General features: G+C 42.0%; 7 protein-coding genes across 10 annotated transcripts in view; 2 read left to right on the top strand and 5 right to left on the bottom strand.

The window, feature by feature from the left end:
• Positions 1-2,915, bottom strand: part of LOC112554211 (FMRFamide receptor-like) — a 10,346-nt gene extending 7,431 nt beyond the window's left edge. The window contains exons 1-3 of the mRNA XM_025221873.1: positions 2,468-2,915; positions 1,727-1,977; positions 840-987 (exon numbers count right to left, since the gene is read on the bottom strand). Coding sequence (XP_025077658.1) covers positions 840-987; positions 1,727-1,977; positions 2,468-2,812 — 744 coding nt within the window. The 5' untranslated portion in view covers positions 2,813-2,915. The remainder of the gene's footprint in view (positions 1-839; positions 988-1,726; positions 1,978-2,467) is intronic.
• LOC112554212 (probable G-protein coupled receptor 139) overlaps positions 1-7,467 on the bottom strand; it is a 38,929-nt gene extending 31,462 nt beyond the window's left edge. Inside the window, exon 1 of the mRNA XM_025221878.1 lies at positions 7,256-7,467. The gene's annotated coding sequence lies outside the window, so the exon portion shown is untranslated. The remainder of the gene's footprint in view (positions 1-7,255) is intronic.
• A 2,116-nt stretch (positions 7,468-9,583) lies between these two features.
• LOC112554209 (probable G-protein coupled receptor 139) lies at positions 9,584-19,767 on the bottom strand. 2 transcript variants are annotated; one of them, XM_025221869.1, is made up of 8 exons: positions 19,295-19,767; positions 17,595-18,333; positions 16,298-17,136; positions 15,478-15,728; positions 14,925-15,150; positions 13,986-14,219; positions 11,645-11,838; positions 9,584-10,129 (listed from the first exon to the last, which is right to left on the bottom strand). In XM_025221869.1, exons 3-8 carry the CDS (start codon positions 16,655-16,657, stop codon positions 9,880-9,882), a joined length of 1,515 nt encoding a protein of 504 aa, XP_025077654.1. In that variant the 5' UTR covers positions 16,658-17,136; positions 17,595-18,333; positions 19,295-19,767; the 3' UTR covers positions 9,584-9,879. The 2 variants fall into 2 exon arrangements, with proteins under 2 accessions (XP_025077654.1, XP_025077655.1); XM_025221870.1 differs by having other exon boundaries at positions 9,587-10,129; positions 14,925-15,072.
• Positions 19,768-27,824: 8,057 nt separating this feature from the next.
• Positions 27,825-65,065, bottom strand: LOC112553852 (allatostatin-A receptor-like). Its single transcript, XM_025221320.1, is given in 3 exon segments — positions 27,825-34,785; positions 34,788-35,610; positions 64,920-65,065. Coding segments are annotated over 2 exon segments (1,047 nt in total). The 5' UTR covers positions 35,344-35,610; positions 64,920-65,065; the 3' UTR covers positions 27,825-34,294.
• Positions 65,066-78,829: 13,764 nt separating this feature from the next.
• On the top strand, positions 78,830-106,058 carry LOC112554430 (dual oxidase 1-like). Its single transcript, XM_025222206.1, has 31 exons — positions 78,830-79,394; positions 80,122-80,228; positions 83,528-83,623; positions 84,094-84,255; positions 84,471-84,643; positions 85,026-85,245; positions 85,630-85,802; positions 86,331-86,409; positions 87,269-87,368; positions 89,580-89,685; positions 90,064-90,157; positions 90,940-91,094; positions 91,304-91,494; positions 92,281-92,393; positions 92,745-92,888; positions 93,564-93,674; positions 94,073-94,320; positions 94,675-94,860; positions 95,159-95,375; positions 95,977-96,070; positions 96,531-96,720; positions 97,423-97,535; positions 98,475-98,552; positions 99,047-99,279; positions 99,644-99,737; positions 100,759-101,090; positions 101,781-102,010; positions 102,340-102,498; positions 103,298-103,453; positions 103,906-104,034; positions 104,619-106,058. The coding sequence occupies exons 2-31, from the start codon at positions 80,180-80,182 to the stop codon at positions 104,739-104,741; spliced, it is 4,548 nt and encodes a 1,515-aa protein (XP_025077991.1). The 5' UTR covers positions 78,830-79,394; positions 80,122-80,179; the 3' UTR covers positions 104,742-106,058.
• Positions 106,059-107,289: 1,231 nt separating this feature from the next.
• On the top strand, positions 107,290-127,738 carry LOC112554429 (dual oxidase 2-like). Its single transcript, XM_025222205.1, is given in 35 exon segments — positions 107,290-107,639; positions 108,578-108,672; positions 111,053-111,151; positions 111,441-111,601; positions 111,822-111,894; positions 111,897-112,018; positions 112,384-112,603; positions 113,282-113,454; positions 114,247-114,325; positions 114,726-114,921; positions 115,067-115,172; positions 115,517-115,610; positions 115,931-116,085; positions 116,637-116,827; positions 117,251-117,363; positions 117,811-117,957; positions 118,284-118,394; positions 118,819-119,066; positions 119,421-119,606; positions 119,906-120,122; positions 120,526-120,619; positions 120,965-121,015; positions 121,684-121,761; positions 122,139-122,338; positions 122,862-123,092; positions 123,508-123,601; positions 123,991-124,226; positions 124,229-124,321; positions 124,574-124,629; positions 124,631-124,747; positions 124,749-124,805; positions 125,020-125,178; positions 125,577-125,732; positions 126,106-126,234; positions 126,583-127,738. Coding segments are annotated over 34 exon segments (4,614 nt in total). The 5' UTR covers positions 107,290-107,639; positions 108,578-108,623; the 3' UTR covers positions 126,706-127,738.
• Positions 127,739-128,913: 1,175 nt separating this feature from the next.
• LOC112553535 (receptor expression-enhancing protein 5-like) lies at positions 128,914-138,595 on the bottom strand. 3 transcript variants are annotated; one of them, XM_025220805.1, is made up of 7 exons: positions 138,383-138,595; positions 136,446-136,539; positions 136,085-136,223; positions 134,547-134,691; positions 133,868-133,900; positions 131,400-131,466; positions 128,914-131,189 (listed from the first exon to the last, which is right to left on the bottom strand). In XM_025220805.1, the coding sequence occupies exons 1-6, from the start codon at positions 138,516-138,518 to the stop codon at positions 131,402-131,404; spliced, it is 612 nt and encodes a 203-aa protein (XP_025076590.1). In that variant the 5' UTR covers positions 138,519-138,595; the 3' UTR covers positions 128,914-131,189; positions 131,400-131,401. The 3 variants fall into 3 exon arrangements, with proteins under 3 accessions (XP_025076590.1, XP_025076592.1, XP_025076591.1); XM_025220807.1 differs by lacking the exon at positions 133,868-133,900 and having other exon boundaries at positions 138,383-138,588; XM_025220806.1 differs by lacking the exon at positions 133,868-133,900 and having other exon boundaries at positions 128,914-131,466; positions 138,383-138,584.
• Between the last annotated feature and the right edge of the window lie 5,584 nt (positions 138,596-144,179).

Here is a 144,179-nt window from a genome sequence, read left to right as displayed (position 1 = left end):
TCCGGCCCTCCTCCGCCAAATCCCTACCCACCCTTCCACCCCTGATACCCCTACCACCTTCACCCCTGGATCAAATACCTCCTTACTGTTCCGAGGATTCGTCAAGAACTGGCCTTAAATAAGGCACTCTCCGATGTTAAATGCGCTGATTGCATGGTTGTTAGTAGCAGCACAGTTCAATGTCATTAGTATTGCAGTCATTGAGGATACTTGGCGCGATCTGTGTCATCTGCTGGACATCAGGATATTACTGAGCGCTACGGACGGAACGATACGGGCTTTCGACGGCTTTCAAATATCTGTAAGTAAAGACATGCATAGCTCAGGTGGAAATTTGAATGCATCAGTAAACTCTTCCATGTGCCCATGTGCCCGGAGAACGATCATAAAACAGCAGGGGAAGACATACGAGTGAAGCATGCACGATGATGTATTAAATAATTAATAAACCAAAAAAACTAGAATATATGATAATTACTACTTAAGTTTAAATCGGTTTACCCGCTCCATTTTCTTCATAGCGGCGACTTAATACTAAGGTAAGATCTATAACAAGCCAAAATTGAAACCAAATGAAAAAGAAAACAATAAGATACAATAAAAGGTTAAGATAAAATCCAGCTAGTTTGTAAGCTTAAACAAAAATAAGTATTTTATAGTATAATCCTGATTTTATTAACTTTCCTTCGTTAAGGTTTTAAATAGTTTTCGCTCTAAGAATTTGCTAAATCTAATGAGCCAAATGCGCGCCGCCCTAAAAGAAAGCGCATGGTATGAACTTGCTGGCAAAGACAGGTCAGAGTAGAGGAGGACTACGTGAGCGTGACGAACAAGCTTACTTTGATTATGATGACCGAGTTGCAGACGACGATGAGCGATAGAGGAAGGAGGGAGAAGATGCACAGGTCTATCCAGTGCCAAATCATGTCGTGGAATTCTTTGTATTCCTTCCCTAAAGGGGTGCAGTGCGGGACTGTTATCACCTGACTGACAGCACAAGTCGCACATCAGAGCGTGAGGCCACTCCTTAGTGTGATGGGAGCGACTGCTGCACGTGACCATAGCAGATTTTGTGCAATGCATCTTTACACTTCGTGCTTCACAGGCAATAGGCACACTACTGTGACCGCAACACTGCGTGCGAGAACCTTACTGTTCACTAAGTAGTACGTCACCCAATGTTTACAACTTGAGCTGAGATGCCCTTCACTCTTGTCATGTTATTACTGTCATTTGGTCCAACAACACAAGTCACAAAACTCGTCACATGTAATGAAGTCATCGCAGAGCACACGTCCCGAACATAAAGTCACTGAAGGAGACAACTCCTGACTAGTCACATGTCAATAATAGGAAGGGAGTCCCCAACCCTCTAATTAATCAGACACCCATTCCGTTCCTCATCTGGGTTAACGAGGGCAAGTACACTGTGCACGCCTCCTTCCTTAAGCTTACTTCTATACAACTTTATTAATACATAAATGCAGTTCCAGATAGTACCCGCACAATCAATATATAGCAATATATATATATATACATGCCTCTACATGTTGAAATAATTTCTCTCTCACACACACTATATTTATATTTAAACACACACATTTTCAGTGACAATGGAGACAGTGACCTCTGCCATTCCCTTTTCATTAGAGAGGTGGACGTTTAGTGTCACACTGACATTTCATGGCTTAAGAGGCAGGAGTTGCCCAGCAGATTGTGTGAATACCTGTTGTGATCGAGTGCATTGTGGACAATGACGTTGGTGTTAGTATACTCAATACCAAGACCATAGATGAAATGAGAGTTGATGGCCATCAAGACGACTGCGATGACAGACAGGACGACACATGAGGTCTGCTCGTTGCAATGCCGCTTGACGTCATGAGGAAGACAAACGGAAATGAGACGCTCAAAGGTGAAGGCCACTAGGATCCAGACACTAGCGTCAAGCGTGACGTACACTATCCACGTGTGAAACTGAAAAAGTGGATATGACATGCATGTAAAGCTACATTTCAGTCGTCTCACTCGGATCTTAAATGCGTAAATTTCCTAGTAAGCAAAGGAATTTTCTTATGCTGTCCCTTACAAATCTCCCATATATGGTCCTATTTAAAAAAACAGATGCCCTTTAAAATATCGAGGCATGATTTATTTAATTTACTGTTCCTACCAGAAAAGTTAAGGATTATATAATATATTTTCAGATGGGACTATGCTCACGCTAAAGACTTAGTCTGATAGAATCTACACCGATGTCAGTGAGTTGGAGTGCACAGTATGACCAATGTACAACACTCTGTCATCTGGAAATTGAGAATGTTACTGACCACAACATAGCAAGGTAGTGACCGACAGAAAGTAGAGCCTATAAAGGTAGTGAAACACTGGTTGATAAGCATACGAGTGTACAGCGTTTTAAGGTATTGGCTTGTGAACACGTCCTATTGGCAGCAAGTAGCCTCACCTTGCACATGAAAGTACTAAACTCCCGTATGTCCACATCGGTTAGGTGAAGCAGCCATAGGCGAAGGAGGCCTGTGTACAGCACCATCGTGTCGACGACGGCCAGCACGATGAGGTAGAGAGCGGCGTTGGAGCGCCGCATGCTACTGCCTGAGAGGACGGCAATGGACAACGCGTTACCACACGTGCCGACTGCCAGCAGCACGGGAGGAAACACACTCAATAGCCGGTTGGTCGTCGTCGTAAGCAGCTGCACTGACTCGTCTACAGGCGCGGAAGTGACGTCATCTGCGTTTGGCCGTAACGTGGGAACTTCTGTGGACGCGTTGAGAGTGGCGTTCTCCATGACTGATTGTTTATGGAATGTAGAAGCGACCTTTCAGCTAGTGATTAGCTTCGGATAATTACTGATCGGCAACAGTGCCATCTTTCTGTAAAGTTGTGAGCTTCTCAGTTTATGACGATCATCATGGTGGTCCAGTCTTTGGTCTCTAGCAAATAAGAGTTATGTTTTTATTTTCGTCATTCACCAGTAATAATCTCTACACCAGTACCTTATTAGCTTTGGCAACACGGTGTATCTTGGACTGTCACCTGAAAGCCATCATTAATATCAACGAATGCTTTTTAGGACTATCAAACGAGATGTTATGTTCCTAAAAGTCTAACAAGGTTACTTTTAAAGATGAAAGTACCCCCCCACCACCACACACACACACTGTGTGACAGACAAGGAAGACGACTGAGCTTAACGGCCAAAGTCTACGAGTCGCGCGCGTTCTTATCTGTACACACCTACAGAGCCGTTGCAAAGCATATCAAACAATGACTTCTTTTAGTGTCACGTTTGTTGTCATAAAATTCATCAAACATACGGATATGATGATTAATAATTTGGTCCATTCGTTGAATTCCCGCACGTCTCTGCGGTTTATCAAAGGAAATTTCCGAGAAAAAATGTAACAGAACGATGCATTTATTACTATGCAACAAACTATGAAACAGAACGATCCATTAGGCAAACTTTTACTGCAGGTGATCATTGAAAAACTCAATTTTCGCTCATTTAAAACTAAATAAAAATTGTATTAAACATAAGAAGAAATAAAACTATTCCCTAATATTCAAAATTTCGTTCTTACCTGAAGTAGTCAACTAATTATTCTACATTCTTTGTAACCTACTGGAATTGATGAAGGCAAATTTCACGTTATCTCACGTTAGCCAGAGAGCAAAATTAGAGCGTGTGAAAAAGGATGTAAATTTTACTCCAAGAATTTCAGACTTCATATTGAAGAAAGGCGTACCAACATATGATCCCAGGAAACCTCCATCTGAAAAACCCAACAAAGAAATAAAGCACGCGGGAATAACATCAGAGACTTCTCTGATCTTACATTTCTCACAACGAAACAAGGATGGGGAGACAACCATGGGACTATGCGCAACAGAGGGGAGACAACTTCCCTAGACGGATAACCTTTTCTGAATATTACCTTCGCGGACCCAAAATCAGCTAGAAATAACTCACTGGAAACATATCAATGTACCCCAATCTCCATAAGAAATCTAAAACATGTAAGTGACAGCAAACAACACCATGGAGAATGTAGGTACCCGTGCCCCCAAATGTCCCGCCATTCCCCAAACGAGAGGAGAGCTTTAAGAACGAGACCAACTAGTAGAAAGCAGTGAATATTAGAATATGTATCAACAATAATAATTTTATTTGTATATGTACTACCTGTAGGACTTCCATACTACCAGAGGCGTGAATCAGAAAGCCACATCAAGGAAATAGAGCAATATCTAACTGACCTTATGTCATCTTTTGATAATCCATATATTTTGTTATGCAGTCACATGAATGTAAGAACAGCAAATATAAGGTATGTAACCAGAGAAATGGATTATGTGAGTGAAACATCTACTAAAAAGAACTTGAGAGGTGAGATGCTGTGCCATGATGTACAATCTAAGGATGTAAAGCTAAATGCTTATAGTAGACTGTTTTTAGACCTGTGTATATGCTTTGATTTAAGTATTTTGAATAGATGGTGTAATAAAGAACAGTCAGGGTCTTTTACCTTCATAGCAGCAAGGAAACAGTGTAGTAGATTATTGTATTGCTTCACTAGAATTTACCCATGCGATTATAGATTTGACCATCAGTGATAGAATAGAATCTTCACACATACATGTAGAATTTAAGATTCAGTATGACAAGAAACAATCTGAATTAAAGAAACTAGATGTGGTACAGAAGATGGTATGGAATACACAGAAAGTTGACACCTTTGTCAGCAATGTTTTATCGCAGGGATGCACAACCTTTTTCGGCCTGCGGGCCATATCCATTTCGGACAGCCGTGTCGCGGGCTATATCCATTTCGGACAGCCGTGTCGCGGGCCATATCCATTTCGGACAGCCGTGTCGCGGGCTATATCCATTTCGGACAGCCGTGTCGCGGGCCACTTCACCGCAAAAATACAAAAAAATAGAGCAGATACCATTTTTTTTATTAGAAACAAGTTCTACTTACCATTAATTATGTAGTAATTAGTGAGATATTTGAAGTTGTTTACCCGAAACCAACTTCTGAATGTCCGGCTGCATCGTAGAGACACCGTCGGAGCACTTAATCGAAATGTTCGTCCATCGAAAAAAAGATTGAGAGACGCCCCTACGTGGGGATAAATACTTCTTTTTTTTTTCGTTTTTTTAAGGACTTCTTTTATTACTAACATGCCGATTTTTCTGTGGGCAGAAGTTTCGCGGGCCGGATGGCACCGCGTCGCGGGCCGGATATGGCCCGCGGGCCGTAAGTTGTGCATCCCTGTTTTATCGGAATCCTTTACACTTACTCTAAGTGAGGCTACTAATATTGTGGCTTGGGATACTGAAACAGTCTCATATGTGTGGCCAATGAAGGAATGAAAAAGGCTGGTGAATGTATGACAAAGAATGTAACTAGTCAAATCACAAGACGGTATCTGTCTCTCTTTGATACATGGTTTGATAACGAATGTAAGACAAGAAAAGACTAGTAAGAAAAGGATAAGAAAGTTTAGAATGAAGAAAATGCAGGAAGAGCAGAGAAAGAAAATTTTGTAGAAATCTGCTAGCAGTAAAGAAAGAAAGAAAACAATCAATCAAATGAAGTCGCTAAAAAGTGCAGTCAACAAACCAAAGGACTTCTGGGAGATAATGAGGAGACTGTATTGGGGCAAGTAAGTGAAGAGGATTGGGTAAAGCACTTCCAAACAATAATAAATGAAGGGGTGACATAGAGAGTCAAGATAACCCTTGTAAAAGTACCAGTAGTGAAATACAAACAGACGTCCAACAGATCACAGAAGAGAAGGTCAAAGAGGCAATAAGTTACTTAAAAAGTGGTAAAGCAGGCCTAGATGTCAATAAAATCTTAAAAGTGGTATAACTCCATTCCTTGCCAAACTGTTCAATTCTATGACCAGGGAGATTAGCCCAAGGAATAAAAAAATCGTGATTCCAAGCAGCCAAGAAACTAGAGAGGTATCTCTCTTAATAATACATTTAGTAAAGTCCTTACATACATTCTAAATAAAAGATTAACCCAGTGGGCAGAGAGCAGCCAACTAGTCGATGAAACACAAGCATATTTTCACCTTCTACGCAGCAATACAGAAACAATTATCTCAGAACATGAAGCTATACGTAGCATTCATGGATTTTCAGAAAGCGTACAATAGTGTGCAACGAGCAATATTACTACAGGAATTAACAAAACTAGGTATACAGGGTAGTTTGTGGAGTTCTCCGTCAAGCATCCAAGAAAATTTGCTTAAAGTTCAACCAACTAAAACAAAAATTGTTGTCTGCCGAAAAGGTGGCCACTCAAAGAGCGATACAGAGAGAAGACATCACATGCTCACATCTTTTGCTTCTCTTCATGTCGGCGGTTTGTTGGTATCCCAGACAACTCTTTTCACCAAAGATGACAGTTGTTTCAGTTTTCATCAGACATTTGAGTGATAGAGTGCACTACGGCTCAAACAAAGCGAATGAAATAAAGTGAACCCGTGAAGAACACATGTTTCTTTTGTTAAGCACTGCTTTTAGGCTCAGGGTTAGTCACCCAGGGTTTTTTGTTAGGATAAAGGATTATCAGGTAGAGAAGAAGTGATACTGTTGATCTACTGTCGACGACAGGGATTATCAGGTAGAGAAGGTGAGGTTGCGGCCACTGAGCCGTCGCAGTCCAATGCAAGCAGGAAACGAGTTCGGCAAGCGGAGCTGTAACTTCCTGTACTGCCTTATAAATGATTAAAATCCATTTCCCATGTTAGGAACATGTAGGACCCAGCTCTCACCTTCATTAGATAATTATAGCTCTATACGTGGTAATCGTTGAGCATGCTGGCAGATATTTGTGACAGTCGAGTTAGTGAACCCTTTAAAACCGAATAAGACCACGAGGACAATGTTTGCTCGGTTAATGTGTGTAGCGCATGACGGTAGAGAAAACAGCATTGCATGGCGAGATGGATGACACACCGACAAAGAACGAGAAAAAATGTTGATGGTAAACGGTGAAATAACTTCTAGCTACAGCTCTACAAGTGTCCAGCTTGGGGTCCGGTGTAGGGACAGAAGTCAGTGATCAACGAGACCTTACCGCCGGCCAGACACCTTGTTTATTCAAAGCGCGACCAATCACGGATGAAAACATAGACGAAGTTGTAAACATATGACATGGTCGCCGCTAGTCACACATCACGTGTAAAACAAGTCCGTGCTCATACTTACCCGTGGACGCCTCTACACACGCATCCATGGGGCTCCAAGATGGAAATCATGTCAGACAGGGCAAACAACTTGTAACCAGTGGCTATTCTTCATCCATAATTCAGAGCGTTTACGTCATCAGGAGAATGTTACATCAATGTCTGAACACATAATCATAAATGACGTAGCAGCTTACAACTCCTTTATAAAGAACGCTAACTACTTTCTCCATTGTGTCTATTCTCAACTGAGTATTTTGCCCTTGCTGCAATATTTTACTTCAAATGTGCTGCAACATACATACGCCAGAATACAATATTCATTTATCGTATTTAAGCGCGCGTCTCTCTATGCATTGGTTTTTAGGTGTGCATCTGTGTGGACAAAAAATGTGTGAGATTTTGCCATTATACTTATTAGAAAAATGAAAGTTTATGTTAAAATGTCACTGTATTTCATAGCTACACCTCATTTAAGTGACTATTTGATGTATTACCCTGAAGAGTCAAGACTGTACTGCAATAATTCGTCATAGCAGACTAGGGGAACACAGTAACTCAAGTCAAAGTAACATAGAGCACCCCAGGTAAAATAAAGTGCTCATTACACTAAGGGTAACCTGAGTAAGCACTAGACTAGGGCTATGTTGAGGAATGACTAGACTAAGGGTAGGTTGAGGCAGCGAGTAAACTAAAGGATGGTGTAAGAGCTCAGTAAACTGTCAGTAGTTTGGAACCGACGATGATTATGATAGTGATAGTAATGATGATGATGATGATGATGATGATGATGATGATGATGATGATGATGATGATGATGATGATGATGATGATGATGATGATGATGATGATGGTTGTGTTGCGTGCGTGCGTCTATGTGTCCGTGTGTGTGTGTGTGCACGATATATGAGAAGTAAGAAGGTGGGGTGGAGACACTCCTCCTAATAAAAGAAAAAAAGTTGGTAACCATAACGACTTCCTCAAAATAGCTCATATCCGCTCTAGTTGTTGCACCTAAGCAGGTGTTGAGTCACAGCTGCTGCAGATGGAGAAGAAGCAGTCCCACTGCAGCGCGTTATCAGAAGCTGTAAGCAGCATCTTCCCACCCAGCTTCTGTTGCCATTCGTTCTGAAAGAGCAGATTTATGCCAGTAAAATGTCCTCCGTACTTTTGTAGAACTGAAATACAGAAGTACTGTATACAACTGTTTAGATAATAGTTTATGTGTGAGTGAAAATAGACATTCGGATTCTGTAGTATGTCCATCGTATCTTCTCGTCTTTTTTGTTGGATGCAGGCAAGTAAAGCGTGCCTTTTATAGAATAGCTTTGAGGTAAAAATACTTCCTTTTGCAATGAAAGGCACTGTGCAATCTTCAAATTCACTATCGCTACTTCACTGTCTAAGCACAGTGAGAGATAGTGAGAGAGAGACAATGATATTGCAGCTGTCAACTGGCTGTTAGGTGCAAAGACGGAGGATAGGGCTGGATCTTTGAAGGCTGCAAATGCTCCTATCCACACCACTGTTTTAGTCAAGAAGGTGTAAACATGTTTTTGCTGCTCATTGGATAGTCTCCACAATGCCTCTTTGAAAAAATAATCTATTTATGCACTTTTATGTGTGCAGATACTGCCCCTTCTTAAAAAGAGAAAAAAAACCTAATAATCTTCTGATAAAGCGAGGAAAATACACTTGTGATGTTGTCTCTCCGTCTGTTAGCAGCCTGACTGCTGATCTGGGGACTGAACTTTGGGACAGAAATCAAACGATTAAAATTCCTGCGACATCTTTAGTGACATCTTTGGCGAGTGTCTTCGAATACAAAAGAAGTTGACATTTTATTACAAACGCTTTCCTCCACTGTGTGCGTCATCAGCGGCAGACATGAGGGTGGAGCTAGAGTGATACACAGCGATTTAGAGGGCAGCCAAACGGCATTGAGAAAAGGCCATCTTTTACTGGCTTTAGATACTTACCATTACCGCCTTGAATTAAGACCATTAGAAACTTGAATCCACACATTTTTAGCAGGAGTATGCTGAGCATTATGGTACTTCGGAAGAAGTTCTTGAAAACGTAGCTTTAACAAATTGACCAACCAACGGCAGTGAATAATCATACCAGCCTACTGAAGTTGACCGGAAATATCAAACTACTGTAACAGAATATCAAATTTTTTATAATTATAAAACTAGTGTAATTGAATATCACACTAGCTAGCGCGCTCTCTACTTAGTAAGGACGTGTCCTCTTAACAATGTCATTTTGCGGATTGACAGTTGAATATATTCGCCAGCATTCGTATTTTTTTCTCGAATAAAAGTGCACACAATCTTTACAGGGAAACGTAAACAGTCTTTGATGAACAACAATAAATGTGCTTATGCTAGCAAGGTTTGTGGTTAGCTAAGTCTCTAATAAACCTTAAACAAAGAGCAACACATGTGACAAAGCAGAAATTTTGTTTATAGTTTACTTCCTTTTTTAATTATATACCCTGAAGGTCCTACAGTGTCCAAAGTTCTAGAGCACTATGTGTGTTCTTGCCTTCAGCGCTATCCTGTTTCTCTGGATCAAGAACACTGTTCTTTCTTGAGCACTTCGTGTTTCCGGCTGTGACATCAAGAGCTGTTGAGGACACTGTCAGTGCTTCCCTTGATTTAACCCCTTCGCCCGTTTGCTCTGCTTGCAACTGGAGCTGTGGCTGTGTGGCTGTTGTAGCTGTTGTAGCCGTGGTTGTTGTGGCTGTCGTCTTACACTGTTCTCACTCACCATGTAGACGCCCTGTAGTGCGACCGTTTCTATGGACGGTCGCCGCTCTCCCAGCAAGCGCCACCGTGTCTTTTCTTGTCTCGAGGTTTGCAGAGGTCTTAAAGTCCCTGGTACTCTTAAGCTTGACAAATGGAAAAACAGAACTTGCGATAAAGAGGCTTCACAAAAGTATGAGGCTCTTGTACACTGCACCATAATAGGTTTGTCATCACACGTGAGTTTAAAAAGTTTTTTTTCAACTAGTTGTTATTACTCTATGGATTATATGTTGTGGACCACATCAGGACCAGCTTGAGACCAACGCTAGCAGACCTTTAACGAGGCTCAACTTACCAGAAGATCTATGCTAGTTTGGATATGCCTGTTGTCATGGTGACCCATTCACTCATGCTAGATACCAGGTAAGCTGTTATCTTGCTTGAGGATACTGATGACAGTTAGAAGTAATAACCAAGTAATTGGATACTATGTCACAGACATCTTCGTATCTGTAATGTTTATAAATCTTTACTATGCACTAACGAAGAGTCGTCCTGCCAAGTTATTCACAACGGCAAACTCACTAAGCCTTTCATAATGAAAACCGGAGTAAGGCAAGGTTGCATATTATCACCAACAATTTTCCTGATGCACATAGACAGGATTATTCGCAAGACAACAACACCGGTATCTAGGGGACTTTCACAAAACAGCTAGAGGGCTAGAGGACCTGGACTTTTCAGATGACATCAGTCTTCTATCTCATCGGCAACAACATGCACAAACCAAACTTAGTAAGCTAGCAGAGGAAGCAGAGAAGACAGACTTAATAAAGGTCAACAGAAAGAAGACCGAAGTGATGAGAATCAACAACAAGCGGAACTCCCAATCATAGTCAAGAAGAGAACATCTTGGAAACAGACCACTTCGTGTATCTGGGGAGCATTGTTGACAAGGACGGTGGAGTGGATAAAGACATCAAAAGCCGCATCAACAAGGCCAGGCATGCTTTCAACAGCGTACGCCCCATCTGGAACTCCCGATTATTATCCTTCCGCAGTAAGACCCACATCTTCAACACCAATGTGAAGGTAGTTCTACTGTATGGTTCTGAAACCTGGAGAGTGACAAACACCATCAACAACAAGCTCCAGACCGCTACTAACCGATGCCTACGCCATATTCTGGGAATAATATGGCCTGCAAAGATCTCCAACAGCAGCCCGTAAAAAAGAACCAACCAGAAAGCCACTAGCCAAGACATCAATAAGCGCAAATGGGACACCCTGCGCAAACCAGCTAACACCAATGCCAGGCAGACATTTGACTGGAACCCTCAGAGGAGGAGGAGAGTTGGGAGACCAAAGCAGATTTGGAAAAGAACAGTAGAGAGCGAGACATCGGAACCACATGAGCCCAACTGAAGGGTGCTGCCCTATATCGGCTCCTCTGGCGAGGTGTTGTTGCGGCCCTCTGCCCTCGAGGTACAACAAGGACTAAACTAACCACATGTACTGACGATGTTCTATGGTAAAGTCATATTTGTATTTTTGTACTATTAGTAATATATCTATGTGTATTAACCTGATATTTCCGCACAGTAAGTTATATAGCAATGGCACTAATTATATTTCAGGATTGTTAGTCGTATACTAACCTTGTATTCCGGAACTCTGATACGTGTGTGTTGGTGATGACCATAGGCCGTATTCTTCGTCTACGTCCAAACAAGCTTAACAATTCTCCGCGAAAGCGAGTTCCAGACACACAGTAGAGAAGGAAGTTGATTGAGTTGTTGGTGTACATGAAAATGTTGACAATGGCCCACGCCATACTGAATTGTGCTGAGACCTGCATCAGAACTTAGAACGTTGAGGACAGCATAGCGCAACAAAACGTGTGTCACAGGTCAAGCACTTTTCGTGTAAGAAAAGAAGATTCTTACTGAACAGTAAAGTCAAGTCATTCATGATCTAATAAGCATATTATTTAATATTTTGTTGTGAGTTTTGTATAATCAAAAGCTAACATGTCACTAAGAAGGCACGTAAGAGGTTCCTCGGAGACAAGAGACGAGAGAGAGAATTCTGTATAGGTTTCTAAGCAGTGTTTTTCGCATACAGATATGGTTCTAGACTAACTATGAGGATCACATGAAGAAGGTGATAAAAAGTAATTGATGACGACGATGGCGAAGATAACATCTGCAACAACGATGACATGTACCACAGCGCTGAATGGTGGATGGAGGACAAGATGATGATGATGATGGTGATGTCTATTTGTAAATCGCAGGTATCCATTCAGAAGAATGCTCATTGCGCAGCAAAAAACAAACATAAAAAAACAACAACAAAAACCCCAAAAACCACCCCCCCAAAAAAAAAAAATAAATAAAAAAGAAGAAAAAGATAAAGTGAACAAATGTATAAAACACCAGAAAAATAAGAATAAAAGATAGCGGCAGTGTACAATGCGTAACAGAACAGACACCCTCTTGACCAGACGTGGGCAAAGGGCGGCCCGCGGGCCGGATCCGGCCCGCCTCCTGTCTCTGACCGGCCCGCCCGATGGCCCGCCCGCCAGTATATATACTATATATACAGTATTGTGTAAAACTGAGTTAACTATATTAGTCCGGCCCTCTGACACCATCCCAATTTTTCATGCGGCCCCTTGGGAAAATTAATTGCCCTCCCCTGCTCTTGACCAACTACAACACATTGATTCTTGTGAGGTTTACCCACACAGGAATAATGTAGATAAAACACTTATCGTAAACAAAGTGAGAAAGTGAGAAAGGACAAATACAAAGTGTTACCCTTAACCTGTGCAAAGGTATGGAGCACGAAGAAAACTGCTCTCATTTTTACATCTTTATTATCAACATCTTTACCAAATGTTTTTCTCCATGTTTAGACATATTATTTTAAAGTACTTAACCTTTGGATACCATGCATTCCCGACTATTTTCTGTAAGGCTAAGATCTTGATTTTCTGCTGGCTAGTCTATAAAATCGATGGTTTTCTGTATTTTAAATGAGTCTTGATAAGCGTAGAGATGAATTATATCGCTGAAAATTACATGTCTGGGCGATGATGCTTAACACATAGCACTAAAAAAAGAGCACGCTAATAGATTTCCAATCTCTGTTAATCTGTTTCAGTCATAACAGTTTAGGAAACCCAGCCCATGCCATCACAGAACCACCTACTGATAGCTGTTTTGAAAACATTTTATCCCCTTTCTCAGTATGGTGCGGTACACTGACAATTACAAGGGCCATTCAAATTGAACTGTTTTCCTTTGGAATACCACTTTAGCTCATTGGTTGGAGTTGAGCTGAATCCACATTGCTATCTGTCGTACATCACTGAACATCGCTGCACGGAGAAGACCTTTGTTTGACACATACTGTACAACGAAGAACTAGGTCCATGACATCTAATTTTAAAGTTTGTTTGTAGTCCAGAACTTAATAAATTATCAGTTAAAGCCATACTTATACATATCTTTTGCTCTTTCATTCAGTTTTGGTTCTCAAGCATAGTTTTTTTTCAATTAGTAACATTCTTGGTCTTCTAGAAACGTTATTACATTTTTTACTTCATTTTTTTGTAATCACTGTTGCTAATGTTCTTATCTTTGAAGGTCCTAATCAACCTTTTTCGGCAAGGATTCATTATTATTTGCATAGTTCGTTTAGACAGAATTATTGACCAGATTAGTGATGACAATTCTAACCAGTGCAAATAATATATTTCTTCACAAAATCAGCAAAAACTTAAACATTTTACTTGTTACAAATATCCCCTGAATGAATCTATACTTTTGCACCATTCAGCACATTGAAGAATTACGCTAAACGTGGTTTTTTAAGTAATTTCAGCTCGCCTGCACAATCAGGGTGTTTATTAATGTGTGCTGAAAAAATACACGAATATAGTTTTGATCATTAGTGAGACATTTGTAGGTGAAAGACGGGGCGCATCTGTACCTTTGGATCATACTGCTCCGAGGAACTGTCACGAATGGTTTCAAAATAAGGCTCCACGATGAGATAGGCGCTGATTGGCATGGTTGTTACCAGCAGCACCAGGTTCAATGTCATTAGTGTTGCGGTCATGGAGGACACTTGGCGTGATCTGGTGTCATCTGCCTGGACATCAGTATGTGTACTGGGCGCTACGGACGGAATGACACGCCGGGCCTTTCGACGGCTAACACATACCTGTAAGTAAAGACATGCATACCTCAGGTACACATCAAGTAAACTCTTCGAACACGCACCATTTCGCTCATAGCGGCGCCTTAATACTAAGGTAAGATAAATAACAAGCCAACATCTAACCAAAGGTAGAAAAGAAAAGAAAAAGAAACAATAAAAGGCTAAGATAAAATTAACCTTGTTTGTAAGCTTCCCGCATTATGTCCATACCTGAGCATGTGCTAGCGGGGGAATTTGTTTTATTAAGCTCCGGTAAACTCTATGCCATGCCAGTATGCAAAAACAATAGGCACCTGAAATCTTTTGTGCCATCCGCAGTCCAGCTACTCAATCACAGATGAACTATCAGCGGTGTGTGTGTGTGATGGGTAGGTGTGCATGTGTGTGTGTGTGTGTGTGTTTGTCCATATACATATATTTTGGAAACAGGGCACAGCTCCCATCTAAATTGCCCGTTGGGATTAATAAAGTCGGTTGTTATTATTGTTATTGTTATTGTTAAGCTTGAATAAAAGTCAGTATTTTATAGTAGAGTCATGATTTTATTAAATTTCCTTCTTTAGGGTTGTAAATAGTTTTCGCTCTAAGAGTTTGCTAAATGCAATGAGCAAAATGCGCGCCGCCCTAAAAGAAGGGCATGGTATGAACTTGTTGGCAAACACAGGTCAGAGTAGAGGAGGACTACATGAGCGTGACGAACAAGCTTACTTTGATTATGATGACTGAGTTACACACGACGATGAGCGATAGAGGAAGGAGGGAGTAGATGCACAGGTCTATCCAGGGCCACACCATGTTGTAGAAGTGTTCGTACTCCCTCCCTAAAGGGATGCAGCGCCGGACTGTTGTCACCTGTCTGACAGCACACGTCGCAATCAGAGAGTGAGCACGTGACCGTAGCAGCATTTTGTGCAGTGCATCTTTACACTTCGTGCTTCACAGACAATAAGCACATGAGTGTGACCGTAACAATGCGTGCGAGAACGTACGTGACTGTTCACTAAGTAGTACGTCCAGAGAGGGAGATGTCTGCACTCTGCTAGCATCACGTTTCGAAGGGAAGCAACTGCGTCACTACTTTTCTTAACAAGTAAGGACAAAGAAGGAGTGCAGCCTCTCTATATCTACGCTCTCTGAAACTACCAGAGTGCAGCCTGTCTATCGCTTAGGAGGAGGAAAAGGAGAAGGAGGAGAAGGAGGAGGAGGTGGTGGTGGTGGTTATTCAGTCTACATGTAAAGACTCAGTGGATTGTGTGAATACCTGTGGTGATCGAGTTCGTCGTAGACAGTGACGTTGGTCTGAATGTACTCATCATCAAGCCCATAGAGGAAATGAGAGTTGATGGTCATCAGGACGACTGCGATGACAGACAGGAAGACACATGAGGTCTGCGCGTTGCAATGTCGCTTGACGTCATGAGGAAGACAAACGGAAATGAGGCGTTCAAAGGTGAAGGCCACTAGGATCCAGACACTAATGTCAAGCGTGAAGTACACCATCCACGAGTGAAGCTGAAAAAGTGGATATGACATGTATGAGGCATTTTTAAAAAAAACAAGCAAAAACTGCATTCAAGAACAAGGCGAAGCTATATTTCAGTACTCTCACCCGGAACGTAAATGCAGGGTAACATCTAAAGCTATTCCTTACAGATCTCACATATTTTGTCTTTTTTTTTTTTTTTTACAAAAAAGCATGCCTTTTACAAAGTGAGACATTACTTAATTTACTGTTCCTACCAGTAAAGTTAAGGATTATATAAAATATTTTCAGATGGGATTATGCTCGCTCTGAAGACTTAGAATCTACACCGAGGTCAGTGAGTTGGAGTGCACAGTATGGCCGAACTACAACACTCTGTCATCTGGAAATTGAGAAGTTTACTGACCACAGCATAGCAAAGTAGTGACCAACTGGCTTAAGGGAATGCCCAAAGTATTGCCTATAAAGATAGTGAAACACTGGTTGATAAGCATACGAGTGTACAGCGTTTTAAGGTATTGACATGCTAGCTTATGGATAATTCGCTTGCAGACATTTTGACAGCAGAATACGTGCTATTGGCAGCAAGTAGCCTCACCTTGCACGCGACAGGACTAAACTGCCGTATGTCCACCTCAATTAGGTGAAGCAGCCACTGGCGAAGGAGGCCTGTGTACAGCACCATCGTGTCGACGACGGCCAGCACGATGAGGTAGAGAGCGGCGTTGGAGCGCCGCATGTTACTGCGTGAGAGGACGGCGATGGACAGCGCGTTACCGCAGGTGCCGACTGCCAGCAGCACGGGGGGAAACACACTCCATAGCCGCTTGGTCGTCGTCATCAGCAGCTGAACTGACTCGTCTACAGGCACGGAAGTGACGTCATCCGCGCTTGGCCGTAACGTGGGAATGTTTCCTTGAATCACTTCTGTGGATGCGGTGAGAGTGGCGTTCTCCATGACTGATTGTTTATGGAATGAATTACGGGCCTGCAGAGAGCTGAGTGTAGAGACCTTTCAGCTAGTGATTAGCTTCGGATAATTACTGATCGGCAACAACGCCATCTTTCTGTAAGCTTCTCAGTATGAAGATCGTAATGGTTGTCCCAGTCTTAGTGGAAGTCTCTAGCAACTAAGTGTCGCGTTCATTTTTTTCGTCATCTTGTAGACAATGATTTCTCCGCTTGGCAATTATCTCATTAGCTTGGCAACACAGTCTATCGAACTGTCACCTGCATCCATCAATAATATCATTGAGGGCTTTATATGACGATTAAACGAGATGTTCCTCAATGTCTAAGGTTACCCTGGGAGATGAAAGTTCCGCATGTAAAAAGGACACACCAACACACACACACACACGCGTGTGACAGACAAGGAAGATGTCCGAGGTTTGAAGCCAAAGTCTAGGAGTCGTATCTATACACACTCGTGGACACCTACAGAAGATTGGCAGAGCTTATCAAAGTCATTATTAAGCATCATGCTTATTGTCTATTAATTCATCTGACATACGGAGGTGTTGATTAACAGTTTGGCGCATACTTAGTAAATCCGTTTGTGTTTGCTGTTGAACAGCACACCCCTTTCAGAGAAAGAAGTCTAGCAGAGAGATACATTTATTATTAAGCAGCAAACAGAGCGATCCATTGTGTAAGTGTTTACTGCAGATGATCTTGGAAGTATACAAATTTGGCTCATTATCAACTATAAATAAACAATAAACAAAAAATTAACTCTAATTTTCGTACTTTCGGCAAGTGGTCAACTGAAAATTTCACATTCTTTGTAAGATAATGTAGCTGGTTAAAGGCCAATTTCACCTTATCTCACGTTATGAGAAGTAAATCCCACTGGAAAACAAGACTAAATTTGTTAATATGACATTAAAATTTACCTTTACCCCGGTGTCACCCATATATTTCGTCGTTCCCGCACATAGCAAGGTTTTCTTGCGCCAGCTTAATGATAGTAAAGGAATCCCGACTCTGAAGTCTTGTACTTGATGTAGCGGAGAGACTGTATTGTCCTTCCATGCTCACACCCCTTTATTTGTCACAAAGACGACACGATCTTGCCTCAGACTAAACACATCGACATCATAGCACTATGAGTACTTGTCAGACACTGTAGGGTGTTAGTCTTTCGAGGTCTTTAGTAACCAGCCTTGTGTCATAGAGAAGATCACAGTTGTCGCAGGCTGGCACACACATCTGAATGTTTGTATGAAGACAGTTCAGACAGAACCAAAGTAGTTCCTACCACCTTCTTGTCCTAATGTTCGCATGTTGCTGTTCACACCGAGGCGGCGACGTAAGGACCGTGGCAACCAGTCACCTTCTCTTCATGCCTGCTCGCGCAACCACGTACTCAGGTAACCGATTCTAGAAATCTCATTGGCAGAAAGGTCTGCTACAGCAGCTGGCTTTTCTGTAATCGTTCTTATTGTCATTGGGCTGCGTGCGTCGCTAAGTGATCATTGAGCATTCACAGGACGGGGGAGAGCGCTCGGGCCAAACACTCCAGTGACGTCCACACCTATGCCAGGCAGTCGCACTATGACTAAAAGTCGGATGGAATCGATAGTTTCTTGAACTGTCAGCGAGCTGCTCATCATTGCCTCCAGAGACTGATACCTGAACAACAGGAAATGACCCGAAACGAGTCATATATTTAGAACGGTCAATGGAACAGAAAAAAAATATTTAAAAGCAGTAGGAAAAGAAATATACAAAATAAACTGTTCAGTTAAATAAAACTTCAATTTGACACTGCCTCTGATTTTATAGGAGAAATATTTAATTAAAAATGTTAAATAACACCTTTTATATGTTACGCTACGGTTTCCATACTTTCTTCCTGGAGTGAGGAGAGCGGCTCACTGACCCAACACTGGTGACATGAAGCGGAAAATAGTCTATCAAACAGTCTATAATGAAGACCTAGCGTTGAAATGTAAGGTGAGCACTGGTAGTAGCGACATGACATTGTTAGTGTTAGCGCACCGCCAAGTCAAGCCACTTTTTTATTTGATGTTTGCTGAGGGTGATAATGTAGGACATATATAGTGTAGTGTGCGATTAGGCAAAATATAATTAGCATTCTTCTTTGTTTCCTATTATGCATTTAACCATACATTCATATCTGCATAGACAAATTTCAGAGTACACTAACAGTGCAGCAATGCAGCTTACGAGTATGCTAACAAGTCACGGTCATCACGTGTTTGTACATCTGTGATGTCGGAAACAAACATTTATAACTAGTGCACTTTGTCCCATTAATAGAGAGATTTATTTTGTAATATTATCTCGTTCTTGCTTTCTATAAAGCTGATGTTGCTACTTTTTAAACCGGAAAAATAAAAAGATGCTACAAAAGGAAGCCGGCAATACCGCTCTAAACAAACACCAAACAAACAGGACGACAGAAACCAGTAGAAAGAACCGTGGTGTACACTCGAGACTACAATGTTATGGAACCTACAGCAGCCCTGGGCTGATTGGATCATAATACCGCCTACCACAAATAAAATTATCGGAACACTGTTGCAAAAATTACTAACCCACGTAAGTTGTTATTATTATATGTACTTACATAGCCGCATGTTCCAGCCAAGTAGGCAAGCTCATAGTGCTTGAAAATAATGATAATTAGTAAAAGCTATCACTAAGACTGCAATTGCTTCACACTGTTCATGTCATAGGACAAGAAGCCCACTGTACACACGGTACACACTGTACACGGTACACTACACACTGCAATGCTGGGCGCTTCACCGAAGGCGACAAGATTAGATCTAGACGAATCCTCGATCAAAAGGGCGATACCTACCACAATCAACAGCACACAGAGGAAAAAAGAAACCTTGTTTAGGCAAGGAATTACTTCTAAGATCTACGCTCACATTAAAACTCACACAACATCCTTCCACTCTCATGTCCGCCAGTGCCGTCTGCTTCTCTATAGTTTTTCGCTAGAGTGATCTCCCTTTGCTCGCTGACACTCGCTAATCAACACACGTTATTTACTGTTGTAATTTACAAACGGCGAAGGGATTAAACTAACTTTAAAACGTAGAGGCACGACTGATCCGTGACACAACATTTATTAGCGCCTATCTCCAGCACCAGCAGGGCTGTAAGCAGTGTACAGTAAGTACACGTGTAGCGCTTGTCGGTGAAGAAGACGAGCTCAGCGAGCTACACAGGAAGATCAAGTCACAGACCAAAGAAGAAACAAAACCATAGTTGGGTGGGTGATATGACACAACAGCACACAATGGGGCCAGTTTGTCTCAAGATGAATTCAGTAAGGACATCCAGCCAGGTGGAGATCAGAGAGAAGAACAAGATGAAGAAGAAAGTCATCGTCAAGCAGGTAGCAGCAGGGAGATCACCCAATCAATGATGAGACAGTAGATGTGAACATAACGTTTGGTCTTCAATCGCTAAATTAATGACGGCATCCAACCAAAGCTTTATTAAGGCATCCAAGCAAAGAAGTTCAAGCATGGCTGGAGCATTATATCGCTGAAACACTTGTTCACAAAGCACTACCTGGATGCACAACAACTGTAGAAGTGACTGCTACACATTACTGACCGGGAAGAAAGTGGCATGCTATGGAGACCGTTTTTTTTTTTAGTAGATTAAGATGTTTAGGAGTTACAGTTTACAGTTCGTAGTTCCGATCTACAAAGTTGTTATTAATCTGTGATAAAATCAGACTAATTAATACTCAAGATAGTCTCGTCTGTACATCACATTCTCCATAGATTGCTAAAGGATGCACACCATAAGGAAACAGAGAGGACAAACATCGCCTCATCGATTGTGCGACATTCTCACCGATGAATTGCACAAAAAAACCCGTTATGGCAGTAGATAGAGGAGGCTGGCAGTCGATGGGACAATAGAAAGATGGAGAAGAAAAGCAAAAGGCCACAAACAAGCAGTTTGTTCAGTGTAGTGACGAAGAGGCGTGTGTCAAATAACAGGCACAAAAGTCAAAACAAGTCAAGAATATCTGAAAACTACCCGAGGACAGGAAGACGGTATTCACGCCCATAGCGAGATTCTCGAACTATGAGAGCGCCGTGTTACATGAATGGTGGTTACAGTAGTTACAGCACTCACCCTTGCTGTTAGCATGGACATGCTTAAGTAGCTATGTTGTAGTACTGAACTGACATATGGTGCACCTAATGCTGCTATCACATAGTATAATCAAATAGCCAATAGCGTTCTGTTAAGGAAGATTGAGGGATATGAAATGAGAAAAAGAATTCAGCGTGAGCTTCTCGAGTAGTCAGTAATATAATGTGAGAAATATGGACTAACTTGTATGAATATTGAGTAATAAAATGAACGGAGCAATCAGTAACAGAAGGAATAAAGTAATTGGCCATGAAATAGTTCATTGATCAGTGAGAAAAGGCTTGCTCACGCCACTTTACTGAATAACAAATGTTAAATAGGAATGAACTTGTTGGGCTGTATGTATGAAGAGAGGCAAAATGGGGAACCCATGGAAAAGTGTCTTGTTCCCGAGGTTTCTGCCCCGCGGGAACTACTTTATGTTACTTTACCCCAGAACATCTTTTCCATCGCCTTAACTAGATTTCCATGTGTAAAACAACATCATCGGGGTGCGCACCGCTTTATGACTTTGGAAGCAAGACCATTTTCTTGAGTCCTCTATGTTGCCCCAGGGCAAGAACTTACTCGCTTCATAACTATCACCCCTGGTTAGTGTATAACACCTCAATGGTTTTGTGGTACACACGGCAATCGGTATGTTATTTTTGTGTACAGTACTCAGTGTGTCTTGTAATGTCTGACATATTGTTTGGTGGACAACATACCTAGTATGCCACATATTTCGGTATGTTAGTGTGCAATATATACAATCTGTCGTGTGCTTAGTAGTTTCCAGTATGTTGAGTATTCAGTATCATTTTATTTGCACTTGTAATCTTCGGTAATTGTTATGCTGGTAAGAGTCGGAACCCAACCATCATCATCATCTAATCATCGAACATTTCTCATGTAACTGATGAATAAAAGACACCATCTATTGTAATTTATGTGCTTATTTCAATATAAGAAATTCAGGTAGATATCTTTCAGAGAATAATGAAGGGCTTTCCTTCCCACGGAAATAAGTAGAGTAATTATCATTATTGAAGAACGATTACAGAATCATTATCAACTATCGGCGTTTACACAGAGGGCTTTTGTATGCTCCTCCCTCTCTTTTCTTTTTTTATTCTTATGCACAGAACCACGCGTGTCCGTATGTAAGAAGGGTGCATGTTACTGTTTTATATCCTTCATGTATATATATATACCTAAACACACTCTGACGCCTGTGTGCGTGTGGGGTGTGGGCGTGCATGCGTGTGTGTGTGTGTGCGCATGTGTTGACGCATGAGTGAGTAGGACCAGTTGATGTAGACAAGATAATGTGGTTGTTGCTAAGCATTCTTCTTCCCGACATCACTCAAAGATAGACACAGAGAGAAGACATCACATATGGGGCGCCAAAAGGGGCATGTTCTCTAATTTCTTTGTGAAGCTATACAATGTATTTTATACTTATAGAATTTATTCTATACCTATTCAAAGCATTCTATACGTATATAATGCGTTTTATATTTATACAATTCAATTCTATAAGTATAGAATGCATTCTATATTTATAAATTTCATTCTATGCTTTTAAAATTCATTCAGTAGTGATCTCTATAGCTAGAGAGGGAAAAACTCGGTAAAAATCAATTTCATTTATGTTATTTTCAGAAGGTGCTCTCCAATTAATTATATATGTATTATTCTACTAACACTGTTCTACTGTCGACGACAGGGATTATCAGGTAGAGACGAAGTGGTACTGTTGTCCTACTGTCGACGACAGGGATTATCAGGTAGAGAAGAAGAGGTTGTGGCCACTGAGCCGTCGCAGTCCAATGCAAGCAGGAAACGAGTGCAGCAAGCGGAGCTGTAACTTCCTGTACTGCCTCATAAATGATTAAAACCCATTTCCCGTGTTAGGAACACGTAGGACCCAGCTCTCACCTTCATTAGATGATTAAACCTCCACGTGGAAATCGTTGAGCATGCTGGCAGATATTTGTGACAGTCGAGTTAGTGAACTCTTTAAAACCGAATAAGACCAGAGGACAATGTTTGCTCGGTTAATGTGCGTAGCGCATGACAGTAGAGAAAACAGCATTGCATGGCGAGATTGATGACACACCGACAAAAAACGAGGGTGAAAATGTTGAAGGTCAAGGGTCAAATAACTTCTAGCTACAGTGCTAGTGTCCAGCTTGGGGTTAGGTGTAGGGACAGAAGTCAGTGAGACAGCAATCAGGGAGAACTATAACCGAGATAGACTACAGGTCAGTGGTTTGTGCTGGTATTACATCTCTCACAAAGCAGTCATAATTTGTAGTGTTACTTGCCTTGGACACGTTGGTCGTGTGTTGCTGTTAATAACACACGAACGTAGCTGTTCATGTTAGCATGTGATTTTATTTGAAGGTTGCCATTTTGAGCCTGTTGTACTCCCGTTTTCCCCAAATAGTGATATTTCCTGCTTTGACTAGAGCAGTTCGGTGTAAATTCCGTTTTTAGCCGAATGCAGGTGAGAAGATGCTCTGTTTGACTTTCCCTTTACACTTGATTTCCCTTGTACACTTAGGGTACCCTGAGAAGCACTAGAATGAGGGTAGGTTCAGGAAACACTAGACTGATGGTGGGTTGAGGCAGGCAGCAAACTAAGGGATGGAATGAAGCGGTCAGTAGACTATCGGTAGTCTGCAGCATCCCGAGCGGTCAGTGATGTCATCGCCCCACTGACCATCTTCAGCGCACGTTATTATGGCCACCATCCCAAATATATGTCAATATTTCATAAAATCCTTGGAAGAAAAAACGAACCGACAGAAATCAGAGCTGTGTTATTTTCTGTTCGATTAAGGGAGGGAGCAGGATGGCGTCCGCCCAGGCGCTGCACCAGACAATGTCGTAATGGCATTTCAAGCGGCGAAATATCACTGCAGAGGACGAACATATTTTTGACAGAGCAGCTAATTGCTCAAGCGAAGGCTTTTGCTGAAACGCAGTGACACTTGCAATTTCAAATAGGCGGCCAATTACAGGGAGAAAGAACTCTCATCGATGAATCAAGCACATGTTGTCAGTGATTACGGTGATAGCGAAGGCTGCGGAGGGGAAGACAATGACGATGACTACGATAAGGACCCCTCCTGATGATGATGATGATGATGATTGTGTGTGTGAATGATATATCAGAAGTAAAAAGGTGGGCTGGAGACACTCCTCCTAATAAAAGCTAAAAAGAGTAGGTAACCATGACGACTAATTCAAAATAGCTCATATCCGCTCTTGCTGTTGCACCTAAGCAGGTGTTGAGTCACAGCTGCTGCAGATGGAGAAAAAGCAGTCCTACTGCTGCACGTTATCAGAAGCTGTAAGCAGCATCTTGCCACCCAGCTTCTGTTGTCATTCGCTCTGAAAGAGCAGATTTATGCCAGCAAAATTTCCTCTAAAAAGTACTGTATACAGCTGTTTAGACAGTAGTTGATATGTGAGGGAAAATAGACATATAGGGTTGGGGACAATATGGCAGCGAGGGAGACGAGATGGCCGCCGCCTCCACTTAAAGCTGGCCCCTAAAAAAAGTGATCTGTAACAGCTCACCCCCAACGCCCTTAGGTCAGGTCAGGTCAGTACACTAACGATGGTGAGGTCGCAGTGACATTGTAAATTGTGGTGGTCCTGTCGGGAACTGTTATGGTGTGGCGTGGTGATCCTAGAGTCGACGTGTAATCTTCATAATCACCGCTGTCCTCTGACAGCTTTCAATAAAATCTATATGGGGGTGTGGGTGTGGGTGGGGTGGGTACCTTTAGTGTCAAACTTTTCGCATGAATTGTACGCTTCGCATGCTATCTTTAGTGAAAATTTACAATAATGAGGGAGACGGGGAGATGATATGATACCATTAAAATCAGTCCTTTGGCCTTTCAAGGACAACACTGTTCATCGGCTTCGTGGTGGGTCACTGGGTCTCTCAGACTGTGCAAACTCTGTGACCTAAGCCTGACAAACCGAAGTTCATTCACTAGTCTGAGGAGTAAGCAGTAAAGGGCTCTCATCTCTACATTTGGTGATATTACTATGATTTAGGAGTGGTTTACTCGCTGATGTTACTAGTAATTTAGGTGTAATAATACTTGTAATGTTTATTTATGCTTGGTGTATGATCTTGTAGGTGAAATATCTTCGCGACAAAATGTTCAGGGGCAGATAATTGGTGAAGAAACTCAAGAACGTACAGACATAAAACAATTCGAACTTGTTCTTTAGGATAGTAGTCTCCAGTGGCAACCTTTGTTTATATAACAACAATAATGCCTTCCTTCATCCCGCAGGCAATTAACTGTCATCACGAAGAGAGGAAGTGACTCGCCCGAGCCGCTGCAGCGAGTGACAATGACAGTGTCATCGGCTGAGAGGGTCAGGCAATTGTGACATGAAGGCGAGGTCAAATATTTATCACACAGAGGCAGGATCGGAGTCAGTTGTGACACCAGAGTGGGAGGAGGTCGCTCGACAACACTTTTCGAAAGTGGAGTCTGTATCCCTGCTGCTCATCCACCAGTTGTCACAGCAGCCTGACAGCGGCGCCTCCTGGCGAGTCCTTGACAGCAAGTCATGGTGTAGCTTCATGTTTATACAGCAAGTAAACATGTCTGTAGAGCCATGGCATAGCTTCTTGTTTATATAACAAGTCTGTAGAGCCATGGTGTAGCTTCATGTTTATACAGCAAGTAAACATGTCTGTAGAGCCATGGTATAGCTTCTTGTTTATACAGCAAGTAAACAAGTCTGTAGAGCCATGGTGTAGCTTCATGTTTATACAGCAAGTAAACATGTCTGTAGAGCCATGGCATAGCTTCTTGTTTATATAACAAGTCTGTAGAGCCATGGTGTAGCTTCATGTTTATACAGCAAGTAAACATGTCTGTAGAGCCATGGTATAGCTTCATGTTTATACAACAAGTAAACATGTCTGTATAGCCACACTGTACCTTCTTGCTTATATATCAGGTCAACATGTTGCATGTCCAGCGCGTAGATGCAGTGTGTGTCGTTTGTCCTGCTCTCTATAAAGAAACTTTTCGAGATTTCGAGTTGCCTACGACCTGGTGACAACGATATGAACATAGCCTCTACTAAATTCGCAGGATGCATGAGCGTGAGAATAAAATTTAAAAAAAAATACAAAGTACGTCCTCAACAACCTCCGGAAATATCGACCTCCACAGACGGCTCGTTCCGTGCGACAGGGAGAGCAAACGGCTCTACACAGGTATCGGGTTTACATAACCATATACCTTAATTTTATTGTCATTTCCTTTATAACCAACGACGGGTTTATTTCAAGCAACGTCTGCTCATTCGCTTGTTGCAGCATCTGTCAACATCTGTCACCGCCATTTGTTTTGTACCATAGTGAGAATACAGACATTTTGACAATGTCTTGTGCTGTCTGTCATTGTCCTCAATCATCCAATTCCAAACGCTAATGTCAAAACACAATGTGACCAAGCATAGAGAGAGGAGGTATGTGTGCGAGACAGAGACAAGGAAGATGTGATTTAGTTTCACGAGACCAGACAACGGAGCGACGTGTCACGTGACGCAACATGAAAAGTCGCCCCTTCCCCTACCAGGTGTATAGGAGGATAGGGCTGGATCTTTGAAGGAGGCTTCAATTTCTCAACATCTTCTTCTGAGCAGATTCCTTATCGTATAATAAAGATTATAACCAATGTGTACATGCATGCATGCACGCGTGCGTGTATATGTGCGTCTGCTTCTCTGCCCTTCTGTAAGGACGGCTCGCTGCTCCCATGACACCTCTGCACCAGCAGTTGTTGTTGGGGCGAAGTACAGCCGCCACCACCCGTCAATATGGCCACGTACCCGCTACTGGTGCAGACTCACGAGCCTGACATTTGACTGCTGTAATGTGAGACACACAAGGCGGGTGCACTATCTTTCTGTGGGTGCCGTGAAGACGCTGGGTCAAAGTGCACTTTGGGGCGTGCATCAAGCACCTCAGGTATGTGTTGGCAGGCGTTGGCTGTAGACGGTCTGACGGAAATTTCCCTTTCTTCTGCGCCGTGTTCATGCGCGCGTGGAATGTGTGCACGCGTAAGAATTGTGATTAATGTGAGGAGAAGCGGCACTTTCATTAGTTTGAAATCATTAACCAGGTTCGACTACAAGTTTACACAATATTGAAACCCCATCTCACAGATCTGCAGTCATCTGCCCAAGCAGCGGCCGTCGTGAGGAGTGTGCTGATGCCGTGCACTTTCGTGCTGGACTTGAACCATCGGAAACATGGCGGTGCTACTGATTCACATCACTCACTTGATTACATTAGCTCTTACTCACGATATCAACATAGTGAGCATTAAGTTATCTTCGTGGTGAATGCGCATATCATAATGCATCCCAAGCGGCTACAAATAATAACGAAGTAGGTAATGTCCAGGGACTATTTTGTTAATCGTTAAGAAGCTTAATCTCGTTTCTATCTTGTTTGTATTTTACGCCCTGCCAGCAACGAATGCCATATCACAGCAAGTAAGAGTCACACTCTTTGAAATGGCGAAAAACAAGACTTCGGATGATACAAGAATAAAACCACAAATAAACATGAATAAACAAATACAAATAAACAACATGGACTACCAAAAGGTTAATAGAAAGGATATCAATGAGAAATAGTTTCCTAAAAAAAGGTCTCAGAAAAGCTTTCATTAAAACTGTGAATTAAAATCTTAAATCTGATGCCAGTTTCTGGTGAAAGTTCTTGAAATCCTTCGTTTAGAGAACAATGCCCCAGCTTTTTTTTAATTATTATTACAGTTAAAGCCTACTCGCACGCACTGTGATGCAAGAAGATTGTGTACACGATGTTACTTCGCACACACACACACGCAGACCAGGAGCCCGTGTACATCATTCGCTCTCTTTTACCTGCGCAGTACTCTCGCAAACAGCACAAAACTCACCTCCAGTGATGCGTGCTAGTTGCCTTTAATAAAACTGCATGCAAGTGAAGATACAAGAAGCACGTTGTCATTGAGCAAAGCTTAGGCCGCCCCCTTCATACAGGGAGTGAGCGGTCTAACAAGTTTTCTGTGGCCATTCTTTTCTCCCCGTCAGCTGCAAGTCTTCCACACTGAACACAGTACGCAGCCATGGCGGTCAGTACACTAAGTAATGTCATATTCGGACACGGATACCGTATATTCATCAATACTGCAAAACAGTTGACAACATGTATCATTAATTGCAAAAAAATAATTTCATTGACAGTATGTACATGGAACTGTTCGTTTATGCCGAACATTAGTTTACTTGTGCAAGATCAGTCAGCACGACACTAACGAAACTATTCCGGTTAACAGACACATACCAAGATATTGCCAGGATGAAAGCAGCCTGGTAAGTGTTCAATACTCAGCTGCCCAATCACCTGCGCAGGTGTGAAAAGCGGCAAGGGTAGCCAGCTTTCTGTTTTACGTCTTGTGCTTTCTTCTCTAAGAACCTTTATTTATCTGCCAACTTCACTTCCGGTTTATTTAGGCGGGAGGTGAAGTGCACTGCACTCTTCAGCCCTCTTAGCATGTGGAGGTAGCACACACACGACCCTCCCATACTACAACGTAAGGGAACAACCGGAGCGCTATGGTGGACTGGATGCAAGAAACGGATTATCTCCAGTTAACTGCTGGCCTCTCGGGTCCGCGCTTGCTGTCCACAGGTAAAGATCCTAACATCGCTTCTGACCTTCTGACCTTCTGACCCGGGTTGTTTTCCGAATCACAACTGCACCATACGAGTTAACACTGCTACATGTTCTCTTACCAGTCACCTACGTTCTCGTTACAAACTTCCGACCCCCAGCACGGGGTCAAACAAGTTAGTAATTAAAGTGAACACAAAAACTTCCAGTTCACAAAAAAAAAAGTTATTTACAAGTGTGTCGCAATGTCAGGGATACGTTCGGGAGCAGGCTACTCGTGGACTGATCACTTCTCGCGCAGTCACACAGCCTGACACAGTGTCAGGGACATGTCAATAATATCATTCACACTCCTAACACAAATGTCACTGACATGTCAATAAGATCATGCACGTGGTCTGACAATCTCAGCAAGAAATCAACAGACACCCACATCTGACACAGCTTCGGTAAAATGCTTTTACATCAACAATAATAATAATAAGAGCAACACATGTTAACATAGCTGGAACACGAAATGATCAGCGTTAATCACTAATCATAAGATATACAACTTTACATGACATTTTGTACTGATATCATCGACTTTGTCGTTCGTCAAGACGCAGACATCATGCAGACATTCTCATCCACCCCATCTAGAAACAAATGCGCCGCAACGCTTTCTGAGGTCACAATGTGCTGCAGAACGGGTAGTTGCCACGTGCAGCTGGGCAACCTGATGAACGGCAGACAAAACCTCAGACATGGCATGCTGGTGCTGGCACCACACCAAGTAGGCCTCCTCATTCTCCTGTCATGCACCCAAATGCTGTTCTCTCTAGGTCGAGGCCAGGTGCTCTAAGATATTTGTCCTTAAAAAAAAAAATTCAGTATTGCGCCATACCGACCACACCATCTCCTTTAATCCATGATGTAGGTGACATTCAAGGACTAAATGTTTTCATCTCGCTGCACATTGTTTGTAAGGTCAGGCACTTGCTAGGTCTGGCTCTGCCCTGGCTGCCTGCAACAGACCTTTGCATGGAAGTTCGGGTCTTTCAGCAAGCGCACTACATCTCGCGCGCGCACATACACACACACAGATATATATAGACGCACGTGCAACATGTACATTCAATGATTGACAGCTGCGTAGAACCATATCTTACATTTTCAAATCAACTGTACACCCTTTTTAGCTTTTGCTAAGACTTGTATACATTACACACAGTTCCCATTATAAACATTCGGTGTTAGTGAACACCGTTCAAAATGGCAGAGGGCACAAAGTCAACTGTATACACTGTCTTCATACTGTAGACGGCAAACAGTTTTCAAACCATGGAAATTATACAGTATTCACACTGCTAACATGACACAGTTATGTGACTGCGCTAATCGCTCATCGTTAGACATTCAGCCCCAGTTAATGAGCTACTTCACCAAACAAACCCATCACAGAGTAAAATCACAGATGTAAATCAGGAAATGATTTAATTCTAATGCATATGGACTTCTCCTTCATGCACAGTAACACACACACAAAGCAGCAAGCAGCCTCTTCATATCCCTCTCAACATCCCCCCCATTCCCGTCCTGAGTATTCCACAAGCTCGCTCACTTCCATTGAACGGAATCGACAGTTGCGCCATGTTCCACGGGAGAGAAATATGGTTACAAGATGGCACTAGTGCCTGCCTCAACTTACAGTTACTCCCCTCCATCCAAGGCACGGTCTGCCGTAGTAATAAAAAGAAGGCAAGAGCGTGGAGTACCACCACAACCACCATCACCACGGCTTTAGGTGACAGTGTGCTGTCAGGAGTAAATGGACACAGCAGATATTTTCATTTACTGAGTTGAACCTAAGGGTTTGATAAACTCTTCTGCTGCTTCTTTGTACAAAGCATTGAGGAAAAAGCTACATCTGACGATGAAAGCAGACATGTCCGGCAGTCAGGTTGTCTTTGCCAGATACAAGGTGATCGTCACAGCTGCCAAAAGGAAAAAAAACGCACGGACTGTAAAGTGGTGTTCAGAAAATACTATGGCAGCTGTCTTTGAAACCGATGTGAAACCAATTCACGACAAAAGCGGGAACAGTCCACATTACAGTTTTGGAGGTCTGACTTTTCGCGATTTCTTTTAATGACTGTGTAAAGTATCTCCTTTACAGGACTAGCACTAGCCTAAGTTGTCAAAAAACCTCTTCTGACCAAGTGGTCATAAACTATTCATGACACATGGCAATAAAGTATTTACAACACATGGAAACGAAGTCACCAAAAGGCACATCATCACACTCTCAAATGTGCGCACATACCAGCACGCACACGCCTTTTTGTAGTAACACAGATGATAAAAATCTGAAGAAACTAGCATCAGTTCTTTTTACGGAAATTAATAGCATCCACACCCACACAAAGTGGTACATGACGGCCTAGCAGACTTGTTCTTCCTATGACAGAAGACATAAGCAGCTGACAGAGCATGCAATAAAATGACAGCCTGAAGAGTTTGATTATCCACCCCACCCACACACACACACACGAGCACTTTCATGACAGCAATGAAAACATGTAATGGGAAATCAACAAAATAGTTGTTCACTTTTTAAGACGTAAGGAAGAATTTAATGCACACAAAAGTGTGAGCCAGGATTCAGAAAAAAGTGGGAGTAAGTGATGTGAAGTCCGAGTGATGTGCAGATGTTTGCTGCAAAAGGTAGCAAGAAGTTTCACAACAGAGTAAAAGCCGGTATTTGTCGCAAGGAAAGGGGTAGGCAACAGATGAGGAAGGAATGCAGCACGAAGACAACTTTGTGGGTCTTGACGAGAGGCCTGCCTGCTGTTTGATGGCGCAGCCGTCATTAAACTGTGCGTGTGATGACACTCCATGTCTTTTTTGTCAATCGATGAATGATATAACCGCTCATGCCGGTACACCTTACCACGCACATCTACGGTCGGAACTTGTCACCGTGTACATCTAATGTCCACTGCACGTGATAACATGTGTATGTTGTGTGCATGTGTTACCATGTACAGCTCATGTCCAGTGGATGTGAAAACACACGTAGCTGTGTATATGTACCCCCAGTGCACGAGTCAGCGCCATCAGGTACAACCTAAATGCCCCCACCACCACCAACATCGTGACCCGGTATCAGTCCGGTAGTCCATATCAAAGGCACTAAGGTGACCGAGATAGTCCAGTAATGAGGAATGTCAGCAGTACTGATTGCGATCAGGACTCTGACCAGATATAAAGCAGATAGTTGTGGTATAGTGTTTGAATGTAAACTGTTCAAGAGATGTGAAAGATATGGAAACCCAGGACAAGCCTGCAAACTAGAAGAGGTCGGATCAAACTGGTGTCCAAACAGTCAAGAGAATGACCGCTAGAAGGGTATACTGTGAACTACAATCCGGCTCAGACTCAGGTCAAACAGGGGTGTCTAGTGACGACACAAGCAATCTCCGATCACAATGCATTGCATGCACCGTGCCGCCATTATATGTAAGAATGGCCTTTAAATGCTTTCTTCTCCGCAGAATAACACCATAAGCCATTCACATTCTATGTGTTTTGCAGAATAATGTCATCTGCCATTCACGTGTGTTGCTGTGCATGCTGCTCTCGAACAAACTGGATCGGATGCTGTTCAAGTGGTTTGTAAATGGGATCAGGGTAATAAATGAACACGAGCCACCATCGTAAGTCGTGAACAGTAACATGTTGACCGAGTGTTCAGCCCAGATTCAAAGCTCATTTGTGAACACGTTAACAGATGTTGAACACAAACTCACAGAGCACTTTGTGAACAGCAATATGTCAATGAAATGCTAAATACAAACTCACAGCACAGTTTGTAAGCGGCGACATGTTAACAGAATGTCAACAGATTACAGCTTGAAGCGACAACCAAAATGGTGAACCCAAACAATAATAACAGTTCGCTGTAAAAACCTAAACACGTGCAGCCTGAGCCAAAGACACGGAGTCTTCCCCATATAAAGGTACTATCCTCCCCTTGCCATAGCATTCTTGACCAGAACACTACTACTCGAATGTGAAAAGCCCACAATCGCTTGTCAAGTTTTATCCTTCGCTTTGCCTGCATGGGGATGTGAGAAGCACAGCCAGACCTGCCAGACAGCAGGCGCCATGTAGTAACAGACGATCAAACATCATCTTGTTCTCTCCGACCTCTTTCCGTCTCCGGCATCCAAAGAGCGTGAAAACAGGCAGAGCTGCTTACTCCTGGCGTCTCTGGCGGAGACTAAACATGGTCACGTGGCAAGGCGTGGAGTGAGAAGAGCCAATATGTGGTTTTTGGTGCTCATGACCGTGCCAAAGGGCTGTAGTCACCTTTCAAACTCTCTGGAATCGGCAAGTGGGCTCGAAAAGTATACGAATCTGCGAGTGGCTGTATACTCATGGTCTGCAATCAGTACACCGAAGCACGCTCTTTCTCAGGGGGTATGGGTGGTGGACATGCTAGCTCTACATTGCAAGTTCCCTTATCACAACACATGGAACGAACTTCACCAACTTACAAACTAACATTCCCAGATTTCTCAACTCGCTTAATTTATAAGAATCTTATTTACCTCTATTTCCCGGGATTCTCTTGGCAGAGTTGTAATGTTGTAAACCCCGAAACACATGGCGCGTCAGTTGGCGATGTTGTCAACATTGAAACAATATGGAGGATACACTATGTCGCACTCACGTCTACACTGCGACCTCTCATCTGTCCTTCAGCATGTGGATAACGTCTAGTAAATAAACAGGGGACTGGAGCACAGCTAACACACACACTCATACATACCCGCACGGCACACACACACATTCTAGTGCGTTTCTCTCACTGTGAACGTCAGAGCCTGAAATGAAAACATCCGAATACTGCTGCTGACAATAAACAACAGTGTTCTCTCTTCTCCAGAAAGCTCGGATAGTTGGCTCATAATTTTGGTTTGACTCTGCAGTACGTCTGCCCCACGTGTGACACAAACGTTTACGAAAGACAGTAACGCAATTCAAAACTTTCTTAGGACAAAAAAAAAAAAAAAAAAAAAAAAAAAGGGGGGGGGGAGGAACAAGCTATAGTGAAACTAAGATCATGACTGAGAATATTACAGCTTGAGTAAAGGAGGAAGGCTCCCATCACGGTGTCTGTTCCTTTCGTGCAGTATCTCGTGGTCACGTGTTTTGCAGTCAGACAGTACTTATGGTACCTAGATCACATGGGAGTGGCTTGTTGCTGCTAGCAGGACAGATCATTGTTTTCTCGTGTGCTCTCACTCGCTAAAAAACACCACAGCTTATTCTCACAACAGCTTGAGATCTGCGATGACCAGCTTTGCCGGGCTCTTTGAGAACGAGGTCCCGTCTTGCTACTCCTGTCTGCAGTTCCCCTTGTTTGTGATGCACCTTCACGCTGCACCTGTAGCTGGCTGCAGTACCCACAACTTGTGATGCATGGAGTGCATTATCGGGTCATCTGGAGATTTCAGTGTCCGTCTGCCAGGGGTTTGTTTCAGGGACGTGCTGTTTTAATCACTGATACTTGCCTTCCAAAGGGATGACGATACGAACATACTGACGATTCTGTGGCCAGAAGCATGGCTGAAGACAGGACGTCTAGTCTCGCTGACGATCATGAAGACGAACTGTGGCAGTCGAGACGAGGAAAAAAGGCCTCCATTGGACTGTGTAAGACGAAAGGACATCAGAAGCTGTCATCTTCGCTCAAAGCTGGATGATCTCAGAGGCCTCGTCTCTCTTGTTGTCGGTGTTGTCGGTGCTGCCGGTTAGTGGCGCCTCGCTGGCTGTGGAGGGCAGACGCGTGGTGTGGGAAATGGCGCCCACAGGTCGCCGTCCCTTGGTGTAGTAACGGCTGCACAAGGTGCAGTTGATGACCTCGTCGAAGGCCTGCGCCAGGTCTGGAGCCAGTTTGGAATAAATGACGGGTCGCGCCGCCTTGTCGGCCATTAGGAGGCACAGAAGGTAGTTGCGCGCGATGTACAGCGACTCGAATGTGTCCGCTTCCGGCAGATGCTCACTCCGCTCGGCCTCCCGCTCGCGGTAGGAAAGGTGAAGGTCGACGGCGCGGTACGGTAGCTGACAGAGCGCGAAGACCACGATGATGACAGTGACGAGGCGCGAGATGCGCTTCTCGCGGTAGGAATAGCTGTCCTCGAAGTAGCGCTTGCCCACGAGATAGGTCAGCAGGTAAATGACATGATCATGGCTATAGGGACAAAGCAAGAGAAGGAGCTGGATAGCCACAGGTCTTTGGTGATGTCGGCACCCGGCGTGTAATGGCAGAAGCCATCCTCGTCCATCTCATTCAGCAGGAAGGGCACGGCGCCAAGCAGCGCCACCACCCACAGAACCACGGCGCATGTCAGCGTCTGGCATACGGTAGGCGGATTGTGGCCGCGGCTGGTCAGCAGGATGGCGCGCAGCACGGCCAGCACCACCAGGTGGTAGGCGGAGACAAATCCGGCGCCGATCTCCAGGTATTTGCTGGCCTTGCACCACAAGTCCGTCACGGGCTCCACGGATTCCGTCAGGTTGATGATGTGACGCGGCACGGCCACTACCAGGCACAGCACGTCACTGACAGCCACGCTGCTCAGCAGGATGAAGAGGTCGATGCGCAGATTGGGGTACAGCACCAGCGCACGCAACATCAACCCGTTACCCAGCACGCCGACAACCGCAGTCAGGCCCACCATGATGCAGGCGACTAGCACGTCCTGCGTAAGGATGTCCACCTGCGTCATGGTCACCATGGAGTCACCACTCGCTCTCTGGTCACACTCTGGTCACACCCAGCTCTCTGGTCACAGCTTCTGGGTTGTGGTCACACCGCTCTTTCGCCAGCTGTCACTTTCTGGACTGTCGGCTGTGTGTGTCTCTTACCGGCGCCCGCTTTGCTGCTGATCGCTTTGTCGAAAAGACTCGCCGAATGATCACGCTTCAACCCATTCACAATCAGGCGAAAACAGTGTGATGTTTAAAGAGCTTGACTTACTTTCTTGCTTCCATATCAATCAGACCTGCAACAAAGACAGAAACAGGTTAAAATGATCTCCATGCTAAGATAATTTGGCTACCATTGTCTCCCGATATCAAGCACAAGGGTCACAAGCAACAGTGTTGAGCGTAAGCGTCGTTAAATCTCAGCAAACTTGCAATAATAATAATAATAAGGCAGCAGTTAAAAACAACTCTCCATTACCGCACGTACGCCTGCACAAACACACACACACATATCTTAAAATGCTCGCGTACCCGTGCTGTGGTGTAATTAGTTTCAAATTATAAATGTGGATATCTGGATATCTGAAAAGGCCATTTTCGTGTCTGACAGCAATAGGTGTTGTACTTCATAATTTTGTGAGAACTCAGATGACCTTTAAAGTCTCAGCAGCTCTTATCCATCAGCCTCGAATTACATTACAATAATTGGAAAGATGAGTTTATTACTTTAGATAAAACGTCAAGCACCACACGTAATAAAGTTGAGCTAAGACGTACCACACAGTTGAGCTAAGACGTACCACACGTACCACAGTTGAGCTAAGACGTACCACACGTACCACAGTTGAGCTAAGACGTACCACACGTACCACAGTAGAGCTAAGACCACCACATTTTAGTGAGAGAAAGACAACAGGTGGTGGCAATAATGACGCGCCTATCACCCGCACCCTGTGTTAGACAGTAAGTGTAAGCACTTACAAGCACATTGTCTCTGTGAAGAGTTTGCTCAAAGGCTGCTGAGACAAGTGCAAGAGGCAGGCTGAGTCACGAGCAGCAGGTTTCCAGGGATCTGCCTCTAAATGGATGCAAGTCGCAGACGATTAGCACCGACGCTACATTTCTTATCAAGCAGCGCGTGCTCGACGTCAGAGGAGGACAAAAACGAACCGCTTCAGTCCTTATCTATCGATCTCGATTGGAGCCTTCCGGAAGGTCGATAACTTTTAATACTGAAGAGTGACGTCAGAACATGATGGCCATCTAGTGACGGGTACAAACACCAGAGACTTATGTATGAGTATCGTGTTACAATTAAAAACTGTCCTTTAGAGACTGGCGATCATCTCCCTAATCACGCCGCTTAGAAAAAGTCAGCAGACAAAGTAACTTCTAATTCTGGACTCGGAGAATGATCAGACAATGAAACGACGATACCACTATCCCGACAAACGCGCGCGCACGTGTGTATGTGTGTGTGTGTGCTTGCGTGCGTATGGTGCATGGCAGGTGACGGCAGGTGTTGTGTGGCCTTAACAGGGAGGGCAGACCCGAGATGTCCTCATCCTTCCACCGTTATTAAAAAAAAAAAAACAAAAACAAAAAAAAAAACCTTGTGAAGGTTTCGGCTTCGAGTTCTTGAAGCAGTTCTTTCGTAAGTTGACAACATCGTGATGAAGTTTGCACAGCCTTGCTGCTCGGGTCTGCCGATCTCGTGCATCAACACCTGTTCAAGCTCAAGATTAGGCGATCGTTCGTCTTCGGATGGCAGTTTGCATTATCCTGCAGTGGCCGTGTGCAAATATTCAAGAAACAGCTGGTGGAAGACGATCTGTGGGCTAACAAGTTGCCTCACAGTAGGGAGGATCTCCTACAGAAACAGTTCTTTATGGTGCCGGATCTCGCTCACATAAAATGGAGACAGTTTCTCGGCAAGGAGTTGCTTGCAGGATAATAAGCAGCTAAACTACTGGACAACGACTTTTCATTAAATAATTATGACCTGAAAACTGACAGGGTACAGCACACAGTAGCTGAAGTGGCTTGTGAGACTATTTGGAGGCCCTGGCAGGACTTCCAGAAATCCAAGCTGTTCGTGTGGGCGCTCATTTCATTTCTTTCTAGCGTGTTCTGAAGCAAGTCAACTTTGTTTTCTGTCGTTTGTCGATCACTTTTTTGTGGCCTTGATCAAAAATAGCTGAGCTTGTTTACCACCAGTTATAGCATCTACAAATGTGACAGGAAATTGGTAAAGGTAGAGTGTGTGTGTGTGGGTGGGGTGAGGGTCGTCGTTATACGGTTGATGTATCCACGCTTGTTCCTCTTCATCTGGGAAAACGCACTTAAAATGTCTTCGCATTAACACAATTTTCTCGCAGAAGGAAACGGTTATTTCTGTACTGAATGAAAGCATACGAGCCTGATCCTTTGTATAAAGATTAGGTTTCCACTAACGTCGATGGGAATCCCACCAACCGACATTCATTTGAAGCCTTTTATCGGGATCCTTAATGTTTGTGTTTCTTGTTTGATGAACAGCGAGGTCTAACTCGTAAGGGATGCATTGCCCATAAAATACTGAAGAACCAGGGTGCACCCTGCTCATGCTCTATAGCTATATTTTTACACTCCCACGTGCCTCTCTTCGCTGACGATAGCTGTAACCAGTCTTAACAGAGCGTATAATAACTTCAATATTAAAAAATATTCACTTAGAGCATAAAAATCGTTCATTCATTCTTTTCTGACAGGAAATGTAATAAAATATCATGAAATGACTGTTGATCTTTTAAGCTGAAGCTAGGAGAAACTTTCTTCTGACTACTGAAGTGCCACATCTTTGCACTGTGTGTATGCGTGTGTGTTTGTCCTGCGAAAGAACATAAAAACTGATGCATGACATCTGATGCTATATCATAAGTGTAACTAGAAAGTTTGTCAGCAAAAAACTTAAGTTATATGAAAATTGAATTTATTACTGTTGTCGTATGACTCCGGAATTAAGCTCTACGAAAAAAAAAAAAAAAAGGGGAGAGACTGAGAGCAAAGGTCTCATACCCTCCTTCCCCATTCCCTCCTCAAACTTCAAAAAACAAACTGACAGGTGAAGTAAGACACCGAGTGCTCATCGTCTCAGACTCTTGTCATTTTCTAAATTTATTTTTGGCCAAACAGTGCCGTTAAAGAACACGCAAAGTAAAGGTTTATGATAGTGCAAGGACAGTCAATAGTAATAACGACCACATCAAGCGTCTTGATTGGCCGGAGCTGGAGATAAGGGCGGCGACTGCGTGCTGCTCATCACGTCACGCTCCTGAGGTTGTATGTCAAGGGCCGCACTCTACCGTCACCCGCGCACAGCTCTCGGCACCTACCCTTACCCCTACACGGCAACCAGAACTGCACCGATCCGCTACCCGCACTGCAGCACTTGATGTCGGGGTTCGAACCTCGTCCAGCGACACAGAGCTCACCTGACAGCCTATGATTATATTCAGTTCTCGTCGGCAGGTTTCTCCCGTCTCCCTTTGATGTTGAAAAGACCTAGCAACATTGATCCATAAAGATTTAACTAAACAAACTGACGGCCTGACTAGTTTCCTGTGGTGTTAAGTACACTACAAGATCCCGGATTTAGTCCCTGACACATGTGACACTAGATTTAGTCTCTGACACGTGTGACACAGACACGAGTTCAGAGGCTCGCTGTACTTCTGTCTCGTTCATGACATGAATAGTAGTGGCGATGATGATGGTGATGGTGATGATGATGATGATGATGATGATTCTCCTTCAGTCCATACTGACATCATCGTCCCTGGTGGGCTATTTTTAGGCCTACTGATTTATTCCATTAACGCTTCACGTTAGTAGCAGACACGCTGCCATTAGAAACAAGCATACTGGTACTGAGGGCGGCTAGCAATCAGCCCAACAGATCGGTACTAAACAAGGTCTTCAACGCTTCCCTATCGACAAATTTCCTTAGACATGGCTTATCATCCTTACCTTCGGTGCTTACAAATACGATCGTTGACCGACGCAGGCAAACATTCAGCTCCCTTTTCTCCAATGACCCCACGAAAACATGTCTTTCTCACAAAGATGACATCCTAACGACTCCAGACACGCCAAGCCGACTGGTTGTCACCGTGGTTGTATCCAAGTGCGGTTTTCGTAATCGTCCTATTTTGTCTTTCAAGGGTCTCCAAGGAACTATAAAATCTATATATCGGACTGTTCCCAAGCTTTGCAGACAGCCATCGGGAAAGCAATTTGTTGATGTTACTAGTAGCTTGCATGAAGCAAACAGTCATCGCAGCACCTTCCTGCTGGAGCTCGCACAAATACACTAGGTAGTGTGTGTACTGGTATATCAAACACAACCAGACATTGAACACCATCTTTCCTTATGTGGAAAAGCGACCTTTGCGTCCTATCAGAAAATGAAAAGCCGTCACACTATACATACTGTCGGCCTTAATTTTTTTATGTTAGTTTTAAATGTTTTGGTTATGTTGAAATACTCTAAATAAAGTTCTCTAAATAAAAGAAATGCCACCAGACATAAATTCATGCGTGAACGCAAGAAACACGCGCGTCGGCGTCCTTGCGACATGAGACAATACGTGTGGCGTGAATACAAGCCTGCGACAGAGTGCAAGGATTTATTTCTATTACATAATCCCCTTTCTAGACAAAATGTCAGCCGTCTTCACTATTGCTAAGCTAAGATAAACAGTTGCAAGAAATGGTCTCTACCTGAGTAGTGTTCGTAGTCTTTGACATCTACTGACCAGCAGCTGTAGGTCTTGGCTGGCAGTACAGACGCTTCCCACCGCTACAGCGGCCTCTGACATCGGCTTAAAAACTGCTGCCTGCCGCTACATGCTGATCGCCCTTCACTTTACGCGCGACACCAGGTGTCTAGGCCACGCCCTCTGTCCGGTGCCAGACCCAAGACTGGGAGAGATGGCAGGCGACTGAAAGAAAATCTCTGGCACAAGTTCAGAGACTCTTCTATCAAGCGGCCAGACCGATGCAGCAGCCAGAGAAAGATTCTTGAGAAAGCTGACAATGACGGAGGAAATGGTTGAAAACACGCGCACTGGCAAACCAACTCGGTAAACTGAAAACGTGTGGTGTGGAAGAACTCGGCAATCTTCATGATAGCTCACTGATCCTACAATTTGTAGTGAGAACTTAATTTTAAAAATCTCAATTTTCTCCATATGGAGGCCAGCGCAATCCATATAAAAAGGTCATAACTGTAATATCACCACAGGCCTTCTAGATATAAATGTACCTATGCACAGTCATGGCGACTGTACTGTTGACCTTTTTCCTGTGCATGGTGATAGCTGGAGGTGTGTATCACGAAACAGGAATCCTGAGGGCATTCACCTAGACTGTTGGACATAGTACTTTGCACTGAACTTTACCCATAGAAAAAAATAGCATCCTACCAGTCCTTGCAATTCCTCTTGCAAAATGGAAGTTCTGCTACGCTTATAGGAGCAATGTTTTAATAACTGATAAGTGCTTGTATGGAGTATGGCAGTTACTATTAGCTTTTGTCATCTAGAAATTTCTCGTCTTCAAACAACAGAACCCATCCTCGGCCAGTCTTGTTCTGTCTTGTTGTCTTGTTGGCCTCTCTCTCTCAGTGTGGCGATTCCACTTCATGGGATGGTATAAGCTTTAAAGAGCTGTACTTCATGTATAATGTGGCGTCAGTAAGAATAAGAAATCCTGTTTTTAAGCGTGCCTGATTGTAAACGTGGGAGTGTCAGCATATATGTACGCGTGTCAACAGGTTTCCCCAATTCCACGTCTGTGCGCGCGTGCACGCATCCTACTATGTGCGCGGGGTAATGACTACATGTAGTCTTTGCCAACAGATGCTGTAACCGCCACATCACCGCCAAGTGTCAGGCTCTTTGCCTACGCCTACGGAACGCCCTGACAATATAAGTAAATCAGCTCCGTGGGCGGACACAGAAGCTGCTCAAGTCCAATAAGAGAAGCGCACAAAGAACACGATTTGGGAAGGCGAACTGGACTTGGCGGCATCCAGCGGATGGTAAAAAAAGGTCACCGACATCTCATTGTCTGGAACTACTTTCCGCGGAAAGGTGTGTGACCTGGTGGGTGACAAGGACTGGCGACCTGTCTGCAATGACCATTACATGGAAAGATGGTCAGCAGCGGTGGTCAACGCTTTCGACCATTTACAAACACATCTGATAGTCAGTGGCAAAGGTGTTACTGACGGTTTATTTCCGTCATCAGCAACATATTTCATGTGACAATAAAATTGTACTCCATCGTAAAAATGCTTATGACCCGAAGCACAATATACATTCCCATTCCTTAATGCTACTGATAATACTAATAAACAATGTTTATTTATAGAACTCATTTTCCACTCCAAAAAGGTGGACTGAACCCACTTATTCAACATCATTTAAGTTATAACTACTCACTCATTCTCCCGACACACACACAAGAAGAGAGATGTGAGAAGAGATAGGCATGTCTGACCCACGACACCCGATTTTCTGCATGCTCTGTACGTTGACATCGTCCTCCGCCTGGCTCCTGCTAATCACTCTCTCCTACCGGTTACTGTATCTTGAGTTGCACGTGACCATGTGTACATGCAGATTAATAACCTGATAATGTCATCCGCCACTGCTCGTTCCTAGTTCTCTCCATGACCACCCCCACAAGAACCAGATAACTAGGTGCCACACACTTATCAGCTGACACGCTAACGAACGGAAACCATAGGACCTCATGTATCTTCACACGACTGTGACCGAGTAGGACCTGATGAATCTTCACACGACTGTGACCGGGTAGGACCTCATGAATCTTCACACGACTGTGACCGAGTAGGACCTCATGTATCTTCACGCGACTGTGACCGGGTAGGACCTCATGTATCTTCACAAAAAGAACTTGAGCTACTTACCTTCGCCCTCAGCAAAAGTGCGTGGAAGGTTCAGTATCCTGCAGATAAGATAATCACCGCGATAAACATGTTCTCAAGACCTCAGCCACAGTGCGCTGCGGATGACCTCGTGTGGTCTGTGCCCATATCACTTCATTGTATAACTGTTTACTCTTCATAAAAACAATAGAGAAACTATGCCACACATTGGCTCGCACTCTTTACTCTGTGCCTTCCTGGCAGACGAAGCACCCGAAGATCGAGGTGTCGATGTCCTCAAATGAGCCTCTTTCATTTTGTAGTGTTTCTTACTTGGCATACAGAATCAAGTTTTTTTTTTAAGCTTTCAACACATCTCCAGCGCCAGAGTTCCTTCCAATGAAGGACGAATTTATAACATACGGCGGGAAAGAATGTTATGACCCTACTGGGAGGGGGATGGGTGTGAAAAGGCGGTTTTCCTAGTGACCATGCTAAAGTTGACAGCCTCGTCCTCTCGTTCGCACTTTTCTTTCTCTTCTTTCAGAACATCAGCCCACCTGAGAGACGAATGATGACATTACTTTCAGGTCCTGTCTGCAACCATAAAACTTAATGCCAAGGACAATTGTTAGCTTCGTTGTTTCTGAATGTACTTAGGGGGAGGCCATTGGGGAGCACGTTTTGTGGAGTTTCTCTCTGTCTCAACTCTGACCATACCCGCTGACTCACACGCCTGACACAACAAACTATGCAGCGACACACATTAGATGATAATGCTAGTCTTCAATCACTGTATTTTTAGTGAAAACCAACTTGCTAGTTAACATTTGTCAAACTGGATAGTATCTCCAAAAACGCAAAACAAAAAGGGAAAGTTTTATAGATCGATGAAAATCAAAACTGTTAATAACTCTTAATAGCTGATCACAAAACATTTTCATCAAAAAATATTGGATTGTTTGATAAATCACTGGTAGCTTTTGGTAACTTAATTCAAACAGATTCATAAACGGGCAAAAAGAGTTGTACATCATGTTTTTTTTCTCCAGCAAGCGCTGCAATAATCAGTTGTCTTCCTGACTGCCCTCTTAATTGTACAGCACCTATATTCTCTGTTTTATTCTGTTTATTCTTAGTTGTACTCCACCTTAAATTTCTTGCTTTAGTCTGCTTGTAAGCATTTTGAAACATCCTTTCTTTAAATAAAAGCTAAAAACATATTCTTTGAAACATCTTTTGTTTATTCGTGACGATTCATGTATTTATTTATTATTTATCACTTTTCTGATGCACGCTCCCTAATGTTACGATATAGAATACTCTGTGCGTGTCCACACGTGTCATTAATTTACGACCCACAAGCCCCAGGAATTACAGGCTCACAATTCCGTGAGGACAAGAAATAAAAGCAATGTATTTATGCGAACCAAAAGTGTTACGAGCTCGTGCGGATTTTTTTTTTAAAGAGCGATTTATGGAGGAAACAAGATTTAAAGTTAGTGACAGTTGCCCTTGAAGTAATTGAAGTAATTTGTTATTTCCTAAATAATAATTCCAGTGTTATTCATTCTTCTGTTACGTCTGAAAGCCTTTCTGGATTAGAAGAGAAACGTGACTGTAGACCGCGCATGCTCTGTCGAAGGTACAGTAAAGGCTGTGACGGCGGTGACAAGGCTGTGGCGTGCTGTGTGACGTCAGCGACGGAGAGGAAGTGTCGGTTATTGTTAGGATTTGAACTCAAGTGATCGGTGGTGTGTCGTTAGTTGGATTAGTGCTATATATCTATATCTTAGTGATAACAATCAAGATGGCTCTGAGCGATGTCCAACCATATTGCATCAGCTCCCACTGTCATCGAGTTGACGTCGTCGGGAGACGAAGGAGTCCCGTGTATTTCCTCTTATTAACACAACTTCCTATAAAACAGTCAACTTTTTCCACATGAACAAACACGAAAATAGACGAGATTCAAACTGATCCTACTCTTTACGAGATTCTGAGCAGTTTTATTTTGCCTTTACAATCCCTGGGTTAGAGACAGGGTGAGCTGATGCATTATATACCACTATGACTATGATGCATTATATACCACTATCATATGCAAGGACATATGTCTTTGGAGTTTAGAATAAAGAACACACACACACACGGAGGTATGCGTGCACACAATGTCGACGTGACGAGGCATCGATTACTACTGAGAGAAAATAATGAATGCGTGGTCCTGGAACTCTGCTTTAGACGCCGAGGAGACCACCCATCGGAAACAATACATCAGTCAGACAGCACTCAGTATGTCGCAAGGCGAGTATTCACGCCCACAGACTCCCTTAACCCTGATTTCATTGTGTCGTTAACCCCAACTTACGCTTTATACAGACATTGCTGCCACCACCGGCTTTTAGGAATCCCAAAAAAGAACTAGTTTATAGGGTAGTAATTTTAAAATTTGCAAAAAAGAAACTGTACAAAAGGGAATGCAACTTTTATGAAGCACGAATAAAAACATTAAAATTAAGCAATTGTTGTCTGTCATGAAATGCCTGCAAACATGTGGAATGGTGCAGCATATAATAATAATGTCAACTTATAATGCGCAGCATCACGACGAAGAAGATCGCATTTTCTGCGCAGACCAATAATGATAAATAAAAGATAAGTGAAGTACGTATAGGCGCAATAAACAACACAAAGATGAGGTACAAGAGTAGAACGCAAGGCAATGGATGAAAATATGAAGGATACTGTAAACTGTTGGAGCCGTACTTGATGGTTAACATGACAGACAGTATTACAAGAAGTTAAGGACAGTCTTTCAAGGATAGTACTTTGTGAACATATGTTTTCAGAGATCGTGTGAATGTCGCCTTGTAGTCCGAGTGGCCAATGTGATGTGGAAGAGAGTTCCACTCACTGCTCAGCAGCACAGAGGGAGGACGTCCCTCTCCGTGTGTGACTGTCTTTGTGGGAGGGAGGATAGAATGTGGGGGTCTGATGACGAATGAAGGTTTCGGTCATGAGTGTGGACAGACATGATTTCAATGAAGTAGTTTGGGGCGGGCGGGAGGGGGGGGAAGCAGCCTTCAAAGAATCCAAAGCACTGAGTTAATAGCTTGTGATCTATTCTATCTTTCACTGGTGGCCAATAAAGAGACATGTTCACATTTGCGAGTCCGGAAAACGAAAGCATACGGGAACTCTTGCTACGGGAAGTCATCTGGGGCTGTCCTCCAAATGCTTGACTAAACCTCCTAGAGGGACAACACATTTCCAGGCCAAGCCAACCGTGACCCATAACAGAAACATCTGACAACCGTCACCTTCATACCACACCTAGCTGACCCACACGTGGCCGCCAAAGAAAGGTGGGCCATCGTTAAATACAGATGGACAAGAAAATACAGTTGCCAAGACAACTATCGGTCAGGGACTGAAATGTCCTTCCAAGATGTAGTGCAGAGTGAGAGAAGAAGTGCCAAGTGCTGATATCTGGATCACAGACGCCAGGCCGAGCACACCGAGACAACACCACGCAGTCAGCTCTTAACAGACATGCCAGGAATGATCGTCTTCGAGAACTCACACACCCACCCCGACCCGGTGCCAGGCTGGATGAGTCTCCCAACCGTCCATCGCCACCCGGTGCTGCACACAGTGGACCACTCTCCCAACCGTCCATCCCCACCCGGTGCTGCACATACTGCACCACTCACTCTCCCAACCATCCATCCCCACCCGGTGCCTGCACACGCTCTTCTCTCGCCTCTCCTTCTCCAGCCCGGTGTTACACACACTGGACCACTCCGCGACAGGCCGCTGTCTTTTTTTCAGGGGATGATGGCTTTTGTAAATACAGGCAACGCTACGGCCTCGTGCACAGCACGTGCTCAATGCGGCATCTGGTCAGGGTCAGATTTTTTTTTAAATGCTGCCGGGATGGTTTATTATTATCCTTTCATCTCTTGACGGAGGTATGTCTGTGCAAAAAGTCGATGGTAGCAAATATCGCGATCTACTAGGCGGGGAAAACGACCGCAGAAGCGGTGAGGGGAGGAACAAGCTGCGAGGGAACAAACATATATAGATGCAGTGAGTGGTCTCCTTTTCCAGGCACATGGCGCTCGCACTCAGTCTGGTATAAAGGTCGCACCTCCACCATCGATGTGTCAATGTGTAGTCCGTGAGAGATCGTACGCACGAGAGGTCACCAGGTCGACTTGCTGCTCACGATATGCCAATAGTTAGCATGCGCTGTCTCAAACACATCGTTAAACAGGCTTAGGTTACAATTAAATATATGGTAAGTCCCTCTACTTTTTAAGACTGAAGCTAAGATGGACCTTGATTCACTTATGCAACTGATTACATCGTATAAGGAAATTCCCGTGAAGACAGACATCACTTTGACCCAACTTAGGTCACAGAAAACAATCTAGTTTTCAACAGATGCTCGAAACTTGTGTTTTGACATACATTTGCTCCTCACCGACCAACTCTAGCCAACCTGTTTCTTCCTGGACAAGTAACATGCTGGCTTATTTCTGCACACAACATATATACTTGCACTATCTTTGAAATGGTTAAACTTAAAAAGATTAATTGAAGTTCTGCTGTTCGAGCTCTGTGTCAAATATAGTGCATAAAAATGGGAGAAGAAAGTCTTTGTCAAGGAATATGTTTCCAGATAAACAATCCCAAACTTTAAGCACGCACCTGTCGAGCGTAATCCTCTAGGGGCCCGAGGGATCATCTACTTTTGACATCGATATGCCAGCAACTTGCGGGCGTCGCATAAAACAAAATGTACAGGTTTACACGACCTCCGCTCACCATAGTCTCCTTTCCTATCACTGGAAGAGATCACTGGTCGTCATCGATCAGCTTTTACAGCGGCACTGATCGATGTTGATGGTAAACAATTAGCTTGCACGCTGCAAGCAAAGACGAAGACGGCGGATTACTAGAGAAAGGGGAGTAACTGTCGAGCTTTTTTAAGGCAAGACAATGAAGATACATAAACACATTTGCTTTCGGTAAACATGACACTCTCTTTGGGCAGCGGTCCTTACACTCGCTGGCGTACCAGAGAAGGTATGGACCATACTTTGTACTGTTCATCACTAGAGGATTGAAACACGTGATCAGGGAGACGAGCCATGTTCGTCTCCTTGCAATCGACACACACACTTTTCTTCTATCTACTAAACTTATGGAATCGCTTTTTTATCGACTCATGCTGACATTCGGTTACAGAAAATCAGGCGCAACTATGAAAGGTATTGAAATATTTTAAAAGTTTATTACAACTTTTGTTTCTTTACTAGGACGGTTGAAGCTATGAAGAGGGTACCCGAAGGTCCAGCCATGTTGGCAATCACAATTACATAACAACCTCCCCTGCCGTCCCCTAACAAATACGTGCGTGGCTCCAGGGTGGATCTGTTAACAGCTCCTGACATGCTGGTCAACAATAGTACTGCAGCGTGTGAATGTCTCCAAGACAGGCATGGTCGGTAACGCCATAACACCCTTTGACATGGGCATAATATCGATATTATTAACGTTGAGTAACGAGAGAGAGAGCTTGACCATGCCTTGTCTACTCCCACCTTACTGCAGTCGATGCACAAAGAAAATTAACGCTTACAGAGAAACAATGTAGTCACCCCTGTACGGACACGATTCCCTCCCCTTACACGCGATGAGGATGAGGCGCTAGCTGCGGCTACAGAAAGGATGCACCGTGTGCTTCCAGGAGGGAAGGAGGGGAAAAGAATGTCAACAGACACATTTCTGGGGGCCTGCAGGCTGTAAGCCGAGGTAAACTCTTCATGACATGTGTCGCTCCTGGGCTCGAGGGAGCACAGACCAAGGGAGCATGCGTGCACGTGTGGCATCGTGCTGGAAGTGCACGCAGACAGCATGCATGTTGTACTCCTGGTTTGTGGTAATCACAGACAATGGTGTCAGTGTACAGCTGAAGCCACATCTTCTTTGTAACCAAGGTAATGTCAACAGCGTGATGTTGAAAATTTCGCAACAGCCTCAGCGCACGTTGTGGGTGGAGGTTGAGACGGTGGTGGTGGTGAAGTCATAGATGTATAGGACATGTATGCACTTTTATTTCACGTTTTATTCGTCCATCGAATCATCGTAAACCATTCCCATTGGCTGAATTTAAAAAAGGGAATTGAAGTGGAATATAAAATACAGAAGAAATTTGATGACAGTAAAGAGAAGGCAGAGCTGTCATCATTTTGTCAAAAGAGTGGTGAATTTATTATTATTATTTTCTATTATCGATGAATGGACGCGATGATAGACCTGGACTCTGAGTTCCAACGTTATTAAGACAGCAGTCAGTCCAGAAACAACTCGGCGATGAAGAAAAGGAGAAGCTACCTCGATAACAGCCCGCCTTCATCAGTCATCGCGTGCACAACATCCTGGTCTCTTTCCGAAACACGGTTGAAAAATGTGATGTTCAACGACTGGAATGTCGTAAACGAAGACTCGAGAATTTGAGAGCTTATCTTGTGATGAGCTCATCCGAGTCACGGGTAAAAAAACAAACAAAACAAAAGCACGACCTTTCCAACAGCATCAGTGCTTTATTTGCTCACGTCAGTTGGTTGTCCGGCACAATAGGTTTTATAGATTATTTCTCGAGTTTTAAGGAAGATCAATACAACAGTGGCGTTCTTAATGTTCTTTTATTTATTTATCTTGCCAGTTTATGCCAAGACAACAAAAATGTGAGCTTAGGAAAGTTCCCAAGGCTAGATATCGCGCACAGTTGCAGGTTACAATCTGGGTCTGCCAGTCTACGTGTCCCCGTGAGGTCTCGCATGGCAGGCCCAGCACTCACAGGTGATATACGAACATGGTCTAAGCTGCTGACACCAGATGACACCTGTCGTATTCCTTACCTACGTCACGCTGAGCACAATACTCAGTTCACTTTACCTAAAGCATGAGTTTAACTGCCGACCTTGAACCTGAGGGCCTGTCACTACTCTGGTCGTGCCAAGGTTGTGCAATGGAAGCCGTGCACCTGTGCCACTACTGCTGACAGGGGGAGAGTCACTATACGTGAACAGTATGCCACACCTGGTGCAGCTCCCACTCACGCGCTCCTGTACCTGTGAGACAGCTGTCGTGTCATTAACATATCACAGGGCCTACTGGAAGGAAACTTGGAGTGATAGTCACAGAGCGATAGGTCGCTTAGTCGCGATCAAGTGTATTAATCAAGCGAGACACACTAACTCAAACAAGGTGTCAGCCACTGATACTAATTAGCAAAACTAAGGCCAAACAACCATAAAGCGGTCTTAAACCTTTACAATGATGGACGTTGCGCGTGCGCACTTGTGTGTGTCCCATGAGTTTTACACCGTTTATAACAAAACCGTAGTCAAACGGCATTTTCGGGACAAGCTACCTGTCCATAAATCAGAACATCCGAATCTGCTATGTAAACGCTAGACATGATTATCAGTAAAATATAACCGATCAACTGATTAATGATTTTCTACAGATAAGTAAAAGCAAACTGATGTGAAAAATAAGTGAAAAAAAAAAAAAAAAAAAAAAGAAATTTTGTTGGAAACTCGTATTGTCACCACCGACAAAGCAATAGCATGGCCGCTAAGACGGTTAACGAAACTGAAGAGTTAGGACCATCTTTAAAAATAAGCGCAGACTCCAAGACTGAGTGATGCTCAAAAGGTGTTCATAGAAACTTTCAAAACTCAAGCCAAAGCCAGTGTATTGTTGCTGGATGCAGAAGGGAATTTAAACATTTCCAGAAAATTTGCGTGGCGGCCATTACAGACAGTGCAAAAAGATTCCATTCATGTTAAAAACAGTGTTAGTACAAAACTGTGATTTAAAAACGTTTGTGCAGTTTTTTAATACCGATTATTGAAAAGCATTAGCAGATAAATTGTTCATAAAGCTTGCTAGTACCGAGTTTGATTAATAAAAACTGTTGCTCGTTGCTTTGCTTAACAAAAAATATAATAAAATAACAGATAGAGAGGATACAAAGAAATGAAAACACAAAGGAGCGAGGAAGCTTTAGAAACAATATTTACAATGTTGCACTATCGGAACAAGTAAAGGTTCATGTCCTGAATGTAGCTTTAAGGGAAGGCCATCATGACCTGGGATTGCCGAAATGCCAGTACTGCTGATACAATGTGTATCGTCCTCAACAACTGTAAAAGAACTTTCTTTTCGACACTCTTAAATCTTACTTTGAAAGAAATTGGACGAAAAATATGTCATCTATAAAGGTAAATCTTGCAACCTCCACTCATTTCGCCTGTGAAGTCTCCAAGCTTCCACGCCCTATTGTTTCCACCCACTAAGAACTACAAAATCCTAGCAAACATCTATGTACTACAGCGGCAACATCAACAAACTTTAAGTGGACGTCGTAGTTGCCATACCAGAAGGTGTCTAGACGCAAGTAGACGAAGTGAAGAAGCGAGTGGGGAATGAAACAAGTGCATCCTCTATCCTTTCTTGTCCATCGCACAGCTCACTGCGATGTTTCTCTCCAACGTTCGTGGTCTACTTTATTAACGGTATTGCCACCCCAACTCACTCCCCAAACCCTAACCCAGTTTCATCATCCTCCAGACTCGCTTGCATCAGATTTGACGGCTCTCTACCACATCTATCCGTATCACAGAAACCTCAGTGACCTCACAAGATGACCTCTTGCGCTGTGTGCCAGACACGCTACACTGCTATAGGAATCACGACTGACTACAGACTTCAAGTCCTCCTAACACAACAGCTGAGGATATTGCTATTATGTAGCATTAGTGTGTCCATGTTGAGGCGCCCATTGTGTCCAGTTTAATGAAGGACGCGCTGGAGCACGATGCTCACACGCGCTCCAGTCCCTCCCACTCCCCGTCATCCGGGTGCCGTAACAGTCGCAAAAGGCAAACGTAGTAGTTTGAACTCTCTAAAGTGACATAAAAGGAAAGTCAATCATTAATGCTGCATTTAGAAGTGCTTTCTATCGGTCCCCAGTAATGATAATAGGATTTGTATAGCATTTCCCCCAACACAGGCGAACGCGATGGGAGGTGGGGAAAGGGCCGTGTGATGTATAGTTGTCACAATCGAGTATAAACAAGAACCTACATATATCAACATGCGACGGTTAGCAACGCAAGAACATGAAGGAACACAATGATAGCAGTGTTGGGGAGAAAGGACAACAGGATGAGTTATAGTAGGGGTTTCTGAAAGATACGTTTTAAGTCAAAATCACGGCACGTACCGAGTTCAAGGCAGGTCATTCTCTTACTGGTGCCAGAGGAGAAAGAGCGATGGCCGAACGTCTGCAGTATGATACGTGGTAACAGACTTTTGGACCGGGTGCCCAAAACTTCCCATGACACGAGGGATGCTGTTTACCATCGCTGAAGCTGTGGTCTACCATCGCAATAGTGGGATGCTCGCTACACGAGGACGCGCACAAACACGCACACACACTCTCTCCCTCTGTAAGTACATGTACATTCCGCTGTCAATACACTCCAGCCAGTAAGACCAAAGTAAACAGCACGTGACAGCGATTTGTATTCAGTGCACGTGCTTTAGCTGATCATTGCGCTCAAATCTACAAAAATAGAAAGTCTGCACGTGACACGTGTTCCCTTAGACATAGTAACAGGTCGGGCGTTTACCTTTCTTTGTCACAGAGCTTTCTGTGAAATGATTGTCACAGCAGCATATACTCCTAATTAGTCATCACAAACTGACCAGATTCCTCCTCCACCCTCTCCCCGCGTCCTTAGGCAACTCCGTAGGTCTTTATTAAAATGGTTTCGCCCGCGCGAGGGAAGGTATGAGTACACGGTGCTGACTTTTACAAGTGGTCAGTATTCCTAGTAAGCCTAGTTGCTACCCTGACCCTGAGGCACCCACGCTGTAGTATTATTATTCTATTTTCCAGTTGTTATGCAACGAATTCGGTATCCTTTCTACTAGATCCCATTTTCTTATCACTATCTGCACTACTGTGGCAGCTACTCATCATACACTTCTGGGAAGTCATCTGTAAATGCGCAATAACATCCGAGGTTGGAAGCAAGAGGCAGAGCTTGTATATACACCCACCGTTAATTTGGCTCTGGCGTGGTTTGCTTCGTTTGTCAAGCGGAACGAAAACGAGTTTTCATATAAAATGTTTCGGTCTGAAAACATTCAGTCCTAACCATGACAGTATGTTCAGATAGAAGTCGTCTCGACTCAGCTCTCAGAACCTACAGCAAGTACTGGTCGGGTGAGGAAGACGTTTTATTGCCAGGCTAGTCGCAGTGCCTGTGATCTCTACCCCGCCTATTGTCCGGGTAGAAGCTGGAGACGACCGGACACTAGTAGTCAGCACCGCGTGTACTCCTACCTTCCCTCGCACGGGCAATACCATTCTATTCTGTCCGGACACAAGAAGTTTCCCATCCAGCCTTGACCCTGACCTGGCCTTGTGCCCTACTCCAACACGGAGACGAAATCAGCCGGGCGTGAAAAGTACACTGCACAACGCAAAACCAGATACTCTACCCCCACCCGTTTCCATGGTTGCCATTTCGCCACACATGTTGGTGAGTGCTACAGTCCACAGTTTGTCTAGTAAAGCAACGGACAGGACAGCTTGCTGTTTGGTAGCTCTCCGAAGTTCTTAATGCTTTTCTTACTCGTCCTGTGTAATTCTTAACGCACGGGTGACGTCACCAAACACCACCTGGCAAGTCCACGTGGACACAGAATAAGACAGGCTGCCGAGAACAAACGAGAGGCGAGGGGGGAGACAACATCTGTCGAGAGAGAAAAAACACACAACAACAACAAACCTCGTTTTCAGTCTAGCGAAAATACTGTAGCGACCTGTGTATAAGCTGTGTATGCACTGCACATGCTCATCTAGAGTGGGAGTCTCCTCTCACAGAAGACTACTGTTTACTTTGAGTATTTAAAAAGCTAACACATGACCCAGTTGCAGCAGTTAGGTGAGCACCGCTGCTGGCACGAACAGATACTGACTTTCATCCTGCAGTCTACTCCGCTCTTCCTTTCTCGCCATTCACCCTCTACCTCCACCACCCTTCTCGCGCGTGCGCGGTTTCCTGTTATTGTAATACTTCGCCTTCTCTTCATACCACTGTAGCGTTACAGAAGGCAGCACTAATAAAACGTAAAAGGAGAAATTTTATTGTTCACATTGCAAGGCTCTTTAGAGAACTCTTTGGTTCTGTATGTGTGCATAGAGCAACATACCAAAGCATGGCTATAGAAGAGATATGTTACTAAAAATATACCTCCCCCACCCTGCAAGCCTCTTTACGTTATGTTCGTGGGTTCAGACTTGACCTCATTACGCAGCCTCATCCCAAAGCTCTTGCGCATGGCGAACAAGTTTTTATTTTCTTCTTTGCCTTGTCTTGCACACATAATTCATATGATCCCCCACTTACCACACACCTCCGATGCTGAGCCCAGCAGTTGCCTACATGTGAGTAACCCCACAACACAAGACGTCACGAGCGGTGGTGTGTGTCGCGCGCCCTGACTACATGCTGTATACGATGGTACACACCGGCGATGGGCAGGTGGCCAAACCACCTGTTGACATCATTGTGTTCTGCAACGGTTCCTTCCTGGGCAACAGCACTAGGCGCCTAGGCTACACGGCACTAGCTACATACACAAGGAAGCTGACAGATGTGCCCCTTGGCATGGCTTATCGCATCTCTGACGTGGAGGGTGGGGTGGAGGTCATCATCGTTGCAGCAGGACAAGTGGCGCTGTGCATCGAAACTCGTCAGCTGGGGACTTCAACAGACAACTGTATGGAGACCCAAGTACAGCACATCGAACAAGGACACTGCCGTTCAACAGTATCAGAATGTTACATGTAGCAAGGCTGTTTGACTTTAAAAAATCAAATCTGTGAAAATATTTTTTAGAGAATTGCCAGGCAGAAACCAGAGAACTGTTGGTTCAGGTTAATAATATAGGCAAATGTTATTATCCTCTCTGTAATTCTTAGAGAACAGAATTTTAATCAAGAACTGCAATGTCTACAGTGTGTCAGCCAATGACTATACATATATATATATACTGCCTGTAATGTGTAGCGTGCAGCAGACATAAAACAGTTAAAACATTTCGCACCCTAACACGGACATCAAACATGTACCAAACATTGATCCTGACACCGATGAACTAATCTACTTCAATAATTAATTATATGTTGTAATATGATGGCTTTATAGTGGTATAAAAATTGTCGAATATAGTAGGGGTCCAACAACGTAATCAGTAAACATTTAAAACGCACACAGCTGTGAGGCGTCAAGCAGTGGTCGTCTCCTAGGTAACGCTGACGGTTAAACTGATAGTAAACAGGTGATAGTCCCTACGAGGGTGTTCACTGCACCGCCGGCTTATCACCACGGATAGCAGCTCACCCCAGTATGACCTCGGACAAAGGTTACGACCTCACAGTGACACAGGCGACATAACTGTTCATCTGTCGATGCTCTGTGTAAATTATCTCACCATGCCTGACATCAGCATTGCTGACCTAAAGGTTTACACCGTCTGGGGTCGTAGTTACGAAGGGAGCTTAAGGTAAGCAGTTGTTGCCCTCAAGCAGCATGGGGAACTCGAAGTTAAAAGCAATGTCCAGACGCCGCAAACGTTGCTTTACCCCCCGGAGCCGTAGTTATAAAGCGGTTGCAAAGATGCCCTGGGGTTATTTCACACACACACAATAACAGCCATGAAGTAGCAAACTTCTGGCTATCACATCGTAAATATGTAAACAGGACTCTTTGAGTTCCCGATTTTCCCCCGGCGAAACAATTTATAACTGTGGGCCCTAACTGTGGAGTTCACCGAGTTAGGTCGATCAGAGGTTCTCCCAGCTCTGTATGTCCAAAGATAATATCAAGTTTTTTCTAGAAGTCGTTACGTTCAAACTACCACACACTGAGTCTGCCAAGGTACGTGAGCGTGCACTGCCCCCAGTAGTACTGACAACAGTTGGGGTGGGGAGGAACGATGCCCGCTGTCCGACTCGCGTCTGTGGAGGGAAGCTGTGTGGTTATGTGCGACACTTATCAGCGAAAAAGCTGCTGTTTTCTGAGGCATTTCTCACAACTGGAATTATACAGGCATGTCTAGCTGCCAGGGTAGTGAATGAATGAGTGAACAAGCGGACGAATTCCTGTGTGGCAGAGAAAGAGAAGGAGAAACAAGGGAGGGAACACTGAGAAGGCAAACAAAGTTTGTGGTGACTGACTCCGGTGGCATGGACAAAACAGATTAGATACCCTATATAACAACAAGCATATACTACGTTTGGAACTTGATGTAACCGAGGAGTGTCTCAGTAGCACTGCTAGGAGTATGCCTGCACTCAATTTAGGGCGCAATGTCGAAGAGAAAGTGAAAACCACACAGCGTGCGCTCCATTTTCCTCTGTTCATTTACATAAGCTGTATAAGCTTGTGACAGCTGACTTCTCTTTAAAGAACTTGAGATACATACAGCGAACGAGGGCGAACGCATGACATTCAATGATGTGAGGTGAGCAAGATCGAGGAAGAGTGAAAGGGGCGCAGTGAGCACTGAGCACTGAGTACTGAGCACAGCCTGCCTGCTCCTGCATGGCTGCGCACAAGGGTGGAGTGAATGTAGGACACGCACGATCGCGCGCTGACATACGGCAACCCGACACTACAGGTAGTGGCAGGCACAGATAACACACATATAATAGTACAGTGTTCCCTTACAAGTGTACATCACCGCCACCAACATAACACAGCATGCGATATTTACATGTGCGTTAGTGCGCTCATATCTATATATATGCATGTGCGTGCATGCTTGGAACGAGTGCAACAGTTAATACCTTTCGAACAAGAGCATGAGGGTAAATACTGTTACAAACATGACCATCTTTGTTTTTCTTTTGTCTTAACATTTTGGCCTTGCATGCATGTAGACCGGAGAAGTGATTTGAGTGTTTATCCGGGCGGAGAACTGTGGTCGGCAAGAGGAGAATTTTCTCTTTATAGTTATACAATACATTTTATACTTACAGAATTTATTCTATAGTTAAACAATTCATTCTAAACGTATATAATGCATTCTTTATTTATTTAATTTTATAAGTACAGAATACATTCCATAGGTCTACATTCATTCTCTACTTACATGGCGAGATGTAGAACGATGTATGACTTGGAAAGGATAGTTCTCCTGGTATAGAAATAGGTGCATCATGCGGCATCTTTCAAATGAAAGAGGACACCTATAGCTAGAGAACAACATTAATCTCGTGTTAATATCTCAGTTTTTAAAGGAAATGTGTAGCTTTCTTCAGCTGTTATCTAGTTCGTAAGGTTTTAATTCCAGCAGGAGGGAATTAGTAGTTGTGAGAGAAGTGTGTATATCTTTCTTTCTGTTGTACGTTACGTTACTCTCTATTTGCACTGTTGATAGTATTCGTCTTCTGTTGTCACATATGGCAATGATTGTGTGTATGTCACGTGTTTGAGACCTCACAATAATTCATGTGTGTGTGTGCAGCCCGTCTGTACACTTGATTCAGATAAAGGGCTAGAGACTGGAGGTCAGTGACCTGAACAACCAGATGTCGCCATCCACCATAACAGCCAAAGCTGCACCGAGGGACTAGAGGCACTGTCAAGAAGTTCATTTCCGGTTACTTTTCAGCCCGTTTCATGCAAACCACACGGTGCCCTACACGCACGTGTCACGGCCTCGGTACACTACTCGCGGGCGTGACTATTCTTGTCAATCAAAACAAAGTATAAAGTGCCACGTCTTGACCCCTGCAGCTTCTGCAGCTAACCTTTACAACAGACGAGGCTGAGTTTATAACCCACCACGTTATTTGCAGATCCCTTTAGAGTCAGAATTAATAAACTCTTTCAGCAGTCAGCTGAATGATCGGGCCATCATTAGTAGCCTGAAGTAGGTGAAGAATGGTCAGTAAGCTCCGGCCAACAAACAGCATCCAGTGCTATCCACGACATTCGTGGCACAAAGACACGTGACGGCACGAGCAACCTGCCTCCTCACGCCGAGAGAAATGTCCCTAGCAGCATCGGAAACCATAAGCTCAAGGGGTCCACCAAGTTTGTCTTGATCCGACTGTGATACAGGGGGTCAATCTATCGCAATGCTTGACTCGTCTTGCATGCCGCTACCAGCGCATGCGCACACAGCCAAGCTCCACGCTCGCCGAGGCGAAAACAGAGTGCGGGAGATCATGCCCACATATAGGGTCGTGACCCCTAACAATGGCAATGACTCTTCGCCATGGCGTGCTACATACGACCACATGCGTGCAGGCAAAGCCGCCATTTTTCAAATGTGTGAGTCTACACTTTCCCAACAGAAAAGCTTCTCAAGCGGTCAATTTCTATACTGATACATGTGTTCGACGCTTCGATAACAGTACGTATAATTTTTTATACTCTATATTAACATAGTTATTGAGATTTTAACTACAGAAATGTCCAAATTTAATGCAGAATATCATTCTAGAGAAAAAAAGATTAAGAGTACACATTAACGCAATAAATGCACAAGTTTTTCCAGACAGAGGTAGAAATCGTGCTCAGCAGTTCTGAACGCTTGCATTTGATAATTCTTTAGCCGTTAGCAATGGAGAGAATTTGGAGCTGTCAGAATTTCCTCAAATTTGCGATTACGAAAGTGGAAACGTAACAGAGCTTCGACAGTTCCGTCTGTTTACTGGTACGATAGCGTTAAAATGCCAGGTTTCTTCGGGCAGTATAATATTTTTTTTCTCTATTTATTGTGGGTTTTGTTTTTTTTTTGTCTTGCAAGTCCTGGGCTGTGTGTGAACTATGCTGATTATTAGGCTCATAACCTTTCATGTTTATTTGTTCAAGAAGCAGTGTTTGTATGGTAAAGGATTTTTTGGTGTAAAATGTACTTGCTTTGTCACATATTGCTGATAATGTTGACAGATTTGGTCCTTTGGACTCTTAACTCTGCCTCTCAATTTTATATTTTTTTAGGCTAGCTTAAACGACTTTTTCAAACACCAAACTTTCCACTGCAGCAGCTAATTAAGAATATTTGTCAAAGAGCAGCATAAGGATTGTGTTCCCAGTGGTGAACCAAAAAAAAAAACTTATATAGATAGCCCATTGACAACTGATTGTGACTGGAAGTATCATTTCAGACAACTTTAAATGGTCTTTTTCAACAACAAATCATAATACTGCATAATGGTCAATAATTTATTTTACTGTTATTCTAGATAGCTGGCTGCTGGCATTTTAAGATGAAAGTGGTCACAGGGTGTGCAACTTCCACTACAATCTATTGAACCAGATGCAAGCTTCATTAATTAGAGCTATAAAGCTGATTCCTCATGTCCTATGCTTCAGTTCTCCTGCACAAGTCATTAAGTAAGTGCAATTTACTTTTTGATTCATAATATTCATAATCCTTGTGCAGAAAGAAAATTTATGAAGCATGTGACCATTAATGGTCAAATGACTTCTATGTTATTGTGTGCTGCAGATTTAAGGAAGGAGAAAAAAGATAATACCTGAAACTGTTTGAACACAGTCATTACACCACAGATAGTGTAGCTTTGTTGTGATGCTGCACTATAAGAGTGTGTTATTATTATACTTTTTGATCTTGATTTGTGAAATCTTATTTGCCTTCTATATTATTTCCATGCAGGTAACTACCAAGAATCTAGCTGAATCTGCAAGGGACAAAAATGTCGGAGGTGGAGAGTGATGACAAAAATGCTCCACTCAACCAAAGGATACGGATAACTCCGATTAGATTTCGGTCTGTTTTCATTTCCTCTGCTTAATTTTAGGGAATTTTTTTGGTGGACATCATGTAGGGACACAAGGCTGTGTCCTCTTTCTGGTAAAATAGCATACAGTGATAAACAAGTTTTGTACAATAACATAAAATGTTCTTTAAAAAAATTTAAAACCTATCAGCAGCTGACAGTTTTAAATGTACTAAGCTGAAAAAAGTTTATGCAATGTATTCATTGACACAGGGATGCACAGCTAACAGCGAAGGAGAGAAGGATGCCGAGGAATCACTATATGCTGACCATTCAGTTATGCAGCAATGTCCACCACCATTGCCATACTCTTTGCCACTAGTGGTTGGCACCAATCTCAAGGGTGTCCCCAAGTAGCAGCTTTCAAAAAAGGACTGTTTCACCTTTGCCTTCACACCCCCAGCGCCTTCCGATTCCATTGTCTGGTTTTCAGCCTGCCAGCATAAAGACCCATAACCCCTTGGAAGGTAATTTAAAGCCATTTTGTTTATATCATTTAGCCTTTTTTTCTTCTTACCCTTGGCCAGAGTTATGAACAGTGCTTTATGAGTTAAACTGGAAGCGGAAAATCCCAGCCTTTTGCCATAGTGAAAAAATTTAAACAAATATGCATCACATATCAGATAGATATGACAAATGGTAAAGATTAACCAAAATTAATGGTATTTTCCAGGCATTGTGAACTATAGCAAAGCTAGAAAAGATCATTTATTTTACATGTTTTCTGCTATTGTGTTCTTAGGTTAGAACTAAACTAGAGAAAGTTGGATGCAACAACTGTCTCTTCTGGAAGAGATGAAGAATATACAAACAACCTTAAAAGGATGTTTACATGGATGGAGGGAACAAGAAACAGGAAAGGCAAATGACACGGGAAATCTGCCAGAGGGGTTCCAGTCTCGCTTACAATCAGCAGAAGATGTAGAGAGTCTTGAGGGAGATATGAAGACAGACCCATAAAAAGGACATGCTTGGTATGTGCTTTATTCTGTTTGTAGTCAGGAGAGTCAAATCTTTTTATCTGATTCCCTTTAAAGGTTTCCATACCATATCCATTCATTGTATAAAACTAATGACATGTTTGCAGTACTAAAAAGTAATAAAAGGCATTGTTATGTGGCATTGATTAGAGCAGATAGTAAATTCTGTACCCACTTTTGCTTGGTTGTATGAAACTTCCTGAATTGTTGTGCTGTCTTTTTTTTGGGGGGGGGGTGTTCTTTAAATACTAGTTGTCATAACAGGTATTATAATGTTGCCCACTGCAATTTTTTTTTAAATGATGTGTATTTATTTTTGTCTGTTTTCAGAGAATGCCATTCGGTGATGCGTCGGGCTTCAACATTAAAGCATGTAGTGAGGGCATTCTATCTGTGCTATTTTTTCACTGAGTTGGCCTGATCTTTACAACTTCAATGGGACTCAAGAACCACCCCTTCATTTTACAACAGTTCAGGTAAGGATTAAATATTGACTCTGTGTGTGTGTGTATACGGTACATTAATACATGCCTGTCATAAAATAGGACTGTTTGGATTTGTTTCTTTATCTTTTTAGTTATGAACCTTAACCTTTGACTGCTAGCTGGCAGACAAGAATTTTCATGAGTCATAAAAAAAAAAAACATGACCACAGGAAGATAATCAGGGCCTGCCTGGAGAAGCCTGTCCCGTACCTCAATTTTATTGTGATGAATTACATTGCCGAAAATAGAAAATGATATGGACATCACTGTTTACCGTGCAATAATATTTCTAGTGACTGTGGACTCATCCTTTAATCAGCTGGTTAACACTGTGTGAGCTTATGAAAAAAAGAATTAAAATGACAGTTTATAGACATCTTTACAGTTCCCATGTATTGGGATTGTTTTTGAAATTAGAATTTCCAGAGTTTTTTCTGCCTATAGAAATTCAACTGAAGAATATCAAATGCAGTTTCCACTCTGGTAGCTTCCTTTCTGTTTATAACGCTATTTAAATTCTTTATGCCACTTTACATATCCGGTCAGTATAATTTGCGCTGTATCCTCTTTTTGTTTCACATATATTTCTGGATTTTGAGGTCAGTAACCTAGCAATTAAGTGATATACTTTTTTATGCAGACCTGCTCTCATGATTCTTATCATTTGTTCTATTTTAGATGCTGCAGAAAAAGTTATCCTGAAGCTGACGGATGCTGACTTGCATGTCATCAACTTGGGTTAGCTGGGCTAGGATGCAAGAGAGATTGGCAGAAGGGAAAGGTTGGCACAGCCTGTCTGTACGTCAGTTAATTGTTCTTGGGGTGGAGGACAAAGTAAAGCTAGATTATGAGCGTTGGAAAACTTCTCCGTACAGTTGTAACATTCTAGTACATAAAAAACCTGCATATACTAAAATCTGGATTTAGTATATAATATATAAAACTGTGCTGTGATTTATTATTTACTCTACAACCATTAATTTATCAATGAGGATATTTTCACCCGATTCCAATCAAGAAGAATGTGTTGTGGTAAATCAGAATCATTTATATGTTTACAGTTCTTTCTTAAATCCGTTTCTAGAGGACCCAATGTCAGAAATTCTTGAACATAACTTGTCAAAAGAGTTTCACATGTGTTGAAAATGGTTTTGCCTTTTCTTAGTGATAAAGGTGCAATTTTAAAATTTTAATCTGTTTTTAAAAGAAATTTGTAGTTAATACCATAGAGCTAATACCGCAATCCACCTAGAACTCTTTTAGCTAGTATTAGTTTCATAACTTTTGATGGACGTTACTTTTTAGAAATGTCTATCTCATATGGGATAAGCACGAAAGCATTTCACACTCTTCCTTTTTGACAGCAATTCAGTTCACTAACTCTTTTATCGCATTTGATGTAATATTGTAATATAATAGATCTTTGAACCTTTTCTTTGGGAAAATGTAATTAGTGTTAAAGGAAACTGCAACTCCCTTTTCTTAAACTTTTAATTGTTTTGTCAGAATAAATGGATACATGGTTTTGCATCGTTACACAACTTATAATCACCAACGAATAAATAACGAAGTGTTGCAATTAATATATCAAGAGGAACATCTTTGGTATGTATGCAAACAGACAATGCTTTTAAAAAAAATTTTATATATTTTTAAAATTATTTTTTTTAATCAGTTTGCTTCTTATCCTGTTTGTTATTTATGATGCGAAACGTTATTTTACCTTGAAATAAATTGTTTAATGTATATACAATGAGAACAATGCTTAAAAAAAATTGTATATTCTTAATTATTTAACATTAGATTTTTATGATTCAAGTTTGCTTTTTATCCTTATTTGTGATGAATTATTTTACGTTGATAAATGATAAAATTGTTTATGTTATACAACTGAGACGAAATTCTTTAAAAAAAGGGATTTTTATATTAAAAAAATTTTTAGTTTGCTTAGCCACTTTATCCTTATTTACCTCATAAAAAGTCATAACGCCAATTGGGAAATACAAATGATAATGTTTGGTTTGTTTATTTATAACACTTCCATTTTGCACTTTTGTGCACTCTTTTGCTGCTTGTTTTCAGAAGATATAATAATACGATTATTGCAAAATCATTGATTTTTTACACAATCGAATTATTATCCATTTGATATTCTGGTATTGTTTTTCAGGAATTTTGGCATGTCCTGATTTAGAAAATATTGTAAATCAGGATATGCCGAAATCCCTAAAAATAACCAATAATCTGAAAGATAATTAATAGGGATAACTATAGTATAAAAAAAAAAAAAGGATGGGACGTACCAGAGATGGCATCAGGGTTGGACTAGCGGTCACAAGGGGAGAGAAGCGTCGCCACGCTTGTTTCACAGGTAAACCGACATGACCCGTTTGTTACGGCCCGGTTTCACTTTCGCTCTGGGTCGGACGCATTTTGCCACATGGCCCCCGGATACTCAAGGACAGTCCCCCACCTGTAGCCAATATTCCTTTGCTGCTGGGGGTAGCATCTACATAGTCGGACACTTGGCAGGACGAGGGCAAACGGCCGCAGACACATCTATTTACTGCACCTGATGTCATAACTGTCATCTAGATCCTTCTGGGAGAAGTGAAGTGCTTATAAAACAGTCAAGTTAATAATAAGCTTATCAGCTGAATGTCATCGGTACAAAACAACTAATGTCCCACTTTCCGTTGTATGGCAAATGGAAAAAAACTCGACAGAACACAAAGACACCAACAGGTGTGGGGAGGGAGGAAGAGAGAGATAGAGACGCGGGTAGAGACTGTCAACACCAAACAGAGTGACAGGTCGGGTTATTCAGACGGTGAAAGTCTGCATTTCTCGTGCTAAAGTAGCAGTTTTTTTGTTTTTTTTTCAGAAGCACGTGAAATACAGACTGCAGCGTCCGAATAATCCGAACTGTTGCTCATTCTCTGTCTCTGGTGTTGACTGCTGACAATGTTGTGAATGGTGCACCACGTTCGTTGATCGCAGGTGCGAATCGTGGTGGATAATTAATTAAGGGATGGCTTTTGGAGGCTGAAATTTACATGGCAACTTTATACCGCCTATATATCTACTGATATCTGAAAAAAATGCAAAACGTTCAGAATGGTCTTTAACTGTGGCTCTGATTGGTGTTGAGTGCAATGTTGTGAATGATGTAGCAACATGATGTAGTACGCTGTTAGCGTGACGTATTACACAGTTAGCAGCGCTCGTAGATCGCAAGTGCGATTCGCGTACTTAGGTAATGGATAATTAACGGATGGGTTTTGGAAGCTGAAATTTACAGGTCAGGTTTATATCACCCATATCTTCCGCCATCTGCAAAAAACAAAAAAAAAAAAACAAACAAAAAAAAAAAAAACACAAAAACGCAAACCATTCAGGTTGGTCTTGAAGCCTCACCCAGAGACGTGCACACCGGACTGTTCCTGCTCATCTCACCCAATATGTCATGCACGGGTTATCCCTCATTCCAGCCAACATGTAATGTACGGGTTATCTCCCGAAAGACGTCGGGGGCATGTCGTGATATTCCAAGGAAATAAGCTCACTGACTGCATGGTTTGAAACACTCCTGCTTCTGAAATGTTAATAGGTAGCGGTAATACTATTCCTCCCCCCAAATTTCCGTGTTCTGTATTTTAAAAAAGACATTGAACCTTGTTCTGTAGTCTGACTTTGGTCTGCATTTTTAATCGATGTTCGGGTTTGCATGCACTCCGAAGGACGTTTCTTTTGAGATTTTAACTTGAAGGAGCTCAAAGTGCTTTAGTTTTACATCAGTGTCATGAAATTATGTCGCTTATCTCCTTTTTAAATACAGGGTTGACTTCTAATCCGACGATCTTGAAATGTTCTTACGTAAGCCATTAAAAAAAGGCGAAAGGTTGCTTCCTTTGACCCCGAGGGAGAGACTTCAGAATTTTTTCACTAGTGGTTTACGCCTCGCCAGCAACTAAAACTATATCAGGAAAGCTGAACTGTAAACAGGTGTCACATGCAGAGAAAAAACTGTGCACCCGAGACGAATCCAAGATACTCCTTTTGTAAAGAGACAGAACTAAGTATGTAATGATGCATGCGGCTCATAAATCCCAAACCGAAGAGCAAAGATTTAATCCAACTGGGCCGAGAAAAGGGACAAGACTAATTGTGAAACGTATCTTTCGATGGTCGACATCCCGCACAGGTAATCCTAGCAATTAACTACACGAAATGTGGGTCACCACTTGTGTCAAAGTCTCGGTTCACTAGCAACTTAGAAAAATGTACTCACTTATTGCTACCACAGATGTATGACCTCAAATTCTCTTCACACCTTTATAACGCTGTTGTCTACTCACTTGCAAGCTGACCTCTGAACTAAAGCCCACTTCACCAGGTTGTTTTCGGAGCAGAGATATACCACACATCTACTGATCATCGACTGCTTTCCGTCCTATCAAGTATTTGGCGTATGTCCTCACCTTTCTCCGCACTGAGGGAGCCTCAGACTTTGATACACCATGCTGTACACCGGCAATAAACAGCTGATCTGCCCAAGGACGACGTGTGAAGACAGTAGTCGGCTGACGCACTTCGCGAGGTCAGAGGGCTTGCATGTAGGTCAAGGGTAAACTATTTACTCGTTACTGCTTACTGCTGTGGTGAAAGAAAGAAGTGCTACAAATGATAGCATCGCTATCTCTTTATTATTTTTCCACGCACATTGTACAGCAACAGATCGAGCTCGTATGTCTTCTGTTACATTCACATCGATCACATGGGAACTCCAAGTACAAATGGCTTTTGTCATCTCACTCTCGGTCGCCTCGGAGAAAGATTGCTTAGAAAAAGACTTGAGCAGAAGGAAGCAGATATGTATGTGACAGTCAGTGAAAAGACCATCATTTATTTCGTTAACTCCAGCTTTTGCCAAACTTTGTAGTATTAATTGTTGCGGTAAGGATTAAAAAGTTGCGGTTAGATTGACGAAAGCATACCGGACGTTCAGACTCACTCGTAAGGAAACTAGTAGCTACAAACATTAGCTAATCATTTAAGCTAGGACCCAAATTTTAAAGCCTTTCGGTATGAATAGTAAAACTTGTTACCACGTTAACCATGCAACTGTAAAAGTTGATGTGGCCTTATGACCTTTGAAAGCAGTTGACTGCAAGTGGTTCAGTGTGTCTAGGGTATGGCGGGTGGAAGGACGAGCCCAATCGTCTCACTGCGTAGCCTTTTTTTTTTAACCATCCACGATAAATCATGTGCCTATTTGGTGGGAGGTCAGGGAGAGTTTCCAGCCGATCCTTGAACCAGCGACATGTCTCCGAGTCACCTCGATCGAAACTAGATTGCCTTCCCCATACTCCACGTGTGACTTCTTTCCAGACAAGGTCTCTTATAAATAAATGTCAGCACTATTCTGTTCAAAAACAGCTCCAGTCATGCTCGAATAATTGGAATAGGAGATCACTTGGGACAATATATTCGAGAACCACCAGGTACCGCAAAATATTAGATTTGTGAACACTAGGTCACCAAGTCGTGAAGCATGCTCCATGAAGGTGTACTGAAAGGAAGTGGCAATGAAACATATCGCCAAGTTTTACCCAATGTCGGATCGCATCCAAAAAAAAAAAATTCTAACAAACTGGTTAGCTAGAACCAGTCAACAGAACACCGGTCACAAGAGAGATGTTATTTCAGAACCCATAAAACGTAGCGGTATGCATGTGAGACAAAGTGTAGAAGGCGATAGTGGCCAGTCTTTTAAACGCGACTTCACCGGTGAATGCATCAACTACAGCTGTGTCGACACGCTCGTCGCATGCACGTTGGGGCAGAGTCTGAGTAGACATGGCAGTCTAGAAAGCAAGAAGTTTTAATAAAACCCACTCGAGATTGCGCATGACCAACCTCATGTAGGAGGCGCAGCTCTCTCTCGTTCCCCCACCTGTATACCCCTTCCCCCACATTTACAGCAGCTAGTACTGAATGTACATAGGATACAACATATACGTCCAACATCTTCTTTTAAAAATTATTCGTGAGCCCTGACCTACAAGGATTTTGGACCGGCTACATATAAATGAAAGCCCAAATATTCAAGCAAAAGACGACAGCTCTTCTTTGGAAACATTTTACAACTAAAAACAGCCCGCGAGATGCCAGAATGGGAAGAACTGCTCTCACCTCTGATTGTCACTTCGTAACAGTCCTTAGGCCCGGATAATATATATATAAAATGCTGAATCCTGTCGCGGGTACTATTTAATCGGACCTCTCACCGAGATAATGCTGCGATATCTCAGAAACAAACGGGAACGCACGACAAAAAGAAAACTATTTTTTTTCCATGTTCCCTCTCTCACTGTGTTGGAGAAACACGAAGCTGCAGAGTAGGTCAGCCCGACCTGACAGAAAATCTGCGTTAGAGATATAAATATCCTGACCGAGAAACAACAAACTCCCACCCTAATTCTGATGACTAAGTAGGGAACCTCCACTACATCTCAAGCACAAACAGCGAGGCAGGCTGTGCATCAAAGGGAAATAATCACGAACCATCTCGAGGTATTTAGGAGGAAGTTAACAACGTTTCTTTAAGATGGCTGCAGAGACAAGCAGGTGTAGTGTTCCTGTAGTGATGGTGAGACGAACATCGCCACGTCTTGATGTCAGACAGCGACATGTCCCACAGCCTTTGTCAGTTGAATTGATATAATAGTGATCAGTGACTTTCTTCTGATATACGCAAACTTCGATATAGCGAAAGTCTCGGTGAACATTATCTATATCATGGTGAGTGTAGAGTTTCCGCTTTAACAGTTGCTTTCATGCCGTTGAGTGGTAACGGGTTTGCTACTGGTCTTTTGTATTGTGCTCCTGAGCAAAGCGAGAGATCGCAGTGTTTCCTCCTTCCCCACTCACCCCCATCCCACAAAAAACCTTCTTTCTGTCGTCAGCCAACAGAAGTTTTATATCGGCTTGATTATCGAGCAAGTCCTCGTCAGTGTTGGAAACAAAATACTCTTCTGTTCCGAAGGCCGTATTTTCGTTGCCACGGTAATAGCATTAGCGTCCCTTGAGCTGTCCTTTAAAAGCAGGAAGTGTTTGCCGGCCTTGTATACTTTATACTTCTAGTCTGTGCAGTAGAACATCGCAAGGTTGCGACAGAGCTGATTCTGCATATTGGACCCCATTACTGTTTGTGTACACTAGAGCCCCCATTAAAGTCCCTAAATCTGGTGAACATTGACAGCCCTCCTTGTTTTAGTCTTATCTGTGGTACATTACAGTCACTAATGATGTATCTGTGCAGCGTTCAACCCAACTACCAGTATTTACATCGTGCATATTAGAACCCAAGTTTTAATATCCTATCTGTGCACTTACACCCTACTTCTGACAACCCCCCTTCGACACAGCCCCCACTCACCTCCTACCTCCTCCATCAAAAACTCGTGACAAGTTGCGATAAACGACTAGCTGGATACTGCACACCCAAAGATACAGTAGTAGATTACTGCACGGCAAGCGTTAGCCATGGACTACTCTTACCGAAAAAGAAACAATAAAATACCTCAGGTGACCGGACGTCCCACCTTCGCGTGTCCCGTCGTGGCTCATAAAAATGTCCGGTCGGACGCTCCAAGTTCCCGCTTGCCCCTAAAAGTCGATAAATGTCCTGCTCGTATTTAAAAATCTGAAAACTAACATCCGGTGCCTTTGTTCTGGGCTTTTGTCCCATCGCCGTTTGAATTTAACTAAAATTTCAATTTGTCCCCCCTAGTTTATACTTGATATTTCGATAGTCCTCACCGATTTCGTTTTTAGGTGCGACACCAATGAAATCATCCGCAAGCGTCCCGGCTTCGCTGCCCCAAAATCGTCCTCATCAGCAAACACTTCGTAGCAGATCTTTTCCTAGTAACACCATGAGTCCTATAGGAAGCAGGAAAGAAAAACCCGGTAACCTGAGGAAATACATGCAAAAAAAAAAAAAAAAAAGGAGAAAACAAAACAAAACAACACAAAAAAAAAAAACCAACAAGAAAAACACCAACAAAACAAAATAACATAAGAAACGCACAGTTCTAAATTCCTGAGACGATGTATGTAGAGAAACGATCGGTTTGAAGGACTTTCCCATTATCTCCGCTAACAAGACCTGTAAAATATCTTTTAACACTTTTATCAATAACACTTTACATTCGAAACCTCCTTGTCCTTCGCCCTCTTCAACATGTCTCCGGTAAATACAATACAGTACATGGTGTCAGCGGCAAAAGAATAATTTACTGTGTATTCAACTACCGATTAGGCACATGGGCAAATATTTTCTTCCATCGTATGCCAGCATAAACTGTGTTACACTTGTAGTAGGCACAGAGGGAAGTGTGTAGTGGCCTCTTTAGTACTGCGAAAGTGGCAGTTATCTTCAATTTACTATGAACTTCAAAAAATGTACTTCACAAATGCCAAACAAGACTGCAAGTGACATTTGTGTGAGAGGAAAAAAAGTGAGGGGGGAGAGGGCGGTGTGTGTGGTGGAAAACAAACAGTTGAGAAAAAGGAAAGGAGCAGAAAAGAAGGGGAGAGAGGGCGGTGTGTGTGAGAGAAACAACAGTGAGAAGAGGGAGGGGGAGAGAGAAAGAGAGGGCGGTGGGTGTGTGTGAGAAACAACAGTGAGAAGAGGTGCCGTGGGGGGAAGAGAGAGAAAGAGAGAGGGAGGTGTGTGTGTAGCGGAAGAGAAAAACGCTTGCAAAACAGCAGCTGCTGCCACAGCCATATCTCCAGCAACGGGACATGTGGTGGTCACGGCCCTTCAGTCCGGTTACCGTGTATCTGAGCTGTACGATGGTGGTGTGCAGATGCGGGCATGAGATTGGTCGAGAATACAAGCTCCACATTCCCAGGCTGGTTAGAAGTGAATTACCGTATAAAAAATGTGAGACTGTATATAGGCAGGACACAGGACACAGGACACAGGAAAACACCAGCTACAGATCAATGATATTATAGACATGGACACGTGCATGAATGAAATTAGCGCTAGAAAAGCAGGCCATTGTCACTATTCAAACTATAGTGTGAGTGTGCACAGCACGAGTGAACTCACAGACACCAATGAAATTATCCCGCAGACGACAATGAGACGTCTTTATAGATCCTTAAACGGTAACTACCTCCTACCCTCAAGCAACCTAGGGCTGCAGGTTAATCGGATCATATAAACATTATAAAGTGCATCTGTTTTAGCGCTTTGCGGCAGCCTGGAGAGTTGTGCATGCATCCATGCAAGTCAAATTGGAGGTACCAGCATTTCCACAAGTCCATGTTTATTATCTGATAAATGCAGGCTTCTATACATATGCTGACAATAATACAGTCGTTAACATAGTTATAAAGAACCGATGGACCTTGTAGTCACCACTATGGTAGCAAATGGCACGACACTTCAGAACAACAAAAAACAAAGCATACATGAACTGTCAAACATGTATTATAACGCAAAGCTTATTCCAGAGCTTTTTATGTCTCTAGAAGTCAAAGCTTTTGTAGTTTGTGAACTCCACTTTGAAGTCATGATCTATATCCAACCAAAGCGAAAATAATTCCTTTTGTTCATTTACAACAGTTACCTCTTAACATAGTTTTAAATCCAGAAAGACCCAGAAGTCTCAGTACCCATCCAATGCAGCTTTCATTATGGTCCTTAATTTTTGGAAAGCATCAGTTTTTGGCGGAGAGAAAGATCTCTTGCAGCTGAAAGAACTAAGCATATGAATGCTCGCTTAACAACCAAAAGATATAACCTGGGGAAAACTATTTTACAGTATACAGATAGGTGTACACTGTAAATGAATAACCCGCATACCCTCAATCTTAGAAAAATATACTAACCTTACTAAATCTTGAAAAGACTGATAGAAATTGTGCAAGAACAACAGCTATATATTTCAGATAAGTAAATAATGCTGTTTCATCAGCTGATTCAACATTCACCACTATAAATATTAGAGTTGCTGCAACTAAGATGACAATTAGCCTAAGTTATAAGTGCATACCTCTAAGTTTGTTATATAACAGACTGAATATGCTCCTTTGTGCATATTGCAGTGCCTAAGCATCATGATTTCCATTCATGTTATCCTTCAAATAATATGACTGAAAAAATTGTATGTGTTTGAATGAGCTTTATGTTAGCATTCTTTTCTTCTTTGTAATAAAAGAAAAATATTCAAAACATATCTAATAAACTTAAATACTCTATTAATTTTTTAAATGCATAAAAATTATTTTAAGATTCATTTCTTATTTTATCTCTACTGGTACAATCACTTGTCTAGTCCAAAGTGTTTATGATTGTATACATGTTGATGAAAACACTTATATCACAGTTTTTTTTGGGGGATGCTGCTTCTAGAATGATTTACCTGTTTTTTGGGGGGAAACTTAATAATATGGGCATGGAGTTCACAGTGCAGTGAATGCGCATGCATGTGTTTGTAAGGTTGTTAACCCAAGGCAAGTAATTGCTGGTTTTCAATGGAGTGCAAGTAAATTTACTTTTAAAAGTCCTAAAATCTTGGGACTGTGAAAAGACAAGGGCATGAATGGGCCAAATGCTAGCATCAGTTGACCCGTCTTCCACTTTCCCCTCACCAGCAAGACTAAATATAATGGTGGTAAGGACTTTTTAATTTATAATATATTTCCTGGAAATTTCGGTTTGAATTTGAGGAGAGGGGAGCCTTATTTTCTTTATCGCGGAGGTTACCTGTTATCTCTCAATATAATCTTAAATAATTATATTAATATATTCCAGGTGATGCAATGAATGCGCCACCAGTCACCCCCTCAGGCAGACACAAACCTCACAATCGGTCAGAAGCTCTAAGGCAAAATTAGGTTTTCACATAATTATACATAGTAATAAGAATCTAATGGTCAGAGCTAAGCTCAGAGCATTTTATAAATATCATTATATGTAAATAATACCATTCGTCTGACCATATAGAACCATTTATATTTACACTGTATGAGAGATCGATAAGAAATATGTTTTTAGTATTATAAGTGTAGTAAAGATCAGTCACCCTAAGTAATAAAGCCCAAATATTCTCTTCGTGTGATGATTATATGTAACTCAACAGATATACCGAACAGTATCGCCAGGTATCTACAAGAAAGTATAGCATCTCTCTATACTATTGACTCTATGTGTTAGATTCACCAAGTTTTACTACAGCGACATACACATAAAGTAGACATAAAACACTATAAATTACATCATCAGAAATACCCAGCTTGTCACATTAACTGAGAAATTTTCTATGACATACAAAGTACAAATCATGGGTTTGTACACAGCTAAAATCACCCAAATCCAGAACTTAATTATATTAAAAAGACTTACACAATATTTGTCTTGTGGGTGGATGGGAGTAAGATACTGAGCTCAGATTTGCCCATTCAGCCTGGTTTCTTTTTCACAGTCCAAGATTTAGACTTAAGTTAAATACTGCACTCCATGAAAACAGCAATTCCATTGGGTTACAACCTTACAAACACATGCATGTCGCATTCCACTGCACCTGTAGAATATCTTCCTCAGACACAAGATTTGACAGACACGGTTCTATCTAAAGCACCGCACCATGCAAATACAGAGCGAGCACAGCTGACAACGTGCCAACTATCCGAAACTACTTTCTATTGTACTGACGGCACGCAGTCAGAAAAATGCCACCATCAACCCCTCTTACCCCGAGAGAGGACACTCGACCGGGCAAAATAATTACACAAGATAAGAAGTCTTTTCTACACACTAACAATTACCATAGAAAATATCAGATACCAATCCGCATAATAGAACACATTACGCATAGTCTTACCACAATTATGATTATTTCACTGCTAACTGACTCCTAAGTCGCATTAGGTCCACACGAGAAGATACGACCATATATTTGCGCAAATGCGAGCGAAACTAGCTCCTTCACGAGACAGACAAGTATTCCCTACAATCTACTGCTACTTTCATCCACATCACCGCTCACGCAATAGCAAGTCGACACCCCGAAATGCTGCCATACTTGAAAACTTATATGTAAAGGCTGAACTCGGGCAAAAGGAACTGAAATATTCTATAATAATTAAAAACGCGCTTAAAGCATCGAAGTTTCGTATATGTAATCGTGCGTTTTACTTCAGTGAGGGCACTGCAGAGAGCAACTGATACTGATCTTTTCAGTAATTATCGCGTCGCAGAGGCGTGTTGTCCCTATAACCGTAATTGCCGTGACTATCGGACCAAAGCGAGTCATCCAGAATTAAAAAAGTTGAACTTACTGTTCAGCCATTTTTCGCTGATGTTATCTATTGAGCGTCTGCTAGTAGTGTATACGCGGCCCAACTGTGATAAGCAGAAGTACTTCTTTGCTTGTCTGAGTTCAATACATTAAGCTGTCTCAGAGCATTCTCACCTTTCCGGACTCTATTGAGCTTCGTCTGTCGCGATCCTCTAGTGTGTGCCAGAGAGTAGACTTGACATCCCGTACATATAAGGCTGCGAATGCCGACATTTATGTCTCAGCTGCGGTATTCTAACGCCTCGGCTATCTTTTTATGCTATAAGGCGACATTTGATCTCCCAGTATGCTGATGCCTAAAGTTGAAAATATTCCAAAGTCGGTGCTACCGCCTAACTGCTAAGAAGATCCACGTACGCACGACTATAAAAACTATAAGATGTCAAATGAGTATTATGTATGCGCGTATGTGTATAGAGTTCATATGGGTACATGTTAATTAATTATACTGATTATACTTATTTATACCGGGTATGGTAGAGAAAGATGGGAGATGCATATATAGTATGTAGTTATTTTGTAATTTATTATACATATATACGACCGGATAGATTACACCACAGGCACGCACGAACTGGTTTGATTAAGCACCACCATAAGTAACACACTCACTATAGCCGGTAATATCTATAACCAGGCCTTCAGGTTAAATTATTGCAGTATTGGCACATCACCTAATTATCCACGTTGAATGTCGATTAAACAACTATCAAAAACATGTCCTAACATATTGTACCTTCGAACCGAAGTCACATTATAGAACCGATTGGATCTTAAGCTTCAAGTGCTTCTCGGGGAAATCATCCAAAATAAATTTTATAAAAAATTTAGGGTTAAGACATTAAATGTACTCTTATTTTTAGGTCTACAGGTAAAATGCATAACATACATAGCTTGTAATAAGCTGACATGACATATGGTGCGAAAGAAAAGGTACACCCATTAAGAACACAAATGGTAAAGAAGTAAAAGAAATCATTCTTAAAGAGACTTTTTCATATTACAGGTAGAATAATAAAAAAATGTATTATGGGATTGTGTACTTATTATTTTTATATATGTGACCTAAATATATAATGAATATAAATTGTGACATTAAGACAAGGTAATGTAAAACGTGTACAATATATGAGTGAGTTACTTGTGCAATTTCTCTTGGCTGCAATCTCCCTCTTTTGTAACAAAGCACTTTTCACCATTAGAGATGTGCAGACTACATGTATTGACTATAGCTGCTATAGCAGGCCATGCTCTCAAAACCTATGTGCATGACATTAAGGCAAGTATACATCTCAGTAATAAGGATGGTGACTGGGTGACTATGATGGCATAGGCTGGTGGTTTTTTTGGAGATTTTCTTATGGACTAATAAACACACTGATATATAGCTTCTGGCAGTCTTGATAAATACCACTTAGCTATTACCTTTCAACATAGTATATATATATAACGTTACACTGTGCAGCTGTTTCTCTAAACTGGGGAGTTTCTTCCCTCTGTGTAAATGCAATTTTGACTGATCTCTTTATACAAAGATGACTGTTTTCCATAATTTATTCATATCTTTCACACACATCTGTACAATGCATATATGTATGTAAATACCTGCTATTACAACTAATAATAATGTTGATGATAATTAACAATTTGTATATGATTCTACCACAACAAGAAGGGCATTTCTGAGCTTAAATGAAATATATAGAACAACATGAACACTACAAGTTTCACAATGGTAAATTATAAGTCACAATAGCCAGACTAAAAATTGTTGTTTACTATTCTTGATGTTCCTTGAAATTTAACCCAGGAAACTGGCGGAGACCATACATTAGATTATCTGATACTGTGATTATGGCGTCTTGTTGTAGATATGGAAGATAACATTATAATTACTCGAAGGATGCGACGGTAGGGGGGGGGGGGGAGAGATGAGAAATATTCACCAATTGTGAATGGTGCGCAATTCTATCCGATGAGGATAGACTTAACAATGGCCATTATGTCCTTAAAAAACTGCATGACTCTCGCATCGTAGAAAGACCTTTGAAATAATGCCTGCAATAAAAAGAAGGAAAAGGTGCGCTGAAAATGAATAAATGTGGTGCCGTTTACGAAAGACTAAGAGACAAACCCAGTTCCCATTATTTAGTATAAACTTACCCTTGACCGCAAGCGAGCAGATGAAGAGGGCGTCGGCATGACGCTGTCTTTCAATTGGCTGAAAACGGGGGCGTGGAGATGCGTTCATTTGCGATCGATGCCGCGTTCAGCTGGTAAGCAACCTTCACCTTCGAAATAATCTGTATGCATACGACCTTCGCCCCATCTTCCCTGCCTCTTGTGTTCGTGCCGCGCCTGCTGTACACAACAATTAAGCTTGAAAGTTTTGTTTGCTCCAAGGGAAATAATACGAACATGTTTATTGCACACGTCAGACAAAACCCTGCGTCACGCGCTGTTTGTCCCGAGGTTGTTTTTGATTGTTTTACGCCGTGCCAGCAACTGATCGAGGCTTTATTTAATTATCACCCCGCTGTCCCCGAAGAGGCAATTAAAGGGTATTTAGGATTTAGGACGTAATGTCATGTAAAAAGTATATACTACCTATATACAGTTTGAAGGTCACGGTGAACTCGCCCCTGTATACTGTGAAGTAATTCATGTAGCTCTCCTGGGGTAAATAGAAAAGTGAGGCAACAAATAACACTTTCTGACTTGTAACTAATAATTGACTGTAACGATTAGACTTGTGTCCCAACTGACAAATGTAAAGGTGTTCTATAAATAACACAATGTGGCCCTGCAAAACAGTCAACAGTAGAAAACCAAACTCAGCTTGCTGCCACTGGTCCTATTTGTTGTGCCGACATGAATTAGCCATCGACTTGACCTCACGGCCTGCAATGACTGTATCCTGGCTCTACTGCGAACATGGACTCCGTCAGGGGAAAGTCACATGTCGGGCACATTATATGTCACATAAACAGGCCCGACGAAAGCCAGCACGGGCCCGAGGCAGATGATTTTTCCGGGCGTGAATGATTAACTGTAATCGTTTGTTAATTTTCCAGTATGTATACAGTATATTTTCAAGTTATAATTCGACTGGCAATATACACATTTTGGTTTAGTAACTTAATATATACACCAAACGTTAGGAAAATTGTGCATAACTAAAGATCTACAACACTTCGATCGTGAGATAAAGATTTTAGAGCTGTGTACACGTGAATTGTAACTATAATGGGGAAATCTTGACTAAAACGATCTAATTAATGGTCGCCAGAGGAAGAAAAATCCGACCAGACTAAAGAAACCGAAGAATGAAACTCCTAATAGAATTAAAATCCTTCTTCTAATCAGGCCCTGTACACAAGGTAGTGGTGAAACTTATCGTTTTAGTGCATTCTTTGAAGTATACTTTTATTTTCCCTCGTATTGCCTTAATTTTCCTTTCGCTGTTGCTTCAAAAAAAAAAAAAAAAAAAAAAAGTGACCAAAGCCGGACTCCTCCACAGTCTCACTATCCCTTCCTGACCATCACTTGCATGTGCATAACAATTGCTGCACAGCTGAAAGCCTGTCAAGCCCCATCGAGAGAGGAGAACAAGCCAAGGAAAAGAACACGATGCTATAAAAAATATATTATGCACTATACTCTGTGGCACACGGCATACATACCTACTGAGTCTGAGCTGCTTGAGAAATTAAAGTCAGTTCGCTGAATTAACAGCATATAACTCCAAGCCCTACTCCCATTTGCTCAATCGGCTCAGCTCGACTCTGTTCAATTGGATTATACCCATATATATATACACTAGGCATGCGTGTGTATATATTATATGTTCAAGCACCTTATATATGACGCCACTTGAGTAACGCCTTCATAATTTATATCGAGGCATACGGACACAAACGAGAAAAAGCGTTTAAAACATTTTACAAAAATACATCAAAACTGATTGTCATCAGATGGTCGCTGTAAATGTGGGGGTGAATGAAGTGGAGAGACAAACTGGTGAAGGGGAAATGCTTGACAAGACTGACAAGTTGTAGCAGTTGCTTCCCTTGTTTCCGCCACCACTGGTAGATTGTGAACAGTATACTGTATGTATATGTGTATACACATTAACAGTACACATTAACAGTACACACTTAGCATCTACGGGCAAATTTGGAAATATTTACATACCTGAAATGATCCATTTGCATTTGTACGCTAGAATTTCTTACGTTTTGTTAATTAATGTGAAGTGTTCAAGGTATAAAACAATTATTTTAAGCAGACACTTTGTTTCAAAAACCTGTTCGATTTCTACAACATAAAGTTGTTTCTTTTAGTTTTCTGAGTATGCACTTGCAGGTTCTCTTTTGAGATAGTTTACAATGAATATGTGGTACTTATGCCTATTCAGTATAAAGAGAACTTAGAATTTAAATTTATTTATTTGTATTCAGTACAACTGTCTGTTTTATTTTAATTTCGTTGCAGGCTCGATCCTGGCCTATTTCTCTGAACGTCTCATCCCTACATCCCAGCCAGACTGCTTTTTGTCTGATGCCCTATATGTTCTCTATCTTTGTCACCAAAACAAGTACATATGGTCAGAATATGTATGTAAAACAGTGCAGCTCTCTTCCCTTCCCTATTCGCCAACAAACCACATGGAATCCTTTAAACGTGCTCTAAAAAAACGTGTTCCATGAGCATTACTCTTACACCAGTCAACATGTCTGTCAATAGCTGTGATTAAAGTCATTGGATAGTCCACTTGTTCGTCTTCCTTTCCATCCTTATTGTTTGTTCGCTGATTCCCAACGCCAATAACAAGGAAAGCTATAGTATCAGAAACGCCTAGTTACATGTGAAAACACTTTCTAAACTCAGAGGGTGCAACCAGTTGCATATAGTTTGAGCTCCCTGCTTGTACAGATCATAAATATTGGGGAAGTGGTTGTGTGTGCACAATGTTTCTACAACTGATAACAGATGTTCGGGTATTGCTTGTGTAAACACATACGTTCCGTGCTCTTCCTGCCGAGCTTTGCCATCGAATTCGGAGAAATCGTCTGTAACCAGTGATACTTCTCCCGTGACCACACTGGGGAAAACTACAAGGAAGGAAAGAGCTTTCAAAATACGTGAGGCACTTGAGAGCGGATGGGTACACTTACACGGTGATATGGTACTTCTCCCGCACTCAAAAAGGGAAACAATAACCCCTTGTGCTGTGGCGAACTGGGTACAGGCACTGTTGTTGTTGTGGGGCAGGGGACGGTGACGAACTAAGACCAAGGTATACTGTATAAGTAAAAATTGACCACCTTCTTGTAAGCACACAGGTTGTCTGAAGGAGGGGGGAAGAAGGGGTGCAGGCAGGTATTTTGCCCTCAACAACAACTTCCATCTTTCCCACACTTCCAGATTTCTTCGTCATGATCGGCAATTATCGACCCTGCCAGGTGTGCGCCCATCCAGTCTCCCAGCGCCCGTAATCTATATATCTCACTACATTATACATCTACACCTACTGCTACATCTCACTACAAAGCGGGACTCTTATACTACTACATGGTCTCCGTGCGCGACGCGTCATGCAGCCTCTCCCCAAACAGAATAAAGAACTAGCTACACAAACCGCCGGGCATCCCTTCTGATCCGCCGCACCTCAACACCCCCTGCAGCAAGCGACACGCGACAGTAAAAACGGAGGACAAATATATATGACACGTTGACACGTTCTCAAAACGTGACTGCATGTCAGCACGCGGATGTTGCCTGTGCCCGAGATGCACTAGCCCGTGAGCATCTTTCAACTTCCTCTAAATACACTGCAGTCAAGGATGAAGGAACCGGTCAGGCGAAGCTAAAACAAGAGAAAATTGTTCTCCACGACTTGCTCACAGTTTGACAGCCTCTATCTAACTAAGGAGGCAGAAAGTCGAGTGGCGTCCGAACTGAGAGGCGCGCAGGTTCGATGCCAGTGTAGCACAAAAATTCCCTCAGCGACAACACTCACATCTCAATGGAAAGGGTTTGGGGAAAGTGCGCCCCTAACACATTACTCCCTAACGAACTCAAAAGGTCATGGTACGACCTTTACCTTTACCCATGACAGCGCCTTGAGAAACGAGGAAGAGACTGAGTGACATGTCGAGCGGTACACCTGCAAGAGTCAAGCGAGGAAACGACCGGTGAGCGTGCACTGAGATATGACGGCCCGACAGTAACGGGACTCCCTGCAGGCTGCCAAACATTTCAAAGCCGCCGATCGCTGCCTCCATTGGGCAAGATTTTGTCGCAAGCCACCTGACTGCTGTTCTCTTTGTTTCTTTGCTATGAGGCCTGTGTAGAACCCCCAGCTGTGTTCAGACTCGGTGTAGGTGAGCAACCTTTTTATTTTCTCTCCCGGATACGCAATGTTAATGTATAACCTGTTCTTATCACATGTTTACCTCAAACAGGGCAACGACTGTAGTGACTCGCATACAAATAATCAGACGAGTGTTGGTGAATTCACACTGAGATGGTCCGTCTCCTCATGACAGAGTGACAGGTGACACTGCATTTCATCGGAATTAGTATTTGTTCATTTTTTCACACTTGTGGGTCAACATGGAGGCTAAGAATTAAGGATCAGACCAAGAATTCACGAAGAAGACAGTGGCACATAAACATGAACACATGAAAAACAGTTCAATGAGATAAATGATTAAATAATCGGTGAACACGAACACTTGACGAAACAGTTTGGTTGCCGTTGGTCGTTGGGGAGTGAGGCGTTAGAGATCACACTTTTGTCGGAGCCAGTGTTTTGTGAGGGGGGTGCCCATCTCCTTCATCTCTTCACTGCTGTATCTTCACCAGCCCTTCCCTAACCCTTCCGTAACCCAATGCTTGTGTCACACTGTATCATTGGACCGTAGTGCTCTAACTCCAACCATCAGGTCGTCTGCTCGCTTTATTGTTATATAGTAAGCAATAATGTGATTCACTCTACAGTTGTGGCGCCATTTTCGGGTACCAGGGATTAATAGCCTCATATTGTCACGTGTAAGCTTGCTGGTACTTATTTATGTCATCTGACTTTCACACATTTTTTTCCCAAAGCTGGCGCCCTATCAGCTGAGGGTCGTCATCACTGGAACAGTTTGTTGTCCAGTCAGCTATGACGACCGACTGCAGTGTCATCTTCATACTGCTGTTACACCTTCCAGGTGAGTACACAGTGGTCATCTGTCGTTTTCCTAATTGTGTTCTTTGTATCCTCCTTTGGAATATTCCTGAATATCGCTAATCTCAGTGTTTTTAAAAGAGCTTTTAAAGCTGTATAGAACAAGAAAAGTATATTGATATCTTTAAGCAAGAATAACATAAGAAAGACGTGTGCACGTTCGAAAGAAGGAGTATCAGAGAAAAAGTCAAAGTAATCGTTTCGCCATTGTCCCTTTAATATATATTGTAAGAAATCAAAGGAAGCACCTTATGTTCTCAAGCAATTATATAGCAGCATCAGTGAGTCCTTAATTAGACAATTTGGAATTTTATATTCTTGATGTTGGAAAAACGGGAAAAGACAATGAATTGTTAAGCTGTGTGGTAACTTACAAGAGAAAATATCTGGTAGAAGTTTATTGGTGGGTGAAGATGTGGAGGTGAATGTGTGTATAAGGAAGAGAACAGATAGAATGATGCATAAGGGTGGGTATAGGGACTATGGTGGTGGGAGGGCGCTGACAGTATTATAGGGGTGTGCAAGTGGGTATGCAACACCATCATGTTTTCTAGTATGTCTTTGGTGTATAATTATGTGTGTATAAGGGTGTGTGAGAATACAGGGGAATTATGAATGAAAAGTGTATAGATTTGGGTGTATCGACATATTTGAGGAGGCTATCGCACCCTTGCTGTTGCCCGTAAGATTAAAGCAATAAAAATGCCTGTTACTCTCTCTCTCTCAAAAAAAACATCCTGATACAAGAAATGTTTCCTTTAATCAGAAAAAACCATTACATCATTTTACATCATTTCAAAACTCCGTTTTTTGAATTGTTCTTACTTTACCTAATGGATTATACCAGATTGGGATTTCTGGGGTTTTTTAATAAGGAAACTGCCTGAACAGAGAAAAACAATTTGAGCATTTATCAAGTTTCGTATTACTTCCCATTGAGACGTGAGTGTTGTCACGTAGCTTTGAATGGCAGGACACAAGGTGCGACCCTTGAACTATTCTGGAGATCTTTTAGCCCCGCGCCTCCAACACTTGACTTGCTTCCAGCCCTCGGTTCTACGGGCTTCTTTTGATTTCTTGCCACAAGTCACGTGACTAAGACGATACTCTTAGTCCACCATAGTGTCTTCTACTGGATAGCATTTGTGACAGTGGAAAGGTTAAGTGTGTAATAATTGGTTAGAATATGTTGTAAGCCAGAATTATTCAACACCGGTCAGATTTGAATATGTAAAGCGGTGCCAGTCACATGTAGTACAAAGGTCAGATTGGTTAGAGTCAAAGGTCAGTATACGAAGTGATACCAGTTATGCACATGTAATTAAAGCTGTGAATAGATACGATGGAACTGGTCAGATGTCAGTACATCGATGGTACTATCTAATGTACCTCTCCTTACTGTCTGCCCTTACACCAGACACTGTAGCACCAGACACCAGTCATATGTCTCTTACAAGAACTCGCAACCTAATTTGCACTGTGGTGTCTAGTAGATGGTTGGGTAACTGGTCCACTCAAAATACACTTCTCTTTCTCTCGAGATGTTCACCAGTCCAGTGAAGGTTGGCTTTCCCGGGTTCGGCTCTCTGGGCACCACTGTCACCGACTCTTTTCTCGATATTTTATATATAGTGCAATATATTTCCTACCACTTCCTGCTGCTTGATCGATTTACAGGGATAAACAGGCTTTCCTAACATATTGTCTGGCATTCACTGAAACCAAGGGCCGTAGTTACATCCCATGCACTCACGTCCGTTGTGAGATATAGTCACATCTTCCGTCAGGACAGCCCAGGAACTGTGCTGTCAACACCCCAGGAACTGTATACTGTCACCGAGAGCAGACATGTCAAGGTCATATCCTACTCTGCAGTCACGTGATTGCATATGTGACAGTGAGCACGAAACATAATATTTCTCTCGACCTCAGCTATGCAACATTCCGCTGCTGCCATAGCGCCTACACTACAGTCACGTGTCGTGTACCTGGCTCAGGTGACACACCAGTCGCTGGCCGCGTGGAAAAGGGCGTTTACTTTATGTAGCTGTGATGTGTTTATAACTAAAGGAAACACTACTTAAACATGATGTTAGCTTTGTCTCCAAAACAGCTTCACGCAGTAAGTTCCAAATAAACAGATGTTTGTACACAAACATCTGTCGCACCACAACACGTCTGTCCGTGCGTCCCCAGCTCTCCTGTTTAAACTCATTCACGAACCTTTCAAACTCTTCTCGGACCTCTCAAACTCCCTTTGACAACTTTTTCAAGAATGGGCCATCCGACATTTGTGTGGCAGGGAACATCTTTGTGATCAGCTTCAACTTCATCTAACAGCGAGATGAATTGCCGGTGGTTGAGTCCTCTGTCCTTAGCTTTACAGCTCACGATTTTCGTCACAGTGCTCACAACATGGTTCATGTCTAATACATTTGTGTACAACACTTCTTGATGTATAATGCAATGAAGAAAGGTAACTTCATGGTCCGGATATATTTCATGAGCAGTTTGCTGAAATCTGGTCAGAAGACCAACATTCCTTCCGGTTAAATTTCGAGATCCATCAGTAGTGACACTTCTCAATTTTCCCCATGGAAGTCCATGGATAATGCTCATGAGTTCCAGATGGAGCGTACGCTGTTGAAAGCATGTCTTGCCTTTTTGATGTGACTTTTGATGTCATCATCTGCTCCACCGTCCTTGTTGATAATGCTCCCCAGATACGCGAAGCGGTCCGTTTCCAGGATGTTCTCTCCTTGAAGTTGGATTGGGAGTTCCTGGTTCTTGTTTATTCTCATCAATTTAGTGTTCTTTCTATTGACCTAGGCCAGCCTACTTCGCTTTCTCTGCTAGCTTGCTAAGTTTGGTTTGTGCATGTTGCTGCAGATGAGATAAGGTGTGCGCTAGCAATTACATTTCTACTATTATCCAAAGCGAGTGAATACCAGTCAAACTGCGTGCACTTTCCGTCAGTTTTCCAGAAAATCGTGTTCCATGTGCTCTGTTCGGTGTGCGGTGGCTCTGTCATAAAATGGCTGAATGTGTAAAATGTCAGTGCAATGTCTGTCAGATTCTGTACGGCTATGTTAGTATGGTTGTTTATTGCGTTAGTGTGGTAGATTAATGTGTCAGTGTGGTGGCTGTGTGACAGTATGGTTGAACATGTCAGTAAGGCTGCTGCGTGTCAGTGCGATTTCCATGTCAGTGCGGTAGATGAACGTGTTAGTGTGATGGCTGTCTTTATGTCGCACAGTGTCAAAGGTTGATTTTATACGACAGGTGTCATCAGCCAGAGTACGACGCTGCTAAACCCTGAATTGTCGCCTCAAAATGGATTTTTCAACAATCCCCTGCAGCCAGACCTGGGCTCTGCTGGTAAAATGTCCTTCAGCTGTCCCTTGTAGCTTAGCCCATCCATATTTCATTCTTCCATTAGTAATTTGCTTATGTCTCATGTCGCTAGCTCTTTGTATTTGTTGTCTCTGAGGACCTGTTGTTGTCCCTATTATTTGTCACATGCTTCTCCGTCTTTCTGTTCAATTGATCTGCTTGTCTGCGGCCTTATTGGTTCAGCTACAGCTTTCTGTTGTCCCATCGAAAGCCAGCCTCTTGTAACGGCTTCTTCGCGCCACCTGTCGGTGAAAAGGTCATACCTTGAATCTGTATCCCCGGTGCAGTCCACTGTATCCTCTGTGCTTCACTGTCAACGTATGATGTTTCGTGAGGATGCTAGTGATGCACAGATGATGCAGACAAGACTATTTCACTATGTCTTTAAAGCACTATTACATTTCTGTGGAAGATGATTTTTGTGTTACTGTCTCTGTCTCACGGTTGTTCACCAGGCGCCCGTATGATGCGCCGGAGCCCCGCCCGCTACAGTGACGGCATCTACGAGATGGCGGGGCGACACAGACCCAACCCCCTGGACATCTCACAGCACGTGCACAGCGGACCAGCAGGGACATCGTCTGCCTTCAACCGCAACGCCATGTCTGTCTTCTTTGGTATGACTGGGGCGAGGAGAGGGCGATGATGTTCACTTGACTATGTTTGTACTGAACCTGCTAAGTAAGGAGACAGTGTCAGCTAAGTTCTCGCCATCTGCTGTACAGCTAGAATTTTAATGTCAGGGCTATAGTCTGTTTGAAGCTAGACAAGGTTGTAGTTTGTTTGAAAGGCGGACATTTTGTAGAGGATGTATGTAATTTGCTTGCTGCAGGGCAACTGGTTCTGGATGAAATACTGTCCACTGGTCAGCGCGGCTGTCCCCCGGAGTACGAGAATCTGCCTATTCCCTCTGACCACCCGCTGGCTAATCACACGGACAGACCGATGATGTACCAGCGCAGCGACTACGACCACACTACCGGCAACAACAACCCCCGACAACAGGTGAGCAAGATGGTGGAGTCTGATCTGATGAGCATAGTGGGTGAGGAACATCACAGGATCTGATATGACAATTATATAAAAAGTAGATGCCGTTTATAAAAACAGACATCATCCAAAGCTTTGGAAAACTAAAGGAAAATGTGAATTATCAGTGACAGCGAAAAGTGACGACGAATGACTTGGCTATGAGTGATGTTCAGTGAGGATAAAGTGAAAAGAAGAATGGTGAAGGATGAGGTGGAAGTAGGAGGGGTAAAAAAATAAAGTATGACTTGACGGCCGAACTGATGGGGGGATCTGAAAAAGGATAATGAAAAGTCTTTATAAATGGATGCACGTAGATACTGTACACGATCCTTGTCAATATTCCATGTTTGTAAAGACCAATGGCGTCACAGCTTTTGTGGATGGCGGAGTGATATACGGAAATGCAAAACTTTGGACCGATCAACTGCGAAACTCCGCTGGAAATAACGGCATGCTTCTGGTCAACGGTTCCGACATCTTGTCCAGCTTTCCTGAAACCAACCACAAGCAGCTGCCTCTTAGCAACCAGCCTCCTCCACGTGACCACTCGCTGAAGTCTGCGACACGATTGTTTGGTAATGACATAGTTCCTCACACAAATGTTGTAGCTATGGTATTGTCTATCACTTATCAAATATCATGGCTGGGTTATTGTGTAGCATTCATTAAATACTCAAAGTGTGGTAATGTCTTTTATTTTTTTTTTAACTGTTTAGCAGTCATTAGATACTGAAACTTCAGTATTGTCTAGCAGGATTGTTTACCTCCAGTAACTTTGCAGGCGCTGCAGCAGGTAGTCACAATACCAGGGTTAGCTGTAAACAGGTGCAGGTGTTGGCTTGATGACGTTTCACAAACAACTGTTCACCATTCAAGAACTTATTATTATGATAATTGTCATGATCATGCTAGCTGCACGTGTTAGAGACTGACAGGCTCTGTCGTGACGTGTCCTGCAGCCATCGGCAACGCCAAGGGACACGAGACGCCGCAGCTTCTGGCGCTGCAGGTAGTCTGGCACCGCTACCACAACGCCATCGCACAGGACATCAAAGACAGCGTCAACGGCAGCAACGTTACCGACGACCAGATCTTCAACACAGCTCGGAAGCGCGTTATCGCTCACTTCCAGGTCAGAGTTCACATCCGGTTCATGTATCCCACTCCTCCACATCGCAATGCTTGTTCGATGGAGACACTTTTTTTGATAATGAGGTTTAAGGCTTATTGCCACATGCATGACAGAAGAAAATCGTCAACAAACTTTAAATCGACTTGATAAACTAAAGAATAGCAAAAATAGTTTTTCTTAATCGACTTCGAGATGAACTGACCCACTTGATCTGTTTTCTTTGAATCAGCTGAGTTTTCGATTGTTGTATAGTATATATAGTATAGTATATATAGTATATACCTTAGTATAGCTATTTAGGGACAACTGGTGATGATGTCAGTTATAGTGGTTTTTAGTCTACCAGTTGAGTCTTAAGTTTGTTCAGAGTTGATTCTGATTTCTCACATATTCGATAAAAAAAAATAGAACATTGCTATTTTCTGATCTCATAGCTAAATGACCATTTGTGTTCAAGCATTGTTGGTGTGCTTTTTTGATAGGCTTAAAATGGAATACAAAATAAACTACTCCTTGTGTTTTTTATAGAAAATAGTCATGGAGGAGTGGTTACCTGCCTTTTTGAACGGAAATGAGACAGAAGCTGCTGTCCTGGAAAATTATTCAGGTGAGCATAATAAAATATGTGATATTTAGATAAGATGAAGTATTGCAAGGAAAGTGGGCGTCATTTAGTTGAACAATAATACACACGTGGACACCTGTAAGAAAAAATGGAAAAAGATGGAAAAAGAGCCAATTTTTTATGCCGTTGACATTTTCTTCATAGACTCATTGAAGGTGTGAACTGCAAGACCGTTTAAAGCAACCAGGACATGACCAATATATGTTCTTTAAGAAATATCTGGAATTCTGTGTGGGTGAAGGTGGATCCATTTTCCAGAACTTTGGTGTCTGGAAGTCTATGAGCTGCAAACTTTCCGCTGTGATTTTTGGCATTATTTTTACATCAGTCTAATTAGAGTGAACTTTAACAACTACAATAAACGTGTTACCATGATCGGTCCAGCAAAATCCATACATAGTCTTGACCATTCACCTCCCTCCCCATGTAAACAACATGTAAGCGATAGCACTGTAAGTACAATGATCTAATCATAAAAGTTGACCACATAACATGTAGCAACAAGAGTTCTGAATTTTAGTCACCAATGCAAAGGATGTAACCAGAGCCAGATCAGAATGCCCGCCATTTATTTCAAAAATAATACTTGCTCAATGGGCATAATCTAATACTTCTCATGAAAAATGGTTTAAAATTATTAAAAATAAAGCCATATGGCTTTATGGCTTTCTTTTATATTTAGAGTCTATATAGAGTCGTGATTTCGTAATATATTTGGCAGTATATTAATTTGCAGGGGTGATATATTTTCAATAGTTTTATCGACTGTTAATGTTTTTCCGGCACATTTTAAATTGCGTATTTCATTGCACGGAAACAATTCTTGTTTTGTTTTTGCCAGGTTACCATCGGGAAGTGAGGCCAGATATCACGCAGGAGTTCAGGACAGCCATGAACTTCCGGTATTCGCTGATGCCAAGCGCTGTGTGGACTCTAGGCAGGTTAGAACAATTCTTCAAATTAATGTCAGGGGCTAGAATTGGGCTATTTTATGAGTTAGAGGCAAGCATTGATAAAAGCCGGTACAGGTTCATCTGCATGTTCTCTCCGTCAATGACAAAATGTGGACGAATGAGCTGCCGTCATTTTCCTAGCGTAAACCTATAAGCATTGCGATGCACAAATGAACTCACACCGTGAAGAAAACAAAAAGTCCACGGCTGTGCTTTACTCTTGGCTTCTGCCTTGATGGGAAAAAACGTATTCACGTACGGTCATGGTGTCAGGGTTTTGACCAAATTTTAGAAAGCTTAATCTTGCAATATGTCGTCTGTAGAAAACCATTAAAGTGCAACATCTTGACGAACAAACAGTCTGGAAGAAGGCGAGAACATTTGTCAGAGAGAAGCAGAGAGCCTCGTGACTAACGACAGGTTCGCAAAACCCCCTAAATTAAAAGACAGAGCACACGCATTAGACTTTCCAGTTAAAATAATAATAAATGCAAACATTTGTAAAGCGCCTACTCACACTCCTAAGGAGCATGTTCTTAGCGCTTAAGAATAAGAACGAGACATGGGCAACATACTAGGGACAGGAAAACAAACAACATATGAACTACGAAAGAAGAAACAACAGTACTGATGACTAAAAACAAATACAGAAAACGCAAAGAGGAACCAAATAACAAGGACTGAAAGTGTCGTGATTTTGCGTAAGGAAGACGAGCAGGGAAGTAAAAATAAGCGGAAAAGGGAGGAAGGGTGTGATAAAGGACAAGCATGGTGGGAAAGGGTGTTAAGAGTAATATTTATGGATGAGGTGCGTTTTCAGTGCTCGTTTAAAGGATTCAATGGTTGCTAGGTGGTGGATATGGAAAGGGAGAGAGTTCCATTGTTTCGCTGCACAGTAACTAAAAATCCTGTGGCCATATGTTGTTGTTCTGGTGAAAGAAATAGTTAAAAGACGGTCGTCAGACGAGGAGCGGTGTTGTCTGGCTGAGATGTAAGGGAAGAGAAGTTAAGAGAAACAATCGGGGGATGAAACTGTAAATAAATTTAAACACAACATGGACTGTTTGTACGCGATGCGAGAACAGATCAAATAATGCAGAAAACGAAGGAGAGGAGTAGCATTGTCCCGTTTTCTATCTCTGAAACTCTCTCACATACACACGCACACAGAGTCAAGAAGGCCTTTTAGGTGGGTATGCGAGTGTATATGGTTAAAATGAAAAGCGTGGAAGTCGAGGTAAACATTGGGCAAAGGGAGCTCACTCTAGTGAAGCTAAAAGATAGCAGGCGACTGTCGGGGACATTTAGTTGCAGGAAGCAGACGCGTGAGTTAAGCGAAAAATCTTAGAACTCAGCGATCAAAAAAGTAATTTCTTGCCTTGCCAAGGATCCTTTATTATTATTTCGGGAGAAAGCAAACGGAGCTAGTACGACCCAGATGTGCAGCACGTCGACGAGACGCTGAATAGTCTGGGAAGATCAACTGTGGATCTAGGCGCCATATCTTATATTGACAAAGGGTTTCTCCCCAGTCAGCAAATCCGCCGGCCCTCAGCTGCCGACAACGGGGAGTACAGATGCTATTATTCGAGGTTCATCGAAAAATACATGTGAAATATCCGAGTATTAGGTGCCAAGATGTTTTCCCCAGCGGACTAACTTTGGCGAGAAAGATTCAGGGCGGAAGCATACTCCTATTGTGTCTACACAACGTTAGGGGCAAGTAACCCTCACTTGTTGAAGAATTCCTCCGCGTGTCCTACTACTGACTGTGAGTCACTTTAAGGAATCAAATGCAAACGCAATAACCCACGGACCAAGTTCCGAGGACGAAAAACTTATAACTATATGCTTGGAAAGTGAAGAAGACAGTTTAGTTGTGACTTTGGGACTAGAACCTGAGACTTGAGAAGTGTGAAACATAGTGGTAATCTTTATATTTTAAGTTATTTGTTCAGTTGTAGTCCCCTACAATTATCATTACCTGTGTTATGTTGGGGGGTAACAGCATGTTCTGTTCTGATCCTATGCAGTAAAGATTTAACAAGCAAAAGTAAACAAGGAAACTAGAAGAAATATTAAGACAGTTTTGTAACAAGGTATGTGTGTGCGCGCCTCAGGGCTCAGCTCAATGTCACACCTTTAATGTGTCACACAATCAAAGTCTCACACCTGACATCGAAACCTTGAACTCCTCAGGTCTTCAGGCAACCTGACCAAGACGTTCACAAGAGGCAGAGGGCCGGACAACGAGCCTCGTAATGTTACCTCCCTTAGGCTCTGCAACCAATTCTGGGACTCACAGGTAGGTTAACCTTTGTCCACCCTCACAGTTACTTATCTCTGCTAGTGGCCGCCTACACAATTGCTAACATCTTGTTCACTGACACACCTATCAACTTTTCTAAGACATTGTGCTTCATTTTACTGTCAAAATACGAATATAATAATAATAAAGAAGTTTTAGAGAGTGAGGGAGAACGAATAAGTACAGGTATGGAGTGAAAGAGTCCCTGTGTGGTTCAGTCAGTTTGTGGTAATGTACATGGTAAACTCTCTTAGGTGAGCATATTTTCTCAATAGGCCTTGAGGTTATACAGAACAAATAAAGTTTAACTATAATTTTCTGTAAACGCTGCGCAGTAAGAACACCTTGTGAAAGACCCATCTCGAAATCTCGCAGGATGTCGTGCGAAATAACTTGGACGAAATTCTCCGTGGAATGCTCTTCACGTATTCTGAACGAGAGGACCCCATCATCAGCCCGGATCTCAGAGGTTATAACTGATTCTAACAAAGATTCCCTGCTCTTCTTCCTTTCGCAAAATCACGACACTCTCAGTCCTTGTTATTTGGATCCTCTTTGCAATTTTTATTTATTCGTCGTTGGTACTGTTGTTTATCCTACTGTAGTTCATCTGTTATTTGTTTTTCTGCCATTCGTATGTTGCTATTTCTTGTTCTTTTTCTACTCTCATAGACATTTTGTAACTAACACCACATAATGCTAAAACCTTTTTAGCTAGCATTCCACATTTATAAATAGCTGGTAATGAAGTAACCACATAATATTGAAGCTTTTACTGTTAGTATACTACTCTTCTGTTTAGCTGCTAACTAAGTGACATTATAATAAAGTTTATTCAGTTTGTATAATTCTGTCATATATAGCTGGTAAGTGGTAAGGAAGTAACATCTTATAGCAATAACATTTATTTTGTTTGTATACTACTCTCATGTAACATAATAAAGTTTATTTGGTTCAGTATACTACTCTCATATATAGCTGGTAATGAAGTAACACCACATATGCTGATCATGTTCTTGCATAATATTATGTAACGCTGACGGTTTGCATTACAATACATGAGGCTAAAATTTTGCTAGAATTATTTTATTTATAACGAATTTGAAACTTTGGGTAGAAAATATAGCAGGTACGATAGCCATTCCATAAATGTTTTGAAACTATATTTTTTCTAAAGCATCCACATTGCTTAGTTTATGTCCGTCTTATCGTAAATGTTCATAAGTAGTCATTATGTGGTCACGTGAACAGCCTCATTCTACGGTTCGTACGAGTTCACGCGGCAAGATGTGGTTGGCCTGGAGATTCAGCGAGACAGGGATCATGGGATAGCTGACCTCAACACGGTGTTGCAGGCCTACGGTCTACCAGCCATCACTTCTTGGAATCAGCTCCAGCAAGCCCAGGTGAGGGTCTTCTCCTAATAACATCATCTATCGCTTGTTCGTTTATGGACAACGCAACATCAAGTTTATGGAATATTATTTATAATTTGCGTGTATAGATATATAGTTTATGTACACAAATACATTTAGTTTACCTATGTGCATATACAGATAGCCAGGGGGAGGGGACTACAGTTGATAGCGACGTAATATTGTCTCGAACATCACAGGATCTACAACGACTTTACGGCAACAGCACCGCGCCTACTGACCTTGACCTCTTCACCGGCGGCCTGCTGACCAGGTCAACAGACTACGTCCACGGCATGCCCCGCATCTTCAGGGAGATCATTGTGGATCAGTTCAGGCGGCTGAGATCTGCCGACCGCTTCTGGTACCTGAACCATCTCAACAATTCCCAGTGAGTCTGAGGAGAGTATAAGAGCGTAGGATAGACAACTGCCACAACCTTCACATTTGTTCAACATGTCATCCTTCATCTTGCAGAATTTTGACAAATACTGGCCATGAACCTTCTGCTGCCATCAGATCACAGCATTAAGAACAGACTATAAAAAAGAGAAACACGAATTGGTACCCTCTATTCTCTAAAAAATATCCACGAAGAATATTGTACAGAATAGGTTTACCATCCCTTAGATTAATACCCAAATGTATTTAATTTTAATATTGTAATATAATGACTGCCGAGAGACTATATCAATAATAACAGCTACAAATACTACTACAACATAGCAGTAACAATCACTGCTGCCACTAGTATACCATAGCAATAACATCATCTACAAATACTACTATACTATATGAAGTAACAACCACTGTCTCTTTTGGTATACTATGATAATAACAGCTACTAATAATACTATATTATAGAATAATTTAGTTTAACTACTGATACTATCATGCATCTTGCAATGGACGCACCAAACGCAGCATAATGGCAGAAGTTGCAGAAAATGTAGAAAAAATGAAAAGGCGAATAAGGAACCTATAAAAGAAACTAACCCCTCGAACAAATTAAAAAAGCAAACTTAGAAGACATAAGGAGTAAAGAGGAGGAACATCTATCAGCAAATACACAATCTGTCACTGTCTTAATCATAATCAACACACACACCCCAGTTACAATCTCCCATACCTGTGTCCACCATCAACACCACTTACTGTTTTTTTTGCTTCTTTGCAGAATGTTTACACCAGACGAGGTCAGCGAGATCAATCAAATCACGTTCAAGGACGTGCTCAGAAAAACGACATCACTCAGTGACAGTGACCTCTCCACAGTCTTCTTGTGTACAGGTCATTAGTAGTGTTTTTATACCTTGTTGTAGTGACAAGGACTCAGTAGCAACTTTATTCAACTACTTCTACTCTTTGTGTTTGTTTTGATGATAAAGACCTAGAACCACACAATATTTGATGAAATTTACCAACCCTTGCATAAACTACCTTGCGTTCCTCTTTATTTAATGTCTCTGACCTCATGTCATTTTAGTGTTCTCTCTTTTACTTAATTTGCGACGTATGGAACGTATTTTTTTATGGAATGTAACTGTAACAGTATTTCCTGATGTCTATTTTGATATTAATATTGGCGTTTATCTTGGCCTTTTGGTTGGTGTTTATTTTGCCCCATTTTTCTTGGTGAAGGCCAGTCGTGCCTTGCACCACCAAGTCTGAACGACAGCGACCCTGAAGTAGATGTTTGCACTCCTCTGAAAACTTACGACTACTTCATCGGTAGCGAGGCCTCTTTTGCCCTGTCGTGGATTGCCCTGGCTCTTGTTGTACCTGGTAAGTTGATGTCGTGGATTGTACAATCATGACACATAACCATCTGTACTCTAACACAGAACAAAAGCTGATTGTCAGTCGTTCTGTTTTACATCAGACCAAACCATATTGATGAATCTTTAGATCAATCAGTCGTATAGCTTCGCGATAAAGATATATTTAGGTAATCGGAAAAACTGAGCTACCTTGCTGAGTGATAATTCTTCTATCATCCACGTTGACAGACATTAAGCCGTTATAGTTAAACCTCGACTTTTCTGGTCGATGACAGTTGGGACAGCCGCATCCTAATTTCTCTTTGTTTTGCTGGGTCTGCTAGATGTTAGTGTGATTACATCGTCTTGGCATGCAGACGTGCAGATTGTTTATAAAGATTACAGCTGGTGTTGGGGTTACAGCCTTGACATCTTTTCATTTGCTATTACAACATTGCCATTTAGTGTTAAGTAATTTAACAACTTGCCACATTCTTCTTGGTTCAATGCACTCTGAATTTTATTCCTTTCGTGTAACTATCTTAAAAACTTGTAATTGCTATTTGTACTGAATGCAAATATCATTCGTATCAGCATGTTTTTCTTAGTCAGGGGATTAAATAGTTGTCTTGGTGCATTTAGCCTGGCGATAGTGTATGTGACAACGGGACGTTGGTTACTGTGTGGCGCCCTCTTGCAGCGTCTGTGGCCATGCTGCTGATGCTGGCGAGACAGAGAGGGAAGTCGCGCCGCCTGAAGGCCGTTAAGGCCCTCCGCCAGTACCGCCAGAGGAACCCCAACAAGTTTAAAGGTACCTCTGGCACTTGGTGACTGATGTTCTGTCGCTATTTAAACAAACCAATCAGTCCTTCCATAAACCGCAGTCTAAACAGCAACATAAAAGAGGAAAGACGGTGGCGAGAAGGAAGATGAAGAACGTTGAAAAGATTTAGCGCCTGCTATTGTACGTTGACATAGATAAGCCACACTAAACTAGTCTGCAATTGCATGTTGATACTATCTCACACTAGGCAAGTTTGCTGTTGCAAATTTATATATATATATGCTGGTATATATATATATGTCCCTGATACATACAAAAGGCAAGTCATCTATTTCCTGATGGTATAATTTTATCCAACAGTGGCCACACTAAACAAGTCTTCTGTTGCATGTTGATATACATCCCACACTCACTGGTTACTTATGGGTCTCATTATGGGGCACTGACCTCGTGCTGTTGCTATGCAGCTCGGGAGTGGCAGGGGCCTGCATCAGGGGAGCGCAATGTGACGGCGGAGTTCCATCCAGTGCGCAAGAAGCTGGTGGTGCGTGACGGCGTGGGCAAGGAGCTGCGCTTCATCGACCTTCGGCGCACGCAGACGGCGGAGATACGCAGGCCCGCCTCCAACCTCAACACTGTCGTGTCCGTCAGAATCGACGGCGAGGTGGACTTGGTGAGTCGTCTCCTGACTTGTGGACCTTTACAACATTGCCAATGTTTCCTACAACCACCTGTCTTAATCACTGTTCCTTTGTAGTCTCAGCTTGTCTAGCATTACCGTCTGTTGTTACAGACTTATGCTGTTCAGTTTCTGGTATAAACAGCCATTCTTTAAAAATGACAATGAAATCTTTGATATTTTATTTCATGATATTATATTTTGCAATTATGATACATATCATAAATATAAACCTTTCAGATATTTATACAGACATAGTGCTTGTGTCTTTATGATGTTATATGTAGACAATTGCAAAGTTCATCAAATAGATTGTGATTGTTTCCTGTTTTGTCCCTTTTAAATCAGATACTGAAATTCTTGGAACCTGAAGAATGTCAGATGTTTTATGAGAAGCTGGTGCAGTTTCTTAACACACTGAACATCACAATAGGCACCTTTTACGAGACAGAAGAAGAAATCAAGAGAGAGTCTGTAAACAGAGATGACCGCCAGTCTGTGCTCGACGACTTCTTCCGCGCTGCCTGTCTCCAGGTCTCGCTGCTGTACCTAACATGGCTAACATCTCTCTCAATATTTTACCTTTTTAGTTTTACATTGATAAAACGATAAATGACCTGTACATACCTAAGCAGCATTTGAATATATTTCGACTGTTAGACAAAATGTAGACAGCATTTGTCGCACCTCATCAACTCTCTTCTTTCCTGGTTTGACGTTCATGTACTCCTCTCATGCCACCCTCGTCCTTCGTATCACGTGACCAGTTGGTAAAGACAAAAAGCTAATTAATAGTGAGAGATAAATATCTTAATGTCCCCTGTGGTGACAGGCGTGGCCTAGTGATGCAATACCTTTCTCGGAGATCGGGCGGCGGCGGCGGGACGATGTGCTGCGGCTTCGCTTGACGAGGACAGAGTTTGCCGAGGCGCTGGGTATGACGCCCTCCTCCATCTTTGTGCGCAACGTCTTCGTCTTGGGCGATGCCGACGACGATGGCTTCATTACATTCGACGAATTCCTGGCTCTCTTTGCAGTGTTTATAAAAGGTGAGGCTCAGTCACAGAACACACAGGTATTGTAGCATCTTCTTGCATTTCTCAACACTTTTTTTTTTTTACTGCGAGGCTTCATTTGATCACCTGAAAGACAAGTTGATGTCACCCGACCAAATGCGAGGGTGTTGTAGGGCTGGGGTGAGAGGTATGAATGTATATCTTTGACTAGCAGGCTTTGAAAAAAAAAAGCGCGGCTTCTGGTCGCTGTAAATAATGTGTAAGGTAGTCCTGAAAACCCTTTGTTTAGGTTGTTGGAGAGTGAGTTGCTGCAGATCTTTTTTTCGGGGCCAGCTTAATGTGAGGGAGGTGATCTTCCTCTCTGCCTTACTTTTCCCAACCCTCCATGGAGTTAAGAAGCCATTATTTACCTTTGTGCCGACTGAGGAATGTTTGCTGAAACAAGACGGGTATCGAACCAGCACCTCTCGGTTTAGATGTTCGTGTTCTAAAAGTCCCTTTAATTGTCATAATAAATGTCCAACTTTAATGGTCATAATATGAGGATAATACCAAGTTTCAATGGTAGCATTGTTTAGTATTCTGTAGAAATATATTAATTGGCTCTAAAAGCTACATGCTCGTCCACTTTCAGGAACTGCAGAAGAGAAGGCGCAGCTGATGTTTAACGTCTATGATGTGAGACAGAAGGGTGAGCTTACAAGGGACGATTTCTATCGCATGATCAGGTCAGCTGACAGTTATGTGCTTCTCCTTAACTCTCACTCGTAAAAGTAATGATAGAACTGAGGATAAAGATGACGACAAACTTCACGATGTTAGACGACAAAAGCTTCTACCCCCACATATTATACTGTTGATTCACGACTCTCTTGTCCTTCTGTCCACATATTGTGGTATTGATATGCCAGTGTTTTGCGTCAGTAATACTTTTGTTACATGATGACAGCAACAAGCTTTTGTCTCGTGTACTTTGATATGCTTGTGACTTGATTGTCAGACATTGTTCACTTCTCAGACTCAGACAGCCTAGTGCTATGAAAAAGGACATGAAAAAGCTTCATATTGCAGACTGTGACCATCCTTCTCTCTTCATTGGGTGCAATGTCGGTTTTCTTAATGGCGTGAAACGTTACTAGGGATTTTCTGATGATATAACAAGTGACCAGTGAGGTTGTGGTGACACAGGTCTCTGATGGAGCTGTCAGAAACACAGGCCGTCCCGCAGGACGAGAACGAAGTGAAGAAGCTTGTAAACATCATGTTTGCTCAGGCAGGCCTCATGAACGAGGACGTGATGACCTTCCAACACTTCAGGAGAGTTTCGTGTCTAGCGAGTACGCCTCCATCATGCAGTCGGCAACTCTCTCTAATACAGGTGTGGTAGTTAGAAGGATGTCTGCTGAAACTGTATACTTACGGAAATGTTTGACTTTGTTACGTCGTGTTCAAAAGCAGTCAAAACACCATTCATGACAGTTAATACACTTCTAAATTAAGAACAGGGCCCATAAGTATTATTTTTGAGCCTTACTCAAATGTTTTACATTATACTTCATATTTACCATATCATGTCGTTTTTAAGAGGTACCAATGCTTACTAGTCCTAATTTGTTTAAAAGTGATGCATGATATTCATTCAAATTTTAATAAACCTTTTTCTTATCCAGTAATTGACTTACTGAGGTCTGGTATCAGTTTCCTAACATAACAAGACCTTGTATACCTTAAGATACCTGGGATTTGGAGTCATGTTTGGTAAATATTTGTCTTGCTGAGTTAACTATGTTAATGCTTGGTGAACCTTGGTCTTGCTAAATTAACCGTTTTAATGTTTTGTGGGCTATGGTCTTGATCAGGGGTGGGCAATTAATTTTCCCAAGGGGCCGTATGAGAAATTGGATGGTTTTAGAGGGCCGGACTAATATTGTTAACTCAGTTTTACCCAATACTGTATATATATACTGGCGAGCGGGCAGAGACAGGAGGCGGGCCGGCCTTTGCCCAGGTCTGGTCTTGATGGATGAAAACCGAATTATTTTTTGGAGATCTATATTCATGTTTAGCGATCTGTGTTCAGATTGTTGTGGGGAATAATTCCTGCATGTTTTCAGGCACAGCCGTGCAGCATGGAACCCGAGTGAGGCCGCGGGACATCGGGAGACGGAAGCACGAATTTGTTGAAAGCTACAGGTAGCTCTGGTCGCTAGCTACTAGGATTCTGCCTCCTTTGTTATCCTGTCAATTCATAACATTCTTAACCATAGTGTGCACAGCCATGAAAATGAGTTGTTTGTTTTGTTTGGTGTTTCCAGGACCATGCCTATCAGACTTTGATCTTTTTCTTTGGTGTCTCTTTGATCTCCTTGTGCACCAGAGCTTCTCTTCGAGTGTGGAGTAATAGGATGGCTTTTTCTCTGATTTTTGATGAAGACTAGTATGTTATCAGTATCTAGTTTTCAAGCTCTTTACCTTTTGAATCTGCGTTGCTGTATCTCCATGCCAGCGAGTAGCTGTTGTCGCAAACAATCAGGTGTTGCGTTGTTGATATCTGGATGGGGTCTTGCCAAAGGAGGGTTAAAGCAGTTGGTGGTGAGTTTTCCGTGTAGAGAACCACACGATGCCCCTTTGGTTCCTCTAAGACAGCTCAGGCCTGGCCGTTGACTTCATCCCAAGTGATGTCATGTCAGCATCACCCCTTCTTAGTGTGTCCATTCCGGGGCTTCAAAGGTTCCCTCACTAGCCATTCAGTCCAATACATCGGACATCATTCACGTAATTTAGGGTCATGTGACAAATCCCATGAGACTGTGAGCGTAATACAAGCTATTTTCTTTTTGTTGACATCAGTTTCACTTGCATGCAGCATCAAACTACTCTTTCACCTTGATCAAGGCTTTGATATTTGCACATTTACACGTGCATGTTTCTGAATTAAAACTATGTTAATACATTCAGTGCCTAATATTGTTGGTTTCATGTACACTGGTCATGAGAACATTAATTTCATCTTTTTTTTGTCTCGGGGTGGTGTTGAAAGAGTTGTAGTTGTTAAAATATTTTAGTATCATGCAAATCCTAGTGGATATCACGATCAGATGAATTTAACATAAACTTTACTTTTCCTGCTAGGAACCAGAGTCAGGAACCTGTGCACCGTCGTTCCTACATCCGGGTGTCCGGGTATGAGCCGAGACCAGAGGTTGAGAGGTACTCCCGCCTGAAGTACTGGTACTCCTGTCTCGCTATGTGCAGCTCTACTCTCTCCACATCTTCTGGCTCAGCCTCTACACGCTCGTCACGTGCGGCATATTTATTGAAAGGGCGTACTGTGAGTAGACCAATGACTATTATTCATGAAGCATTTTTATATAGCTTAAAAAAGTCTCTCGTTGAGCGAGAATAATCTATTATCCTACCAGATAACACTGGTCAACATATTTTTTTTTTAAAAAAACTGAAATAAAATTGATTATTTCTTTTCAATATTTATGTGCTGAAAATAAAATTAATTTTTTTTTCAATATTTATGTGCTCCTAAAGGGCTAGTTTTGTTTCGCTGTAGTTAAGCTGCAAGTTCTTTGTAAGTATGATTAATAGCAGAAACACTCTTTGTTGACCGGATATTAAACTATGGACATGGGAAAATTTAAATTGAAATCGTGCCAAACTCTTGAAACTAAGTCTACGCACTCTGTTGCCAGACTACGTGAGGGGGAGGGAGCAGGCGGGTTACGCCGCATGTCTGGTCCGTGGACTTCGGTGATGACGCGGGGTTCAGCCAGTGTCATCATGTTCACCTTCGCCAGCCTCCTCCTCACCATGTGCCGCAACATCATCACCAAACTGCGCGAGACATTCCTCCACCGTTACATCCCCTTCGACTCGGCCGTCACCTTCCACAAGTACATCGCCGTGTTGGCCCTCATCGCCACAGGTACGGGTGTTTGGGGAAGGTTGTGTAGTTAAGTCTTAGGTCTTTGGTTCGAGGCCTGCTCGGAGCTGCATCTGGAAAACTTCTCATTGTGCCCCAACAATAGTGAGTACTAAATTTATCAGGGAAGACAGTGAAAGGAAATAGTTGGGCTTTGGCTTCTTAGTGCCTTTGCTCTTGACACAGTGAACCACTTCATCCTCTAGGCTATAAGATCTCGATTCTTCTACCTTGTTTTGACTACTATCATATATTGCCACATTAGGTCTTGGCTGGCGTAAACCTCTGTGTGTGTGTGCGCGCGAGCGAGAGAGAGAGAGAAATCAACTTCGCGGTTGATATGTTTTCTGAAATTTGTTTTCTCCAGTAATCCATATCGTCGGTCACGCGCTTAACCTGTACTGCATGTGCACCCAGTCTACCACCAACCTCAACTGCTTTTTTCGCGAATTCTACACAGCGTATGTAGACCTTCCTTACTGCCTGCCTTCGTCTGTTCTGTTCATAGACCTTCATAGCTCGTCTCTCTACTATTTATATACTACATCACTGCTCGTTTCTTGCGGTTCTTTTCATAAACCCAGTAATTGGACGACCCTGTACTATTTTGTTCATAAACCATATTTTCTACACGTCTGTTATGTTCATATACCCACTGTTATTCTCCAGTGTGTTGATAGACCATCTCATTTCCTATTTCTGTTTTGTTTATAAACCAACTTGCTGCCCGTGTTAGTTTTCTGTCTCTCAGACACGTACTGTATTACAGACCTTATGATCTCTTTTATTAACTGAGAACGTGACATGAATGTTGAGAGAGTTGTGTATGCCGAGAGCTGTGACGTGTGGTGTACGTTGAGAGAGTGTAGTGCATGTTGAGAGACCTGTGGTGTACCCTAACACTAACCCTGTCTGTTTTCTGAGAGATTTGTTAAAGAGCTTTTGATACGTCTTTAGTTGGAATTGTTTTATTTCGTTTTCTCTTTCTCAAAGCAGAATGTTTACTCGCCTTGTTTCTTGTTTTATCCTTTATGTATTTCTAGGTATAAAAGCTTCCTGGATTATTATGCTGCTTAATTGTCTCAACAATATATTTAAACATTCTCCAAATGATTTGAAATGAGATTAAAAATAACCGCGTTTTACACACACAAAGAGCGCACATACAAAAGTACATACCGTTATAATATGATGCACGACCGGATGAGCGAGCCAAGAGCAGATTTGTATTGACGATGCGAATGCAGTGAAGCTGCAGTGACAGTCGCCCAAAGACGTGGACACTGTGAGGCGCAATCTAAATTGTCTACTTGATGTCCCTTCTGCCTTCTGTGACGTCACTCACCTCTGCTTGCACTGTTTTCGAACTAACCAGGTGACGTCACGCTCACTCTGCCATAAGGTACATCCAGACGTTGTCACGCCCAGCTTTGTCATTACATCCCACAAAGTGACGTCACGTTCACACCTGTCTGTCTCTAGGTCCGACAAGGTGGCGACGTTCCATTACTGGGCCTTCCAGACCATCACGGGACTGACGGGGGTTGTAGTGACTGTCGTCCTGTTCGTGATGTACGTCTTCTCCGTGCAGTGGGCACGCCGCAACATCTTCCGCGCCTTCTGGGTGACTCACATGCTGTACCCGCTGGTGTACCTGCTGACCCTGCTGCATGGCCTGGGCTGCCTGGTGCAGGACCCGCTGTTCGCCTGGTACCTGCTGGGCCCGCTTGTCCTCTTCGTGCTGGACCGCCTGGCCAGCGTCAGTAGGAACAAGATTGAGATCCCCGTGCTGAAGGCAGAGCTGCTACCCTCGGGTGAGCAAAGAACCCACAGCCTGTTAATAGCCGTGTGTCATGCTAAGGAGCAATGGTAGTTTTACGAATCACTACACTTACTAACATCATTAGTATAGCGGTGACGACCTTCAGTGTTTAGATATATATAACCTTGTGTCATGCTAAGAGCAATGCTGGTTATACAAAGTACTACACCAGTTAACATCATGGGTATGACAGTGACGACCTGCAGTGTTGTGGGCAGAACAATACGCAGTTCGGATCAGCATTTTGTGCCGAAAGTGCTAAAAGCTAAAGATGTTAGACTAGTATCTGATGCAAGAATTAAGTCTTACATGCTAGGGCAGTAGTGGAGAACGTCGGCACGCCGAGGCAAATCGGCCACGAATGATGTTATAAATAGCAAAATAGCCCTTAGAGAAAAAAAAGGTTCTCCACATCTTTTGCTCGTTCGACGAAATTTAGAAATGTACCGTTTTAATCACTGGGATAGATTACAAACCACAAATAATATGTGTATTTACAAACAGTTGCCAGAAAGGTGCTGTCTGCACAGTTATGTAATCAGAATGTTGTCTTTGGATGGGGACTCGTGTGTTTTGTCAACACAGTGGTACTGATTAGTGTTGTCAGTACAGAGATATAGACTGTGTTTTATTGTCAGTACAGAGATACAGACGTGTTTAAGATATTATCTTGATTCTACAGATGTACTGAAGCTGGAGTTCAAGCGGCCCTCCAACTTTGCCTACAAGTCGGGTCAATGGGTGCGCATCGCCTGCCTGAAGCTGGGCAAAGGAGAGTATCACCCGTTCACCTTGACCTCGGCTCCCCATCAGCGGAACCTGACCCTGTACATCCGGGCAGTGGGGCCATGGACCATCAACCTCAGGAGCGTCTATGACAAGAACCTGCTTGGAGGAGATCCGTATCCCAAGGTGAGTCTGGTATTGATGGTTAGTCAGCACTAAAAAAAATAGAAGCACTGAATGTTGTTGATTGTAGTTCACTCAGTCAATTCGCTGACTGGTTTTCTCGTACAAATGTAAAGTGATCAGCATGCGAATAATTTACCCGCAAATAAAACTCGCGTTACTAAAGACTATCACATCCTGCAGATAAAACCGCCTCATAGTAGACCTGACTATAGCATAGCTTGTTTGAAGATATTGCTTTAAGGTATTGCTTGATCTTGATAGCTAATACTAAGATATGTTTGACCATCCACCTTAAACCTAACAGTTAATACCTAAGTTTGGCTGTCCAGCTTTATCTCGACGGGCCGTTTGGAGAAGGACACCAGGACTGGTACACTTTTGAAGTTTCTGTACTGGTGGGAGGAGGCATAGGTGTTACACCGTTTGCCTCCATCTTGAAGGATATAGCCTTCAAATCACGCACAGGTGCGTCCATCAGCTGCCAAAAGGTGAGAAGGAATACATCAACACGTCATGAGTAAGTCAGAGTCGAGAAGAAAGAATGAATGACTACCATCTATCGTAGAGCGTGATAATGTATGAGAAAAAGTCACCATTGGTAGAGCGAGGCTAGCGTTAATCAGATGAGATGTGGCCTCCCTGTTCGCTTGGGTGAATATTTATTGGTTAAGAGGATGCTTAAGGTGTGACTGACCAGTGGCATGTCTTGTTAAAGTTGACTTGTACAAGTGTGAAAGGATTTAAACAAGTAACAAGTGTGCTCTAGATTCTTCTTCCACAGCGTCCCCCTCCCCACCTCTACCAAGAAAAAGAAAACGAAGCAGAAAAAATCCAAGACAGAGTTAAGGAAACGTTAGTGTAGGACTGTAGGTGATTCCATGATTTACTATATGTATATCTGATTTAAATGTTGTGTGACAGCTTATAGCTAATACAAGCGCTTGCAGACGATCCTGATCGAGGTCTCACATTTCATGACGACATAAATCAATAAACAGGAAACTGTTGACTCCTGAAAGAATTATTTTACTGTGAAATACTTCCCTGAAATAACTAAAATAAAATCGGTGAAGTGATTTTGGAAATACAACCATGTCAAAGTCTTCAATGTTTCTCGCCAATAGAAGTGTACTTGACGCTGTTCAAGATGGTCTGCTTTCTGCTTTCAAACTGTAACAGTGTGTTAGTTTTAAATCTGTTCATTTTGTGATGTGTCACCATTTTCAGTTTTAAGGGTGACATGTTGTTCTCGCGTGAATAACTTCAGATGGCCCGCGGTCTGTGCAGGTCTACTTCATGTGGGTGACGCGGACTCAGAAGAGTTTTGAGTGGATGACGGATGTGATCCGTGAGGTGGAGGCCACGGACTCGCGCCAGGTGGTGGACGTACATATCTTTATTACACAGTTCCAGCAAAAGTACGATCTGCGTACTAGTATGTTGGTAAGTGCAGCACCATGTAGATAAGTGGTGTCGCATTGTTGGTTGTCATGTTAACTTAACATGCTTTTCTTATTTCCACCACACACCTGCTGTTCTTAGGTCTCCCATTCTTGAAAATGTCAATAGAGACAAAGCGATAACTTATTATAATTATATTATCACCTTTAACAGCCCACTTATTAATTAAAAGCGGTCTTTTTAGTCTATAAAAAGCGAGTCAGTTTCTGATTTCAATATTAGTAATCGTTAAAATGAGTGTATTTACAAAGCTTTACTGTTCCTTCAAACTCCAACAAGCATGCTCTGTTACAGTATGTTTACAACAAGCAGGCTATGGTACAGTATATTTACAAGCTGGCTATGTAACAGTATATTTATGACAAGAGTGTTTGTTACAGTATCTTTACAAGCATGCAGTCTTACAGTATATTTACAAGCATACTATGTTACAGTATATTTGCGAGCGCCGCTTTCAGAAGGTGGAGGGACGAAGTTTGTTCACTGGTCTGCGTGCCATAACTCATTTCGGACGTCCCAACTTCTTGGAGTTCTTCACGTGCCTGGGGATGGAGCATCCCGGGGTAAGCTGCATTCAGTCATGTCCAGCTTCCAATGCTACCTCAGCGTTTAGTCACAGCCCTGTGATGGGCCTTTTGTGTTCGCCTTCAGTCGGCAGCCTTTAGCGACTACGTGTTAGCGTTCACATGAATGGCTCTTCTTACACTCAGTTGAGAAATGAAATAGGGCTTTAGAACGAGTGAGTCTGCCTCAATATAGGTGTTTGGTAGAGATAACAGTTCCCGTACCTTCGTATCTGGCCTTACGTAATTATAATTACAAATTACAACAATATGTAATATTACTTGTTTATACCTGTGTGTCACACATCGATTTATGTCTTTGAAATATAATGTGCTTGACGTAGCAGTGGTTTTACACCTGTAACAAGCAGTAGTGATGGCATACTTATATATTTGACTAAGCAGCTTGTGTAAAAGTCAAACTACGCGGACAGTTTTATAAACTGACAGACGTAGAACGTAAACGTAATGACAAAAGTAGTATGTAACCGACAGCTGCCGAGTTCGGTTTTTGAAGTTTTTATCAAGTGTGACGTGTACCACCATGTTTTATCAAGTGTGACGTGTGTGACGTCTGTTTGAAGGTGACAAGGGTGGGGGTGTTCAGCTGTGGTCCTGGGCCCCTGACAGCGACTGTGCAAGCCGCCTGCAGCTCCATGAACAGAAGGGAAGGAGCCACGTTCAGTCACCACTACGAGAACTTCTAGAAGCTGAGCCCTACAGCATCAACCTGCCGGACCAGGACTCACTTGTGCACTTGGCACCGTCACTGCCACATACATCTTCGTCTGCACCACGACTGAATCGAGATGACTTCTTTAGATCATGACATCAGCGAGCCCTTGCCCTATGCTGGTCTTCTCGCTGGCCACCGATTTCTATCAAATTCCCATCAAGATATCAGAAAGAAGCATGTCTAAAATCAAGCCATCTCCTACCAGAATGCATCGTGAACACACCAGTGTGCTCATCAGTCACATCGATCATAGCAATGAGCGGTCAAGATGCTTGTCTAAAGCTGTAATTCTGCAGTTGACCAAAGAGAATGCAGGAGACCAACTGGAGTTGCGATATCATGTTAGTACTAGTTGTATCATCTTTAAAGAAGTTTGTGGAGAACTTTTTAGGCAAAGCTTAAGCATCTTGCTAGTAGTTAACACTTATTGTCGTGACAAAACATCATCACATTCTGCACACAATGTCTTTATTGACTTCATCCACAATTATATAAATTCATTCATTTCTTTACTCTGAACTACAGAAAGATTCTAAGGTGCATCTTCGCAAAACATGCTTATTTTCTACATCAGATCTTAAAAAACAACCTACTATCATCATTAACATTTATTAGTTTATGGTCTTGCCATGGTTTACCACCTCATTGTCTGGTCACAAATATCTTGTGTCTAAGGTGTTTGTATTTGTTCATCTTCAAAGGATAAATCGCTTTCTATACAATTTTTTTCACCCCAAGGAAAATGACAATACGCTGGCGTAGGAACGTGACACCTACATGCAATGCATGTGTTTTGTCAATGTGTGTATATGTACCTCATCTATGTCTCTCACAATAATCCCATTATTATTATTACTACAGTAACTGTTATCATCAAATACAAATGAGTCAGATGAGTGGCTAGATTCAAATTGCTGTATAGGTTATTACATTCAAATTACTATGGCTTGGAGATAGCGGACACCCAACTGTTTTCCGCTGTCTACCATGACTCTCATGCATTTATTTGCAGAGCCACTTGACAAACTGTACATCAAAATTTCGTTCAATAACTCAAGCTGCTTTAAAACCTGCTTATGATTTTAGACAGTAGCCCATATTCTTTCTTCAGTTTGAAAAGAATGCAGATTTTTGTTATGGATGACAGGGGAAATGTATGAATCATGTCTTTTTGATATTTAAAAGAAAATTAAGAATTGTGAAAATATACTGAAAATAATAGAAAAGGCAAACAAACAGCAATCGTGAAAATTTAGAAATTTTCAAGATTAAAACTGCTGTAAAAATATACTGTTGTAATTCTTGTGGTTATCAAATGGCGGTGTATAATGTGCAGTGATAAAACCTGTATTCTTATGCAACACACATTTGGCAGTGAGAGATGTCCCTTTTCCTGGCTAGCTCGAGGGTGACGGTCTCCATCACTTTTCGTCTTTGCTGTTGATCAGCGCCAAGCCGTGTCTGCCATGATCTGTGAATCTGTTGCACCATTTCCCATGCTCCTTGAGCGATTTCTCTGTCTTTTCTTTTTCTGCGACACTTCTTTTTTCTGGATTTCCTTTTCTACTGCCACGTCTCTCCCATCTTGCAGTAGCTTACACTTTGGATGTGTGTATCAGCAGTCGTTTTCAGACTTGGCTCTAGAGGAGAAAAATAATATGAAATTCATGTGGCCCTGAGTGCTGTATTCGCCTTAAATATTATAGTGTCATACTGTGACATGTAGGTGGGGCATGCAAGCCTCGCACAAAGTGAAAAGACTTTACACCCAGAGCATGTTTGTGTAAACAAGACAGTTGCTTGGAAAGCCGTCAGCACGCGTTACGTAAGTTGATCAGAAGGCAGCGAAGTGGTTGGTGGAACCTTTAGGCGGGTGGCACACTGACGATGTTTACATTTCACAGATTAAAATGGACAAAACCCCAGCCACACACAGCACCCACCAACATCAATAACTAGTAACTACACTTAGACCCCTTGTATGCAATGTTTTATATACAATAAACTCCTCAAGTCAGTGTAGCAAATTAACTTTTGAAAACCAGTATGTAACGGGGACGTTGGAGGTGGTTGCACAGCTCTCTCGACAACTCATCAGAAATCGTGGGGTTGAGGTATTTTATTCTTGTTGAAGTTTTCAGACGAGAGAAAAAACACCAAAATATATGAATTTAAGAAATAAATATAATAGCCAACATTATTGTTAAAAAACAAAAGACTGACATATTATACATTTATATATTAAGGCAGATTTGACACCATAATTTCCCCTAGGAGATAAAAGTCTGTTGTTACAGTCACTTCAGTACAAAGTTTTCTTTGAAGTCTCCACCGTCATATTCAGAGCTCCAGCATAAATAATAACAGAAAAACTGTCTTTTCACGGCTAATGCCCATCAAGATCCAGCGCCAATAAACGAAGACAACACATAAAAAGTAACTGAAGAGATGAACTATCTGCCCGCTTCAGAGACAGAGACGTGAGTACTTAGCTTGAGATATTTTCTTTGTACATATTCTCTCTCCATTGAGGAGCTTGGTGGAACCCGAGGAGTGAGTGGCTTCCTTGTTGTTCAATAGTTAACTGACTACAGAGATGACAGCGTCTACTCATGTCACTGACTGACTACCGAGATGAACAACGAGGAAGAAGATGAGCGACACGCGGAACGGGACGACTACAGGAGGCGGAGATATGACGGCCAGACAGTGAGGACAGTCCTTCAGTCTGGTTGACAGTTGACAGCCGGTGGTCGCTGCATCCACTGGGCAAGTGTGGATTTTGTCGCAAGACACCTGACTGCTGTCTCTTTGTTTCTTTGCTATGAAGCCTGTGTAGAACCTACAGCTGTGTTTCCACTCAGTGTTGGTGAGCAACCTTTTTATTTTCTTTCACGGATACACAATGTTAATGAAGAACCTGTTCTTATCACATGTTTACCTCAAACAGGGCAACGACTGCAGCGACTCACACAAATAATCAGACGAGTGTTGGTGAACACTGAGATGGTCAGTCTCCTCACGACATACTGGACAGACCATAACAGCCCACCACCAAGATTCTGTTGATGTGTGTTGTAGCTGTCGATATAAGCTGGTGATTATTCGACGCCAGGCCACAGTACTGAGTACAATGAGTGAATCGTTGGCAGTACTGAACATGAACATACAAAGAAGGGTCCAGGCTGTCCTGCATCTCTCTCATTATGGAGTGAGGTGTTAGGGACTGGACTTGCCCCCATCTCCTCTCTCTCCCTGTCGTACATTCCCCAAGTTCACATGGAGTCAGATACTCATTGCCAACAGGTGGGTGAACTGGGGTAAGTTCGCTTGTACTACACGGGGATGAAACTGCCGGCCCTTCTGTTTGGGACGCCTGTACTCTCACCTCTAGGCTATCCCCTTTGCCTAGTAATGGTCTCAGGGTTAGTCATGTCACATGAAATAATCTTCTCGATGATCTACGGACAACTGTAGCCTCACCCAGCAAACCTCAAAGTGAAAAACATGAGGACCATTTGTGACTTGGGTCACATCAGACACGGGAGAGAGCATGCAAGGTCGCTTTTTGTCAGGATGCTGTCAGAAATAGTCACACGTCCATATGTGTGAGGAAACTGTTGTCGATATGTTTGAGGATATTGTCGATGTGTGTGAGGATACTGTTGTAGACAGAAAAGGTGTGTGTAATAAGCATGAATGCGCTCAGTTTGGTCCGTGAGACACGTTTACAAACACGCAGTGATAAATAGTCAAGTAGTAATTACTAGATGGTCTTTCTGACTTTCACACTTTTGTCTTCCAAAGCTGGAGCCCTATCAGCTGAGGGTCGTCATCACTGGACCAGTCAGCTATGACGACCGACTGCAGTGTCATCTTCATTCTGCTGTTACACCTTCCAGGTGAGTACACGGTGGTCATCTGTCGTTTTCCTCTGTTTTGTTCTGTGTGAGAGCATCTACGTGTGTGTTGTTCCTGAATACCACTAATCTCTCGCTCGCTGAATCATGCACCCGGATGAAAGAAGTATGCTTCCTTTCATTGTGGAAAACCCCTTACGTAGTTTTCAGGAATCCATTGTTGAATTGTTTTGTCACTTTTCCTTGTGGAGGACATCAGATTCAAGTTTTTGTCCTTAAAAATGAGGAAACTTCCTGAGATTTCCGGTCCGAAAGAACAGGAATAGAGATAGAAAGAAAATTATTTCCTGCATTTTGTGTAACTTTCCATTGGGATATGAGTGTTGTCACGTAGCTTTGTATTCACCGGAACAAGGCACGACCCTTGAACTTGTCTGGCCACTTTCCAGCCCCTCATCTCAAACACCTGATTTGCTTCCGGTTGTCGATTCTGCGGGGCATCTTTTATTGCCAGTCACGTGACTAGGGCGACACTCTTGGTCTACCAGGGGTCTTCCCGGTGCAGATTAAGTGAGAAAGTGGCGATGATGGTGAAGTGATCATCAGACGTCTTTAGTCTATTATTCTTTTTATTAATTATTATTATTACCATCAGAGCAAGACATCACGCCATAAGCTTAATGAAATGTCACACAGTTTTATGATTCGTGCTAATAAAAACAAGGCAGCTGAAAGAAAATTCTTACAACTGATAAGAATATGTAAAGCATATATACACTTCACAATTATCATGACACAAAAGTAACTGTGGAAGTAAGACAATTCGTGAAGCACTGCGGCCCACTGGTCAGCGATTCTTGTGATGGACAGTCTCTGTGACAGCAAACGGTTCCAGTATACTCACCTGTTGAAGATGTTTTTGAGGTCAGGTGGATAGCATTTGTGATTATGAAAAAGTTAAGTGTGTAGTGAATTTGTAAAGATGTGTCGTAGGTCAGAATTGATACTGGTCAGATAATGAATGCAGTTACAGTCAGAAGTCAGTATACGAATTAGACCAGTGAGCCACTCTTGAAACGTATATCAGTAAGCTGTGAATAGATACAGTGGTCAGAATACAGCCAGAAGTTTTTGATGACCATAGATGGTCCTATTGAGATTTACTGTAGGTCACCTTATTGTTTTAGCACCTGGAGTCATGTGTCGTGCACCTGGGCCCAGGTTGGTCGCCAGTCGCTGGCGCAGTGTCACGAGGTGTTCACTGTATGTTTTGTTTACCGCTACCTGCACGTGAGACTAACTTTACAACCAAAACAGCTCCACACAAGAATGAGTTCCGTGAGGTGCCCTCACCTCATGAGCTAAACTTTAGGGAAATTGAGAGTGACACACACACACACATGCTTCTCGCTAGTTTTCAAAATTTTCCCAAGTGTCCCCAATTAGCTGAATAATACTTCCTTGACATAAAGCGCGTGTTTCAGGTTCGCGACTAATGAAACAAACTCATTGAAGCAGGATAAGAATTGTTCTGTCATAAACAGGATTCGGGATCAAGTGGCAGACGAGTGTCTCGAGTAATGACTTCAGCTTTTAAACAATCATCTGTTGACTAGATAGGCATTGATCTCTGGGGCACCAAGAGAGGCATTTGTATACCTCTCTCTCTCTCGCTATTCTTCATTTTATAATGACAGAATACATCCTATTCACAATTCATTTGCATGTGTAAAATGCGTTCTATGGGTATATCGTTCATTCATAATTATACACCGGTAAAACCGTAGTATTGATAATGCTGATGCTGGTGAAAGGATTGATAATGATGATCCTGGTGATAGTATTGATACTGGGGATAGTATTCATAGTGCTGATTCTGGTGATAATGGGGAAAGTACTGATCCTGGTGATAGTATTGATAGTGGTGACAGTGTTGATATGGGTGATAGTATTGATAGTGCTGATACTACTGATAGTGTTGATAGTGCTGATACTCGTGATAATATTTATGGGGAAAGGAATACATTCAGACTTGCCTTTGTGTGTGATCTGCATGTCAAAGCATCTTACTTGCATTGTCTATGCGTTTGTCAGTGTGCTGGATGTATATCAATATAGTGGATAAATGTTAGTGTAGTGGTTGACTGTGTCAGTGATATAGATGTGTCAGTGTGATGGATAGTTGTGTCAATGTGACGACTGTACGTGTCAGTGTCACTGGGGTCAATGGATGTGTGTCAGTACGAATACTGTGTCAGTGTCGTATCTGTGTCAGTATGATGGCTGAATGTGTCAGCCATGTGTATAGCCAGTGCAGTGTCTGTGTCAGTAAGGGTGGTGCGTGTCAGTGCGGTAGATGAACGTGTTAGTGTGATGGCTGTCTTTATGTCGCACAGTGTCAAAGGTTGATTTTATACGACAGGTGTCATCAGCAGCCAGGGTACGACGCTGCTAAACCCTGAATTGTCTCCTCAAGATGGATTTTTCAACAATCCCCTGCAGCCAGACCTGGGCTCTGCTGGTAAAATGTCATCCAGTTCTCCCTCTTAGCTGATTCCATTCATCTTTTATTCTTTCTTTCTTCAGCCCTTCTGTTACTGCGTTATTAGTGCTTTCTTCGACAGTATCTCCGCTCTCGCGCGCGATGCCAACAGGGCTTTTTTGTTGACTTCCTTTTTGATTATATAAGTGTAAGGCACAGATAGTCTTCAGGTGCTGTGTTATCGCAGGATGATGTTTGCAAAGCGCTATTCCGTGTCTGTGAAAGATGATTTTTGTGTTACTGTCTCTGTCTCACGGCTGTTCACCAGGCGCCCGTATGATGCGCCGGAGCCCCGCCCGCTACAGTGACGGCATCTACGAGATGGCGGGGGACACAGACCCAACCCCCTGGACATCTCACAGCACGTGCACCGCGGACCAGCAGGAACATCGTCTACCTTCGGCCGCAACGCCATGTCTGTCTTCTTTGGTATGACTGGGGCGAGGAGAGGGCGATGATGTTCACTTGACTATGTTTGTACTTAACCTGCTAAGTAAGGAGATAGTGTCAACTAAGTTCTCGCCATCTGCTGTAAAGCTAAACTTTTAATGTCAGGGCTATAGTCTTTTGAAGCGAGACTTTAAATATCGGAGCCTGTTTAAAGCTAGACAATGTTGTAGTTTGTTTTAAAGGCGGACATTTTGTAGAGAATGTATGTAGTTTGCTTGCTGCAGGACAACTGGTTCTGGATGAAATACTGTCCACTGGTCAGCCCGGCTGTCCCCGGAGTACGAGAATCTGCCTATTCCCTCTGACCACCCGCTGGCTAATCACACGGACAGACCGATGATGTACCAGCGCAGCGACTACGACCACAGCACCGGCAACAACAACCCGCGACAACAGGTGAGAAGCGTGGCGGTGTCTGATCTGATGAGTATGGCGGGTGAGGAACATCACAGTATCTGATCTGGGAATTACGGAGAATAGGAGACATAGCAACAGACATCATCCAAGGCTTTGAAGAAAAGAAAAGCAAAATGTGAGATAGCTATGATAGAAAAGTGACGACGAATGACGTGGCGATGAGTGATGGATGGATGGTGAAAAAAGACGACTGATGATAGACGAATCTTCGCTAACAAGTAAAAGCTGACGTAAAAACAATGTATGACTTGACGGTCGGACTGGTGGGAGAACTTTTACATAATAATGATGGCAATGTGACAGCATAAAATTCTGAGATCCTTATAAATATTCTGTTTGTAAAGACCAATGGCGTCACAGCTTTTGTGGATGGTGGAGTGATCTACGGAAATGCACAACTTTGGACCGATCAACTGCGAAACTCCACAGGAAATAACGGCACGCTTCTGGTCAACGGTTCCGACATCTTGTCCAGCTTTCCTGAAACCAACCACAAGCAGCTGCCTCTTAGCAACCACCCTCCTCCACGTGACCACTCGCTGAAGCCTGTGACACGATTGTTTGGTAATGACATAGTTCCTCACACAAATGTTGTGGCTGTGGTACTGTCTGGTATTTGTGAAATATTGTGGCTGTAGTACTGTCTGGCATTTGTCATTTAGTATTGTCTATCACTCTTTAAATACGCAGGATGTGCTACTGTCCAACATTTGTCAAATACTGGGGCTATATAAAAGTCTACATTTTGTCAGACACTCGGACTACAGTATTGTATAGTATTGTCAAATATTTTGCCTATCTTATTTGTTATTGGTGAAATTCTCTAGACAGGATACTGCCTAGCTTTCGTCAATACCTACAGTATTGTCTACTATTTCTCAAATACTGGAGCTGTGATATTGTCTAACATTAGTCACATACTGATTCTGTGATATCTCGTGTATCCGTTAGTCTGGGACTGTCCAGTGGAAAACACAATAAGTAACACATACATACCTTAGCGAGGTTTGGTGCAATGGTCCTGACGGCGATGACTCAGACAGAGAATTGTTTACCTCCAGCAGGCGCTGCAGCAGGTAGTCACAATACCAGGGTTAGCTGTAAACAGGTGCAAGTGTTTGCTTGATGACGTTTCACAAACAGCTGCTCACCATTCAAGAACTTATTATTATGATAATTGTCATGATCATGCTAGCTGTATGTGTTAAAGACTGACAGGCTCTGTCGTGTCGTGTCCTGCAGCCATCGGCAACGCCAAGGGACACGAGACGCCGCAGCTGCTGGCGCTGCAGGTAGTCTGGCACCGCTACCACAACGCCATCGCACAGGACATCAAAGACAGCGTCAACAGCAGCAACGTCACCGACGACCAGATCTTCAACACAGCTCGGAAGCGCGTTATCGCTCACTTCCAGGTCAGAGTTGATGTGTCGCTCCTTCACATCGCAATTTTTGTTCTCACCACTTTTTGTTACTCTCAGCTCTTGTTCTTGTTATTTGGTTCCTCCTTGTATTTTCTGTATTTGACTTTACTCTTCGTTTAGTACAGTTTTATATTTTATGTTATTTCTTTGTTCTCCTGTCCCTCGTATGCTGTCCATGTTTCATTCTTGTTCCCTAGGAGTGTGATTATGCGCTTTACAAATTTTGCATTTATTATTATTATTATTATTATTATTATTATTATTATTATTATTATTATTATTATTATTATATCGTTCATAGCATATCCTCACATGCGCGACACTCGTAAACAAATTTCACTCAATTAATTAACCAGGAATAACAAAGCTACCTTTCCTTAAACCGACCTGTTCTCGTGGAATCAGACGAGCTTTGCATTGTTGTCTAGCCCATATGTTAGTATAGCAATTACCACACAGTTTCTCACACTATATTTCTATTATCCTTTTTTATGTAATATTAAACAGATTTTACCCTCATCATGAAGTGTGTATTCCTTTATTTATTTAGGCATTTAGTGATGTTGTCAGTTAAAGTTAGTTTACGGTGACTTCAGTCTTAAATCAATCTGTTTAAAGTTGATAGTAATTTCTCACTATTCTACAAAGAGAAATAAAATACAGCTTCGGTTTCTTTCGAGTTTTAGAAAACTGTGCTCTCTGTACGATGTATGCCTAAGCCTTGTTCTCTTGTATGCTCAAAATGAAATTACAAAATTAACTTCTGTCGTATTTTGTTTTTAGAAAATAGTTATGGAGGAGTGGTTACCTAAGTTTTTGGACGGAAATGAAAAAACAAATGCTGTTCTGGGACCTTATTCTGGTGAGTATAAAGTATAAAGTGTGTCATAGTTACTTAAGATAAAGTATTGGAAAAAATGGGTTGTCAGTTTAACATCAGTAAACACGTGAAGGTGAGTGCAGACACGTAGCGGCACGTAGTGGGTGTTGTCAATATGGAGACTGTAGGTAACAAGGGCCAAGACAAGGTACCAACAGGTGTACACGTGTCAATAACGGTACTAGCGGCATCATGTGGAAGGAATGTGATGTGGTTACACCACCCATCAATATGCCATAGTCGCAGTGATGATACCAGATATGTGATTTCATATTTAGGACGATACATTTTCAATAATTTTGCTGGTTTTTAAAGATTTCTTAGGCACATAAACGCCGTATTACACTGCATATAAAACTGTTTCCTGTTATATGTTTGTCAGGTTACCAAGCGGCAAGTGAGGCCAGATATCACGCAGGAGTTCAGGACAGCCATGAACTTCCGGTATTCTCTCATGCCAAGCGCTGTGTGGACTCTGGGCAGGTTAGTATAGAGGCTCTTATCATTATCACCAAACATGTCACAGACGTTTGCTTTACTTCTAAAGGCCACGCAAGCGTCACCGAGGCCCAGAAATGGCGAGAGAACATCAAAGCTGCAGGTGAAAGACAGACACGCACGCACACCAACTTAAATATTACTTAGACAATTCATTAGTGTACGCTCATACATGTCGCGATGTCAATAGTCTGACATCTGATGTTGAAAGACTTAATGCTTCAGGTCTTCAGGCAAACTGATTAAGACATTCACACGAGGCAGAGGGCCAGACAACGAGCCTCGTAATGTGACCTCCCTTAGGCTCTGCAACCAATACTGGGACTCACAGGTAGGTCAACCTTTGTCCACCCGCATAACTATTAACTGTCGTAGACTCTTTTCATCTTACTCTGAGAACACCTAATATCTAACGATGATTGATGATTGATGAATGATGATGATGATGATTATCATTGAGAGAGGTGTGGGAAGAAGTAAAGATATAGGTATGGAGTGGGAGAGTCAGTCCTATTTGTCAGTCGGTCAGTTCGTGAATAATGTGGTGTAAACTTAGGATAGTTGCTTAGTAGGTCTTGAAATTTTAGAAAACAAACTTTAACGATAATTTTCTATGAACACTTTAAGAAAACAGTCATTTAGTCCTAATAGAAGACCCATCTCGAAATCTCGCAGGATGTCGTGCGAAATAACCTGGACGAAATTCTCCGAGGGATGCTCTTCACTTATTCTGAACGAGAGGACCCCATCATCAGCCCGGATCTCAGAGGTAATATCTGATTATTTCGTGCAAATAGAAGACAGCTGGAGTCAATACTCTGTAGTCCCCAGTGTGAAGGGAACTTATAACCACACCTACCCCAACACACTTTCTCATCTTGTCATTGTTTGCTATTGCAGACACCACCTGCTGCTGACGCCTCAGTATTTTTCCTCTTGTTATTCTTTCATCCGTAAAAAACCCAACCAAACTTCTTTTGGGACAATCTTTCGATTCTTAATTTATCTCCCCAAATTATTCAGTTTTGATCCTCATAACAGTAAATGTTCATGAGACGACGTCCTGTCATTATGTGGTCACGTGAACAGCCTCATTCTACGGTCCGTTCGAGTTCACGCGGCAAGATGTGGTTGGCCTGGAGATTCAGCGAGACAGGGATCATGGGATAGCTGACCTCAACACGGTGTTGCAGGCCTACGGTCTACCAGCCATCACTTCTTGGAGTCAGCTCCAGCAAGCCCAGGTGAGGGTCTTCTCCAAGTCACGTGTTGTCTGACCTTAGTCGCATTGCTGAGGTTGTTCTGCCGTCTGCTTGAGTACAGTAGAAGTCTTTTGATGACCTCTCTGTCCTCGATGTCAGTCCTTCCAGTGCACTGGGAATGATTGTGACACGATCTCGTTGAGATAAAAACAAAGTCTGTGACACTGAGAGAGGAGAAAATGACATCTTAAAGCCAAACTGACTTTTTAAAAATTCATTTGAATAGAGGAAAACGTTCTCGATTGTAAATGTAAATATATTTATTATAAATTAGAGATTATAACTGAATCGTTTCTTGTAAAATTATTTTAAAATAATAATTAACTGGTAATAGATGAGAGACTAAGAGTGTAGTTCTCTTTTCACCAGCGCGGCATGTCTTATATGTGAGGAGGTTAGATAGACATGAACATATATGCTTAATGTATGTGTTTATATATAATTTATGGATAATACACACATTGATTATTTTATCAGTAGCCGGTGAGTGGACTGAAGGTGATAGCGATGTAATATTCTCACTAACATCACAGGATCTACGGCGACTTTATGGCAACAGCACCGCGCCTACTGACCTTGACCTCTTGACCGGCGGCCTGCTGACCAGGTCAACAGACTACGTCCACGGCATGCCCCGCATCTTCAGGGAGATCATCCTGGAGCAGTTCCAGCGGCTGAGGTCCGCCGACCGCTTCTGGTACGAGAACCACCTCAACGATTCCCAGTGAGTCCGCCTGGCGAGGGGAAGAACAAATAGAAGTTTGCTAAAAATAGAGAGTTTGAACAGCTACAACGAATAACGGTCTGCTGTGATCAGAGCACACAAGACTAGAGACGGACAAACAAAGATAAACACGAAGATGGTTTCACACTTAATCATGTAACAATAAGGTGAGGTTAAAGCTCACATAAAAACCAAGACGAGCGGGTTATGAAAACACTCACCGTGCCTGACCTTTACAATGCGCATGTCTTTAATAAATAATTGGTCTTCGAATATGCTGCTGTATTATCTTTGGTCTTCGCCGACAGGTGTCCTCCGACCTCTCCAAGATTCAGTTTGCCTCCTTGATTTCTTTATGTTGAGAGGAGCGTGGCTGCTAGGGTTCGTTCCCCACCATTTACAGTTTATTCTGTTTCTTCGCAGAATGTTTACACCAGAGGAGGTCAGCGAGATCAATCGAATCACATTCAAGGACGTGCTCAAGAAAACGACATCACTCAGTGACAGTGACCTCTCCACAGTCTTCTTGTGTACAGGTCAGTTGTTTCCCTGCCACACGAGTAGCCATGGGTGAGACAGCAACACACATCACTACGAGCTGTCTTTATACATTTGCTCTAGTGACAAAGACTCCTCATCAGTAGTGTTTTATAGCTTGTACTAGTAATGGCCATCAGTCGGACATGTATTTGGCTGCTTCTGCTACTTTCTTGAGGACGTAAAGGACCACAACTCTTTGCGCCTGGTTTTGGGGATACAGTCCTTACAAATATTTGCTGTTACTGTCTGACTCGTATGAGATTAGCTTTAGTAGATAGACCACAAATAAACTAGACTAATTTAGTTTTGTATGTCTATGAGATAATGTCTTTTTCGTCTTCTGCTTTTTGCAACATATTGTATTCTTTTACTTCTATCAATTATGTTTATATTGATATTGGCATTTATCTTGGTGTTGATCTTGACATTTTTTTTGGGTGAAGGCCAGTCGTGCCTTGCACCACCAAGTCTGAACAACGACAGTGACCCTGAAGTAGATGTTTGCACTCCTCTGGAAACTTACGACTACTTTACCGGTAGCAAGGTTTCCTTTGCCCTGTCGTGGACCGGACTGGCTCTTGTTGTACCTGGTAAGTTGATGTCCTGGACACAGGAAGGGACACAGTTTATAAATAAAGTTACAAGACTGCCATTTAGTGTTAAAGTTAACAACTTGCCGCATGGTACTTGGTTTAATGTACCCTAAATTTTATAGTAATATCCTTCTATCCCTCAATACGCAGCTATTTTTACACATGACTGCCATTTGTACTGAATACAAATATCGCTGATCATTCGTATCAACATGTTTTTCTTAGTGCACTAATAGTTGTGTTAGCGCCTAGTGATAGCGTGTGAGTTAGTGTTGCTGTGTGTGACAACGGGACGTTGGTTACTGTGTGGCGCCCTCTTGCAGCGGCTGTGGCCATGCTGCTGATGCTGGCGAGACAGAGAGGGAAGTCGCGCCGCCTGAAGGCCGTTAAGGCCCTACGCCAGTACCGCCAGAGGAACCCCAACAAGTTTAAAGGTACCTCTGGCACTTGGTGACTGATGTTCTGTCGCTATTTAAGCAAACCAATCAGTCCTTCCATAAACCGCAGTCTAAACAACAACATAACAGAAGGAAAGACGAAGAACTTTGAAAAGATTAAGCTATTGTACGTTGACATACATAAGCCACTCTAAACAAGTCTGCTATTGTGTGTTGATACTGTCTCACACTAGGCAAGTTTGCTGTTGCAAATTGATATATATATATGTATGTGTGTGTGTTGGTAGATAGATATCCCTGATACGTAGGAAAGGCAAGTCTTCTATTTCCCCTTGACGTAGATCCACAATGAGCGTCTATTGTTGGATGTTGATATATTTATTATTATTTTTTATGTTGATATAAACAAGTCTTTTGTTGCATGTTGATATACATCCCACACTCACTGGTTACATCTCAGGGTCTCATTATGGGGCACTGACCTCGTGCTGTTGCTATGCAGCTCGGGAGTGGCAGGGGCCTGTATCAGGGGAGCGCAATGTGACGGCGGAGTTCCATCCAGTGCGCAAGAAGCTGGTGGTGCGTGACGGCGTGGGCAAGGAGCTGCGCTTCATCGACCTTCGCCGCACGCAGACGGCGGAGATTCGCAGGCCCGCCTCCAACCTCAACACTGTCGTGTCCGTCAGAATCGACGGCGAGGTGGACTTGGTGAGTCGTCTCATGACTTGTGGACCTTTAAACATTACCAATGTTTCCTACAACCACCTGTCTTTTGTAGTCTCAGCTTGTCTCGCATTACCGTCTGTTGTTACAGCCATTATGCTGTTCAGTTTCTGGTATAAACAGCCATTCTTTAAAAATGGCACTAAAATTTTTTATATTTTATTTCATGATATTATATTTTGACACTAAGATATATATCATAAATATAAACCTTTCAGATATTTATACATAGTGCTTGTGTCTTTATGATGTTATATGTAGACAATTGCAAAGTACAGAAGAATCTTGAATTCATAAAATGGATTGTGATTGTTTCCTGTTTTGTCCCTTTTAAATCAGATACTGAAATTCTTGGAACCTGAAGAATGTCAGATGTTTTACGAGAAGCTGGAGAATTTTCTAAACACACTGAACATCGTAACAGGCACCTTTTACGAGACAGAAGAAGAAATCAAGAGAGAGTCTGTAAACAAAGATGACCGCCAGTCTGTGCTCGACGACTTCTTCCGCGCTGCCTGTCTCCAGGTCTCGCTGCTGTACCTAACATGGCTAACATCTCTCTCAATATTTTAACTTTTTATTTTTACATTGATAAAACGATAAATGACCTGTACAGACCTAAGCAGCATTTGAATATATTTCGACTGTTAGACAAAATGTAGACAGCATTTGTCGCACCTCATCAACTCCTCTTGTTTCCTGGTTTGACGTTCATGTGCTCCTCTCATGCCACCCTCGTCCTTCGTATCACGTGACCAGTTGGTAAAGACAAAAAGCTAATTAATAGTGAGAGATAAATAACTTAGTGTCACATGTGGTGACAGGCGTTGTCTAGTGATGCAATACCTTTCTCGGAGATCGGGCGGCGGCGGCGGGACGAGGTGCTGCGGCTTCGCTTGACGAGGACGGAGTTTGCCGAGGCGCTGGGCATGACGCCCTCCTCCATCTTTGTGCGCAACGTCTTCGTCTTGGGCGATGCCGACAACGATGGCTTCATGTCATTCGACGAATTCCTGGGTCTCTTTGCAGTGTTTATGAAAGGTGAGGCTCAGCCAAATCCTGTAGTAAATTAAAGAACAATGACAGGCACTTGGCCGACCGTAATGTGTAGACCCCGGGCACAAGTACACACAGGTATTACAATAGCATTTTCTTGCATTTCTCACGAGTGGAGCAGTCGCACTTTACAAGTGTAACCGCTGTAAAAGAGAAGACTAGCAGCTGAATAAATCCACATTCAGTCCTATGATGTCTACTATTTACGAGAGTTGGGGTGGGAGGAGAGGTACGCATGTAGTTGATCTTTGACTACAAAGTTCTAGTAATAGCACTGGTTCTGATCTCCTGATTTTAATGATGTATGGAGGCCTTATGGATATGACACTTTTAAGTTTAAATGCTTTTATTATGTAGTCACACATTAACATACTCGTCACGTTTTCAGGAACTGCAGAAGAGAAGGCGGAGCTGATGTTTAATGTCTATGATGTCAGACGTCAGGGCACGCTGAGGAGGGACGACTTCTATCGCATGATCAGGTCAACCGATTGTTGTTTGCTTCAATAGGAAGACGATAAAAAAAAAAAAAAACTTACGATAAAGATGATTATAAAATTGATGAAGAAGACGAGAACGATGACGATGGTGACGACTCGGAGGACACTGACATCAGCACTTAGTTCTCTAATATTTACCTTACTCTGTCAGACATCAACACTTCCGTTCTTTAGTGATGCTGTGTGAGACACACTATAGAATCCAGCCTTAAAATAATTTTCTTGATAACCTGCCAGTAATGTTCTGAGTCATGAGTAATGCCATGAGACGTTACCAGTGACTTCTGATGATATAACAACGTGACCAGTGAGGTTGTGGTGACACAGGTCTCTGATGGAGCTGTCAGAAACACACGCCGCCCACAGGACGAGAACGAAGTGAAGAAGCTTGTAAACATCATGTTTGCTCAGGCAGGCCTCAGTAACGAGGACGTGATGACCTTCCAAGACTTCAGAAAAGTCTTCGTGTCTAGCGAGTACGCCTCCATCATGCAGTCGGCAACTCTCTCTAATAAAGGTGTGGATATGAAAGATTTCTGTTGGACTGTATATTTCAGGAAATGTTTGTTTATGCCGTGTTAAATAAAGCAGTCAAAACACCATTGATGGCAGTTCACACATTTCAATAACTGTTATTTTACAGCATCACCCAAATGCTTTACATTATGCATCATATTTACCATATCATGTCATATTTACGAGGTATCGTGATTAATTAGTCAGTAATGTTTCCAACTGGTTATGATGAAATAATTCTTGTCGTCATCTAATGTATTACTTTAGTTACAATGTTTATAAACTGTTTAAAGTCTTATCAACCTATGCTTGACTTACTGAGGTCTGCTACCAATGCCCTTATATGAAATCCCTTGTATACTTTTTGACTCATGGATTTCGGTGAGGAATGGTCCTGCTGAGCAAACCATGTTCATGTTTGGTGAGTTACAATCTGACTGAGTCAACCGTGTGAGCGTTTGGAGACATGTGTTTCGTGTTTATCATCTGTGTTCAGATTGTTGTAGGGAATAATTCCTTCGTGTCTTCAGGCACAGTCATGCAGCACGAAGCCGAGTGAGGCCGCGGGACATCCGGAAACTGAAACACGATTTTGTGGAAAGCTACAGGTAGTTCTGGTCATCAGTCCCCAGCATTCTCTCCCACCCCACCCTTATTTCTCCTCCTGTCTACTCATGATGCCATAATAGCGGCCACGGCGTCAGATTATCCGACTATCATAGGTCATGTGACAGATCCCATGATGCTTTGAGAGTATACAGGTTGTTTTCTTTTTTCATTTGAAGACACTATGAAGTTATACTCTTCTACATGGTAACGTACAAACTAGGTTGATGCATTAAGTGCATGATATTGCTGGTTTCACGGTACAGAATGCATTGTTTTCATATCTCTCTCGAGGTGGAGGTTGAAAGAGGTTTTACAGCAATTCCTAAGGGTTGCCACGATCAGAGGAATTTAACAATAACTTTACTTTTGCTGCCAGGAACCAGAGTCAGGAACCTGTGCACCGTCCTTCCTACATCGGGGTATCCGGGTACGAGCCGAGACCAGAGGTTGAGAGGTACTCCCGCCTGAAGTACTGGTACTCCCTGTCTCGCTATGTGCAGCTCTACTCTCTCCACATCTTCTGGCTCAGCCTCTACACGCTAGTCACCTGCGGCATTTTTATTGAAAAGGTGTACTGTGAGTATATGAAGATGGGTACTGTGAGTAGACAAAAGAGGGGTACTGTGAGTAGACAAAGAGGGGTACTGTGAGTAGAAGATGTGTAATGTGAGTAGACGAGAGGGTAGAAGGTTCGAGAGACATACTCAGAATAGTCTAGCTCATGATCACCTGAAGAATAAGCTGTTACAGGTATCATCTAAACGAATTTATAACACAAATAAATATAGTAGCTTTAGGGTTGAAAGAGGCTTTTCGGTTTTGGAAGTGAGACTGGAGAGACGGCAGGCCAGCCGCCGAGTGAAACTCTGAATACAATCTACAGTTATGCGGTAGTTTCCATCTTCTGTGTTCTTGTACGACTACTCCACATCTAAATAGCCATCGAGGACTGACGTGTTGGTTACATATCCTTTGACCAGTAGATAAAGCGCAGAAACGCGCGATGTTGACCGAATACTAAACTACGGAGATGATAAATTCAAAACTGTGTTGAACCAATCACCTGAAACTGAGTAAGAACCACACGCTCTGTTGCCAGACTACCTGAGAGGGAGGGAGCAGGCGGGGTTACGCCGCATGTCTGGCCCCTGGTTGGTGATGACGAGGGGCGCGGCCAGTGTCATCATGTTCACCTTCGCCAGCCTCCTCCTCACCATGTGCCGCAACATCATCACCAAGCTGCGCGAGACATTCCTCCACCGATACATCCCCTTCGACTCAGCCGTCACCTTCCACAAGTACATCGCCATCTTGGCCCTCATCGCCACAGGTACGGGTGTCTTGGGGAAGGTTGTGTAGTTAGTCTTAGGTCGATGATTCGAGGCCTGCTCGGAGCTGCATCTGGAAAACTTCTCATTGCGCCCCATCAGCTGCTTTGCAGGAACGACTTCTTCATTTATTAGGGTAGATAAAGACTGAGGGAGGGAAGGGTTGGGCTCCGGCTTCTTAATACTCTGCTCTTGACATGCTGAATCCAGCTCATCGCGACTACATCCTCTAGGCTTTAAGCCCTTTTTTTTATTATTTGTGATGACTATCTGATATCCCTACATCAGGTCATAGCTTGAGTGCATAGGATGCTATATTTGAGCCTGAGTGTTTATTCGTATGTGTGTGAGAGAGAATTTTAAGAGTGAGTGAATAACTTCATGGTTGATATGTGTTCTGTGCATTTCCTTCTCCAGTCGTCCATATCGTCGGTCACGCAGTTAACCTGTACTGCATGTGCACCCAGTCTACCACCAACATCAACTGCTTTTTTCGCGAATTCTACACAGCGTATGTAGACCTTAATTTCTGCCTGCCTTTGTCTGTTCTGTTCATAGACCTTCATAGCTCGTCTCTTAACTGCGCGGGTAATCGGTTATGTCATGAAGCCCATTATGAACACTCACGTCTTTTCCTTTCTCTCCCTCTCTTTTACATATGCACACCCACCCACCCAGCCACACACACACCGTTACAATGTGACGTTTGACTGAATGGGCCAGCGAGAGCAGATTTGTATCATCAACGAGGCGAATGTCATGAAGCTACAGTGACAGTCAAACAAATACACAGCATGTGGCGCAATCCATATTGTCTACTCGATGTCTCTTGTGCCTTATGTCTCGTCACACCTGTCACGAGGTCCCAGTGACGTCACGCTCACACCTGTCTGTCACTAGGTCCGACAAGGTGGCGACGTTCCACTCCTGGGCCTTCCAGACCATCACGGGACTGACGGGGATTATGGTGACTGTCGTCCTGTTCGTGATGTACGTCTTCTCCGTGCAGTGGGCACGCCGCAACATCTTCCGCGCCTTCTGGGTGACTCACATGCTGTACCCGCTGGTGTACCTGCTGACCCTGCTGCATGGCCTGGGTCGTCTGGTGCAGGACCCGCTGTTCGCCTGGTACTTCTGGGCCCGCTTGTCCTCTTCGTGCTGGACCGCCTGGCCAGCGTCAGTAGGAACAAGATTGAGATCCCCGTGCTGAGGGCAGAGCTGCTACCCTCGGGTGAGCAAAGCACCCACAGCCTGTTGATAGCCTTGTGTCATGCTAAAGGCAATGGTAGTTACGAAGTACTTATTAACATACTTGGTATGGCAGTGACGACCTGCAGATGTACTGAGTTTTTTTTTACAGGGGTATCATAGCTGTCAATATAGGTACTGGTGGTGGTGTCAATGAAGAGTACTATGCTGTCTCCATCGAGACACTGGTTGGTATTTCTACAGGTGTGCTCAAGGTATTGTCTTATCTCTACAGATGTGCTGAAGCTGGAGTTCAAGCGGCCCTCCAACTTTGCCTACAAGTCGGGTCAAGTGGGTGCGCATCGCCTGCCTGAAGCTGGGCAAAGGAGAGTATCACCCGTTCACCTTGACCTCGGCTCCCCATGAGCGGAACCTGACCCTGTACATCCGGGCAGTGGGGCCATGGACCATCAACCATCAGGAGCGTCTATGACAAGAACCTGCTTGGAGGAGATCCGTATCCTAAAGTGAGTCTTGTATTGATGGTCATGCAGGAATAAAGAGAATAATGGGAACCACTGAATGTTGAATACAATTACAATGAGCTGAATACAGCGTATCATGTTTAAAGATACTGCTTGATCTCGATAGGTAATACCAAGATGCGTTTGACGAGAGAGTCTTTAGTTTGACCCTCTAACTTGAACTCAAAAGAAACATCAAAATGTTTTGACTGTCCAGCTTTATATTGACGGGCCGTTTGGAGAAGGACACCAGGACTGGTACACTTTTGAAGTTTCTGTACTGGTGGGAGGAGGCATAGGTGTTACACCGTTTGCCTCCATCTTGAAGGACATAGCCTTCAAATCACGCACAGGTGCGTCCATCAGCTGCCAAAAGGTGAGAAGGAATACATCTACACGTCATCAGTAATTACCTCTTTTTTATATACATATTTACCTGTAGGATATAAAAATAGAAGTTGGGAAAGTCCTGGTGTGTGTGTATAAAGATGTTTATTGCATTTTCAAGATTACAAAATAATAAATAACACTGCAAATTCGTAAACTACTCTAAATTATTATTCATAAAGTTGTACAAGAAAAACTAGCAAGAAGTAAACACTTTAATCAGTTTGCACAAAATAAATTCACCGAGGTGAGTGCAGAGGTTTCGACTTTGTCAAAGCCTTCAACCCATCTGAACATTAGGTGGAGGTAAGTTTAATGCTTTGTGTAGGTGACACGTTGTTTTGCGTGAAAATCACTAGTACAGCAAATGGCCCGCGGTCTGTGCAGGTCTACTTCATGTGGGTGACGCGGACTCAGAAGAGTTTTGAGTGGATGACGGATGTGATACGTGAGGTGGAGGCCACGGACTCGCGCCAGGTGGTGGACGTACATATCTTTATTACACAGTTCCAGCAAAAGTACGATCTGCGTACTAGTATGTTGGTAAGTGCCACTGCCATGTTGATAAGTGGTGTCACATTGCTGAACAGTACTGTCACCATAATGTCGGTAAGTGATGTCACGGTGCTAGCAAACATCATAATGATGCTAACGATGCAGTCCTTATTGGCTAAAAAGGAACCACCATACAAGGAAGGTGTATCACTATATTAAAGCATAATTATATACAGCAAGAGAGATATGTTACAGTATATTTACAACAAGAGTGCTTGTTACAGTATATTTACAAGCATGCAGTGTTACAGTATATTTACAAGCTGGCTATGTAACAGTATATTTATGACAAGAGTGTTTGTTACAGTATATTTACAAGCATGCTATGTTACAGTATCTTTACAAGCATGCTATGTTGCAGTATATTTGCGAGCGCCGCTTTCAGAAGGTGGAGGGGCGAAGTTTGTTCACTGGTCTGCGTGCCATAACTCATTTCGGACGTCCCAACTTCTTGGAGTTCTTCACGTGCCTGGGGATGGAGCATCCCGGGGTAAGCTGCATTCAGTCATGTCCAGCTTCCAATGCTACCTCAGCCTTTAGTCACAGCCCTGTGATGTGTCTTTTGTGTTCGCCTTCAGTCGGCAGCCTTTAGCGACTACGTGTTAGCGTTCACATGAATGGCTCTTCTCACACACAGTTGAGAAATGAAAGAGGGCTTTAAACGAGCGAGTATAAAAGTCAAAAACTAAGGTGACAGTTTTATAAACTGACAGACGTAGAACGTTAACGTAATGACAAGTATGTAACCGACAGTTGCCGAGTTCGGTTTTTGAAGTTTTATCAAGTGTGACGTGTACCATGTTTTATCAAGTGTGACGTGTGTGACGTCTAATTCAAGGTGACAAGGGTGGGGGTGTTCAGTTGTGGTCCCGGGCCCCTGACAGCGACTGTGCAAGCCGCCTGCACCTCCATGAACAGAAGGGAAGGAGCCACGTTCAGTCACCACTACGAGAACTTCTAGAAGCTCTGAGCCTACAGCATCAACCTGCCGGACCAGGACTCACTTGTGCACTTGGCACCATCACTGTCACATGCACATGACTTCTTTAAATAAGGACATCAGCGAGCCCTAGCCCTAGGCTGGTCTTCCCGCTGGCCACCGATTTATATCCAATTCCCATCAAGGTATCAGCGAGAAGTATGTCGAAAAAACAAGCTTATCAACTCCCAGAATGCAGCGTGAACTGTGCTCACCAGTCACATCGATCATAGCAATGAGTGAAGATTCTGGTCTAAAGTAGAAAAAAACTAGTTAGGACAAATCTCACCTACTACTGCAGAGCAACGAGACATGCAGACGTGGAGGATTTCTTGCTGGTACTAGTTGTATTATCTTTTCAAAAGTGCAGCAGTCACTGAATTCGCTGCTGTTTAGCATGTCTTGTCAGCGACAAAACATTATCACATTCTGCAGTGTGTCTTTCTTGACATCTTGACTTGATTTACAATGACAGCAATTCATTGAATGTATGTCCCTTCTTGCTACAACTGGTTCATCATTCGAAAACATGCTGCTTTAATTATTGTCTTATTAAATCTTTAAAAATATCCTGTTAAGCCTGTCATTAGGATCTACTATTTTATGGGAATGCCATGATTTGACCACCTCATTGTCAGGTCATCCTGTGCCTACCTTGCCACCAAATATTCTTGTATTAATTTAATATTTAAAGTTTTCAAACATGCATTGACGACATTCAGTTGCTCTGTGTATTGTTACATCCAGAGGACACTTTGCTGCTGCCTTCTAAGGTTCTTATATAGTTATTTGCAGACACTTGATAAACTGTCGATGACAAGTTGTGTAAATGATTCTTCCATGCTACTTTTGAAACCTGTTAGTGACTTTAGCTACAATGTATTCAGACAGCAGCCAATATTCAACCTGCTTTCTTCCGTTTTAAAAGAAGATAGATGTTTTACATTGTGGATGACAAGAATGATGCATGAATTATATTTTCCTCTTAATAATTAAAAGTGATTTAGTGAAAATATTTGTATTGTTGTCGTTCTCGTGGTAGATTAATTAGCAGAGTAGAATATACAATAGCAATACTTGTGGATACATATACAATCCATATTTCTTTAGGCCGCAATGAGCAACATTCTCTGGTACCTTCATTTCGAAAGAGGTGGAAGAAATAAAAAAGGAGATAGGAAGGCAAGTTATTGATCTGTTTCAGAGGTTCAACTAACAAAGGCATGGATAAATTTTTTAAAAGACAATAAGACAATTCTTAAGACGAGTTTTTGACTGGACCATCTTTACAGCCAATGTCTTGTATCCTTTTTCTACTTATACTAAATCCCTTTATCATTTCTTACACTTTATTCACCAACTGCTTTCCCATCCTCGTTTGAACATGACCACAATAATGAAGCATTTGTATATTTGCACTGGATTTATATCAGCATCTCTCACTGAAGCATATGATTTGCAGCTCCCCAATACCCCAGGAAAGATGGGAACTGCAACCAAATTTTACTTCAGACTATTCACACAATATTTTTGCACGTAAGTTCCATGTTACCACTCAACTTTGAATTTGTTTGACAGTTTGGTGTAGCTCTACTGCTGAAATTCTACAGTGCTCCATCTTCTTTGCACATAGATAACAGTGGCTGACAGTTGAGTACAGTTTGCTGTAGTAGCTGACAAAACTATTTTTACATTTGAAGCCTCACTAATGTCTGACACCATCAAAACTGTTATTTTCACAACCTTTTAGCTGCTAAGTCTCTTTATCAGTACTCCTCTGCTACAAGCTTGGTTTGAGCTATAATTTATTTATACAAGAATCGGTTTCTGTTTGCTAAAATCTTTCCTCCTGGACGGAGACTGGTATTATAGGCAGTTGACTTGTACTTCTCACCATTGTGAAAGATTTTGAAAGCACAGCACTATAATTTTCAGGTGAAACATGTTGGTGTATGAGAAATTCTTTAGGCCCTGGGAGGAAATGCTACCATCAATGGTATATACGAAGTTGACCTGCTGTTTTCCCTGTATCAGATTATTCCACGTGTAAGCACATTTATTCCTTTGCAATTCTTTCCCATGCATTTAGGACGATGTTAACGATGTTCAGCAATTTAACTAGGGACAGATATTACGGATTTGGATATAGAACAGAACATATCCATAGAACAGAAAAGACACAAACATCTATTTTTTTCAAAAGGAATCCTTTAATGACAGCCAGTGCAATGTGTTACACATATCAAATTTCAATACAAAACATCTAGAAGACATGCATAAACTGCAACAATTTCAGATATGTGTTACACAAAGCATAAAGAAATTTGAATACAGGTTCATATGAGGGTGAGAAGGGGAAAATATAGAGTGAAAGAAAGTTAACAGCTGAGCCATCTCTAATGAACAGAAGTATTCATAAAAGTTAAATAACACTGACTGATATGTAGTTTTTCTTTTATCTAACAGAAACCTATTTTACTGCATGGGAAAAAAATTGCTACATACAGCCAATGAAATTATATAACACTAATAAAAAAATTATTTAAAAAAAAAACGAAGTCTCAAAAAGCCTGAAGTACAGTACCTTTAGAAGCCTGATCATGAAGGATTTATTTGAATGTGGTTCATGCTACATGCAACTAGAACTAACATAAATTTCAAACATCTTTCCAGATTTCAAAATTGCCGACATATTTTTTCTGAAGTTTTATCTTTTAAACTGTTTGGGAAAGGCAGTCTCTTAGTCTTATATAAACCTCTCTGAATCTGATTACATTGCCTTCATAACTAGAATTACATCATTCTGGTAAGTCATAACTTAGAAAACCATTGTTTTTTTATGTTTTAAATTGCTTGCACTGGAAATCAGCTTATATTTACAGTGAGATATCTCATGCATAGTTCTGATTGCTTTTAACATATCAGAAGTGTCCAAATTTATATATAAATGTGTATGTATCTACAACTCAATCTCAAGCTAACCCTTTCTAATAAGACACTTTGAATACACTTTCATTAAAGAGCGTAAAGATCATATCAGCAGATTAACAATTTTCAGGAAAGTAGATAAAGAGAATTTCAGTTAAGTAATTATGTTTAGTATTTACAAAACAAGTTAAATAATTTTTAAAAAAAAAACCAAAACCCACAAGAAAGAAAAAACTTCAAGAATATTGCACATTCTGGAAAAACAGTACATACAAAAATACAGCAATACCAGAGCTATCCTGAAGCACAGTGGACAAGAAAGTAATGAAGAAATGAAATTAAAGAGAAGGTAGAGTTATCAAGGGAATGTGCAGTTAGAAGATAAATGGCTTGGATGAAACGAAACTCTTTTCTTCTTTCAGCGAGCAATGACCATAAAATAGCTGCTAAGTTTTCTATATGTGCAACAGAAGGCAAGTTCAAAGAGGTAGTTTAATCTGAACTTTGAGTCACTACAAACAACAGGATAAGACTTCATATCAATAAGACGAAAAACTTTAGTGACATTAAGACCAATCTTAAGCACCATCATTAGAGGCGAGACTGTCTGAGTGCTTGGATGTATCTTCTTCAGGAAACATAAACCTGAAGTGTTATATTAAAAACTTAAAAAAGTTTATTTTATAACCTGAACAATTACTTGAGAATTCTTAGTTCTATTTTTATTAAATCTGTTAATTTTTTAACAGTACTAAAATGTCTACTAACCATTTACACTTAACTTTATCTAGTTACAATAAATGAGCAACTTTCTGTCTTTAAGAAAACATCTAAAAACACCAAGAAGCTCTTTGTACAAAGACTGCTATTAAAAGTGAAAGTGTCCAATAAACATGATTTGAAAGCAAATCTCCAAATAAAGGTACATTACAAGCTGTATATGAAGTAAGAAACATCCAAGATGAAGATTCTAAAGTAGAAAATGCTCAAGAATGCCCCTCCACCAATAGCACAAGTGAGTAAAAGATAGCTGGGGCCTAAACAATGTTCCGCCTATCACAGAAGGAAAAGTGGATCACCAACTGTCAAGCACTACATTTAGTATTAGTTTACACACCAATATTCTCCCACATCATTTTATTTTGTATGCATATTGTCGAAATAAGCAATAAAGAAATTTCACAGAGGCATTATAAATATTAATATTACATCAAAATAGTTTCTTAACTCTCAACACCTCTATTCATCATAAAAATTATAGGTGCCTAAAGAAAATCATTAATACATATATAAAGGTGGGCACATGCACACAAGTATGCACACTCATACATGCGCACGCACATGCACACACACATGCATGCGTGCAGCTGTGTTGGTGGGGATACATATGGGGTGGAGGGAAAGGAGTAACATCCACATTTGCTTTGTTAACAGCTCTCTGAAATCAGATTTTCTTTTGTTAGTTCTCCACTCTTTGGTCTTTCTTAACTCTTTCATTCTTGTTTGTTTTCAAAAAACTGGGTGATTTAATGAATATTCTGGAAACCACAAAAAGCCACTGTTCATGGAACACGCACAATGTTATATAAAATAATTTGGTTGAAAGTTGAGCTGCTATTTTTTGTGCACAGACATTTAGATATCAACATGACCTAAAGAAAGTTTAAACAATCAAGAAAGAACAGATCTAAGGTGTTAACAGTCATGTGGCATAGCCTGTCAGCTTTGGCCAGTCCAAATGGTTCTACCTTCAGTCCATCTTGGTTGCATGGCGAACGGCTTCCTCTGCAATGGTCTCCTCAGCCAGGTCTTGAGCTGAAAACCAGAAATTTATTAAAAAGTAAAGGACTGCATACACTCTGCAAATAGTTCTGGACAGAAAATGAGCACAAATTCTTTTAAAATATCTCATAATCTGTAATGATTATCAAATTTATGAAGATATCCAACAGACTTGACATGCAAAATTAACCGCTGTTTCATAACAGAAAAAGCGACTTGCAAACATTTTATTAGATCTTCTCAACAGCCTTTTGGACAATAAATAGTGAAAACAGTACATTTTATCTGCTAACAGTTCAGCATCAAGAGAACGCTACCAAAGTTAAATTTACTGTCAAATGGTACTATTGATTTCAATTACAATGCAAATGCATTAAAATGCCAATAGAACATAGCAAAAATGAAAGAACCACTACATTCTAAATATAATTTACCACTACATAATTTTGTTAATACCAGTAGTAGCATTTACTTGTTCTTAAAATATGCAGCTATTTCCACATTTCCAAAAATTTCAAATATTCTAAATCTCTGAAAACACATGTACAATAAAATGTATGTCACACCACATGACCAGATTCAGGCAAAACCAGTTCAACAAAAGTTTAGATTTATGTTTTCTCAACAAAGTGCTGTGGTTAAAGATAGGAAGCATGGTAAGAAATGTGAAAAACTATATGCATCTGATTAGCAAAGTAGTGTGTGTGAAGAAGAGATGGAGAGGAAGAAACAAAAGGAGAAATCAACAAGGAAAGGCCAGAATCTGAAAGATTAGCATTTCTACTACTGCCAGCTACCTGCCTTGCAGTCGATGAAAACAGTATGCAGCTCATAACCGTATTCAACAAGTGTTATGAAAATGCCTAGCCAAGTAACAAGATTTCTGTGTGAAGGCAGAAAATGCAGTCTTCAATGACTGAGATCTTGTGTTGACCTATCCTGGTGAGGATCTTAGTAACTGGTCGACCTTTTCGCTGTTACCTTATGTCCTTCCCTCCTGTATGGTCTGGCAATGGCCATCAATCAATGTTTGAGTGGCACTTTGTAAGTTTCAATTTAAGTCTTGTAAGACAAGGTCGTAGTTGTTGCCCATTTCAGCACCCAAATATGTCTTAGCTTTGTTGATGCTTAATTGGGAGCAAGATAAAGCCAATCTGGTTATGGACCAAACCATCGGAGGGGTGCCAAGTGGCATCTGGGGATGTAGGGTATTGGCTAAGGTAAAGTTTGTGCAAACTTTAGGAGTCCAAGGCCTCTGTGATTGGTTTTTCCAAGGCCAAATTTACCCATCGTTTCTGGGCAAGTGGTGTGGGGGAAACAGAAAAAAAAAACCTCTTAAGGCTGTAAGGATAAACAGGTCTACTAACCAAACAACTCTGAAAAACTAACAGGGAATAACTGCTCAAGTCAGATAATGAAGCAAACAGCACGCCAGGGTGGAAGGGAAAAAAAGCATGCCAACCTTGGGGAAATCCCTTATTCCTCCTTTTCTGTGCTGCTGATCTAGTCACTGGGGAGTAAACTAAATATGCAAGCGTTAACATTTAAAGCACTTACCAATTTCATATACTATGTTACACCAATAAGGGAAATAAACAGAAATAAGAGTTTTGAATTAAAAATAAAATCAGTTTTTTGGTTGTTGTTTCTTTCTTTCTTTTTTTTCTTTTTGTTTCTCACATCCACAAGCAAACCTGACAATTCTAATGAGGCAAGAGAATGTATGACTACACTTGCTCAAACAAAGTCAACAAGATACATGTGAATTAAAATTATTATTTGCACTTTACCTGGACTTTATCTCAAAGACAAACCTATCTTCTAAATTACTGGTTTTTGTGTTATTCAGGAATTATATTTTGCCAAGGTTTTATTTTAAGTAACCAAACTAAAATTTGTTAGGCATAAAATTCTCAATCATTAAGAAAAATAGTAGACATTTTTAGCTAGGACAGGAGTATTAAACTTAGGTCTGATTTGGTCAGTAAAAGCACTAAAAATCATTCTGGCATAAACAGTTTCAATACATTATTCAAAGATTCTATGATCCTTTAGTCCTTTAAAAATACTTAAAAAGACATCCGCTACTTTCTTAAGTCCTGGTATCATAACAGGTTTGTGCAGCAAACTACCGTGAAATGGATCACAAGACTTTAAATATGTCTGATTTAGATTACTCAGATTAAAAATCATGTTTAATTCAAAGTTATCAATTTGACTGTCCGGAATATTTTCCCTTCTCAACTCCAAAAACAAAAACATACCAAAATAGTGCAAAATACATAACTACCAATAGGAGAAATCAAACATGCAAATAAAGAAGATGCACCATGCAGAATAAATGCTCCTGGCCCATTAGTTTTTTTGTTTTTTTTGGCTACATTCTTTGTGCTATTTAACCAAAATGCAAAAGCTGCAGCCATGAAAGACTCACCATCATTTAGCTTTTCCATTGCATAACCTAAGACTATCACGGGGTGAAACGGAAACCAGTTGCATCAAGTAATGACAACATACTGGCACAAAAGCCAAAATAAATGATATGCCTAATGCCTTTTGTAAGCTATAAGCAGGCAAACATGGCACAGATGAAATGCCAACAAAAGTAGTTTTCTTTAACATATCTACTCTGTGACCACAATTTCATACTTGTTTAAAACTCTTTCATATTTCAGATTTCTAGATGCAGAAATGTGCAAAATATAAATAAAGAAAACAGGTTAGAGTATTGTCAATGAAAGCCCTCCTGTATATAATACATTAGATGCCGTTTAACTAGTTCATCTAAAAAGAATTGACTCATTTTTTTCTTATATATTTCAGGAAATAGATATTCACTACACTGTCTCTTTCGTATGACACCTTCCCTATTTGGAATTGTGATCACTGCATCTACATTACACACAATGCTTACACAAATGACATATTACAAGCAGAGCTAACAATAACCTGTCAATAATGTTCCAACATGCTGCACTTTTCACACACCTGCATATGCAGCTAACCATGCAAGCAGTTAGTGATTCACAATTTTGTAGGGACATTTAATAGGCACTGCATTCTTACTATCTTAGACTTCAGAACAGTTAAGTGCAACTCCACAGGATGTTTACCTTCTTTGATGATGCCCTTGGCTTCATCAAGCTTCTTATCTATTTTGTCTTGATGACGTAAGATGAAAGGACGGATGAAACGGTAATAGATCACATGGGAACCATTCCACTCTGTAGGTGCAAAGCACCAGACAAGGAAAACGCACTGAAAAATGTGTGAAATTTAATAATGAAATATTTGCATCAAATTCTATATTTCTTAAATTCTGAATACAAATATGTGCAAAAATAGTTTCCATTTAACTTTAATTAAACCACTTCAGCATCCAAAGTTTGCATATGAGTCTGTAATCTGACTCAGAAGTGATAAATAACTTTCTATCTCCTAAAACTGCCATACTAATGCTTTTTTTTAATAGTCTACAATTAAGTTGGGGCTTAGGCATCAAGTGACTTACATAGAGCAGGCTTTACTGGCAGCTGGCTCAAAATGGTTTGTACAACATTGTGACAAAATCTTTACTCCATGTTTAAGGCTGTTAATTTGTCATCATGCTAGTCCTTTTTCACACCTTTCCCTGCTCGTCTTTGATTTGCAATATCAAGTTACTCTCAGTTCTTGTTCTTTGGTTACTCTTTGTGTTTTCTGTATTTGATTTTATTCTTTGTTAGTACTGTTGTTTAGTCTTTTATAGTTCATATGTTATTTGTTTTCCTGTTCCTGGTGTGCTGTCCATGTTTCATTCTTGTTCTTAGGTGCTAAGAGCATGCTCCTTAGGAGTGCAAGGATGCGCTTTACAAAGTTTGCATTTATTATTATTATTATCACGTTTGTTTAGGCAGTCAATGCAGTTCACTGTGAAGTCTTTCCTTTGTCACCCTCATCCACCCTGAAGTTATCACATAAGTCATACCCCATTGCCTTTCTGTGCTGTGACCAGGATAGTGTTTTATATCTAGAAGATTATAAACATGTGAACAAAACTGGAAAGCAGCTAAGGTTGTTTGCAGCTTTGAGAAAAGAAACATTATATATAATAATATATGTTGCCTGACTTGTATGCCATATATGAAATAAATTCTGAGCAATGGTGAAACCTGCATAACACAAAAACTGGTTTATATTTCAAATTATTTTAAGTCACAGAGGGTGTTATTCATCAGCTGCTATTCTCTGACAAAACCCAGAAAAGTAGTGAAAATTGCTATATAATGGTTTGTATAATATTGTTCTATACTGTAAAGAACTTACCCAGCCTTTATAATGTAGTTCACACAAAAGTTATGCTTTTTCTAAAACACATCTAGAAAAGATGCCACACTTTATGTCCTTAACATAAGCTTTTCAAACAGCTTTTAATTAAATTACTGCATCACATTTATGAGTATCAGCAATGAATGCCTGAAATTACTAATCATGCCTATAATTTGTCAAATTACCACTATGTTTACTATTTGCATATCCTTACAATTTAAAACCGGGAACAGGGTAGTAAACTAGATAATAGTTAACAGAAAAATGTACAGAGCTATACCAATGATAAGAAAGCTTCTGTTTGAATTTAATATGAACAAAATAAAAACTGCTACACTCATACCTTCAGCAGCCAATAGAATGGAATCCAAAAGAGAAAAATATCTGCAAAGAATTCCACCAGGCTAAATGCACTGTAGGTTACCCAGTAAGTCAGCCATTTAGTGTCATCATCCTTCTGTTTACTTTCAATGGCCTTTACCCTGGAAAAGCAAGTCGTTAAATTCTGATTTATCTCCCTTTAACACACAGGCTACCAACTACTGTTACCATCTTGATTGCTACACGCACTAAAACAATTGCTGTGGAAAAAAGAACAAGCAAGCAAAACTGGAAATTTCTGTAAAAACTAGACATTTATTACATAAAATCATTCAATCTTAAATCAATGGCTCTGTTAAAAAACATCAAGCAAGTTTACTCACGATGCGTAAGCAGGATAAAGAAAACCGATGAAATTGCAGAGGAACTGAGCACCATAGCCCACCATCAAATACAGAGCCACAATTCCAATGAAACCTGTACACAAAACAAGTTATCTGACATGTCTTTTATTTAAACAACAATAAGGTAGAACTTTATTTATCCCACAGAGTAATTCCCATCAGGAAACAAGGGGAAGAACATCACAGACCAACAAGACCATTACACATTCATATCCCCCACACACCAGACCCTTGTATAATCATATTTCAGACTCATGTGATCTACAATCATTTGCATATGGTAATATTGAAAACGTCAAAATGCCAACACCAGAAGTTTTTACATTACAAATATAAGCCATATGTATTATGCATTTGTACACATATGTAGCCTACCACCATAAAATGAGTCTTGTCACACAAAGTAGTTTCATAGTAGAGGCCTAGAAAGGTGATCAGGATCAACTTTGTGGCATCAGACTTGTTTATGTCAAATCCTTATAACTCACGCAATTTTAAGACTAGCAGAACAATTTTAGCATCAAAGGAAAGGTCAAATCCCGTACACTTTTGAAAAAATACAATTTGAAAAAGCTAAAAATTCCAACTGAGGACTCATTCTGTGGTGGTGGGTTATATATATAAAACTTATGTCACTATACTGGAAATACATACACTTCCATAATCTACTTAGCTTAGACAATGTAAGGAGTCTTTATAACAAAAGATAACCAAGGCATCTTATGGTAGGTGCTTCAACACAAAAAATCACTATTTCTTTTTATTTTAGAGCCACTGTTTCTAATTCTAGTCTATAATCTAAGGGATGAGAGAAAATGACATTAGTAAAGTTCAAAAATTATTTAAATAAGCTTGTGGCTACAAACATAAGAAAACCTGATCATGAACAGATGGGCATGTATTTACAGTATATCTCATATCTCCAATTTAAATTACTTTTCTTTACTTTGAGCAAGGACATAATAATGTTTCTTTATCAAAACTTTTCAAATCTCATGTTTACTAAGCTACAATTATCTCTGCTGATTCAGAATAGCAGTTAGTGACTGATAGCATAATCTGTTCCTGGTTCATTCTGAAGTCAAATTCAAATATGGAGACATTTTCTACTAGGATGTGAGACCAAAATATACTACACTAACAATGAAATAACAGTGTTTATAAAGCACTGTGAGCCTGATTTGGGGGATCCAGCACTTTACAAATATTCAGTGTTATTGTATATTACATTAATGTGTACATTTTGCTTTGATGGTTCTATAAAACCTCTAATACTTTATCTGGAGGTCATAAAACTTCTTGCCTTTTACAGATGGGAAACACTCTTAATTCACATTACTATCACTACAAATAATAAAATGGAACAGAAAACTATGTGGCTAAATTGTGTTCAAATGATGATGCAAAAACAAAAATGGTTTTAAATTTAAAATCTTAAAGAAAAATACACTTGACGCAGTATACCTAGTTACAAATCATAACTGCATATGATTAACAATTTTTGTTAAATTCACTACAAAGCACAACACACTGTGATGTCCTTATCACTTCAATGATCTGTACTCTACTGTCCTGTTACTTACATTACAAAATCAACAGATATAAACGAAAGAAAAAGTGTTTCGCAAACTTCACAGTCGCGATTCGGCAGAATTGTGCAAAGCGTGCAACGTTAACGATGCCAGCTGTTTCAGTTATTGTGCGAAAGTTCTACTCATTTAAGCTTACTTTTAAAGTAATGCACTGCAAAATGCACGTAATTCTTTTAAGTTCAGAGACAACCGAAACTGGTGAAAAATAGTAATACATTTTTTTATTATGATGATTAATACAGTTTATTATAAGGAGCCGTGCACCAGGAATATCAACAGCAGTGCACATAGCACAGAATAAGTTGCAGCTGTAATGCTACATACCGAGAGCAATGTAAAGCCTCTGCACGCCTGTTTTTGATTCCAGTTTTTCGAATACATCATTTACTGCATTCTTTTCATGCAGCAGCTTATCAAACTTGTTTTTCCAATTCTCGATGTTCTGTTTAACAGCCGCCATTGTCCGTGCGTGACAGATTTACCTCGCTTGTACAGGTGGCGCTACGTTCCGCTGGGCGCGATCGTGTTTTTCCTGATACTTTCCTTCGCCTCAAGTGAACCCCTTTATTTTAATCACAAAGAGACAGAAAAAGAATTTACCGCGTAAATAATGGTCGATAAAGTATGTGTAGAAAGTTAACTTATGGGATTAAATATAATGCACAAATAATTTAAATCACACGATTAACAGTCGGATTTTACCTGCACTGCGCATGCGTGAACCCTTTCCGTTCCGTTTCGTCTGCTGCAATGTTTAGAATGTTTGCGCGGTATTTTGTTTGTTTGTTTTATGCCGGCTGCTGTTACGCGGGAGACATATAATTTAATCTACTGAGTCACTTGTACAATCTGGACGTCTCATAGTAAGATTACACTGAAGGTTTGTTCAAGTAAACGCAAGTTTCAATATATGGGGAAACACAGTTGGCACTACAATTATCTTCTGGCATGACTGGCATCCATTTTTCAGCACACATTTTTTTGTACATTGTCTTACATTTACAGCCACTTTTTTTAAAGAGTAAACGTGATATGATTGTAACAATTGTTTTATGCATGATTTTTATTATAACTAAAAATCAATAAATCACAAAAGTAACTTTATTGTTCACAATTCATTGAGTATCCAAGCATCCACCCATTCAAGCGGAGAAGAAATGGAAGCTATAAGAAGAGTAGGCCCTAGTGTAGCCCTACATATGTTACTTTTAAAGTCAAAGCGATCTGAGGTCGTGGTATATTATATTTTGTTGCTTTGTTCAGAAGTCTCTTAATTAGTTCAAATGTCGTGTTTGTTTACCTGGCGTCCACAGAGTGTTTGTTAAGATAAACATTCTGTGATATTTCAGTCTCTACTAATAAAAAGAGTAATGCGTATTTCCGGAACCTACATTTTCCAGTGGGATATGTTGTAGTACCGCTTAAATGGCGGAGAGGAGAGTTTTTGATTAGACGGCAAATGTACTATAGGCGTTCTGATACTCTTGTGACAAAGGCTCACAGCACAACCTGCCATCCCAGTCAACCCCGGTGTAGAGTGGGTATATATACCTAAATCATATCATATACCCATAAGTATAGAGGAAATTTTTAGGCATGATTAAAACGGTTAAAATTAACAAACATAGCTGGAATATATCATACAATAACAATTGTACACGTTCATTACATTGTAAAGACTGATGTGGCTACACAACATTGCGGCAAACGATAAAGCCATTACCATGATGAGAAAACTACTATGACAGTAAGATATTTAAAAGAAGTATAGAAAATACTTTTAAAATGACAATGCAAAGTGAATACATTTGCTTAAATTAATAATTCTGCTTTTAGATGTATATACTATTCATCATCTGGTAAAGTTTAGGTTTATTCGGGTGACACACACTAAATACCCTTGAAGCAGCGCTTTACCGTTCAACGCAGCACCTCGGTCAGAAGAAACGGCGCAAACACTGTTTTTTGTTTGAGGCTTTTTGGTTTGTTTGTTTTTGTTTTTTTAATAAAGTGAACTGTGCATCAGCAATGTCAACTTCAGACTGATTCCTTTTTCTACAATTGCTCCAGAAAGTTGATGTTTTGAGCTGTCACTACAGGTGTAACTCAAGTGCAGTCACTACAGTTGTAGCTCAAGTACAGCCACTACAGGTGTAGCTCAAGTGCAGCCACTACAGGTGTAGCTCAAGTGCAGCCACTACAGGTGTAACTCAAGTACAGTCACTACAGGTGTAACTCAAGTACAGCCACTACAGGTGTAACTCAAGTGCAGCCACTACAGGTGTAACTCAAGTACAGCCACTACAGGTGTAACTCAAGTACAAACTAAAAGCCAGTGAAGCACTGGCTGTACCATGGTCTGCTTCTCGCCTACCCAAGACAACATGAGGGTATTATTCGGAAACCAGTTTGTCCAGTAGGCGGCTTGGGAGATTGACAAGTAAAGTGTTTATGTTTTATGAACAAATTAATTTATATTGTTGGTGCACGACACATCTCATATTTTCTTCTGATTTGCTTTTCAATGCAGATGGGGGTGGGGGGTGTAGGACCGACAGACTGGAATATATGTGGACTCAGTATTTATCATTGACTCGTTGTCTTGTAACATTGTGTACAAAACCTGTCAGCCACCGTTACAGAGCGCTGAGGGAGGTGCACCGTTGTGCTCAGACTGATAACATCTTCAGTGGTTGCCATGGTTAGAGTCCAACCTAACAGCAGCAATTTCATACAGTCCACATGAAGCCACGTGCAGTTGACATTTTCATGACAGACAAAATTCATAAAGCCAACCGGAGAAAGACATAAATGGAGCATCTCCCAAAAAGCGACTGATTTAAAAATAAACCTAAATCGAAGTAACAAGCAATGCCCTTCTCAGTGGCATGCTGACAAATGACAACATCAAGATGCGCATTACAAGGCAAGGCTGAGATTCCATAAGGCATCTTGTGCACGTGGATAAAAGAAAAGATTTGAGCGGCGTCAGGCAGTAGGACGGCAAGGACCACAGTTTGTTCTGAGATGTCAAGAGTCAAGTGTTCTTTCTTCTTACTCTGTCAATCAATTATTCTTACCCCTATCATACTGTCTCCCTCAGCCCTGCACAACAGTACTTGTAATCCTGATATGCTGTCGGCTGTCACCTACCAATCAATGAGTTTTACGTGCTGTGACGTTCGAGATGAGAATTAAAGAACATTTTGGTTCTCATGCCAACTACAGCAAGCTTGACACCAACAACCAGGTCCACACTTGGCAATGTCTTTTGACACGGTGAACCCTTTTGATATTACACCACAGCTTGATCGTCATTTCCTAACTTCTTTTGTGGCAGGTATTACAACATAGTCCCCTGTGGGACCCCGGGGTATGCTTGCCTAGCAAGCATCGCAAGAATAGGGTCCCTGCCATCCAGCCAGGCATGTCGTAAGAGGCGACTAAGGTGGACACCTCACCTAGAGGTAAAATAGGTTGTGGTAGGGCTAACAACCCCACCATGTAAAAAAAATCCTGTTACAGAAACTAAAACCAGAGAACTCGTCACAGATGGCGAAGGTAATGAAGCACACCAGGAGACTGGACTAATGACGGACGACAGCCAAACCCGAAAGGGAGCTGGCGCCCCGACAGCGGATTTACTGAAGCCGAGGCAAAAGTTGAGGGTGGGGTGCTGGAACGTCCAGACCTTGTACCAGACTGGCAGGATGCTCCAATTAGTCAAGGAGTTTGACAACTACAACTTGGACATCCTGGGAGTCAGTGAGGTCAGATGGACCGGCACGGGAAAGAGGAGACTAGCGTCAGGACATACCATCTTGTTCTCAGGAAGATCAGACGCTCAGCACTCTGAAGGAGTAGCTCTACTCCTCAACAAGAAAACTGAAAAGGCACTGCTGGAATGGAAGCCTTATGGACCCAGGCTTCTGAGAGCAAGATTCCATTCCAAGTACACCAAGCTGACAGTGCTAGCCTGCTATGCACCAACAAATGACTCTGAGGCAGAAGACAAGGATGCTTTTTACGATCAGCTCCAGGCAGCCTCAGAAAGCGTTCCAGCCCACGACATGTTGCTCATCATCGGCGATCTCAATGCCAAGGTGGGAAGTGACAACACCTGCAGGGAGCATGTCATGGGCAAACATGGAATCGGAACCATCAATGACAACGGAGAGAGACTGGCAGACTTTTGTGAAGAAAACAACCTACTGATTGGAGGCACACTCTTCCCACACAAAGACATCCACAAGGCAACATGGACATCACCAGATGGGATCACAAAGAACCAGATAGACCATGTCATCATCAACCGAAAATGGAGGAGCTCACTTCAAGATGTTAGAGCCTACAGAGGAGCAGACATTGCCAGTGACCACACTCTTGTGATAGCCACAGTTTCCCTGAAGCTACGTCGATCACGAGGAAAACAGGCACGTCAGCAGAGAGTGGACTCTGGCAAACTGAAAAATCCAGCCACCGAAAGGGCCTTTGCTATGGAAGTAAAGAACAGGTTCCAGGCACTAGGAGACCAACAAGAGATGACCTTAGACGACTTCAATCGAGTCTTACAGGAATCAGGAGAGAAAATACTGGGCTTCCAACGGAAAAAGAAAGAACAGTGGATCAGAGAAGAGACATGGAAGAAGATAGAAGAGAGAAAGTCAGCCAAACAAAGAATCAACAGCACCAGATCTGAACGCCTGAAGGAACAACTCAGACAAAGATATACAAAACTAAACAAAGAGGTAAAGAGGATGACAAGAACCGACAAAAGAGACCATATAGAGAAACTGGCAGATGAAGCAGAAAATGCAGCAAGTAAAAATGACCTGAAGACACTGTACAAGATAAACAAACAGCTAAACAACGGGTTTAAGAACAGTGATGTGCCAGTGAAAGACGTGAACGGCAATGTCGTCGAGGGAGAGGCAGGAAAACTACAGCGCTGGAGGAACATTTTGAGTCGGTTCTGAACAGACCAGATCCCCCTCAGCTTGCAGACATCCAGCCAGCAGCTATAGACCTTGACATCTGCACAGACCCACCAAGCCTGGAAGAAGTGACAGCAGCAGTCAAGACAATGAAGAGCGGCAAAGCACCAGGGGCAGATGGAATAACAGCAGAGATGTTGAAAGCAGACGTGAATGTGACAGCTCCCAAGCTGACTGAAATCTTCAGGCAAATTTGGGAATCAGGGCAGGTCCCTGTTGCGTGGAAGACAGGGCTCATCTTCAAGTTACCCAAGAAAGGAGATCTTGGAGACTGCAATAATTGGAGGGGCATAACACTTCTTTCCCTCACCAGCAAGGTCTTCAGCAAGATTGTTTTGTCAAGACTGACGGCAACTCTTGAGAAAGACCTCCGACCACAGCAAGCAGGATTTCGCCCTGGGCGATCCTGCTCCGAACACATCTTCATTCTGCGACAGATTCTGGAGCAGAGCAACGAATGGAACACACCGCTGTACATCAATTTCATCGACCTGGAGAAGGCTTTTGACAGCATCCACCGCGAGTCCTTATGGAAGATCCTGAGGCATTACGGAGTCCCTGCAAAACTTGTTCAGGTCATTGCAATGCTGTACAGCGATTTCAAATCCCAGGTTGTCTGTGACACAGAGCTCACAGACCCCTTCAACGTCAGTACCGGGGTGAAGCAGGGCTGCATTCTGTCGCCGTTCCTCTTCATCCTGGCCATGGACTGGATCATGAAGACTTCCACCGACAGCGAGAGGAGAGGGATCAGATGGACCATGACTATGACAGCAACAACAGCACTGGAAGACTTGGACTTTGCTGATGACATTGCTCTGCTGTCACACCGCCACCAAGACATGCAGGAAAAAACAAAGGCCTTCTCAGAAACAGCTGGAAACCTTGGCTTGAAGGTCAGCACAAAAAAGACTAACAGTATGAGAGTGAACGCCAGAGTCCAAGACAGCATCAAACTAAATGGAGAAGAGATTGAGGAAGTTGACAGTTTCACCTATCTTGGGTCCAAAATGTCAAACACTGGGGATGCGGAGGTGGAGATTCGAGCCCGACTGGCGAAAGCCAGTCAGGCCTTTGCCTCACTCAGGAGCACATGGAAGGCAAAAAACATCAGCCAGAAGATCAAG

This window comes from Pomacea canaliculata, linkage group LG13, assembly GCF_003073045.1.
Source record: "Pomacea canaliculata isolate SZHN2017 linkage group LG13, ASM307304v1, whole genome shotgun sequence".
In the NCBI taxonomy this organism is placed as follows: Eukaryota; Metazoa; Mollusca; class Gastropoda; order Architaenioglossa; family Ampullariidae; genus Pomacea; species Pomacea canaliculata.
The sequence above is the reverse complement of the archived record's forward strand: the minus strand, read 5'-3'. Positions and strand labels throughout refer to the sequence as shown.

Excerpts from the sequence above, each read along its gene's own strand:
- LOC112554209 (XM_025221869.1), bottom strand. The coding sequence starts at position 16,657 with ATGGAGAACGCCACTCTCACCGCATCCACAGAAGTGATTCAAGGAAAC. Across the intron at positions 14,220-14,924 it reads ACTCAGTCATCATAATCAAA|GTATGTGTTAGCCGTCGAAA; the intron begins GTAAGCTTGTTC and ends CTTTACTTACAG. Across the intron at positions 11,839-13,985 it reads CGGAGCAGTATGATCCAAAG|GTCTCAGCACAATTCAGTAT; the intron begins GTACAGATGCGC and ends GTTCTGATGCAG.
- LOC112554430 (XM_025222206.1), top strand. The coding sequence starts at position 80,180 with ATGACGACCGACTGCAGTGTCATCTTCATACTGCTGTTACACCTTCCA. Across the intron at positions 90,158-90,939 it reads CATCAGCCCGGATCTCAGAG|CCTCATTCTACGGTTCGTAC; the intron begins GTTATAACTGAT and ends TCACGTGAACAG. Across the intron at positions 94,861-95,158 it reads TCCGCGCTGCCTGTCTCCAG|GCGTGGCCTAGTGATGCAAT; the intron begins GTCTCGCTGCTG and ends CTGTGGTGACAG.
- LOC112553535 (XM_025220805.1), bottom strand. The coding sequence starts at position 138,518 with ATGGCGGCTGTTAAACAGAACATCGAGAATTGGAAAAACAAGTTTGAT. Across the intron at positions 136,540-138,382 it reads GAGGCTTTACATTGCTCTCG|GTTTCATTGGAATTGTGGCT; the intron begins GTATGTAGCATT and ends TTTTGTGTACAG. Across the intron at positions 131,467-133,867 it reads AATGGAAAAGCTAAATGATG|CTCAAGACCTGGCTGAGGAG; the intron begins GTGAGTCTTTCA and ends TCTGGTTTTCAG.